This window comes from Anopheles ziemanni, chromosome 2 (assembly GCF_943734765.1).
Source record: "Anopheles ziemanni chromosome 2, idAnoZiCoDA_A2_x.2, whole genome shotgun sequence".
Classification (NCBI taxonomy): domain Eukaryota; kingdom Metazoa; phylum Arthropoda; class Insecta; order Diptera; family Culicidae; genus Anopheles; species Anopheles ziemanni.
In genome coordinates this window covers 55,779,285-55,903,461 of record NC_080705.1, presented here as the reverse complement: position 1 = coordinate 55,903,461, position 124,177 = coordinate 55,779,285, and the positions used below count along the sequence as shown (strand labels likewise).

The 124,177-nt window shown below is 42.8% G+C and overlaps 11 protein-coding genes and 1 non-coding gene across 12 annotated transcripts in view; 4 read left to right on the top strand and 8 right to left on the bottom strand.

Moving 5' to 3' along the window:
- LOC131281327 (brachyurin-like) overlaps window positions 1–867 on the top strand; it is a 918-nt gene extending 51 nt beyond the window's left edge. The window contains exon 1 of the mRNA XM_058310653.1: window positions 1–867. This exon is cut by the window's left edge and continues 51 nt beyond it. Coding sequence (XP_058166636.1) covers window positions 1–867 — 867 coding nt within the window.
- A 3,555-nt stretch (window positions 868–4,422) lies between these two features.
- Window positions 4,423–5,343, bottom strand: LOC131286039 (brachyurin-like). Its single transcript, XM_058314904.1, has one exon. It carries the CDS (start codon window positions 5,326–5,328, stop codon window positions 4,423–4,425), a length of 906 nt encoding a protein of 301 aa, XP_058170887.1. The 5' UTR covers window positions 5,329–5,343.
- Window positions 5,344–5,726: 383 nt separating this feature from the next.
- On the top strand, window positions 5,727–6,644 carry LOC131281240 (brachyurin-like). The gene has a single exon (XM_058310514.1). The coding sequence runs from the start codon at window positions 5,739–5,741 to the stop codon at window positions 6,642–6,644; it is 906 nt and encodes a 301-aa protein (XP_058166497.1). The 5' UTR covers window positions 5,727–5,738.
- A 3,631-nt stretch (window positions 6,645–10,275) lies between these two features.
- LOC131283057 (brachyurin-like) lies at window positions 10,276–11,196 on the top strand. Its single transcript, XM_058312617.1, has one exon. It carries the CDS (start codon window positions 10,291–10,293, stop codon window positions 11,194–11,196), a length of 906 nt encoding a protein of 301 aa, XP_058168600.1. The 5' UTR covers window positions 10,276–10,290.
- Window positions 11,197–12,607: 1,411 nt separating this feature from the next.
- Window positions 12,608–13,489, bottom strand: LOC131294435 (chymotrypsin-like). The gene has a single exon (XM_058322518.1). It carries the CDS (start codon window positions 13,487–13,489, stop codon window positions 12,608–12,610), a length of 882 nt encoding a protein of 293 aa, XP_058178501.1.
- Window positions 13,490–18,180: 4,691 nt separating this feature from the next.
- LOC131282226 (brachyurin-like) lies at window positions 18,181–19,092 on the bottom strand. Its single transcript, XM_058311636.1, has one exon. The coding sequence runs from the start codon at window positions 19,081–19,083 to the stop codon at window positions 18,181–18,183; it is 903 nt and encodes a 300-aa protein (XP_058167619.1). The 5' UTR covers window positions 19,084–19,092.
- Window positions 19,093–22,005: 2,913 nt separating this feature from the next.
- Window positions 22,006–31,313, bottom strand: LOC131281062 (staphylococcal nuclease domain-containing protein 1). Its single transcript, XM_058310314.1, has 8 exons — window positions 31,169–31,313; window positions 30,821–30,979; window positions 29,278–29,402; window positions 28,059–29,186; window positions 24,022–25,030; window positions 23,356–23,537; window positions 22,845–22,971; window positions 22,006–22,237 (listed from the first exon to the last, which is right to left on the bottom strand). Exons 2-8 carry the CDS (start codon window positions 30,890–30,892, stop codon window positions 22,127–22,129), a joined length of 2,754 nt encoding a protein of 917 aa, XP_058166297.1. The 5' UTR covers window positions 30,893–30,979; window positions 31,169–31,313; the 3' UTR covers window positions 22,006–22,126.
- A 1,017-nt stretch (window positions 31,314–32,330) lies between these two features.
- LOC131281268 (EEF1A lysine methyltransferase 2) lies at window positions 32,331–33,088 on the bottom strand. Its single transcript, XM_058310544.1, has 2 exons — window positions 32,872–33,088; window positions 32,331–32,809 (listed from the first exon to the last, which is right to left on the bottom strand). The coding sequence occupies exons 1-2, from the start codon at window positions 33,077–33,079 to the stop codon at window positions 32,346–32,348; spliced, it is 672 nt and encodes a 223-aa protein (XP_058166527.1). The 5' UTR covers window positions 33,080–33,088; the 3' UTR covers window positions 32,331–32,345.
- A 4,962-nt stretch (window positions 33,089–38,050) lies between these two features.
- On the top strand, window positions 38,051–39,423 carry LOC131281190 (mitochondrial import inner membrane translocase subunit TIM44-like). Its single transcript, XM_058310449.1, has one exon. It carries the CDS (start codon window positions 38,051–38,053, stop codon window positions 39,338–39,340), a length of 1,290 nt encoding a protein of 429 aa, XP_058166432.1. The 3' UTR covers window positions 39,341–39,423.
- Window positions 39,424–45,340: 5,917 nt separating this feature from the next.
- Window positions 45,341–51,460, bottom strand: LOC131280941 (protein naked cuticle-like). Its single transcript, XM_058310185.1, has 4 exons — window positions 51,046–51,460; window positions 47,622–47,759; window positions 46,829–47,014; window positions 45,341–45,363 (listed from the first exon to the last, which is right to left on the bottom strand). The coding sequence occupies exons 1-4, from the start codon at window positions 51,458–51,460 to the stop codon at window positions 45,341–45,343; spliced, it is 762 nt and encodes a 253-aa protein (XP_058166168.1).
- Window positions 51,461–112,527: 61,067 nt separating this feature from the next.
- Trnat-cgu (transfer RNA threonine (anticodon CGU)) lies at window positions 112,528–112,599 on the bottom strand. The gene has a single exon. It is a non-coding gene; the product is annotated as a tRNA-Thr (tRNA).
- A 5,478-nt stretch (window positions 112,600–118,077) lies between these two features.
- Window positions 118,078–119,147, bottom strand: LOC131293907 (uncharacterized). The gene is made up of 4 exons (XM_058321957.1): window positions 119,096–119,147; window positions 118,930–119,028; window positions 118,804–118,860; window positions 118,078–118,727 (listed from the first exon to the last, which is right to left on the bottom strand). Exons 1-4 carry the CDS (start codon window positions 119,145–119,147, stop codon window positions 118,078–118,080), a joined length of 858 nt encoding a protein of 285 aa, XP_058177940.1.
- Window positions 119,148–124,177: the final 5,030 nt, after the last annotated feature.

Genomic DNA, 124,177 nt, shown 5'->3' with positions numbered 1-124,177 from the left:
GTTGCCAGTGCCGAATGGATCGATATCGATTGGTCCAAGGTGCGCCCGATCGAGGATTTCGATCACTACTGGGCCCGTCTGCCGGCTGAGCTGCAGGTCTACCGTCACATGCGGCCATCGGCTCGCATCGTTAACGGCAATGAGGCTACTCCCGGACAGTTCCCGTACCAGATTGCGCTGCTCAGTGAGTTCGGCGCCGGAACCGGTCTGTGTGGAGGATCCGTCTTGACCAACAACTACATCCTGACCGCTGCTCACTGCGTTGTGTCTGGTGCTACGACCCTGGCCACCGGAGGTACTGCCATTATGGGAGCTCACAATCGCAATGTCCAGGAGCCAACGCAGCAACGAATCCGTTTCTCGACTAGTGGAATCATCCGCCATCCGCAGTACACCCCGACCAATATCCGCAATGACGTCGCTGTGGTGCGCCTTGACTCGCCAATCACCTTCAACGCTCGCGTCCAGCCTGTTCGTCTTCCTGGCCGCTCGGACACTCGTCAGTTCGGAGGAGTCATGGGAACCGTCTCTGGATTCGGTCGTACCTCGGATGCCACCCAGGCCACCTCGGCTGTCGTTAGGTACACCACGAACCCGGTCATGACCAATGCCGACTGTATTGCTCGTTGGAACACCGCCCTCATCCAGCCCCAGAACGTGTGTATGAGCGGAGACAACGGTCGCTCGGCGTGCAACGGTGACTCCGGTGGCCCGCTGGCTGTTCAGGATGGTGGAAGCCTCCAGATCGGTATTGTGTCATTCGGATCAGCCGCCGGCTGCTCCATTGGTATGCCTTCGGTCTACGCTCGCGTGTCCTTCTTCCTGGGATGGATCGAGGCCAACTCCAACTTCGTTGCCAGCCCCTAAGGATATAGTTTTGAGTAATAAAGAAATAAAATGTAAAAAAAAACTCTACAATAGTCTCAAATGCAAGCTCCAAAATCATTAATAATACCATCAGCATTGCCTTATAGATCACGACAAATTCTGTTATATCGAAACATATCGTTACATACAAAAGTTTGATGATGATGATGATTAGTGTATGTATTAGATGGTGTCAATTGGACAAATAGAATGAATTAAACTTTAGTGTAAAGTTACATCTTTTAAGTACTTTCAAAAAATATTCCGACGGCCAGTAAGCCAGCCTTACTTTAGCCATAGCTTTAAACTCTAGCCATAGCCGACAAAACCAACCGTGTAACGATGTTTTTCAGTTGTTGTGAGGCAATCATGACCAAAAGCTTTCGATTGGTTGTAGTTGAGAGGTACAAGAAGTTTTAGCAGTGTGGGGTATATCGATTATATTTGACCCGTGCAGCTCCTCCGATTCTCTTTGCGCATGATTGACTGTAGACAGGTATGTCCAAACCACTGAATCGTACTCTTTACGATGTTTTCTGATAAAGTTGCTGGATTCCGGAAGGCACTGCACACTATACACTTCTCCATACGCCGGAAGGATTGACAGAAAGCACAGCCTTCTCGCTGGTTTTCAGCCACGATATGGCGATCTATGAGAGTTAAGATACCCCAAAACATTTTAAATATATTGTAACAAGCTTCAAAAGCAACATAAAGTACCAGGGTTTTTAACGTATATTCTACGTTGTTCGATTTTTTCGTCCTGGCTCATTCCTGGCACGGTATTACCTGGATTGATCAATTTGTTTAGGGTAGTAAGCATAGTTCCAAGTCTCGTCTACAGTAATAATGTACTTTGTCTTGTCAATTTAGCCAGATGTCATTGCTTCACAAAATTAAACGCGAAATTTCACAAAAATTACGTTTAGTTACGTATTTGCTGATCCTTTTAATAATCCAGTATTATCGTCATGTAGTAGCTCACAAAATAAGTCGTATTTCCTATCCGGATGAATATTTTTAGTGTATGCAACCCAGAGTCCAAACGACTAAGAGTATTTATACTGTACGAAACGAACTCAATGAGATTCGTGACAGTTGAGCAACGTGGCATTAAACCATGGTGTTCTGTGCTGACCCAAGCACTGACATAATACAACAGGGACGGGCGAATCATCGAATCGAAGACCTTACTGTACGGAGATTGCAACGAGATCCCACCGTAGTTCAAGACGGAAGATTTATCACTTTTCTTCAAGATAGATCTCATCCGCGACCGCTTCCATGCGACCCGGAAAAAAAAAATAAAGAATATATCCGAAGCAAGAGACAACTGGAACATGTGAGTTAGGGTTCTCACAAATGCATTGGACCCGGTGCAAACGACTGTTTCAGGCCGCTAACACCTGACCAACTGGATCCAAGCCGATCGGAAAAGCATCCTCTTAACACGTTGACTGCCATGGCTATAATTTTTGATAGCCAGTGATGTTTCCTGGGGGGCCATGGCTATCATTTTTGATAGCCACCTACCATGATTTTTGAAGTACTATATCTTCTAAATGACAACTCTTACCTACAAATCCTTTGGTAGTTACATAGTTTCATCTCTTGTCTAGCTTAATTTGTGGTTGGTTTTACAATAACTGTAGTATGAAAAAAGTTACAAGCTGTTTTAGTGGAAGGTTTTTGTTTATTGAATCACATGTGAATCGCTTTGTCTCTTTCGCTAAATGTCGTTGCGTGTCTATTGGGTGAACGAGACGGATGCAGTCACGCTGCTAATACGTAAGCCGTGTATTGGAGAAATCTTGAGGCGCTATATATTTAATAATAACGCCAATAGAAATAAACAATAAGGTGTTAAAGGCAAAAAACCAGAAAAATATCAATTGCCGAGCTGTGTGTGTGCGCTTCGAGCACCTGTGCACTTCCCAGCAGGCCATGGCTATCAAAAATGATAGCCAGCGATATTGTATGAAGAAAAAGTTTGGCCTGCAGGGAAACATGACCAAAATAAGCGTGGCAGTCAACGTGTTAAACCACATAATGGGGCGTGCTGGATAATCCCGGCCCCAAACTTAATAGGTTCTGGATGGGTGGCTCAAAGACGCTCGAGAAATGATTAGCAAATAAGGAGCAGATACTACCATTACTATTGGCAACCATGGTGTCGTGCAACCGTTATTGTTCTTCAACGCTGTTAATGTGCGTGTTGTACCGACGGAGAGTGTATGGTGCCATAAGCGCGCTGGATTCTGACGGCACGATTACGATCGCGCTTCATCACGTCACAGGTTCTGCCCGACCAAGGAGGATGATGAGGAAGGGAAAAAAGGCAGATTGGGTTTATTGAAGTCTCCTAAAACTAGCAACTTATCATTCCTTTGCATACGCAACTTAACCTCTCTAACACAGTCGAGCAAATATTCAAACGTTGGAGCATCGGACGAAGATACGGCGGGATACATGCAACACCAATAAATATGTTAAACTCAGCAGTGTGGTGATATATAAATGCATTTATTTCGACCTACGAGTATTTGAACCGTTATTTGGACCATTAATATTCGAATAAGCGTGAATATAGATGGTAAATATTTTTTTCCACATGGAATAAGACGTTTTTAAGAATATTTTTAATTTTCTCGCTTTTCCATGGAATTTTCAAATTTTCTTGTTTTCTAAACCTTTCTTAGGTGAAAAAGAACTAATCATACCAAGACATCGTCAATATTAGTCCAGCCGATTTTCTGGTTTAGCATCACAAACAAACAAACATTACATTTTTATAGATATAGTTGTTCTTTCAATTCAACCATTACCGTTCAAATATTCGAAAAGAATGCATGTATTGCGCTTAACATCGCTTCAGGCACAAATGTGAACCAGTAGGAAGACGAAGTTTCAGCTCGCCACGGCCCATACAAAAATGAGGAGTTTTTTGTTCGCACTGAGTAGTTTTGAGGGAAACCGTTAGGAAACGTCTAGCGGGCGAGGTCGACGAAAACTGAGATTCTATTCGTATTTATTATTCATTCGTGCTTATTCGTTAATTAATGAGTAATAAAAAGATAGAGCTACAACCCGTCCAGCAGTAAGTCAATGCACTGGATATAAAGAATCATTGATTGATTGATAGAACGGTTGCTATAGACATTAAAACAAAATGGTCTACGGCAACTTTCATTAACCGTTAACCACGGTAGTAACGGTAAAGTTGTGTCACGTGCGCAGGAGACTGGAGGTAAGACACAGCCGTTCTGTTGCTTCACTTAAAAAAGCGAAGCTGAGCTGACCCACTTCGTGGTACATATTCGAATCCCAACCGAAACCTTCCCTACTACGAGAGGATTGATTATCCACATACTAAAACGGAAAGTTCTAGGGCAGCCATGCGCAAACATGCTCGTTACGCCTAAGTAAACCGACAAAGAGATACCTCCGGATGGTGAGCTATGAGATGAATAGTTATCCAGAAAACGAAGACAACGTTGATTATTTTTGCTCATCGCATTGGTTTATTTTCATAGCTGAACTTTACGAAATAATCCCTTATGCGCTGGCCACGAAGTCGGAGTTCGCCTCAATGAAATCGAGGAAGAAGGACACGCGAGCGTAGACCGAAGGCATACCGATAGCGCAGCCGGCGGCCGATCCGAACGACACAACACCGATCTGGAGGCTTCCACCATCCTGAACAGCCAGCGGGCCACCAGAGTCACCGTTGCACGACGAGCGTCCACCGTCTCCGCTCAAGCACACGTTCTGGGGCTGAATGATTGCGGGAGAGAGCCACTGGGCAAGACAGTCGGCGTTGGTCAAGACCGGGTTCGTGGTGAACATCACAACAGCAGAAGTGGCCGGGCTGGCATCCGAGGTACGACCGAATCCGGAAACGGTTCCCAAGACTCCTCCGAACTGACGGGTGTCCGAACGGGCTGGAAGACGAGCTGGCTGGACGCGCTCGTTGAAGGTGATCGGCGAGTCAAGACGGACAACGGCGATGTCGTTGCGGATGTTGCTCGAGTCGTACTGCGGGTGCGGGATTATTCCACTAGTCGAGAAACGGATACGCTGCTGCGTCGGCTCAACATCGATACGATTGTGAGCACCGATGATTGCGGTACCTCCGGTGGCCAGAGTCGTAGCACCAGTCACAACGCAGTGAGCAGCGGTCAGGATGTAGTTGTTGGTCAAGACGGATCCTCCGCACAGGCCGGTTCCGCCACCGAACTCACTGAGCAGCGCAATCTGGTACGGGAACTGTCCGGGAGTAGCCTCCTGACCGTTGGTGACGCGTGCCGATGGCCGCATGTGACGGTAGACCTGCAACTCAGCCGGCAGGCGAGCCCAGTAGTGATCGAACTCCTCGATCGGGCGCACATTGGACCAATCGATATCGATCGATTTGGCGCTGGCAACAGCGAGCAGACCAACGAGAAGTACGAAGGCTTTCATCTTGACGACTATGACTGAACTGGTCCTCTACCAAAATGGCTTTATATACAAACTTAAAAACAACACTTCCGTACGGGTTTAAAGTGACGTCTTTGAGATAAGTCAAGACGATATGCGATTCATAATCTGTATCGGGTTTTCCGGTAGGTATTTCCAGCGATCATGAACAAGAAAACTGGTCACGTTCTGTTTCTTCTACAGTTTCAATTTTTCTTTTTTCAATGAAAAGACCCACTATCTATAAATCAGCAGCGAAATGGATTTCCGCCAAATCTAAAATTAGAGTTATCATCTCTTATCGTTTGTTCATTTTCGAAACATCATGGTATGCTGCTTAGTTTATCTGTTGTATAAACAACAAGTATATAAGGTCGTTTTGGTAGAGGACCAGATCAGTCATAGTCGTCAAGATGAAAGCCTTCGCACTTCTCGTTGGTCTGCTCGCTGTTGCCAGTGCCAAATCGATCGATATCGATTGGTCCAATGTGCGCCCGATCGAGGAGTTCGATCACTACTGGGCTCGCCTGCCGGCTGAGTTGCAGGTCTACCGTCACATGCGGCCATCGGCACGCGTCACCAACGGTCAGGAGGCTACTCCCGGACAGTTCCCGTACCAGATTGCGCTTCTCAGTGAGTTCGGTGGCGGAACCGGTCTGTGCGGAGGATCCGTCTTGACCAACAACTACATCCTGACCGCTGCTCACTGCGTTGTGACTGGTGCTACGACCCTGGCCACCGGAGGTACCGCAATCATCGGTGCTCACAATCGTATCGATGTTGAGCCGACGCAGCAGCGTATCCGTTTCTCGACTAGTGGAATAATCCCGCACCCGCAGTACGACTCGAGCAACATCCGCAACGACATCGCCGTCGTGCGTCTTGACTCGCCGATCACCTTCAACGAGCGCGTCCAGCCAGCTCGTCTTCCGGCCCGTTCAGACACCCGTCAGTTTGGAGGAGTCTTGGGAACCGTTTCCGGATTCGGTCGTACCTCGGATGCCAGCCCGGCCACTTCTGCTGTTGTGATGTTCACCACGAACCCGGTCTTGACCAACGCCGACTGTCTTGCCCAGTGGCTCTCTCCCGCAATCATTCAGCCCCAGAACGTGTGCTTGAGCGGAGACGGTGGACGCTCGTCGTGCAACGGTGACTCCGGTGGCCCGCTGGCTGTTCAGGATGGTGGAAGCCTCCAGATCGGTGTTGTGTCGTTCGGATCGGCCGCCGGCTGCGCTATCGGTATGCCTTCGGTCTACGCTCGCGTGTCCTTCTTCCTCGATTTCATTGAGGCGAACTCCGACTTCGTGGCCAGCGCATAAGGGATTATTTCGTAAAGTTCAGCTATGAAAATAAACCAATACGATGAGCAAAAATAATCAACGTTGTCTTCGTTATCACCATCCGGAGGTATCTCTTTTGTCGGTTTGCTCATGCGTAACGAGCATCTTTGAGCATGGCTGCCCTAGAACTTTCCATTTCAGTATTTAGATAATCAATACTCTTGTAGTAGGGAAGGTTTCGGTTGGGATTCGAATACATACCGCCAAGTGGGTTTGACGCAACTCAACGGCTATCTCTAACCTCCAGTCGATTGGAAGATCTTCGGCGCACGCGACAAAACATTACCGTTACTAGCGTAGTTAACTAACTGGAAGGCTTTACAAGCAACTTCGTTCAAGGATGGAGGGAGCACATCGTGGCTGGGTAATATGCTGCTCGATTTGAGGGCCGCTGCTAGACTCTCCTTATTTCGCTGCGCTCAGGTGCCCGTTAAAATGCACTTCCACCTTTCGATAACCTCTCGGTCGTCTGTGCCTTCCTTGCCTCGACACATTTGTCGTGAAACCGGTTCGTTGCTTCTTCAACGTCCTGTAGAACTAACGAGTTTCTCCCGACTGAGATGCCTACTTCATCAGTTGTTTATTTACTGTGTCCTCCATTGTGCCGATCATTATACCATGTTGTGGGCAGAGGTCGTCCTCCCTCTCGAGCTGCGAATAGAAAACGTCCTTCTTGTCATGATTGTTTTCAAGGTGTGAGCTGTAATGGTCAGTTTGAAAAAACGACCTGGGATCCTCAGCCTGCATATCCTGTCGTTGATCGGCCACCATCCGACCAAACGTCTCCTCTTACAAAGATCGCCGTACCGAGCTCGTGCTTGTTTCCAGCACTCTGGTAGACCATGCAATCGCTACGGTAGCGACGCTCCGTGACTCCCTTCCAGAGAACCTCTTGAAATGCTTCTATGTCGAAGCCGCGGACTTGTCTGTGACTATTCCGGTACTCTCGGGTGAGGTAAGAGACCTGCATTTTCATCTATCAATCTATCATCTATCATCTGACACGATTGGTCAAATTCGGTAGATCTTCTTGGTTTCCTTTCGTTGCAATATTACTGGGGGTGGCTTGCAAGGCCTTTTCCCTCGTCTCCTACCTCACCGACAGAACAACGCAGCATACTTGCTTACGTCCTGAAGGATGCTAGGATAGAAAATAGGTCGTTCCTTACATGGGTAACATCCTCTCGGGGATGAACTACTAGCAAGTAGCAGTCCATTCCCCCTCTCATTTCAGCCTTACTACTCATCCGCACAAGGAGGTCGGTTTCCCCGTGTAGCCAAGCTTGAAAATTTAGACGACAAGTTATCTGTACATGGCAAACGCATTGAATAGGAGTTGGGGAGGAGAGCTCGCCTTAAACGATGATTTGATGTATCATTGTTTCAAAGTAATACTATACCCTTTTAAATCAACTTTCTAATTAGTAAAGATACATAAAAGTTGTTTTTTTTGTAAATTTGGAATTTTATCGTTGACTTTTTAAAATAATGTTCATGTTTATTTTCACCGAATTTCAATCAACATATACATTTTTGGTTTACAGCGTTTTACATTTCACCTAGCAACCGCGGCAGTGTATGTAGAACATCAAGAATGATAGCCTACTGTAGAGTATTTCATGTTGAATCGCAAAACCCACAAGTGGCAACACAAACGGGTAAGTAGAAAATTCATCACTTTCTAGGATCTACCAGAATGAAAGTTGTCGCGGGGATGTTTGTAGTAGGCACGACCAGTTGAAAGGTACAGGATAAGGTAGGCTATGATTGCTTTTTCGCATCAGAAAACGAGCGCGAATCACAACAATCTTCGCAAAAGTATGTTTTCGACCGGAAAGCGATTTTCCCCTACTTTTAACTGTACTACAAATCCTGGTAGATTCTAGAAAGTGATGAATTTTCTACTTGCTCGTTTGTGTTGCAACTTGTGGGTTTTGCGATTCAACATCAAATACTCTACAGTAGGCTTTCATTCTTGATGTTCTACATACAGTATGACAAGAAAGTATCCATACAGTCATCAATTTCAACTTTAAGCCTAGTTATCTCAGCGACTACGTGGCCTAGGACAACCGTTCGAACGACATTTCGTAGATAAACTTCTATTCTATCCAATGAGGTCTTAACATTTCAAAAAAGTTACTTGTAGGTCACTTTGTTCTAACGAAACTTAAAAAAAGGCTCAAAATCGATGACAAAAAAGTATCCGTACATGATGAGTATTGATGATGTGCCATCCGTACATGATGTGCCAATATGGTGCAATCAATGCCACTTGCCTCAATAATAGCCTGTAAGTGCCAAGAAATAATTTCTACCAGTTTTCATTTCGAAAGATGCTGGAAATTTGACCCGATTCCATAATAGTTCCAAAGATGTCTACTAAGATCAGGATAATGTTCCGTTGATGGTAAATCTAGGCATCTTTCGACAAATGTTGTATAGAGATCGATTCCGGACACTTTTCGAGTATCGTCAACACTTGTATGATCTCATAAAGTGGTCACTCTTGGACAATATATGGCCTATTCTTAGGATCGTTATTTTACTCAGAGAGAACATTGTAGAACATCTAAACTTTTACCAATGGTTGGCTTGTCCAAGGAATAAAATGGGCGAAGCAGACCATGTCCCACAGATGATTTATAATTAGTTCAATATTTCCAGTTTGATTAATGGCCTCCGAACACCATAACACATACTCTCAACTACTGTGTTTTATAGTTGGAACAACGTTGCTCATATTGATGATTGAGTTCGACGTCAAGTCTCTATTGTTGTTCGTTTTTTTGGCCAAAATTGCTTAATTTTGTATGTATGAAGTCTGTATATAGTGTATAAAACACTGTGCCGACACGCCAATGGCATCAAAATACAGCGATTTGCAAATCCCCAGTCTTCCTTATTCTTTCCTTGGAAACGAAAAATTTGCAACATACAATTATGCGATGTTATTGTTATTTCCAAAAAACCTTCTTAAGAGTTGTAATCCAAATCATATGGTTGGTGATCTAGACACTTCGTCCGTCATGTTTGAGAACTCTAAGTATGGAGGACTTCATAGCTTTTCGAGCAATCACCCCCTCATAGCGATTGACTAACCACGAAAGATGTCTGTTTGCAGGGTGTAGTCTAGTTGTACCTTGGTCAATTCGACAAATTATAAGTTCCTGAGACTTAGAATATCATGCTACAGGGTTCATCAAGTTGCCAAGTTAGGTTCCCTTCACATCACGGAGCTGACGCAGTTTTTCAAGGCCATTTCAAGAGCTGACGCATTTCAAGAGCTCTTCGATCTATTTAAACCGAAAAAACCTATTTCCCACTGACGTAACACTACATATTTGAGACACAGCTTAGCGCTGTTTATTTTTGGAAAATTTGACGATTCATTGTGTTGGTTTCAGATATCGCAAGCTCATAATTTATTTGGTTGGGTTTTCCACATCACCAAGATAGGAGCTATCATACAATGATTTAAGCAAACACATAACCAATGCTGCGCGAGGGGTTTCCTTTAGATTTTTGATAAAGCTACGATAAGACAAGGAATCATTCGTAATCGTAGCTGTGCTTTCATATAAAAGGTGTCAGCTTCCAATTCTCTGCAGTCAAAATCGTCAAGATGAAAGCCTTCGCACTTCTCGTTGGTCTGCTCGCTGTTGCCAGTGCCAAATCGATCGATATCGATTGGTCCAATGTGCGCCCGATCGAGGAGTTCGATCACTACTGGGCTCGTCTGCCGGCTGAGTTGCAGGTCTACCGTCACATGCGGCCATCGGCACGCGTCACCAACGGTCAGGAGGCTACTCCCGGACAGTTCCCATACCAGATTGCGCTCATCAGTGAGTTCATAATTACCAGCGGTTTGTGCGGAGCATCCGTCTTGACCAACAACTACATCCTGACCGCTGCTCACTGCGTTGTTGGAACGGCTGGTATCCTGGCCACCGGAGGTACCGCCATCATCGGTGCTCACAACCGCATCAACGTTGAGCCCACGCAGCAGCGTATCCGCTTCTCTGGTCCGGGAGTGATTCCGCACCCGCAGTACGATCCAAGCAACATCCGCAACGATATCGCCGTCGTGCGTCTTGACTCGCCGATCACCTTCAACGAGCGCGTCCAGCCAGCTCGTCTTCCAGCCCGTTCAGACACCCGTCAGTTCGGAGGAGTCTTGGGAACCGTTTCCGGATTCGGCCGTACCTCGGATGCCAGCCCGGATGTATCCAATGTCGTGATGTTCACCACGAACCCGGTCTTGACCAACGCCGACTGTCTTGCCCAGTGGAACTCTCCCGCGATCATTCAGCCCCAGAACGTGTGCTTGAGCGGAGAGGGTGGTCGCTCGGCCTGCAACGGTGACTCTGGTGGCCCGCTGGCTGTTCAGGATGGTGGAAGCCTCCAGATCGGTGTAGTGTCGTTCGGATCGGCCGGTGGCTGCTCGATCGGTATGCCTTCGGTCTACGCTCGCGTGTCCTTCTTCCTCGATTTCATTGAGGCGAACTCTGACTTCGTGGCCAGCGCTTAAGTCTTTAAGTCAAGTCATATTTTCTCAAAGTCCAGATTTTATAATAAACCAATACTATTTGCTAAGATAATTCATGTTGTCTTCGTTTTGATCATTATTTAGATCTAATGTAATTTTTTTTGAAATTTTTAAGAACTATTCTATACTTTGTGAGTCACTTGTGGTCCGGATGTTCTCCGACCGCATCTTTTGTTATATCAATACGCGAGCTACTGTTTCATGCTGTCTTTCTTTCCCCAGTCGCTGACTAGCAAACAAACCCCTGTTATTATACTTATCAAATATACTTATTATTAAAATTCAAACAGACCAGTGAACTGATTAGCCCAGGGAGTCGGCAAAGTCCGGCCCGCTGGCCAAATCCGGCACGCCAACTGGTTTTATCGGGCCCGTAAGGAAATTTTAGTGCTTTATACAAAACAATTAGCTCATTTTTTATTGGATTTGTTTACGATATCAGGTTTGATTTATTCCCACAAATGAAGATTTAAATTGTTGATCGATGTTGAAAAAAAAATAAATTCAACGAAAATAAGTAATTGTTTTTTTTTTAATGTGGCACAACATCCCCCAGTAGGACAAGGTACACAGTACAAGTTTTACTTGTACTGTTTAGCCAGTTGTGAAAACGAACAGCCTATGTTTCCCGTGTGTGGATCACACCGAGTGTGTGTGCCGAAGTAACTGTACGGAGTTTGCATTCTTGTCTAGCAGTGTGGTGTTGTGATAAACAAAGTAAAATATTGTTGCAAACTTGTTCAGTTCGAAGTTCTTATACAAAATATATACGGTGCGTGTTAGTGAACGGTTAGGTTTAATGGAATGTGTAAAATTCGAACGCAATACGCCGAATGCAGTTTCGACTAAGTGTCATGGTCTCCGTACAAAATACCATCTTCAGCTTATAGAAACTATAAATACGTATTTATGATTTCATACGATTGGTTTGTTAACCTAAACTTTATCAAATCATGTTCATTGTCATCTGTTTATTCATTCTTTTCTGCAGTGATAGTTAGAAATAATAACAAATGGACCAGAGCCGAATCAAAGCAGGAAGAGCTGGATGGTTGAGACATACGATGAGAATCTCGCCGAAATATCTTGATGTGGATGCAGATAATAAATGGGGTCAAAAACCACTAAAAGTATGTTTGAGAGGAAAACGACGACACCTAGCTAAATAATCGAAGCTTAAACATTCATAGTCCCAGTGTTCACATACGTCCTCGAGACAGCCTTAGAATGACCGAGCATGAAAATGACTTTCATGACATGAAGCTTTGGGTAGACCTCAATCTATGCGGATAGACCAATGTCTCTACCATCTATCGAGGGTTTATTGCTTAGTAAAAGAGTAAACGATGCTGTCATAGAGATGCACACAATGTTTATTCATTCCATGTTCAGTTTAGGGTCTGGCAACGTAATCGGAGTTGGCCTCGATCCATTCAAGGAAGAAGGACACGCGAGTGTAGACCGAAGGAATACTAACGGAGCAGCTGGCGGCAGAACCGAACGACAGAATACCGATTTGGAGGCTTCCTCCATCCTGAACAGCCAGTGGACCACCGGAGTCACCCTTGCACGACGAGCGACCGTTGAGTCCGCTCAAGCACACGTTCTGGGGCTTGATGAGGGCCGTGTTCCAGCGAGCAATACAGTCGGCGTTGTTCATAACGAGGTTCGTGGTGTACCTTACGTCAGTCGAGGTACGGTCGAATCTGGACACGGTTCCAATGACTCCTCCGAACTGACGGGTGTCCGAACGGGCCGGAAGACGGGATGGCTGGACGCGAGCGTTGAAGGTGATTGGCGAGTTCAGGCGCACGACGGCGATGTCATTGCGGATGTTGGTTGGGGTGTACTGCGGATGACGGACAATTCCACTAGTCGAGAAGCGGATACGCTGCTGCGTCGTCCCCTGGACGTTGCGGTTGTGGGCTCCGATGATGGCAGTACCTCCGGTGGCCAGGGTCGTAGCACCAGACACGACGCAGTGAGCAGCGGTCAGGATGTAGTTGTTAGTCAAGACGGATCCTCCGCACAGGCCGGTTCCGCCACCGAACTCACTGAGCAGGGCAATCTGGTACGGGAACTGTCCAGGAGTAGCCTCATTGCCGTTAACGATGCGGGCCGATGGCCGCATGTGACGGTAGACCTGCAACTCAGCCGGCAGATGTTTCCAGTAGTGATCGAACTCCTCGATCGGGCGCACCTTGGACCAATCGATATCGATCCATTTGGCACTGGCAACAGCGAGCAGACCAACGAGAAGTGCGAAGGCTTTCATATTGACACAGATTGAATCTGTTTGCTCAATGTCGGCGCGTTTTATACCCCAAAAACTGATCCAAACATTTATCGAAGTCTAGCTGATTTACCCGTTTTCATCCGAAAAGAAACAAATTTCATACTCAAGAGAGTTTTCATTCAGTATCTTGAGTTTGACACTCTTCAATTTTACCTTTTTTGAAATCACCAAAACAAGCTATTTGATGGTGTTACCTTAAGTCGGCAGCAACTATTTTTTACACCCAATTTGCATTAATTATCTTACTATACTTTCTCCTTAGTGCTTCCGTTTAAAATTAACCAATTGAAGCAATCATGAGAAAAACTATGCTTGAACCTCAATTCGAACAGCGCAACAGAGTAGACTATAGATTAGTTTAGAAATCTTTCTGTTTTTTCTTCTTTTTTTCTGTTTCCCTACCAAATATAGTCTCTTTATACTGATGGACTAACTACGTATTGTATAATTTTATAATTCAACTATTTTAATAAAATGCTCATACGAACAATTGCAGGGTTTGTATAAAAGGTGGTTGTATTCCTGCAATGAAACAAAGTATCTATTTTTCGAAGGGAAACTAAAAATAGTAGAATGTAGATTATACTGAACCCTAGGGGCTGGGCGTTACTCGGATAATCATTTGCAACGGATTCATGAAAATGCGTCTCACATATAAGTTTATAGTGCAAGATTTAGGTTCACAAGGAAAACTAACAAAAAACATGTTTTTTACCAATATCAATAAATTAATAGTTAAATAATGTATCTCAAAAACGTTGAAGGTTTGTTTTGTGTTAAGGTTTTGTAAAGGTTTGCGAGGGGTAAAGAAAGGAGATCACATCTATAAAATTAAGTTCAACAACAAAATTGACTACTCTTAAATCTAGTTTGGTGCACACCAGACCGAAAGATTTTGCTTGATACAATCATATGTATGTTATCAGAATTAACGCTTTTTTAGCCAAGGAACACCATTACATTGTTGTAGAAGTGGAGAAGGAGGAAAAAACAAAAGGGATTGCATATTGGAAGTAAGGCTCGATTCGATTCAAAGCTACATCTAAAACAAAAATTTCTGCTATAACTGCTCTATTTTTGAAGATTTTTCAAATCCGCAAACTGTTACTTTTTAGTATATTTTTCAAAGGTGGCCTAATATATAAACATTCAAACGCACACTTTTTTCGGAATTTACATGATACGTTCTGAAAAAATAAAATTTGAAAAGGATTGAAATTCGATTCACATCGATCTTTTTTGCTTTACACCGAGCTAGCGGAATGAAGACGTGGTACATCAAAAACTAAAAATCGCAAATAAATAATCAACAAATATACTAAAAAATAATAGTTAACGGATTTGTAAAATCTTCAAAAATAGTGAAGTTGTAGCGTTCAAAATCAAAATGACCCCTAAAAAGAATTCGGACAGGTGTCCAAAGCAATGCATTCTAGTGTTGAGAGCACTGCTACCGTCACCCCACGATATGTACGGTATTAAGTAGTGTCTTTCATCAATCCCTCGCATAATCGTAAGGTGGCATTTGTATCGTTCTGGTGATAGAAAATTAAAGGCAGTTATAGTAATGTTTGGTGTAAATCGATTCGATCGATTTTGTGTGATTGAGACTATTTGTTATGAAGGAGAAGAAAGAAGAACTATGCGATGAGATTGAGCACTAAAACTGTGGCCATTCGATTTAGTGGCCCCAAATATTACGAAATTGATACCCATATTGCATTTTTATTAGTGTTGTGTCTTATGAATCTTTTGGCGAGATCTATTCATATGAATCTTTCCCCTAAGATTCATTCAGATGGATTCATAAATCTTTTGGGATTCGAATCTTCAAACGTTAATGAATCTTTCGAAACATTAATGAATCTTCATGAATTTTTCATGTTCCTCTCACGAATCCATGATTCTTCCATTGGTGTAAATCATGCGACCAAGCAAAAAAGGGGGTCGCTTTTCCCATTTTTAACTATTCAGTTTTCATCAGATGATGGATCTTTAAGATTCATGAATCTCTCATTTCAAGATTTATGAATCTCTAAATAGGGGTAGTGTGAGAGCACCCCTGTCCCCTACTTCTAGATGAATGAAATTTCAATCCTTGCTATGTCCCTATGTAAGTAGTATGTGTACCAATTTGTGTGAAAATCCGTTCAATAACGTTCTTAACTTGTGCTTTGCCTAAGTGTCCCTAACTGTGAGTATGCGTGACCTGCTGATTCGCGTCAGGTGCAGCCCGTGGGAACCGGTGGTGCGTGTCTCGGTGATTCTGCTGAGTCGGCGTCTCCTGGTTAGGTTTTGCGATACAATGATCCTAGACAACTGTCACGATATGATCGGGAATCTAAGGACCCAAACCTATGTACTGATTTTGCAGTCTGATCTGATATACAGTGGGAAAATACACGGGTAATACCGAAAAAGGCTCGATTTGTCTCTTTCATTCCACCAGCAGATGAAATGTCTCTTTTTTCACAGGGTTCGTGTGACCCTGTCTTGGCCAAAGCCTACACGGTTTATCTCGGCATCTTTGAAACATTTTACAACACCTTCAATACATCGATAAGGTTATCAGCCATGTAATTATTTCAGCGCTGCGTTAGACAGACATATTTGTCATAGGATAATGCTTTATTGATAAACACGAGCTTATCAACAATGAACAAACCACAACACACACAGGGACACACTTTTGGGATGGGATGTAAGATTAGCAAGCCACTAGAGAAAAAAACAATTACAAATCAACCATCGAGCGGTTCTGTTTGTATGTTTGTTCACGGGGGCTTCAGGGCAAAAAACCCGTGGCTCAAAGAATTACGATAACGCATACTGGAAAAAACGGAATATAATTCGAAATTAACGTACTTCTGGCGCATTGATGTCGGTGAAACTTCTCTGTGGAGCCTTCTCGATGCGCACATATGCATACATAGATGAATTAAGAACATAGAAAAATCTATTTTACTACAAGATTTTGAAATCAATTTCCCAAAAGTGAACCAGACTTTTGTCATAAGTGACTTTGGTAGTCATGCCTGTAGTAAAGGGGGAGAGTGCCGCCATTGATAGGATTCACACTCAATTGATTGGTCGCATACCATGATACTTAAGAGTCTATGCACAAGCGAGACTATAACCGGACGCTGAGTGCGGGCTCTGAATCCGGTTATCATAGCAAGCTATGAAAGCTTATGTGAGGCAAGGTGACCTTAAGCGAAAAACAATAATTTCTCGTAATCCATCGAAGAAAGGTATCCCAATATTTCACAGATCGATTAAATGCCATTGCTGTTTATACCAGAACATAATAAAATTAAGTTGAATTAATCAAATCATTATAAAAACGAATAATTTTAAGAGCCTTCTTTTTCCCTGATAGTAGATAAGGTTGTTTAGCAACCTCAAGAAATCTAATTAAATTTGATTTGAACTCTAAATAAAAATGTATAATATTTTAATGCAATGAATTGATATCCTACATTTTGTCATGTAAAATATAAAACTAATCATTTGTGAGTTCCGGTTGCAAAACATGTACACCCTTGAGTTAATTTAGATAGGAGAGTAGATAAGTTTGGAGATGATAAGTTTGATTATTTTTCGGCGGGAAATACCGATGACAAATTTTTCGACCACAACACCCAAACTTCGAACCTATATGTGAGTTATTGAAAATGTTTGGCTTGCTTTATCTATGCATCGATCATTACTGATTTCGACAAGTTGTATTTGTCGTAGTTGTACAGCTCCGTGTTTTCGTCTGGTGCAGTAGTGTATAAAGGATAATTAGTTTTTTGTGAGCAAAAATAATACAACATATACAAAAATAATGAACATACGTGCAAGGCGTTTTGTATGGCACATTATACCAGCGAGATGGGTATTAGAACTATTCGAATCGAGCGATTGGTTTTCTGAAGTACACTACAAGGACGATTTGGGTCCGGCGTTCAGCAACGATCATATGGGGCTTAAAAATCTGGTATCTAGAGTAACTCCTAAAGAACGTGACCATTGTATGCACTGTAAGATTAGCTTTTGTACATGTTTTTGGCTTGGATTTTGAGTTTGATTACTTCAATCCGGGTAGCGTAATCGAGATTCCTTAAAAGCATTCCGTATGATACTTCCAAGCCCAGAGTAACGAACGACTTCAAAATCATCGATTGCATTTACTTCGCTTAGGTTTAAGATGGAGTCAGGAAATAAGAGTGGTGAATGAAGGCATTGCAATTACTTCTAAAACTACGCAGCTATTACCAGATAGTAGTAATACTTGCAAAGTAAAAAAAACAGTTTGACGACTTCGACCGCTAGTTCCTTGTGCGAAGCATCAAGCGTTTTCCAAGCGACTTCACATTCGTCCTCAGTCATGCCTGGCCTACAGTATAATAGACTTAGGGGTTAAGGGTGCACCAATAGTCAACAATTTAGTAGTGGATTGTTGCTGATGTATGATAACGCGGTAACGCCTTACGGTTATACATGTCTCGTGTCTAATCATACGTTTGCGTAAGACTATCCACGATTCTAAGAGCTGCTATGATTACATACTACAGTTAGAAAGCTTTTAGGTTAAGAGTATGTGATATCTTCTCTCGAAACATTTTAGATTATGTTTTCACTTTCAAGAAACATTGCGTTTATTAATTCCGTACTCAAAGATCAGTTTAGGGTCTGGCAACGTAATCGGAGTTGGCCTCGATCCATCCAAGGAAGAAGGACACGCGAGCGTAGACGGAAGGCATACCAACCGAGCAGCCGGCGGCCGATCCGAACGACACAATACCGATCTGGAGGCTTCCTCCATCCTGAACAGCCAGCGGGCCACCGGAGTCACCGTTGCACGACGAGCGACCGTTGTCTCCGCTCAAGCACACGTTCTGGGGCTGGATGAGGGCGGTGTTCCAGCGAGCAATACAGTCGGCGTTGGTCATGACCGGGTTCGTGGTGTACCTAACGACAGCCGAGGTACCTTGGGTGGCATCCGAGGTACGTCCGAATCCGGAAACGGTTCCAATGACTCCTCCGAACTGACGGGTGTCCGAACGGGCCGGAAGACGAGCTGGCTGGACGCGAGCGTTGAAGGCGATTGGCGAGTTCAGGCGCACGACGGCGATGTCATTGCGGATGTTGGTCGGGGTGTACTGCGGATGACGGACAATTCCAGCAGTCGAGAAACGAATACGCTGCTGCGTAGGCTCCTGGACGTTGCGGTTGTGGGCTCCGATGATGGCAGTACCTCCGGTGGCCAAGGTTGTAGCACCAGACACGACGCAGTGAGCAGCGGTCAGGATGTAGTTGTTGGTCAAGACGGATCCTCCACACAGGCCGGTTCCGGTGAGGAATTCACTAAGCAGGGCAATCTGGTACGGGAACTGTCCGGGAGTAGCCTCATTGCCGTTAACGATGCGGGCCGATGGCCGCATGTGACGGTAGACCTGCAACTCAGCCGGCAGGCGGGCCCAGTAGTGATCGAAATCCTCGATCGGGCGCACCTTGGACCAATCGATATCGATCCATTCGGCGCTGGCAACAGCGAGCAGACCAACGAGAAGTGCGAAGGTTTTCATCTTGACACAGAATGAATCTGGATGGTCGATGGGCTTCGATTATATACCTCACCTACGGACCGAGATTATTCTTTTTTTCTGTTCCAGCGACATAATTGTAGTATGCTTTCTCATTCATACTAGGGAAATAAAAGCTCGTATACAACACTACCGACCATTAGATTAGATTAATCTTTTTCCAGGGCGTGAACGCAAAACAGTAATGGTCGATTGAAGCCTTGTCTGTAATACCTGCTGCAACAAACAGGGTTTATTATCATTCAAAGGAAATCTACGATTTAAAGCTCAATTCAAAGGATCTCATTAATTTTAGAGTTTATTACGTATAAGTGAATTCAATCAAACAATTTATAATAATCAATTAAACAATTCAAAATTTTACTCAAACGTATTCTTCAGCGTAAAATACAAGATTAGTAACAAGTATCGTAGATTTCTGTGTCATTTAATTTAACTCGATGTCAGTATTTCCTCGCTATACCAGAACAGGCGGAGCGTAGTAATTTTTATCTCTTTACTTCCCTAAATGGTTTCACAATCCGTCCAGCTTAATTCAGCAGATAACTAATCACCAGTTCCGTCGTATGTTTATTGTGATCCAACAGTAGATTTATGGATAGTTTTATGGTCCCGGTAGGCCCCATGTTTGCTTATCTGGTTCAATTTCCGTCTGCCTTACAAGACGACCTTATCAAATTTGAATTAAGTTCGATAAAATTCGAACCCTTGGGATTTCCCGTTGCGGAATCAACTAGAAGGTTGAGATAAAAGCAGCAAATTAGATATGATGATTGTAACATCAGCTAGACGGAGTATGATGATGCTCATTATTACGGCAAAACTGCACTTTACAGAAGAAGGGCACGCGACAATATAATTTGTATGTGTTAATAAATACTTATGCTCATTTTTATGCTTATTACAACATATCTAGCTATAGGTTGGATAGAGCGAAGAGGTTAGAAGACGGAAACAGTTTTTCCGTTTTACGCTACACGCTTGTTCAATCCGTTCCCATTTTATTAGAATGGGATATCAACTTTATAAGCAGTGAAGTTACATAAAAAGTGGTATAAGATAAAATATATTAAATTTTATCATTTAACTTTTAATGTTAACATTTTCGTACTTATTTTCGCTGAATTTTTATTTTTTTTCAACATATAACAGGAACATCTCGTTCAACAATTTTAATCTACATTTTTTAGAAGAAAATAAACCTGGCATCGTGAACAAATCCGATAAAAATTAAATTGGGTTTTTTGTATGAAGCCCGTATTTTTAAATGGTCGAATAAAATCAGTTGGCGGGACTTTGGCGACCCCTGACCGTTAGTGCCTGAAGCAACGGATCATTTAAAAAAAAAAGAGGGTAGAAAAAGAAGGGTATCAATGTTTTGCAGGAGTAGGCTTGCAATGAACAAGGATTGGGTGGTCGAGTGTCGCCATTGGTATGTAAAGCAAGCAAGTGACGAAGGCGAAGGATAGGATGGAATAGGGGAAGAAGAGACGATTACAACCAGCCTCACAGCGAGTCGAATAAATTTACGTTATACTCGCTCCAGCCTGTTCATACCTGTAAACCCCACAGGAGACCGTACAACACGACAGTATTACAATATTTGGAGGACCCAACAGCAGTACAGCGCCCACAAACAAAAAAGATCCCGTATTTCTGCTGACATGCGCGTTATTAGGCCAAGTGCTCTGCTTGCTCTGTCCACTACTGAGTTTATATGATCACTGAAGGGATCGTCCAACCACACCCCAAGATCCTTCACCGCAGATACCCTCATACAAATGTCCGTAAATCAACAACTTAATATGAGAAAATATTTAGGTATAACCGTTTTCGGATTTCAGCGAAGGTATGAAGGGGGCGTTGGAGATCCATCCGGATCCTAATAACATCCCACACCTGCATAAACACACAACAGGTATTTTTATAATGTCAGGATAAATTTTATTTTCACCATAAATGGAACCAAGAAAAAAAAGAAAAACTGTAAAAAAAAAAGATTCATTATGACAATCAGGTGAAGATATATAATGCGTTACGCGTAAACCGTAAAAAATAAACACAAATCTGTGATAACTAATGGCTATATGTGAACATGTGAACAAAGGCCAATCTCTTCAACCAACACTGTTCTCCTGTGCCATTCCTGTGAGATGCACGTAACCATCAATAAACACATTCCCTATTCGGTTCCTTTTTCCGAGGCCTTTACATTTTTTTTTTCAATCTTTCTCTCTGTTCTGCTATGTTCGACATCGCTACTTTAGTTGCCTTTCTGCTCACATTCATCTTCATCTTACAATATGAGGGGAGATACACTAGCTCTGTTTACGCCTTCTTCTTGTGGACTCTATTAGTTCTAGTCTTCTTTCCAGCTTCCAGCGCTTCAACGATGATATTGACTGTTGGTTTGGCACCAACCGATGTTTAGTCAGTGTTCTTGTCATTTGGACAGTTGAGTCCATGGAAGCATCATGCTAGTTCTTGGTTGTTGGTGGTAGTCTCTCCTTTCATGAAACGATTTCGTTTCTTGCAATATATCGTAGCATATATATAGAGCCGTAAATGAACCATTTGAAACGATGTTTTCTTTATCAGAAATGATTTTTTGTTTTTCTCTCTTTTATCTCACATTATATAGCTTTTTTACTGTTTATATTGATAGGCAGGTGTGTTATTTCATGTTCATTCGCCCGCAACTCACTCGGTCCAACTTCAATCCTCCTTTTGTCTCTAATGTGTATGTGTGCTTTAGAAGACCGGTTCAACCGGTACGACTTTGACAAAACACGATCACGAGGACGACGATATTATAGAATTGCAACGTTTCCCCTCCGGAGAGTTACTGTTTAATGTCCGTTTATTCTCAGCGGGGGCCCTCAATTCTGCTCTACATCGCACATCCCAGACGTCCGCCCTAAACGGAACGAACGATAGGATATACGTTGAGAGAACAACGTGAGAGGGAAGAACTGGACTGCGATGGAGATGCGTGAGCGAAAAGGGATGGCTCGATTGGCGAACCTTAACGGCTGAGACCAAACTCGCCAGCCTGATCTTCGGTGCTGTCACCGTACTGCCAGATGCCCTTATGGTGCTTACGGGCCTTCTGTTCAGCTTCCTTGTAATCGGCGATCTGAGGAAGAAAGGTCGGAAAAGAAAACAATTAGATCCGATTCATCTACTCGACTTATCGATAAGAAAGATGTTGACACGAACACAAAAGAGGCTGAGCAAGCTAGGTGTCCCTGTTAACATTGGTAACAAGATCGCACCATGGGTGAACAGGCTTATTTGAGTCTCCGTTAGGGTTTGCGTACCATCACGTAATTACTCTGGACCACCAAGATCAAAAGAGCATACATAAACCTCACCAATATCAAAAGGATTAGTGACGAAATTGTTGCAGAAAGGTTAAACAAATTATATCTCATATTTGCGTACTAATTTACAGATAAACTTGACGGCAAAAGGCAACGATGTCGAACTAAGAAAGCAATCTTTGAAGGTCTCGCATCTAGGCGTAAGGATCGGTTTGAACGAATTTTTCGCTTTTCCTTGAATTCTTTTGGTATGGTATTTTGACACATTATCGGATATTTATGATCGACTATCAAAAAGAGGCTAAATTCGCGCATTGTCATCAGTCAGTTTTTAGATCAGGGAAGATATCCATTAGATAGATTGTTAATATACATTAGATAATTTAAGAACGCATAGCTTGGTGGTCAGTTTACACTTACCAACTTGGTCAGTCTACGATCCTTCTTGTTCTTGTCCGCGATCACGTATCCGTCGGCGATCAGATCCTCTCCGACGTCAGACTTCGTGCTCGGATCCACCAGGGTCACATACTCTGTACCGGTGATGCTGTAAAAGATTTATATCACATTATTTTGAGAAAATTGTCATTCGATCATTCGTTGGCACTGCAACTCACAAAACAAAATAAGCTCAAGGCGTTCGACGATGAGAAATATGGATTAAATTATGAAAGTGTTCTGTAAAACCTATTTGATGCTTCATACGGTGAATGATGGGCTAAGCCAGCAGCCGTACCTGCTTCCGAAGGTCGGTACGGATACGAGCGGCGGAAGTGTTCCGCGCACTCGATTCTGTCTTTACTTTTGGTAATGATCTAGAAGCTCTGACAATGATGTTACTGTTTGTCACAGCTTTGGCATATCAATGCCGCAGCGGACCGCGTGAAGCTGGTGTTTAATGATGAGCATAAATGATTCGCGCTTCACTTACCGGTATTCGATGTTCATGTTCAGACTGCGGTTGAGCACGTCCTGCGAGAACGCCTTCACCGCTTCGTTACGATCGTCGGTGTCGGTCGGCAAGACAAGCAGGGCCGGCACGTATTCGTGCGCGTACGGTTTCTCCGAGAGGAACGTAGGCGGGAGCATTGCTAGGCGGGTCGAGGGAACGTTCTGTGAAAAGGGTAAAGTAATGGTTATTTCCTTGGTACACACACAACCTATCCAAAAGGTTATCATTCATCCGACTCGGGGAAGTTCTGTACGAGGAACACGGCCATAGAATTGGTTGACCAGGCGGTACAATTAGAATGCACCCTCGTAGCCTGCGTACATTTTCGACGCGTTGGAGAGACCATGCACGACCTTCCGTGGCCCATGTCGTGAAGCTATCGAAGTGAACAGGCAAAAGAATATTACCGTCTACCTCTGGCTACACTGAACCCGTTCCGGAAGTGCTGCGTACTCTCCTGCATCGGAAAAGACATTCAGGTGGAGGTTTTTCTTGCGTGCCGGGTAAAGACCGTAAGTCAATGGTTCACTCGCTAGTTTTGTTCTGGCAAGCTTATGACTCAAGCATTTCTTTTGAAGTGACAGAAATGGATCTAAGGAGCTTGCGGCTTTGAATTTTCTTTCCCTTCCTACATTTGCTACTTACCTCGCGGTTTCCATAGTCGACGTAGAGAATCGACACGTTGCCACCCTTCTCGACCTTCTCCACCTTCGCACGGTACCACTCGTCGTCCTCGGAGAATTTGGCCGCACAGAGGTCACCACGCTTTGGCGCGTACGCTCCCGTTACCGGGGGCATAGCCTTGAACTCCTGGCGCAGCTTGGTCATGAGTTCCTCCAGTTTGGCACCCTGCTCGGTATGCTGGGCATAGAAGTGCAGCTCGGGAGTCACCTCCGTCACGACGACGCTCTCGTACTTGACCTTCCGGTCGGCGGGTGTGTTTACGTCCGGCGTATCATCAATCTCATCCTTGTTCTCCTCCTCCACCGGCTTCTCGACGTAGTCCTTCCAGATATTCTTCCTCCTCGCCTTGGCGCGGTTCTCGGCGTCCTTGAGCGAGCGGAAGTATTCGGACTTCTCCGCCGTAAAGTGCACTTCGGCCAGACCCTCCTCGACCAGGGCCACCGAGAGGTTCATATTGTTCTCTGCGAATAGCCAGCCGATCACGCTAGTCGCTTGCTTGTCGGTGGTATCGATCTTCACGCTAACGTCTCGCTGCAGGACACGTTCGCGCGTGAACTGGAGTGCCTCATCGCCAAACGGTTCACCTTCCTGGGCCGGTGCCCCACCGATGGCGGGACGAGCCGAGCGGCGGCAACTGATGCCAGCAAGCAGGAATGTTACCAGACAGCTTTCCTTCGGGCAGTACAGTCGCAGGCGGGATCCGCTGGCAACGAATTCGACGATAGCCTCGGTGCGCAAGGCACGCTGCCACGACGGCAGATAGTGGTGCTTGATGCGGGAATGATCCGTCGTCAGGTCGTTGATGCGGTGCGCCGGGATGTCCTTCTTCGCGTGCAGACCCTTCAAACCCTTGATCGCTTGCTCCTGGGCGGCACGCAGTTTGTCATACTCGGGTGAGCGCTGCTCATCGTCTTGGCGGTAGTTGATCACCGTCGCGAGACCCTTCTCGAGCATTGCTTCGGCCACATTCCTGTAAAGATTAGCAAACATAAACACGTTAATTTTTCATAACACAACGATCTTTACTGGTGAGAAGCATTGAACTACAAACATTAGAGAGAGTCACAGAAACAAAACAGACGGTGACAAATTACCCACACTAGACTCGGGCAACTACGTGCAGCCCGGATAAAACTGTGAAGAAGGTATATGTTTAGTGCATTGAGTCACAGAAATAAAGCGAGGGTGTTCCATGTCCTTAGAGGAAGGAAAACCCCAACAAAGTATCTGTGAACATTATTATACCATCATTTGATCAAGTCATTTCCCATCAAAAAGGGAAAGACGAACCTATTGTGATGGTTTCGGTCGGATTAATTTCTGCAGTATTATTTTAGCATCCTACATATCCTTACTATAAGATCATTTTTGTATTGTAGACGCTATAATACATGTTACGCCAGCGATATCTAATTATTTAAAGAGTAATGCATGTTAATTGTACAAATGTTCTTTGCATTGTGTCACAGAACTAAAACGAGTGTGATCCACCACCTCAACGGCCGGAATAACTCAACGAAGCATCTGTGAACATTATTATACCATCATTTGATCAAGTCATTTCCCATCAAAAAGGGAAAGACGAACCTATTGTGATGGTTTCGGTCGGATTAATTTCTGCAGTATTATTTTAGCATCCTACATATCGTTACTATAAGGTCATTTTTGTATTGTAGACGCTATAATACATGTTACGCCAGCGATATCTAATTATTTAAAGAATAATGCATGTCAATTGTTCTAAAGTTCATTGCATTGTGTCACAGAACTAAAGCGAGTATGATCCACCACCTCAACGGCAGGAATAACTCAACGAAGCATCTGTGAACATTATTATACCATCATTTGATCAAGTCATTTCCCATCAAAAAGGGAAAGACGAACCTATTGTGATGGTTTCGGTCGGATTAATTTCTGAAGTATTATTTTAGCATCCTATATATCGTTACTATAAGATCGTTTTTGTATTGTAGACGCTATAATACATGTTACGCCAGCGATATCTAATTATTTAAAGAGTAATGCATGTTAATTGTACAAATGTTCATTGCATTGTGTCACAGAACTAAAGCGAGTATGATCCACCCAACGGCAGGAATAACTCAACGAAGCATCTGTGAACATTATTATTCCATCATTTGATCAAGTCATTTCCCATCAAAAAGGGAAAGACGAACCTATTGTGATGGTTTCGGTCGGATTAATTTCTGAAGTATTATTTTAGCATCTTATATATCGTTACTGTAAGATCGTTTTTGTATTGTAGACGCTATAATACATGTTACGCCAGCGATATCTAATTATTTAAAGAATAATGCATGTTAATTGTACAAATGTTCATTGATCTGTGTCACAGAACTAAAACGAGTATGATCCACCACCTTAACGGCAGGAATAACTCAACGAAGCATCTGTGAACATTATTATACCATCATTTGATCAAGTCATTTCCCATCAAAAGGGGAAAGACGAACCTATTGTGATGGTTTCGGTCGGATTAATTTCTGAAGTATTATTTTAGCATCCTATATATCGTTACTGTAAGATCGTTTTTGTATTGTAGACGCTATAATACATGTTACGCCAGCGATATCTAATTATTTAAAGAATAATGCATGTCAATTGTTCTAAAGTTCATTGCATTGTGTCACAGAACTAAAGCGAGTATGATCCACCCAACGGCAGGAATAACTCAACGAAGCATCTGTGAACATTATTATACCATCATTTGATCAAGTCATTTCCCATCAAAAAGGGAAAGACGAACCTATTGTGATGGTTTCGGTCGGATTAATTTCTGATCTGATTATTTTAGCATCCTACATATCGTTACTATAAGATCATTTTTGTATTGTAGACGCTATAATACATGTTACGCCATCGATACATCACTATTTAAAGAGTAAAGCATCTTCTGAATTGTTCAAATGTTCATTTCATTGTGTCATCGGACTAAAAAACGAGTTTGTTCCATGTCCTTAAAGGCAGGAAAAAGTCAACGAAGCGTCTGTGAACATTATTATTCCATCATTTGATCAAGTCATTTCCTATCGAAAAGGAATTGACGAACCTATTTTGATGGTTCCGGTCATTTTTTAAAGTATTATAGCAAGCGATATCTCAATTTTTTTGAGAATAATGCATGTTAATTGCATTGTATCACAGAACTACAGCGAGTATGATCCATGTCCTAAAAGGAAGAAAAAAAACTCAACGAAGTATCTGTAAACATTACTTTTCCATCATTTGATCAAGTCATTTCCCATCAAAAAGGTATTGACGAACCTATTTTGATGATTCCGGCCAGATTAATTTCTGAAGCATCCTAAATATCGTTATTATTATATCATTTTTGCATTGTAGACGAAACAATACATGTTACGCCCGCGATATCCATTTTTTATGTAATCCATGTTAATTGTTCAAGTATTCATTGCATTGTGTCACAGAACTAAAGCGAGTATGATCCATGTCCTTAACGGCAGGAATAACCAAACAAAACATCTGTGAACATTACTTTACCATTGACGAACCTATTATGATGGTTCCGGACGCCAACTTCTTCTTAGCGTAACAACCGTCTTCGATCATGCCTCCCCGTAAAGAGCTTACTAAACATTCTTCGCTTTGTGTACATGGATAGTCCGGTCACGTTTGGGATTAGAACGCACGTCGTAGAGGTGGTGAGCCTCGGCGCTCGTGTGCCGATTTTCTAACCGAATTAACCGCTCGGCTCTCGCGAACCCTTTCTATCCTACACATTCTAAAGATAGAGAATTAAAATTTGCTCATTCTTACGCTACTTTTGTTAAGAAGCGTGCATGCGGACCGATTGATTATGTTGAACATGTTTGTTCTGTTTTGTTACAACTTATGTCCGTCAAAAATGGCAATGACGAACCTCTTATAAAATCCCGTCCATGAGAAATATGTGTAAATGATATTTGGGTATACAGATTTAAATCGTAGTTACTTTTTACATTGTATTGAATACTTACAAGTCTCCCAGCCTAACAGTGTAGCAGAATTTCTCCGGGTAGTTATCGCGGGCGGGTGCTACGTAGTCCAGCGTGCAAGTAACCTTCTTGCCAATCAGCTTCTTGCGCAGGAATTCACGAGCCTCAAACATCCAGGGAATGTCGTACAACGGACGCGAGTTCTTAGTACGGGGAGGATCATCCTCCTTCGGACGCGGGGGGCGAATAGACGAGAAGAACACCTTCTTCGTGACGGTACCAACCTTCACCGCAACGGCATCACCGTTGAACACCTCTACGACCGTACCGATCAGCTCCTTGTCCTTAGTATTCGCAAGTGCCGCCGGTGGTTTGTAGTCCTTCCAGAGGCGCAGTCGCTGGTTCTTGGCCTCACGCTCAGAGGCACGTAGGCGTTCGATGCCTTCCTTCACGTACGGTATGCTCCACTCGACACACTTGGCGAAACCGTTGCGTAGCAGGGACTCGGCAATGTTACCGTCCTGATGCAGGATTGTCCCGAGGAAGTTAGTGTTGCTGTTCGACTCCAACCTAATTTTCACATCTCGTTGTAGCAGGCGGCATTCAACATGGAAGCGAGCCTCATCCGCAAACGGCACTTCAGTCGTGTTGTCCGGTTTGCCGTCGGCGTCTAGCTTGAAGCCCGGGCAGCGGATTCCGGACATCATGAGCGTGATGTGCTGGTAAACACCACGGCTTGGCATGAGGAAAGCGCGCACCGTCGAACCGTCCCGCACGTGCTCGATGATACCCTTGATCAGTTGGCCCGCGTGCTGATCGACGAACTGCTTCGGGTTCTCGATGTTCCACGTAATGTTACGCACATGCTCGGATTCCGGAGCATCGCTCCACAAACCCTTCCGCGCCTTGCGGGCCGCATCCTCCAGCTCGATAAGGCGGGTATGCTCAGGCGTTTGACGGACTCCGTCCCGGCGCACCGTCACAAGTCCCTCGGAGATGATCGACTCGACGATGTTTTCCGAGTTCACGTCCTTGCCCAGCTTGATGTAGCCGTACTCGCGGTTCGCGTTCGGCGGTTTCTCCGAGTAGAACCACACCTCCTGCCCGACCAACCGTTGGCGCAGGTATTCACGGGCCTCCCAGGCGTAAGGTTGATCCTTCGAGCCATCACTGGGGAAACGGAAGTCAATCGTTTATAACCTCACAAAGATTCATACACGCGTAAGGCGTTAGAGGTTATGTACCTGGCCCCGATACTTACCTTGAACCGTTCGTTGGACGACGCGCTAGCTTCGGAGCGACCACACCGGCAAAATTCAGCTGCTTCTCGCGGGGCGGACCATTCACGGGTTTATCACGCAGAATCACCGAATCGCCGGAAAGGATCTAGTGAAAGGGAAGTGAAACAGGCGATTCAGTACGAGCAGAGTCCTCGTGGCAACAACGTGCGCTTTTTAGAAGCCATGTAAGACGTCCCGAGTAAATGACAGATTTGAGGTGTGTCAAGAGTTCCGGTTCTTCTTCGGATTATCTAGTTCCTGATTCCTGGAACGCCGAACCCAGCTGCACAAAACTAATCAAATAAATCCATTTTTGTTTATCGCTGAATGAACAATAATATGTTCACAATCCTAAGCCACCGGTGGCTTTAAACATAGGTAAATTGAAATGTGTCTAAATGTGAAACTTGATGTGATGAAGTCGGCTATCACCAACAAAACTAGAAACATACCTCTTTTATTCATCACCATCAACTGTATTTTTAAGGAAACCAAACGCGACTCTTGTACAAACAATCCAAACAATCTTAAATAAATTGGCATTCGTAGTTTTTTCATGCACTAACTTGTCATTACATTAATTTTAATTTCCCATTCGTTCGCATAAAAAAAATAAATCAAAGAATCTGTTCCTTTGTTTTTATGTAAAATATTCTGATTCCAAAATCATGACTAGACGTCCACACGGCATCGTAGCGTAACGATTTTGACACTCCATCGTAGTGTCAACTATTTTTTATGGCCGTGGCTAAGGCCCCTTGACCAACATTTACACTACGACGGAGAATCAAAATCGATACGCTACGATGCCGTGTGGACGCTGCTGGAAGAAATAAAAAATAAAATTTCTTGTATTTTAAAACCATCAGCAAAGACGATCAATAATTATCATGAAAGAATTCAAGAAGTTACGTAAACAAGTTGCATCCAGCCCAAACAAAAATCAGAGAGAGCACTTACTCAGGCGATTGAATAAAGCAATTTATTTTGAACAATAATACAGCCTGTTGCACTTTCACGATTTTTAAAACCCCTGTAGGAAAATTAAATCCCTTAAAGTTCCACGAAACGTAATGCTCATCACTACAAGCACTTCTCACTAAGCGGTAGGGGGAGTGAGATGAGAGTGATCACACGAGAATTCGTTGGTTCCGTCAATGGAACGAGGCAGACAGAGAGAGGTGATCGCAATGTGAGACGGAATATGAGAAAGTTAAATGAGAAATCGTAGCAGCCAAAAGTCACGTTGAACACTTCCACAGCGACACAGAAGGGAAAAATTCTTTGATGGTTTTATAGAACCGCTACTGCTTTTCACGGTCCAAACCTTCGTATGGCTTTAAAAGGCGCCGGAACTGCATAGTTAATTGGATACTAGGCAGATCGTGTTCCCTGGTGCAGTTGTCCATTGCCTTACTGATCGGCATGTTCTGTCACATATTTTCTCTTTTTGCACGGTTAACAGACGATCACAAGTATGGGATCATGGGACGGGCTGTAAGAAGACGAAAGACGGTACAGTACCTGCTTCACGATTCCTTTCTTCAGCACAGGTGGTGGAGCAGGGGTGGCGGCAGGCGCTGGAGTCGTGCTCATCTTGCGTTCCGAAACGGCTACGTGGTTCAGCTAAACTTTCCTTTTTCCGGGAGTATCACTACGGGTCTTTCGAAACCGTCACTATCACTTGAGAGAAGAAGAAGTGAAGATAAATCCAAGTGAAACCGATTACCACCTCGTCGTGCCTGTCGATCGTATTCCATCATAACTACAGGGTAACCCCGGCCCCCGGCCCCGCACATCCCCGCCGAGGATGCAAACACAGAAACGAGAGGATTCTTTAGAGAACAAGCCTCCATCCACTTGCATAGATACCTTTAAATCGCCAGGGTGCTTTGCATACGTGTAAAGCTTTCCAAATTTAGTCCCACAACAGGACCGAGGTAGCAGAGACAGAGACGAACCACCGGATACACAGGGCGCACCAGAGCCACGAAGTCAACACATTTGCACCGGACAAAATCTGAGAACGAAGTGAGGTGTGATTGCGTGTAAATTCACTACGTTGAACGAAAGCGCTTCCTAAGCGGTGTGAAGGTGAGATGCTTTCATGCCCGGGAGACAGTGGCTAGAGCAAGACAGAAGAATCGTGTTGGCTGACAGTTGGAAACGTCACCGTACACTGAACTGAAGTTGACAACTAACTCAAAACGGGATATTTTGCTAAAAGGATATTTAAAAAAATAGGAAATTCGTACCGGTTCGAATCGGGCGAAACCGGTTTTTTTTTCAAAACAAGCACAAGCTTGTGCAAATGAAGCAAAATTTGTTTCCAAAGATAATACCGTGTCTGTGAACCCTGGATATGTCGTAACGAAATAATGAACAATGGATGTGTAAAAGCCATGCATTAACATTTGGTAGAATTGTTTAACCTTAAGAAAGAAATGTGATTGAAAAAGTACCTAACCAGTCAAAATAGTCCGGTACTTCTAGTGTTAAAAATAAACCGCAATCGAACAACTTCAACACAACTACAACAAACGTAGCATCAACAACTGTTGCAAGAACAACAGGAGGACCACGAACAGGATCAACAGCAATAGGGTTTTAAAATATCTAGTGGTAGGTTTCAATTCTAGATTAAGTATTTAAATTTAACTCGAATTTTGGAACTGATTGCTAGCTAACCGGAAGGCTGAGAACTCTTTTGTTGGCTCTGCCAAGTCTATCTCGACGCTCTTATATACATCCGTATTTAGTTTCGCCACGCATATTCTACAAACTTCCACTTTGAAATATGTACCTATCGTTGGTACACTTCCGCTAGCCTCCTTGGGGATCAGCTGCCAAGAAAATCAGGACATATGGCTTTAGCAGCTGGTCCATAACACTATGGAAGTGTATGTGTCCAGGTTAGCTTGCGAAGGATTCAAAAATCGTACTGTGGTGAATCCTCGTGGAAAAAGAAGCAGAAGAGGGGATAGAATCACTTTTTTAAATTAATAACTCAAACCTTATGCAGGCTATGAGGAGGTATTATAAATACAATTTATTTCGAGGTATTTTTTATGAAAACCACCGAAGTAACCACACTACCTACTTTTCCACCAAACTTAAACGTAGGAGTTGGAATCACCGTTTGCAGTCGAAATAACTCCCCAAAACTGCTGACCAGCTCACTTTCGGTCCAGTTGCACGAGGTGAGTATGAAAAGGCCATCATCCGTGAGCATTTGGTGGACGTGGTCAATGTAAAGGTTTCGCATAGTTTTCGCGTCGTCAGGATGCAGGCTGATGGCATCGTATGTTCCTTTGTCGTGCACCACTTTGAATAAGCCCAATGCGTTCACTTCCGACTCCGAGAGCAAATCGACCACTTTATAGTCGATCGCTAAACTTTGATCCTTACAAATGGCTTTCGCCAGTTCAATAGCTTTCGGCGAATAGTCGATACCGGTGAGCTTCGTGTAACCTTCACGAGCCAGCTCAATCAGCATCATTCCGTTACCACATCCTGCCAATGAAACAATGACCGTTTTTACAATGTGTGTGTGGGCAAGCAGGCAAACAGCTTACCTAAATCAATTATTGAATCGTCCGCCTTGATCGTTTCCTCTTGTTTCGCTATCCAGCAGATGATGCGGTTTTGACTATCCTCATCGAACCACACTTCTCCGACATCGCCATGGTCACGATAGTTTTTAATCTCCCTGGTATAGCTAGACTCCCAGTAGTCTTTAGTGCCGAGCTCAGAACCTTCTAATTCTTCAACGCGATCACACATCGTGCAGAATGAAAGATGGAACCGGCGTGTTTTTGTTTACAAAATAAATCATAAAACATATGACAGCCCGTTGTAGAGATGTGACCTTGGATCCTGACGAATCCGAACCCTACCGGGAGCTTTTCGAGTCGTTCCCAATCTGAGACCCAAATACCCTTAACCTGTGGTCACAGCTTTCCGCAACCGCATGCGGTTGCGTTTTTGATCTGTCAAACGAGCACAGCTTTTTGCCAAAAATAATACTTTAATGTTTGAATATACCACTTATATGAGCATACAATCTCATTAAAGTCTACTAGGAACAATATTTACTGTTGACATATAAAAACGCAAGAGTCTGCGGCAAGAATCAAACTCGTTTGATTTTTTAGTACAGAAACCGCAAGGTCTTGCGTCTGCGGTGACAGCCCATGACAGCTCCTATTTCTCCCATGGGAAAAAACGCAACCGCATGCGGTGGCGCAAAGCTGTGACCAGGGGTTTATTAGACGAGGAATGAATCTGTCATATTTTTCCATCCTTTTACTGTCAAAGTAGGCACTGACAGGGCGTTCGAGATATAAATGATGTCCGCTCGTGTAATAACGCAAAGTTCCTCAAAATGTGTTTTGCAGTTATTTGATCATTTTCATGTTTGAATTTAGCGTATTGTTCATCCTAGAGTAACGAACAAAGTCCGTTGCAAACAACAAAGCAAAAAGTAAACAACTCGCCACTTTGACATAAATTCCAGTCGAAAGAAAATCGGAACCGGTCATGCCTGATTCCGATTTTGAGGAAGGAATGTATCTGTCAAGCGCGTTTGGCAGATAACTTCTGGAAAAATATGACAGATACATTCCTCGTATAATAAGGGTAAAATGCTGCAGCGTTTTAAGTTTCAACATGTTTTTAGTCTGCAAAATTTGACCGCTGGCATTTTTTGCTTTTCTCTGAACTCCACATCACGAACAAAAAACTTCTCATTTTTGTATGGGCCGAGGCGATCTGACACAAAATTAGACCCAAGGAGCGCCAAATTGACGTTTCGACCCGAACCCATGAAAGTTCCATACAAAAAAACCCCTCCACGACGGGAGAGCTACCCCGCAACCACTCCGCCACCATTTGACATACCCCTCACTTCCTAATGACAATCCAAATGCTGTCTGCTCTATCGTTCCGTCCTTTTCTCTCGCGTTATTTTGCCAACAGCATAGACTTGTGTGTGTGTGAGCAACAGCCCGTTGAGGAATTGTTTACATTTTAAAATAACCGCTCGTCCAGTATGTTCTAAAAACTTGGTGTCTATTTTGTACAAGAAATCCCTTGAAAATGTGCTTAAAACCGAATTAAAACATTTGCGAAAGAATGCTGTTTTCTATCGTCGATCCGACAATGTCCAAAACATGTTCAAAACGCAGCAATCTACAGCAAATATTGAAGCTGTAGCTGACAACATACCCGTGGAAGCAGAAATTCTAGTTGAAGATCGAGATGGAGCTTATGTGGATGAAATGGGGTTTCAACGCTATTTATTAATGGAATGTGGAGTAAACATCAACGGGAATCTAAGGGCTATTATAGCAGACGCTCCAGCAAGAGCATTCATAACAGGTTGACTACAAAACTTTTTAGCAGACAATTTCACATGTATTTAATTGTTCTTTCATTTAATTTTCACAGGTGTAGTAGGACATGTTGATTATAGCAGTTGCCAGAAATGTACTGTCGTAGGTCACTACGGCAGCGTTGCTCGCACCATTGTATTTTCAACAACGAACAACGACACAACGAACTGATGGAGGATTCAGGCAAGGCGCCTATCCAGGACACCAAAGAACGATTACACCTCTTTAAGATTTATTTTTTTTACATAGTCTAGGATGTCGTGGTAGCGGATCGTTTGCATCTTATCGATCTTAGCATCATGAAGCGACTGCCGGTGGGCTGGCGAAAAGAAACACTGGGAAAGAGAAAATGGGACCAAAGTCAATGTAAAGTAATACCGCAAGCCTTGCAGACGACAAAACTCATGCAACTAATGAAAGAAGAGTTGTTCTCTGATTCACTTGCCAGAAATCGATGGCTTAGATGCTGGTATGATATTAATGGTTGTGAAGGTTGCGTTTGAAAGCCCCTTCTAAAAATAAATGATACACAGTATTTGTCTTATAAATGGCACAAATATAAAGTTATATCTTTGTAACCTGATTTCAATAATTAACGTGATTTGTCAATCATGGTGGAATTTGAAAAGGTAAACAGTGACGATGGAATGTCCTGAGCCGTTTTTCAGTTGTTTCGGTGGGTTTCACATTGATTGTCCCAGTGGATGTCGTAGCATGAATACTTCCACACTTAACACTTTATTGGCGTGTGCTTTCTGACCAAAAGAACATGCTGCAGTCACTGTCAATTGAGTGTTAAAATCTAAAAAAAACAGCACACTAGAAAAATCAAACACATTATTAAACTGCACAAACTTCGTCGAATTTTTCAACTCCAACCTCTAGTTTCATGATTTTATACTACGCACCTTATTTCGCGCGAGTGCAATTTTGAGAAAATGTATCCATCGTTACGTAAAATAAAACAGACAATCAACAAGACATTTTCCAACATCGCCGATAGATCAACCGGTCTGCGCATCATATGGTATGTATAACGATAAGTGTTCAATCCTCACTAACCAAACAATAAAAATTTCTCTTCAACAGCTTCCACCAATGTAATCACTACCACTGAGTTAACCACGATCGCGACAGTAAATAAATTAAATGAAAAAATAAATTTTCAAAACAACAGTTTTTCCTTAAACGTACTAAAAAATAAAAAATAATGTAAGTTAAATGACATATGTATTTATGTATCAGTTTTTCGTTTTGATCATTATTCGCATTGCATCGAGATTGCTCTCAGTTCGATCGCCATCTACGATGCTATGCGAATAATGACAAAAACAAAAAACTGATACATAAATACATATGTCATTTAACTTACATTATTTTTTATTTTTTAGTACGTTTAAGGAAAAACTGTTGTTTTGAAAATTTATTTTTTCATTTAATTTATTTTATACTTTTACGTATTACATGAACAGAGAAAACAGGATTTATTCTTTTATATGAAAATTGTCATTAAGTTAGTTGAGTCGGAGTGTACTTAAGGAAGGAGTAGAAATCCACTGCCTGTTACTGCAGGATCTGGCGCAACTCGTTTTGCTTTGCAGTGAACAGGATCGCGATGTCCGAGTACCAATTTGATAATCCTTGATAGGACTAAGAGTAGGGCTGCATTCTGTTTTAACGTTTGCTATGAGCACTGAGGAAGTGCTCTCGTTCTTCTGCACTGCTGCGAGTGAACACAACATGCGATCTCTCAATGTCACACAGCGCTCTCCCGGGAGAGCTGCTGAAGCAGACCAGCACGCTATCTGTTCAAGTGGGCCAGAACGGGATCGCCAACGCACAGTCATAATCTGGGAGCGAAATATGCTGGTGTTCTTGGCACACTCTTTCATTACTGATCTCCTGTCTTTTATCTCTGTCCGATTCAATTTTTGCGACATCCAGGAAGGTGAATGCAAGAAAACTGTTTAAAAAACGAAAGAATATCGAATCAAGTGTGCATTACAGGTAGAGGCTAGGAGAGGGAAGAGAAAAGATAGCGGAATGAGGAGGGAAAACAGTCCTAGAGAGGATATTATTTTTGAACCCTAGATTGATAATTTTTTTCGAACCCACTATTTTGAATTTGAACCCACCATCAAATTTGAATCTGACAGCCCGTCAACATCGCTGTCAAATCGGGTCGAAATTTACTGCGCATCGTGCCCTGGACCGACCCGTTTTCGACGCGAAAACGGGTCGGACCAGGCGCCGGAAATATTTCAAAAATCCCCTTGGGGAGCTCCTAAAAAATCAATTCAAGCAATTCTGCTCGAGTGCTTGAAAAATCTCCTAATTTTGTCAGCCGACCTCAACCCCTGGTCACACCCCGCTGGGCAATTTCGAGCAAATCGTCCTAAAAAACGTCCTCCGTGACACAAACATCGAGCAGTTTTGTATGGTGAGGAGGACAAGGAGGACGATTGCTCGAAAAACGTCCTCCAATTGTTTCATCCCCATACAAAAAAGGAGGACGTTTGTTCGCGCGGAGGACGTTTTGAGAACGATATTTCGAGCTGCCTAGCGGGACGGAAGGTTTACACGGCGCTGCGACTTTCCTGCGACCGGGGTTTCTGCGACTACGCCGACGCGACTTCCGTAGTCGGAAGTGTCAAAGTAAAATAGCCTGAGTCGGCCATCTCGTATGTCAAAAGTGTCGCAGAAACTCTCGGTCGTAGCGCCGGGATCTCATAATCAGGGCTATTCCGAGATTCGTTTCGAAACTGTCTCGAACGCGGGCGCTCGTCTCGAATCGAGATTGGATCGGTATTCTAACATTCGATTCGAGTCGACAAAGTCTACATAGCTGTTCGGCAGTTGTCAAAATCAAATGGTCAACACAGATTTGGACGTTGAATGTTGAAAAATCGTTTGTAATTACTGGGGTTTCGTGATAAAATCTATGTAAAATGATATTAGCCTCCTTGTACTGTGCATGCATGTATCAATCATCGCTCTAAAAGTAATAATAACAATCAAATCGAATTATCGAACATCACCAAAGGTTTATTCAAACCATTAAGCGGTAACCCTTAAAACACTTTTGCATACACCTTGAAAAATCTCGAATTCGAATTTGGTAATGCCAAATATCGAATCTCGAACGTTCAGATCTCGGAATAAGTCAGCATAGCTCCTAATATTCAAGATACGCGGATTTCTCTGGTCCCCATAATCAGCGTAAGTCGGATATTGGCTGTACTTCCTTTGTCACCCAAACGCAAACGCAAGACCTTGCGTAAAGCTTTGACCAGAGGTTCAGGGCAGCCTAAGCGCGTTTACATATTTTTCCAACAGACCAAAGCAGTGTGCAGCGGAGAAAATGCATCGATTAAACGCAACGGGCCGAATACTATCGCGGTTAATCCTTTCCGGAGCGCAGCGGAATGTACCTTGTTCGGTGCGCACTTACTCTACCCGAAGACCGGGTTTCTTCACACAAGTGATAGGCAACATCAAGCAGGAGATGGAGAAAAACAAAGAGATGAAAGAGAACCTGAAAAAGTTCCGTGAGGAAGCGGAGCGGCTCGAGCAGTCCGATGCGCTGAAGGCGGCACGACAAAAGTTTAACACGGTTGAGTCGGAGGCGAACAAGGGCAGCGAAGCGTTGCGAGAAAATCTGGGCAAGATACGAGGGCGCGTGTCGGACGCTTTGGACGAGGTGGCCAAGACCGACCTGGCCCGTAAGGCGGGCCAGCTTGGCGAAGAGCTTGGCAAGACGGCGCGCGGCGTAGGCGAAACGCTCGCCGAAAAGGGCCAGGCGCTGGGCCAGTCGAGCGCTTTTCATGGCATTAGCGAAACGGCGAAGGTTGTGCGCCAAGAAATGGACGCGCAGGGTTTCGAGGCACGTGTTTACCGCAGTCCACTGAATCTTCGGAAGCGCGTCGAGGTGTCGATGACGTCAGAAGCGTCGTCCCGTGTCGTAGTGCCGAACGCGGACGCGACCGGCATGCAACTGCACAAAGACAGCAAACTGTACCAGTCATGGGAGGATTTCAAAAACAACAACCAGTACGTGAACAAGGTGCTCACGTGGAAGATGCAGTACGACGAGTCCGAGAACCCGATGATCCGAGCGTCTCGGCTGCTGACGGACAAGGTAAGCGACATCATGGGCAACCTGTTCTCGAAGACGGAACTCTCAGAGACGCTGACAGAGCTGTGCAAGATCGATCCGAGCTTCGACCAAAAGCAGTTCCTGAGCGATTGCGAGAACGACATCATTCCAAACGTGCTGGAGTCGATCGTACGGGGCGAGCTGGAGGTGTTGCGCGACTGGTGCTTCGAGAGCACGTACAACATCATCGCAACGCCGATCTCACAGGCACAAAAGGCCGGTTACCGGCTCGACTCGAAAATCCTCGACATCGAGAACGTCGACCTGGCGATGGGCAAGGTGATGGAGCAGGGTCCGGTGCTGATCGTCACCTTCCAGACGCAACAGATCATGTGCGTGCGGGATGGGAAAGGCGCCGTCATCGAGGGTGATCCAGAGGAGGTGATGCGCTGCCATCATGTGTGGGTACTGTGCCGCGACCCGAAAGAACTGGACCCGAAAGCCGCCTGGCGCCTTATGGAAATGTCAGCCAACAGTACGGAACAGTTTGTGTAAGCCAACTTCCTAACTGCAGCTCCAGCCCAGCATCCTGCATCAGGCAACGATTTCAACGAAAACGTAAGTCCCGAAAAAAATTGGTTCACATTATTAGCGGCAAATGTCTCAACTCTCAACTGTGATCGCATATCGTGTCCCGTGTCCGAAGTGCTCGTGTTCAAACTGCTAGTTGTTACGTTCTGTTGGTTGTGAGTAACGGGACTTAATCTTTATTAAATTAAAAATGCGTCCTTCCGGGACGAGCACCGAAACGATAGGTTGATCCGGTATACGGGATGTAGCTCTCCTGTGTTGACTTAGTAGTATAGGACGGCTGCTCGCATTAGTCTCAGATGAAATATCGGATGGCACAGGCTCCTGCGGTGAGGGCGATATTTCGGAAGATGGTGGAAGGTCCGATGATGCAGATACTGATGACGGTTCCAATTGCCAAGCATCGAACAGTATATCCAAGGGTAACGGTGGATGGGCCTGTGCAGTGTTCCTAGGCGTATCGTTGCTTGTGTGTCGACGTAGCTGGTTAATGTGTCGACGGATGGACTTCCCGTTGGCGGTCCTAACCAGGTACATGAATCGTCCTTGTCGTTCAACCACGGTAGCAGCTATCCACTTCCAATCGTTTAGACGGTATTCCTTAGCGTAGATCAATTCTCCCGGATTTAGCTCTGGAGCTCGTACGCCTAGATTCGGTTGCGCCATTTGTGGAGACGGCAATAACAGCTCTAGCAGAGTCCTGGGACTCCTGCCCAGCATAATCTCGGCTGGAGATTTTCCTCCGACCAATTGCGTATTTGGGGTGGAGCTATACGTCTGCAAGAAGGTGTCCAGGGCTTCTCGCATTGTGAGATCATCAGCTGAAATCTTCCTCACAGCGCGAAGGTGTCGACAAACCTTTCGGCCTGTCCGTTGGACTGCGGATGATACGGTGCTCTCATGATGTGCTCAACCCCAGTTTGCTTACAAAAAGATTCAAATTCCGAACAAACAAACTGTGGGCCGTTATCTGGTACGAGCGTTTCCGGGATGCCAAAACGGGCAAATACGTTTCGAAGAATACTTATCGTCGCCGGGCGTGTTGTGCTACCAGTTGGGATAACCTCTGGCCACTTGGAGAACGAGTCGATAATCACCAGCTACGATTCTCCGTTGAGTGGTCCCGCGTAGTCGACATGAATGCGGCGCCAGGGACCTGATTTTTCCGGTCACCTAGCCGACTTGATGTTTGGTGGGGATTTAGCTGCGATCTAGTATGAATGGCACGAATTTACCCAGACGATGATGTCACGATCCATCGATGGTCAATAGAAGTAACTTCTGGCCATCGCTTTCACTTTGTTGATTCCTGGATGCCAGAGATGAACTTGCTTTAAACATTTCTTCTGCAGTACTTTAGGGATTACCACACACGCTATTACTGAATCCTCGTCGGATTTTGAGTGTGTGCGTATCCGTATACGCCAGTAGGGTTAAAACAAAACGTTGCAATCGATTGGCGGTGTAGTTGGGGATACACTTTTTCGACCCAAATGTCCGTCTGCCAAATATCATCTTGTGAAATTTCTTTATAGCAAAAATGATGGCAAGGCCTTCGCGATCGATCTGGCTATATGCTTTTTTGCCCCTGTTTGAATTGAGCCGTCGGGATATTTATGACTGATTGTCGCCCCGAGGCCGACTGATGAGGCGTCGGCAGACACGATGATCTCCTGCCGAGGATTGTAATGGGTTAGCAGTAGATCGGATTTCACTTCCGGCCTTTAACAAATCGTCTAACGGATAGCGTAATTCTCTCATCTTTGGCACAAATCGACCATAATAGTTAATGGCCCCTAAAAACGACCTGACTTCGGTTATATTTGTCGGCTGAGGGAGCATGCGAATAACTTCCACTTTCTGCGGATCAGGCCGTAATCCATGGCTATCTATAATGTGTCCCAAGTATTTAATTTGGTGTACTTTAAAGGAACATTTCTCCGGTCGTAGTGTAAAATCGTAGTTCACACTAGATCCTCCGATTCCCTTTTTCCTCTGGAGGCATCTACAGCGCTTTCTGAGGGTCGATTCTGTTTTCCCGAACAGGGCTTTTAGCTTCGCCGTCGTCTCCTCGAAGGTGAGTCCCCGTGCTCTACGGTGCCCAGCTTGCGCACCTGTAATCGCACTATTGCAGGATCCACGCTTCGAATGTGGAACCCGATTCGGCTTCGTACCGGAACTCTAAAATGCTGTGATCCAAGCATCCAGGATGAGCTCGGGATTATTCGGCACGGCGGAGTAGTGCTGCTCTGTGGGCAGTCGCTGGGGCTGTCGCTGGAGCTGTGGCACGTTTTGCTGTTGTTGCATCATTTGCGAAATTAACTGCTGCTGATGCTGCATTTGCTGTTGCATTGCGTGCAAAGTTTACAGCAAGATGGCGTTAGCATTGTCTGCCTCGCAAAGGGCCGATGCCCTCCAGTGCCGTATCTATCCTCGTATGCTGTCGCACAACTGACAGCATCGAGTCCAGTAGACAGTAGACATGCTTATTTAAATCCTAAACGGACTATAACAGTTCCCCTTGGGAATTTTCTATGAATCATCACCTTTTCATTATCACGTCGGTAAAAAGATTGTTTTAGACAAGCAAATAAATAATGTTGTATCGAACTTAGGTCGAATATTAAACAAATGCGGCTTTTATTCTCCGTTACAACATTCAGAGCTCCTTTTGTAACCAATTTTGGCTGCCTTAGTTTAGATCTGAAATATGTCGTTGGTAATGAGGAGGGAAAAACATTTTCAAATAATGGTTCATAATTTCGGATAAATTAAACAAACTCTGAGCCACCTTTGTACAACATATCACAAAAGAATATGTTTTATTAAGAAATTTGATATTTGAATTTCGTTTTTCTGCTGCTTGTTGCCTCAATCTGTAATACGGTTCTATTGTTTATGCTACAGTTATTGTATTTTTTATGTAATTTATTTTCAGTAAGAGCAATTAATAGGAAAAGCTTCATCAGTTGAATGGAAACAAAATTAATCTTATAAAATAGATGTAGTTCATTTGAAGAAAGCGAAAAAAACACAAGATCCGTAAACCTTGCAATATAAATATCGTAAAGAAGGGGTACGAATTGAAATACCGCAGCTTGCAACGCACGCTTGGATCAGCTAGTCCAAATGCTCGGACCCGATTTCAAGACGTTGCTGTTGCCTTCCACCTATTTCAATCAGGGCAAAGCTTAAATTATTCACTCAAAATACAAAACATTCGCAAAACCAAACCAAAGATTGAATTTTTCAATGACCACCCTTTCTGTTTTTGAACTGTCTGTCGTTACTGTTAAATCGTTAAAGACTAAGAATATCTGTATAAGTTCCTCTTTTCCTCTGGTTTATGTTTCTATTTTAATTCGAAATTTTTTCTCCTTGCTGCACCATGCACTCGTACCATTCTTCACCTCAAACTTGCCACCGTAGCGGTCACTATAGGTTGTGTGTTCAAGTGTATAGCATACTTTTGATGTTGTATATATATATATTTATCTAATTCATGTTGGCCTTTACAATTTACGGTTGGGATTCCTTCCCTCTTTCTCTGCCTTTGATTGATGTTATTGCATGACGCTGTTTTATACTTCTTTTAATTTTCTCCACCTATTTGTTACTATTCTGCTCGGCCCTTCGAACGACATTGGGCTGCATTTCAACTGCGTTAAAACATGAATGTAATTGTTTCGGCTATGCGTTTTTCGTTTATTACTAGCTCGCCGCAGGGAACAGCACGTATCATGAACCACCAATGGCTTGCAATGAATGGGTGAGTACCGGACGACGTGGTCAGGATGGTGTACCGCTAAGCGAGTGAGGAAATGGTTTACGATCCGCTTGCCAACCGCCTCACCGCAGTAATTTTCCTTAACTTGTTTTTTTTTATCAATAATCGTTACTATCGAGACGAACATCAAACATACAAGAGAGCTGACCACGGTGGCTTACGGTAATAATGTATGGAAAATCGGGTCGATTTGCGCTTTTCGTGTGTCGCCAATTTGCTGAAGACCGATCAGCATACCTGTTCAGAATATAATTTGGAATCTTTTTACGCTATGGGTTCACCCTGGGACCAATTGTGCTCACGGGTATCCTGGGAAATTCAATGTGAGCCATACTCAAATGTTTCCGACGGGTAAATGAAAGGAAAGATGGTGCCAGCTAGGTTAAAACCAAAACGAGACTATCGTTATGCTTATAGAGAAGAGGGTAAATGGATTTGTTCAAAATTGAATTCTACGCAACAACAAACTCTTTAGAAGTGTGTTTAATGTACGAACCAGCCGTATATAGCCGCTCTTAACCCTGCCAAGAGTTTTCCAAAAAGAACAAACGCGTTGCAGCCTTTGGGAAAACTCTTCTTGATGGCGTTATGCAAGGTCGTTTGAAAAAATAAGATTCTTTCCTACGGACACTGTCACCACTCACGCATACACCCATCGAGAATAACACCTGTTTTTAATATTTTTTACTGCCTTCTGTTGACTAAGCTTATATAACTTGAACACTCAGTCCACAGCACTGTAACTTACGCGGAAGAATCGAGATGACACTGTTACAGCGAATCAAAGATGTCCACCCAAGACCAGAACACTCGTAATTTTGCAGGTTTATTGAAACACAACTTCTTTTGCCGCGCATTTGTTTTTGGTTTTTTGGACACGAAAAACGAATGATTCTATTTGAGTTATTTATTTCGGTTCTTCCCTTCCTCCAGACCAAAGAAAGCTTTACAAGGAACCGGAAGTTTCTTTGAGCTTGCCCTATAGTACACCTAACGCTGAATGCCGTGCTCGGACGAGGGGAGTAGAATGTGTTCAATTTGATTTCTCCTATCACTTTTCTACTTATGTTCCTCGTTTGTTTGTTCGGATACAGAATATGGCTAAATTTACTTTGAATGGTTGGTTAGTGTTTCCTCCTTTGATTTTTTTTACACACTGTCCTTAAGATAAGGGAGCAATAGTTCTTATGTGTTGCCAGTTTTAATGTGTGTGTGTGAGTGTGTCTGTGGTTTCTGTTGCTACTTCTAACTATAAGCTTACGGGAGCCCGCAACGGTGAGTGTATGTCGGCTGTTCAATTGTTGGCGCAGTGGTGTGATTTTGGCCACTTGTTTGTTTGGCGCTTGAATACCAAGTTTTGATAATTTTCTCATTATCCTTATATTTTTGCTGCACTACAGCAACGGAATTCTATGTTACTTTCGTCAGGGGAGTATGTTAAAATATCGATTGTTGGCAAAAAACTTCACTAGCATGAGTGACCTGTTTACAATTTTAGTGTATTCCGTTAACAAACGTGTGTCTAGTTGGGTTCGAATTTCGAACTCTTCGCATGTTATCAGTTGTTCCTTAACCACCAATCTCCCACACGGCATTTCCATCGCCGTGAAAAGTGAAATGGTGTATGTGTGTGTACTTTTGTGTTCGTTGGTTGTATTTTTCGAATATTTTGGCACTGAAAAGCGTGTCATGGATCGCCGTAGTTTAATTAATTTTCCATTTCATCGACACCACAAGTACGTGAACTAATAACATACAATAAAAAAAATAATCGTGTAATCGGCCCTATGTTGTTCGATGAATAACTGTACCCTTGCTTTTAGTATTTTTATTCCAATTTTCAATGCTGTCCTTCCACGTTCTCTGCTGCACGAGTTTTAATTCTTCACCGCTTAATAAATAATGTGTCACCTGGCCACGTGGCCCTTTCGGAGGTCTTAGTGTGGAAAACTGCAGTTGTAGTTGGGAAAGGGGTATCCAAAAAGATAGTAGAAAAGAAAAACATAGAAACACTACACTGGTTGGAACGTACTCTACTATCAGCTTATCTTGCTGTTCTGCCACAGGTGATCAGTTCTCCGAGGGAGTAGGCTTGCGCCCTACCAACTGCTAACAGCGCCGTTGCATGGGTGGAAAACTGCGGTGTAGAAATCTGGCGCCTTGCATTTAGTTGGCATTTACTGGCGGTTCTTGCGGACACCTATTGGGGGGACGAGAAACGGAAAGAAGAAGTGTTAATTACTTTGGATTGGTAAAGTACATTAGAGAAAAACAAGGACCATAGCTTAAGAAGATTGTGTTCATAAATCAAACAACAAACAAAACGTGTGGTTAGAGGGAACACGATTTTTTCGATCTATTTTGAAAAGACTTGCGGAAATATTATCTTCCTTTCGTTTTGCTATTGCCTGGAAATGGTTGGTTATAGTAGAAAATGTTTAATTTAATTATCTGCAAAATACCAGCTTAATCACTGCTGCATGTAAGCTTCAAACGTTCTCAAAGCTAATTTTTAAAACTACCAATTCTCTTTATTTGAAAGTGCAACGTTAAATATTAGATACTACATAACTGGAGGCAAAGCAGTTGTTTCTGGTTTTGCGTGTGACACAACATACTTTTAGAGGAAATCAAACAAACCATTCAAATCAGGCAAACCATTATGGATGTACGATCATTGTTACGCAGCGGAATAAGAAAAGATAGGTTCACCATCCCTTCGACAGGGAGATTTAAAAATTAAGACTCTTAAGCCCATTATGAATGATAGCATTTTCTCACATTGATCGATTGGTAACTTTCAATTACATCAGTTGTGCTGGACTAAAAGTTTCGTAACTTTGTTTCTTCGTACACGGAACATTATTTTCTAAAACAAGGTTATGGTACAATCCATAATAAATCGTTCAATACAAGTGCTGGTTCGTGCATTTTGCATTTCGAAGGAAAATGTGCAATAACAAATGTGCCCTCGCAGAAACACGAGTGTTTTGCTTCCGTTAAAATCACGTCCAATCACGCCGCACGCTGGTTTGCTACCATTCTCACCGAAATGTCGATTAAAGTGGCTTCCATCTGTCGTAAAATTAATCCAACTAGTTCACGGAGTCCACCAAGAGGGCGCACCCAGGGATTTGCGCCCTCGTGGTGTAGAAAATATGCAAAAAGTAGCACGAATGATGTTGATCAACCACATAAGCAAAAGCTGGAAATCCGGTAGTCGCTAAGGGCTGCTACAAATTCCCCACAGGGAGTTGAACATATCTCTCGGCGGAATTATGAAACGCTGGCCTGTTTCTGCTTGTTGTGCAGCTTGAGGAACCGCTTAAGCTTTCGGACTATGGGTTAAAAAATGAAGAAAAACACAAAGTTTTTGGATTTGGAAGGCGTAACGGGGAAAACTAAGATAGGTAAGCAAAACAAAATGTAAAACATGAGTTTGCCGATAGGACGCATATCCAACCTGGAATGGGACGAGTTTCCCGACCGTGAAACAACTGACGGCGCGCAACTCGGGCAAGAGATATACCTATATACTGCTCACTAACCGAATCCATTCCCCTATGTTGGAGAAGTTTCCTGCAACCTCAACTGGATTTAACCATCCGTTGCCAACCCTCGATCCACAGATCTCACCCGCCCCCCTCTTTCTCCCAACAGCTTACCTTTCTCCTTCTTTTCGGCCTTCGGCGGCTTGTTCTGCTTGTCTTTGGACTTGCCCTGGTTGCAGTTTTTGTTGACCACTCTCGTCGTCTGGCAAGTGGCGTCACTGGTTTGCTTCAGGTTGTCCGTGCGGGACATCTGGCCGTTGTTGTCGCACTCGGACCAGGCACCCTTATCGTAACGGCAGGCTGAAAGAGGCAAATCGTGGACACGAGCACAAACAAATTTATATTTGAACTTAACCGGTGGGTTTAACGTTGTCATCCCTAAAGGTTGGTAATGGGTTGGTGTTGGGCTAGCCTCTTTCTCCTCCAGAGTTTGCGACCGAAATTGTCACGCCGAAAGGGCATACCCCGGTACCTTTATACTCCTTTTTTTGCATATGTGCGCATTTTGTTCGTTGGTTGAAAGGTTTGTGAAGCCACCTTTTTTAGCGACCTTTTATAAAACATGCTTTTTATGAGCAACGTGTATGCCAAAAATCAGAAAACCCATCACGCGCCCAAAAACAGTGGGACAAAGAAAATGTTCACCTACACGAAAGTCGTTTATTTTAAATCTCAAAATAAAACGATAAATTGTGGTACGTTTAGTTATTTTCTTTTCCCGTAACACTCTAAAGGACTTGATTGTCAATCAAAATATTTTCTCCATTCTGTGTTTACATCGTCCATAGGAAAATTAAATTACAAGACCACCTACGAGTTCTCCCACTGTGCGGCAATGTTATTTACGATAGCAGATCGAGCCCCAGCGACGGCAGCAGCCGGTGGTCACCTTCGCCCCGAAACTCACCTTTTTTGCATTTCTTCTGGATTGTGCGGGTCTGGACGCAAGTCTGTTCGCCCTTCTTCAGCGACAGCGTTCGGGAGCGCGTGTTAGTCTTGGCATCGCACTCGGTCCACGGCCCTTTGGTGTAGCGGCACTGCGAGTCTGTTGGGTTTTTGGAAATTTTCGTATCCCGTGGGAGGACACATTCGGCCGGACAGGTGTCGATCAGTGGTGTGGTTATGGTTTTTGTTGTTGTTGTTGTTGTTGATGTTGTGCGTTGGTTGAGTTTTCCATTATTCACGCATTCAACACATCATTCGCAGGACAAGAGGTTTTACGGAGGCGGAAAAGAAAAATGAGAAAAATCTGACGTTAATGGTAGGACGAAAATGGATTCCAGCGGCGGAGAATGTTGCCGTCCGCAGTGTTAATGTGACCGTGGTTTGTTATTTTGTTGACAAGTTTTGAGGTTGAACAAACACGATAGACTATCCTTACCTTTGTGTTAGTAGAAAATATACACTACAACGAAAATCATAAGAAATAAACCACTAACGTTGACTCCCACCAGTAGATTCAGAACAGGCATCCATTAAAAAGAATTGTTAAAAAAAAAACATATAAAAATGCATAACTTGTCGATGGAGTCGTGGTCGAGGAATAATGATTAAACCTCGTCAAAAGCACTCAGGCGTTTGTTGTGTTATGCAGGCCGGCAGCCCCGAAATTGGTGGCAGATTGTGGCATCGCATTGTTGGGATGGTTGTTCGATCCTGAGGACTCAACATTTCCGATCCATCATCGTGTCATAAAAATGAGTTCGGTTTGAAAATTAACGACGACGGAAACCATACCATCGAAGCCCCCTGGACGGATCTGTTGTAAAGCCAAGTGCGCTTTATCAATTCGGATTTTTTCTACTGTCAACTTGGTGAGGACAATCGAACTCATTCTGCTGTACGTGCTGTATGCAATGAGATGAGAAAAATTGTAAAACACATGAACTTCATCAAATCAAGGGTGTTTGGTTTAAAAATGTATGCAAAATCCTCGAAAGCGGAGTGTCGTTTCATTTAATAGACGTGTATTTGTTTAACTTTTCAGCTATCCTTATCTCTAGGCAAGTGTTTGTTGGGCTTGCTTCATTAGGGGTTTACTTTTCTTAATTTTACGAATATGTCATGTGCTGATTTTACATGTTAAGACTATTTAACATGTTAAACAATGTCAAAAATGCCAAACCTTCCAACCGGGAAAACTAGTCAAATTTTTTTTTCATTCACAGCGGAATCTGTTTGGGTAAAACTATGTGGGAAGGATATTTTGTACGTGCTTTGAGCACCAAATGTACCAGGAAGGCATAAAAGTTTATTTTGAAAGCATCATCAAGAGCATCAGTATTTTTGTGTTCAGAACAAGTTTCACTGCGTTATCATCCAATTGCTGCCAATCGAAAAAAAAATGTGACAATTCTTAAACACAGGATATAACCGACAATTTTAAAGCCCAAATGAAGCAGCATGTGGTCATGTAGGCCACATAAGATTGAAAAACATGCCAACATTAATAGTTTTGTCGTCCATAGCTAAAATTCCGGTCAACTACCGTAAGACTGCCTGACTTTCCGTCGGAATTTATTTTAAGTACTAAGCGGATGTTATAATGAAATCTATTTCGATCAATTCTCTTTGGTAGTGTTTTTCATATCGCTGATGAAAGTGTCCAGTTTTTAAAGCCAGCGTTAATTTTATTTCATTTGTGCAGTTTATCTAAAAAAGGAGAAGTTTAAAATTATCTTACATGAAATTATAAGTGAAACATCAAATTATATTAACAAATAACAAATAACTTCGATCACCACGCTAGTGTAATATTTGAACACACCGTTGTATGACTAGGAACCACACGGAGAGCCCAAGCTTTCATTTCATCAAAGTAATATAAAGTTAGGTTTGAAATATGTTTGTTAGTATCGTTGTACTCAATGACTCAAAACTCAACAGACAATAAATCCTTTAAATGTAAAACAAAATCATACGACGAACAAACGAAAAACTAAATTAGAAAAGTAAGTAAGATTTAAGATTGGAACTGGAGACATGACATTGAAAAGCGAGGGCATTAAAGTACTACAATGTAATTTACAGTTTCCTTTCTTCAAATGAAACATTAGGCTTTGTTGTACGATATCTGAATGATAGAATCAGTCGAATTTCTGCAGAAAATTCATGCCTAGCGTAAATCAACAATACTCGAAAGCAGCTTACGTTAAACTCATGAAGCCCAGGGATGGCCTTAGGTAGATTGAGCTGGTGGTTCTCAGCCCAAGTGCTTCCAATGACGGATGATATCCGCCGATGGATATTATTGCAGCACGTAGCTCTACACATAATGCGAACGATCTGCAACACATTCGCACGAAAAGGACGTACGAGGTAGGAGTGTGGGCGGGGGAGGGAAAAGGGACGACCACCGACGAGTAATGTTTGTGAGGTAAACCTAATTTTGATAAAATTCGTTCCATACCGTCGAAACCGACCGAGAACGGCCGGCCGGTCGGTCGGTCGGGTGAGGACGGTTTCTCAGATACGTGCGCCCGCATGAAACGAGCCGGGTTCGGCTGTGTCCCTTGAAACGGGATGGAGACGCAATATTCCGGCCATGGCAGGCAGGTGCGGTACCCGTACCACACAAACGTAGACCAACCCGGAATGCCAACATTGGGTGTCCTACGAAGCCGAGGGTCCAAATATGATTGTTTCAGGCACGTCCTAGCAGCGTTTGCGTTATCGGGTGGATCGAGGTTACCGTGGCCACAAGCATACAACCCTCTCCAAACTCCCAAGCACCACGCCCATGCGGCCATGTCACTTATCATTGTTGTCCCAAGGTATCCACCGGAATGGAATTAGTACGCGGCGTGAGTCTAATTAGCGTCGCTAGCCCATCTCGCTCGACCGTTTCCCATTTTCCTCGCGAAAGGGAGGGTGGTTTGGGGGTTTTGCGGTCGGTGATAATCCATCTCTTGGCCAGTTGTTGCACAATCGGAGGGCGCTCTTTGCGGTCAATGTCAGGTCGTTCCTGCAGGAGGGCTGGTTGAGATGTGTTCGGTTGGCTCATCTCTGAACACTGGCGTATATGGCGTCTTTTGTTCGTTGGAGCAAGATTATAAATTAAGGTGGGTAGGAATAGATCACTCAAAACTCACACAAACACACACAAAAACAGACTCTAATATATACACACACACACAGACGCGTAGGAGACAGATGTATTACAGCAGCTGTTGTACTAAGTTGTTAGACAAAGTTAAGCTTCCCGCAGTTCTGTTTTAGTAGCGATTAGTGTTCTTGACGGGATGAGGACGATGTTAGTAGTTAGGGCAAGCAGGGTGCAAACCGAGACACTTTGGTGTCCCGAAGCCAGGCGAAAGGCATAGACGACTTACTCGGCGACGGCTCGGATCGGGTCGAATCGATCGGTTTCACCTTTTTCTGTCCCTTCTGCTGCTGGCGATCGCGGGCTCCGCCAAGTTGTCCCTGCTGCTGATGCTGCTGCTGCTGCTGGTGCTGCTGTTCCTGCTGCTGGCCACTGTAAGGGGAGTGCTTGTCTTTCTTGTGATTTTTCTTACCAGCGGCGGCACTGCCCCCGTTCTTGGTGCCGCGCTCGTTGCGAATCAGCACCTCCCGGTCGTCCTCCTGCCAGATCTCCTTCAGTCCATTGTCGTTGACCGGCTGGGCGGCTTCGGCGGCCGCGACCGACTTCTTCGGGTCGCTGCTGGACGCGGCGGGCGTGCAGAGGGTCTGCGTCGGGAAGGTGGTTAGCGAAACCACCGCCAGGAATGATATTATCAGAATGTTCATCTGCAAAGACAAAGGAAAAGAACGAATTTTATGTTAGAGCATTTTCAATCTGTATAAGGTAGTTCAGTGAGAACCCGTTTCACGGTAGTAATGTGACGGTTTACTACCAATGTGTTTTCGATAAAAAATGTGTTATCGATCCCGAATGCCTTTTAGCAGTCTTTCTGACCCGCTCTTTTTAAACACTCTGTAGCTCCGTTGTTTTGAAGATTGTTCGAATCTGTAAGCAGTTTTGACGAGACTTTTTGACGATATATTGACGTTTTTAGGTTTTTCCGCTTGTCCGGTGTAAAGGATTATCGGGTATGTTGCAACAGAGCGGTCAAAATAACAAAGTTTATTTTCGGAACTGGATGAACAGAAAAATCAAAACTTTTTTTGATTATGTTGAAATAAAGCGGCCATAATTGCCAAGCTCATTTTCGGAATTGGATGAACAGAAAAATCCAAACTTGTTTTATTTGATGCAGCTACAAGAAAAGTCTCTTTTAAGCTATATAACCATTTTCGAGATATTTCCAACGAAAATTGTGTAACGGTTAAATCAATGCTTTTTGGATTTTAGTATTGATGGTATTGGAGCTGGGTTTTACAGTCCATCGCAGAGTCAGTACTAAAAGAAGTAAACAGATTTCAAAATGTTTTGAAAAAATTAGTCCGGTATAAAACAGTAAGTCAGTGTAATAAATATTGTACGGTTAATATATCAACTTAATTAGTTCATGAATGAAATAATCAATGAAAATCCATGCCAGTCTTAACTGTTTGGATAAATAGAAATGATTGGATGAAAAAGGCAACGAACTTCGAATGCAGATGGAAACTTTACGAGTTCGAAGGGACTCAGCATGATGCATTGAAACCGAAAATGAGTCCAGCCCAGGGTACTGCAGTTGCTTCTATAGAATCAAATAACGTTGAACGTGACTGTGCCTTCCTCTGCTGAGGTAAATCATATGTTTGTGTGCGATAAGAGCACTAATTAGAGTTGGCATCGCAGTGCTCGAAAAAGAATTAGTACTGGTTTCCCAACATGCCCGCTCCGGCGTGCGTCTGATTTCCCAACAGAGTGACGCGTATACGCATTCATATACCACGTCAAACAAGTCGTTTAGTTGGCCAACGAGATGAAAAGCCGTCATCTCCAAGCTCAGGCCAGGGCCAAGGGAAAACAGAGCAAATATGGTCAACCCTTCCGCCATCTTCGTTTGTTGTGAGTTGCAAAGCGTGTCCTCAGCGTGTATCCCGCTGGGAAGGTGTGATGTTTATGAGCGATGACCGTAAAGGGTATGACCGATGGACGTATAGAAAGGCGATTGCCAACATGGGTTCTGCGTTCTGGTCATCGTTGTATCGTTGATGCTATTTTACAGGATGCTGAAAAAAAAGCTTTATGTCCGTACCTCGCAGAGGACGCTGTTCGGTCGAGGAAGGACGTGCGGAATGGGAGATGTGATAATAAATTCTAATTATTTTCCGTGTCACCTTGCATTTGTTGATGGCGATCCCGTGGACACTGTGTCGCCATGTAACCATCTAGGCATGCGGGCAATTTCACCACGCGATGACCCCAGGCGTACTGGAACGGTCTAGGCGCTTTTTGGCGAACCTTACCATATGCAGCCTCAGATTCGTGTCTGTGGCAATGCTGGTAATTTGCGTCGCATCAGCACCCTGTCTATCCTTTTTTTTCCCAGGGAACCACATTTACCCGCCATTCTTCGCTGCCCTGGTTGGTGAATAATTAAAACTGATTGCCCGCTCCGTCCATCATCGGCGTCCGGCGCGTTGTTTGCCGGCTGGCCAGGTTGGTCTTGTGCTCATTGGGTGAAAATTACACTCTGCTCGCACCCACGCCTATCAGGCGGAAAAAAGTGGCCCGACCTGTTAATACCGATCTCCGGGTGGATTTATGGAAACGGCACGGAACACGGTGCCCTTACCGGGCTATATGATATGCAGAAGAAAAACACGAACCACGTCCGGGCAAAAGTTAGCTGTTTCGTAGGGCTACGCCATTTTTCCTTTGGTTTTTCGTTCCTTCCTGTGCGGTACCTTTCGTCCTTATCATACCACCATCCCGCTTGTCGCTAGCATGCGGTTACCTCGGGCGGAAAATGTCAATTAAATTTTAATTCTTCTCCGCAACACTGCTGGCTACCCAAAGTAGAGTACGATGTATGTTGTAATAAAGGGTTCGTAAAATGTTTCACCCCGCATATAGAGTAAGGTTTCCTGTTCTAAACATCAGCGAGGTTGCTACAATGTTTTGCCGGGGGTTGAACAACTAACGTGCTACAGATACAGCGTTTTTGTCGATCACTGCGGAATGCATTAGTTTGTTTGTTTGTGTTGTAGTTTTTCTTCTTACATTATTCTCGTTTCGAGTCGTCATAAATCTTGTCCAACTCGAACGATCTACCTGTTTCTACTTTCACATACTTTCATGAAGTTGGAAGCTGAGCACCGGTCCAGAAACATTGTTGCAGAGGTGCTACAGCCAATGTTTACATAATGGAACTATTCGTTTTTCACACCTCTACCCTCACGCTGTGCAGTCTGGACGTGGGTCAGGTGGGGTGGATTTATTTGCGTGATGTTTTCATTGTAAAGAGCAGATGCCATTTCAAATTTGAAAACCATAACAACCCATAAATGCTTTAACCACCCCAGGTGGTGTACTGCACGTTGTTTTATTACCGTTGATTTTTATTTTACAGTATGGTTGAAGTTGAACAAAAGATAGGTTTATGCAATATCAAGTAAAGTGCAATAACGAACCTTTTTCAAAATTAATAAAAGTCATCGTAACGTATGAGACTTGATTGAAAATAATTTATTACTTATTATTTATATTTCTCAAAAAAACAATTGCAAAAGTTTAAATATACATTTGCGATTTTTGTTATAAGCAGGTGGATCTGTTATAACCATTGTTCTAAAGTACACCATCGAAACCGAACTGGCAGTTATTTTGATTTATAATGGGAAAAAGCAATACAGAACGTGCTACCGGCTTGCATGTGCTGACCATGGGACTACGAATATTTTTCGTCATCGGTGCTGTAAATGTCCTGGAAAGCAGGTCGTAATATTAAAGCATCCAGTAGTATTCAACTTTGAATAAAACAAAAGCTATTACATCACAAGGAGCATACTAAGGTTAAAAGTGAGTTCGTAATACTTTACAGTTGCTTGTCTTTTATACCACCGCAAACATATCATGAGCGTCGGGGATTTGTTTTAAATTGAAACGATAAGAATTGTTTATACCAAAAACAATAAAGAACGCTTGTAATCAAGGTTTACTAAATCCGTTTTATACATTCATTCGATATATCGAAAAAGTTACTAATTGTATAATGCTGTTTTAATAACTTTTTTTAATATTTTGATGATTTTATTTTAAAGCATAGTTCTAAAAACCATTCCTAAATGAATTTTACGGACTTCAATCATCAACTTAACAACCGTTTCCATTTTAAAGAGCATTACTGCTTCAATTTCCCAATCATCGACAGCTTTCAATCGGAAAGGGCAGCCGACAAATTGAGCTCCAAATAAAGTTCCTCGAGCTAATCAGCCGAAGCTAAACCACGGAAACTAATGTGGTTTGGGCTTCGCTCGATTCTCGGTCCGGATGTAAAGAGCGGCCTTCCGTAGCCGTACAACACAACATTTTCACGGCGCATTTCCACCGGCAGGCCATCGAATCATGGCGCCGTAGTGGACAACTAGTTGAATTAGTGGCTGATGGGCCCAAATGCAGGAAGTTAGTATGTCGATACGACCGGTCGGTCAGCTGAGTAATCCACCATCGCTGCTCGTACGCCAACACGTTGCCGAAGAGATATCACTTGGTCACGTCCTTAATTAAATTCCATCCACGCTTTTCCCCCCACAACCGAGAAGGGTCGGGTAAGGGGGCAATATCGCGCTGCGCGAACTGGAACCCGATCGAAATCGGTCAGTCGGGCGGGAGAATGGTTCGTTTCAGCTCGTTAGCTTTCGCTATAATCACCAGCACTTGGGTCGTGATTAATTCTACGCTCCATAATTCACATCATAAGGGTGTATCTCCATTTTTCACTTTTCGGCTGTTCGGCGTATTCGAGAGGCGAATGCTGCAGCTGTCTGCTACAGGTTCAATCGAAGGACCGTCGGTACGATTTATCTGGCATGGAAGTGTTCTCTTTTCCTGACATAATCGTTCTTTTTGTTTTGTCCGATGTAGTGAGATAAAGTAAATTTCAAGTGAAGCGGATTTTACTCTACTTTATCGAAATTTTGCTCTTAGTGCACCTCACTGTAGATTAATGTTTTCTTATTCTACCTATCTTTTGAAAATTGCATCAACGCGATTCAAATCCGTACCAATTTACACAGAATAATTCAATTAAAAGTACCGCTTTACAAATCATTGCTGGATTTTCGAAGTGTATAATTTTTGGATTTTCAGTAACCTGACCAAAACGTCTTGTCCGATTTCATAAATATTTGAAGTATTGTGCTTTCAAAATGTCGGATAAAACAAGGTATGGCTAACATTAATTTATACGTTTATTCATTCTCTATTAGAGGAGTCGAACTATAAACGCTTGTGAAGATATTTTATACGGTGTATAACTGTGTACAACACTATTTGCAAAAGCTCGTGAAATTAACCAATGTCTCTATCATAAAGTTTTGAATCTATCTATCATTTTTCTGTTTTGAAAAGAAATTGAAATGTAGAATTTCAGTGTCAAAAATTCCAATACGTTTTCGAAAGTATTTAATAACTTGTCCGAGACAAAAAACCTACTGTAGTGTGCATTTTATAATCAATTCCAACCTTCCTTGCTACAAATCAACGGTAATGCGGACCCTGGACCTGCCGATGACCTCGAGCGCAAAAGTAAGCGACTTCCAGGACCGCACCGGAATCGTTTAATTAATAAATCCCCTATAAATCATGGTACACTTTTTTCCACTGCCTTACATTTTCCGTTGGTTTGTCCCAGCGGTTGATAGAGCCGGAACCCGTAGAAAACTTTTCAATCGGCCCATAACCCCGGGTGACCTTTTCCTTGCCTTTTTGGTTCGTTTCTGGTCGCCGTTCGACGAGGGTTTTTCGCGGAATGCTGCAATCTCCACAAATACCTTCTTGCGACGAAATGGAACGCGAGGAAGCGAAGGAAGTGGTGGGATTATGTCGAGTGATTCTAACCCTACTTTTCACGGTTAGCTCACATTGCGATTCGCACGAGCTTCCGATTTCGTTTCGGCGAGGGCGACCACTTTTCGAGCTTTCAGGGGTCGATTCCCGCGTCCGGTGCGAAGTGGAAAGCCTAGAAACGCAGAGAAAATGATCGAAAAGGATGCTCGGTAAGACGATAACTCTCGCAAGCGAGCGAATAAGAGGGCACCGAAATAGGGCACGATGGGTTCGATGTAAAAAAGCCGCCCACCATGACTCTTATCCTTTTCCGGTTCAATGAATGATTTTGTGGCGTGGCGGTCGAGGGTCAGAGGAGATTATCCGACTTGGTTTGGTGGCGAATTGAAAATTCGTTTCGTTCCAGCTCGATCTCGGAGCTTCATCACGGAAACCTAGAAAAAAAAGAATCCCTGGAGATTGTCAAAACCAAAAAGACTCAACGAAACGGCACCATACACTTGCATGGGGCTGCTGCCATCCAGGGTGGCCTTTGGTACGTGAGAAGGATAAGGTTTTTTCTACTTCGTTACTCGTATATCCCGCGGCCCGGATGGCCTATGAAAAATCGTAAAGAAAGGGAACAAAAGCCCGCTCGAAAGATTTATGCCGTGGGAAAAGCAGTCAAGCACGACCGGCCAATGGTTTCCGATGGGACATTAAAAGGCTGTGAAGTGAATCCCGTAGCGCAGCGATTTTCCATCATTTCTTTCGACCATTGGTCAACCAAGCCAAGCGGCGTCGCGCGACGAAAAGTGTAGAAAACTGCACCGCTCCGGATTCTGTGGGGAACTTTTATTAATTTTACAAATATTTATCACCTGCGGCCGGCGCTGGACAGCGTAAACGTGGCGCTCGGCACGCCAAAAGGCGATCCTTGCCTTCGATGGAGGCGCCTGGTGGTTCACGCGCAGGTAAATAATTCATGGTTTAAGATAACGTGACACATTCCATTTTTTCATGATACCACGTTCTTTGCTTTAAAGCAAACGTTCCGTTCCACGCACAAAGAAAAACGTGAACGTGGCATGTGGCGAGATAGCAATCGTTAGGCACTGAATGAGAAATGACTGCCGAATTAGAAAGTTTCAGCCTGCGAGCGTTGTTCACGTTTTCGTCCGGTGGCTAAAGTGAAGCAAGGATGATAGAAACGAATGGTGTGGCTAAGAACGTGACAAATGGTACCATAATGGTGCTGGTTTTTTGAGCGAGAGGGTAACAGAATTTCTATTTTACAGACAAAAAATAAGTGACTCCCTGGACAATGCTCACAAATACCTATGTGTCAGGTTGTGTTATTGTTGGTAAAGTGTTTTTTTATAATTTTTTCCGCATCTATAAGTCACGTAAACATGGTTTTCTTCTGAGGCTTTCGTTTTTACACTTATTTTAAACTGACGGATGGTAGTTAGTCTAATTACGATCTGTTACGCGTGTTACAAATAATGTATGAGTTTTCAACAACTTTTCATGATAATTAACTGTCACTATAGCATGAATGTCAATGTATTCATTGTGTACACATAAAAGATTATTTTCCAAAAGTTATGTTATTTTAAGATCTTTAACTATCAAGCGCCTATAATACTAAAATGACACTATGTCGATTTGGCTCTTTTTTTTTAAAGTGACCGCGACCGCTCTTTATGGTAAAAATAGACGAACATATGTCATAGAAGTCATATTTAAGTTTCAAAACAACTTAAATTAAATGAAAATTTTAGCATTAACGTTCACATACACAATATAATGATAGAATGTGTAGGTGTAATGAAGTGTAAGTGTAATGAATACAGCTAACCGAACGGTTAAAAATTATAGATTACATTTGTAACTGCAAAAGTCATCCCTCACAGAACGCCATTGTTGGATATTTATGACATGAACAATCAATCTCTTCAAATTATCATACAACTTCAAATTATTATACAACACCAATACAATTTCATGGTTTTCCGAATCAAATAGTTACCGAAACATCCCGAGATGCTGGAGCTCATGAAAGATTTATTTTAATTAACTAACAAAATCGACAGCGGCGACAGACCAATGACCTGGCACCGGCTGCCACAGACGTATAGTTTAATTAAGCTTCAATAGCAAACTCCACTCGAGGCGACCCCAATTTTCTTGCAGCTCCAGAACTAGAGGGAAAAAAGCAAGTCGTCGCGTTGGTTCGTTTTGTTTACATGTGCTTGATTGAATTTTAATGCAAACATCTTCGTGAACGAATCGTACCCGAGTTCGATTCGCCAGACGAGGCACCGCTATCGAATTAGAGCTAGTGGCTTAGCTGCTAACAGCCCTGCGTCCAGTGGGCGCAGTACGAAGGAAATTAGATTTCTGTTTGGCCAAGCCGTAAACCACCGTCATCGCCATCGTCATGGCGTGGAAAAATCCATTACGCTGCGTGGGGCGGCCGGGTGTCGCTTTGTTATGTTTGAATCCATCCATAATCCGGTGGAAATTCCGTTGAATCGTAACGTAAACACATTGCACACGCCTTTAACTTGATGTGCTGGACTGATTTACAGAATTTCGCTCCAGCTGGTTTGGCAAGTGAACGCTCTGTTCGATTTTGTTTCTTCCATCCTTTCCAGAGAACTTGGCGCGCACCGGAGCTGATGCACCGACCGTGGCCTGATGCATTTATTCTAGCTCGCTGCACTAAGTGCGATGAGCCGATTAAAATGTTTTCCCTCGAGCTGGGCCGGGAAAAACGCCTCCAGCATACGGCGGCCAAATGGAGGCGGATTTGTCTCGCCCGGTACAGCATTTTGTCATTATTATCCCTGCACGCCAGCGTCGAATGTGCAGCGTGGAAAAGCGTGCCAGCGTGTTCGTACGTGTACTCTATTTATTGTGATTGCACAAAACCGTCCAAAATCCTTGTTTTTCTTTCTCGTGCACAGCTGTGAAGGCTGTGAATAGGAAAAAGTAAGACTGTGAATTGGAAAAATAATAAACAGAAGGAGAGCAGCTAGTAAACAACGGGACAAATGGAAGTCTGTGCTTTCGGCAAACGGAACGGAATGTGGCGCTACAGCACGAGCAAGCACTCAGTTATCAAAGATGGAACAACAAACTAATCCGTTCTAACGCCGAGCACATAAATAGGTATTTGCCGTCGCTTCTCATACCACACCCCCCACCCCCGTGGATGCCATCCTAATGTTTCTTCTCCTTCCAGGCAGCCAGTCGTCCGGATTGGTCTGGCGCTATCATTTATCTTTTTTCCGTTGGCCACTACTGGCCGGCGCTCGGTGTAGATAAAAACCACGCTGGATGGAATGCGATGAGAAATGCGATCCCCGCCTCGGGTGGACTTTTCCTAAAAGTGCCCATTGCGAAATGAACCGGTTCCTTGGTGTAGTGTTTTTACTTAGATTGCGGCAAGACGGAAGAGCCGAGTCGAGTGATTGATAAGGACGTGTGCAGACGAATCGGCTGGCGAATAAATCCTTCACGCTGCCGTGAGTGGGTGCGGTGCTATTTTTTTTTTCGTACCCCGTGTAACCTTGGGTTATTTTTCCAGCGAAATACTTTATTTCCAAACTCACTCGTCACTAAATGAGGTAGGTGGAAACCCGTACTATGAACTATGTAAAAAAAAGGTTAAATTATTTCGCGTAAATAGATAAAGCTTGACCGAGCGTTGGGCGAGCTGCTGAATAAAACATAACGCCACTCTTCTGCCCCTCTCGCTCTCTCTTTCTCTCTGTTTCCCTCCGTTCCCCAAGGTTTGCTCGAAATACCGCCGGTAATTGCGTATTCGCATGGCGAGATGCCGTACCGGAACGCTTGAATAAATTATTAACATCCCATAAGCGAGAGCTCCATGGAAAATGAAAACTTTAATTAATGTTTCTCAAGTTACGTGGTAGGCGATTAGCGTTGATTACTTAGGCTAATTTGATGCATCGTTGCGAATTATTCATTTGCTGATATGAATCATGAATCCGACACTGCAGAAACCCGTCGGTTTTGTATTACAATGGTTAAATGTACCACTCAAAACGTGTTGGGTAGTAGTTTGCACTTTTCAGTTTTTAAGAGATGTATTTGAGTCGGTGATAAATGACGTGTTGTACCTGAAAATCCATTCCACTACCGTCACTTTTTTGAACACACACAAAGCAATCGTTTTGAGACTGAAAAATCGTTCCATGCTTCAACTTCATGGACGCATCGGACAAATAAAAACCAATTGTTCGGGAACTCAGTGGCGTGGTGAGCTACATCTTTTTAAAAAAAAGGAGTTTTGTGCAGCATGCATGGGGTGTGTGCAATTTTTCACCCCCGGAGTTCAATATGGACACTGCTCCGGTTGCACATGACCACACGAGCATCGACACTGACATGTTGCTAATAGGAAATGTATTACAACTCATCGGAGATGTACCGTGGTGTGACTCTGCCTCCCCCAACCACACCACCGCCATTGGTGTGGGGGAGAGGGAGGGAAGTTTTACCGAATTCCCGGATCGTGTTCCACCTTCCACACGGGTTGGGTTGCGTCCATTGAGCTTGCACAAACTCCGGAAAGGATACGGAAACCAATGACGCGTCGGTACGGTGGATGATCGAGTGGGTAATAATAGCGAGCGGGAGGGAGTGGAGTACCATGCAAGTACGGAAAAGCAATTTCTGTTACCTTTCCCCGGTGGGGTTTGCTGGTGGGAATTTTTTGACCGCCCTCTGTTACATTGCCCCAGGTCGTTACGGGAAAGCTTCGGCCACGGATAACCAATCCAGTGGTAACGAATTCCCTTTGGCAAGAAAAACGGAGCATCGAACAACATATTTGTCCTCGGGGAGGATATTGCAGACATTTCGGACTCTCCAATGGGGCGGTGTGCAAGGCACACAAATAAAAGGGCGACACGGAAAGAAACCGAAAGCTTAACATCCGATACCGTTTTCAGTTGCAGCTAGGTTGACGGTGGTTTGCTATCGAATCTGCAGTTGCATATTGCCGTACAAATATCTTCCATTTCCATTCGGAAGAAATCGGCAGGGTGCAAATAAATGATTCCGAAAAATAAAGACAGTGCACGGACGAGGGAAGCAATTGGGTGAACCTGCTGCGCCATCGGGTTGGGGGACACGGTTTCAAAATGTGATATTATTGGATTTGAATTTTTCATAAATCTCACCGCCTTCATCCGGCCAGCACCAGGCCAGCCCTTTGCCAGCGGGGCAGGGACACTCGTGGCTTCCGCTTAGGGGCACAGCACGATATTCGGGCCCAAAGTAGGAGAGATCCACCCACGTGTGCTTTATCGCTAGTCGAAGCGAAGCACCATTGGTGCCCGCGGTGATGAAGGATTTAAAAAGGGGTGGGTTTTCGATCCGCTTTTCCCGGGTTTGGCTGATTGCTATTTCACTGTGTCTCCTCCTGTCTTCCGACGAAGCTGATCGATGGATGGCGGTGATGGCGTCAATTCGTCCCGCGGGGAAGGAGAAACGGGTAAAGCTTGAGGTCAAAGTGTTCAGACTCCTTAAGCTCGAGGGTTGAAAAATGATGTTCTTTTGAAAATTTTTTCCTTTTATTCTATCCTCGCACTTGAGCGAAGATGCGAGTGCAGATCTGCTGATTGGCTTCTACGCGTATCGTCGGATGGGTTTGGTGGATTTTCCATTTAAATAAAACTGCTCCCATGAAGCGAACCCTTCCGTCCGCCCCTCCGAGCCCTTTTCGATGGCAAACAGCCCTCGTTTCCGCACAGGTCGCCCACTTTCCCGGCGCTTGGCTTGCGAGCCCTCGGGAAGCTTCATTTGAAATTCAATTTATTCTGAACCGATTTAGAGATGTCGAAATTTCTCGTCCCGTCGTTCTTTCTCGCGCGCCGAACGGGAGTGGCTTCGATTGGTATCGCAATGATTTTGCCATTTCCAACGGGAAGACGATCGTCATCGGTTGTATTCTGCTTATTTTCGAGCGCTTTAAGTTTTCCCTTGGATGGAAAACTGACGCTCCCCGAACGCTTCGTTGCGAAAAAAGGTGACGTAAAACTAGCATAACAATACCAGCCAGTCGGTGGAGTTTTTCCTCCAGTGCCGCTCGATGTGCAGTGTGAAGAATGCGGCCCGATCACATGCGATTGTTTCGGAGACAGTTTCGGTACCAGAAGATAGTTTAAAGTTTGCTCGCAGCTGTGCGAAACGGCATGACGTTGATAGGTGGTTGAGGTAATTGGGAATCGACGATACAGAATGTGGCTGTTCATCAGTGCAGGAGTTGGAATCTATTTTCTGCAACAGAATAGATGTGACATTTTACAGATTCGATTTAATGATACCCTGTGAGATTCGATGAATAGAGAGCATTGAAGCATAGAATTTAAGGGATGTGTTGGTGGCACCAAACAATAGAAGTACAGCTCAAATTAAAAAAAAAGTATTACAATCCACATTTTTAAACCCCAGCCTTCGTTTTACATGTAACAAACTCATGCAAAAGTGTATGATGAACTTAAATTATTAAATTTTTGTATAGAAAACTGGTTTCATTTATCAGTTATTATCCAAAAATTGGTAAAATTTAATATTTTTCGGAGTAGCAAATAAATGAAAGGTAGAAACGAATAAAATATTAATAATTAATAAATATAATAATAATTAATAAATATAATAATAATTAATAAATAGTAAACTTTCATTGCTTCGCTCTTTCTCTCATTCTCATTACATTAACGTTGCTATTCGATGAACCAATTTATGAGCAAAATACGTAATCGACCGTAACAAAACCTAGGACAAAACAAGGCTCATGCCTGCTTACCTCGATAATTTTAATTAAATCGAAACATCAAACCAATGAAAAGTACAAATGCTAGCGACCTAACTCGCTCCGGTGCCATCTCTAGAAGACAATTTCGCCAACTGACAGCACGATGCACACAATCTACGGGCCTTACAAATTGCTGCCCGTTACCGATAAGTTCCGCACCGATAATAGCTTCATTGGGAAACGGTTCGGATGCTCCGGTCGCTAGGCCGAACCCGTCGCTCTTACCGGCAACAGCAGCAACAACAGCAAGGATACAGGTTGAAACGAATTCGTCCGCCGGTCGAGCACTTTCGTCGTGCAGGACCGGGCAGGGAGATTGCGGCCATAAAGCGAAAGGTCTCTCAAATATCGCCTCGGGTTCCGTGTGACCGATCCATGGTAAAAGATCCGACCGGCCCGATACGCCAGGAGAACGCCAATGAACGTCGTTGCTCGACGGGTTCGGCGAAAAAGGGAGTCGGGGGTGTCGGACACGTTTATTTTACTACGGTCTGGTCGGCAATCAGTGTCGGAATGAAAAATGAACCATGTGTCAGCTATAGGCTCGTATTATTACAGTCATTCCGAACGACTGGCCATTATGAGCCGCCCCCTCCCACGGACGGGCGGGCGGAACGGCCCGGTTTCACTTCCTCCAACGGGGATCAGTTTTCCTTCAGGTTCCGAAAGCCGCATGTCATTCATACACATCTTCTCTGTGGCCTTTTCCAAACATACACCAACACACACACACATATACAAACTCGCACACGCACTACAGAAACGCACTGGACCGTTAACGGTGAACATAATTCTCATCATTCAATCAAATAGCGCTGGATAAAAAAGTCATCCTCGAGCCGCAAACGACCGCATGCGGGGAAAAAGGCGAGGGTGCGGGGTGCGAAAGTAAGCAAAAAGCCCATCTGGCGAAAGCAATGCAGACACACTAGGGCGATGCGAGTGGAATGCAAAATTCAACCATCGTTTGTTTTGATTTGTTTACTCTCTTTTTAGCAATAAAAATTATGTGACTCTGAACCACGGCGCAGTGCGACTCCACGCGCAACCAGGCGCCTCCATCGGGATCGGGAAATCGACAGATGCATCGAGTTACGCCTTCTCCAGGCACACGCACACACGCGCACACCACGGCACCGATTATGGATGGCTTTTTGTTGTGTAATTGGGTTCGTTTATCTCTTTTATGAGCCGGAAATAAATTGACATATGAAGCATTGACGGTCCGGGCTGGGTCGAGTGAGTGGCTGTGTGTTTGTGTCTGTGTCTGTGTGTGTGCATTACGTTTGGATGACAATGGCGGGCCTAAGGTTGCCGCGGTGTAGGCCGACAACAGTCGCCCGGAATGGATGTTATGGTAGTGCCATAATTCAGCAATGCTTTTATGAAGGTTCAACTTGATCAAGTGTGTCACATCAGAGCTTATGTCCAAACGCAGAGATTAAACATCATTCGTGGACGCAATAAACTGCTGTCAAATTCGGAGAGTAAGTCTAAACTGAAGCGCAATACGCTTTGCTTTTTGGAAATAAATGGCATTTGATTCACAATTTTGAACGAGACTTGGCCATTAAAATGGATTTTATAAGGAACGCCGATGGAACACGTTTCTCGTTTTAATATTTAAAAAATAATTTAAATATATTAAACAGTATCCGTAAATTGTACATTTAATGTATGTAGACATTTTGAGCCACTTGAAAGCATTAATCTTGAACATTTAAAGTTTCATCTAAACTGAACGAACTCATTTGCCCTACACATCAAATATTTAAATTTAATGAATCGATGAACTACAGAACTATTTTAACACATGGTTACAATTAAAATTTATATAAATGTGAGCTAAAAGCATATCAAATTATGGTTCTACTTGAAACAATGAATGTCGCTCGAAAATCTGGAAAAATGGAATATTCCAAAATGATTTGTCGAACTGGTATGTTTGCTTTTGTACAAAACACTCAACAACAAAATAGTTTCATTGTAGTTATATCAAATTGTAGTACAAAATTCCCTCCGAAAACATATTGTTTGCAGGAGTTGACTGTGCCATCGTTGTGTGTTCGATGATTTCTAATATTTCAGGTTTAAGGTTCGGCAATGCATACGGACAAAGAAAAAAAAACCCGCCTCTCGGATGGCCTGGTGCGCCAAATGCCGGAACCGGAAAACGACAAACGTGCTCGCACCGTGCCGTGATTGCGATTTAAGCTTCCGATAATTCCGAAGCAACACACATCCGGCTGGCGACAGTTGGTCGGAGGCGGAGTTGACTCTTCTTTCGCTGCAGACCGGAACGATTTTCCGCCAAATAGCGCTTCCGCTCTCGGACAATAATCATTTGCCGAAAATGAACCGTTTTCGGTCGATGGCAATGGCGTCACCGTCTGGTGTCCTGGTGCCAAACTAAGCCGCAGAGGTGGAGATACGCCTGCCCTAAGGGTGTTCGTTCTATAGAACATACACACATACACACACACGCACAATCAGCCAAACAGACGTGCAAATGACACTCAAATGTTTTCTTATCTACGGCCTTGCTGGTTTTTCCCTTTTTCCAACTGCGAACGGGACCGAGTTTGGCTTCGCTCGAACGTCGGTTGAATTATGCATACTTGTGTACACGTATCGTGCGTACCGAAGAGAGGAGTAATATTTGCGCCCGGAAAACCATAGGCCGACCGATCGTGGTGTCTCATAAATATTCAATCCGCACCAATTCCGCCCCCCCACCCCTTTGAGGTGCGATGGCAGCGACTACCAATTGGAAGATGAATTTCCCTTAACAAGAACAATCGAAAAGAATCTTTCACCAACAGCTACTAAATGGCGAGAGAGATGCTTCCAGTGGGTGATGCTGTTTGCGAAGTGAATAAAGCGGCATGGAAAAGGTGTGGAATGAAGCAAAGCTCGGATTAGGAGCAATTTGAAGTTGGTGAATTGTGAGCCCGGTCCTGGCTTGTCACGCTATTTTTCTTCACTAGCAGCACGGTGTTGGGTTCACCTGGGTACGTGCCGATGAGATTTGAACAGCTTCAAACGAGTTTTTCACATCAACAGAGATTTATTTTGCCCTTTTACCCATTGCGCTTGATACAAAGATTAGCGTGGCTATGAAATATTATCTGCATCTGGGGCTTGCAATATACGTACAAAGTAGACGTGAGCAAATAAATTCGTAAGCCAGTTTTTTTAAAGAAAAAACGAATATTTAGGTCAAATGAATAATGATGGAAATCATAAAGGTGTTGAAGAAGAACCCATTAACCTTAATTAAATGAAGGTTTATTGCAATTCAACATTCATTGTAAGTCAAAAGGCGATAAAGAAAATACTTCAAAATGCTTAAAATGCTAGTCCCAAGACGGGTGATGTGGTTTTTATTGCTTACTCTTGAAGTCCATTGAAAAAAATAGAGTTTTTCTTCCACAGAAAGTCATCCCATGGCCAAATCGGGTACGGTTAAAATAGAGGATAAACTTTTCCTTTGTAATAGTTTTACCTTCCACGCACTTTCCTTGAGCCTTCAATCCTGCAAACGATTCATTCGAGGGTGATTCAAACCAATTCATTATTCCCATTGTATCTGGGCAAAAGTTTTCACCTTTCAACTTCAAACAGCTTTCTCGATTCGGACGGTGCTCAAATAGAAGAAAAAAGCATCCTCAGCCACCAACTTTTGTGTCCCAGGATCCAGGGTGTCTTCGCCTTCCCAGAACTGTACGCTGTCGGGAACACTGTCGTGATCAAACGGAATGTTTGCGACGAGAACATGACATGTAAGCGAATCTGAATGTGCACGCTCCAGCGCGGTACAGGTATTTTACACACGTTTCACTCATCCATAAATATTTATGCTAAATGAAGGAAAAAAGAATGCCATCCATCTTATACGCGGGGAAACATTCTAGCATTTTTTTCGTCTGATGTTGGAAGACGGTAAAAGTGACCATTTTAGTGTGGCTATGAGGAAACGATATTTGGTAAGTTTGTGAGCACAAGTTGGAGATGTTTGGTGTGTAGTCGAGGGCACTAAAATCAACGCCAGTAAAGAAAGTTTTATGGGATCCTTACTTGGTTAGAAAACCCAATAGGGAACGCTGGGAAACATTAAATGGTAGCACATTAAGAGACATAAATCTTCACTCTATCGAACGGAGAACATCATCTATATTACTTACATCGTGCTCATGAAGTCCGTGTGTGAAACATGCTTTCCGTAGTACGTTAACTTCTCCGATGAATTAATCCCTCACACCCACACACCCTCACTGAAAGTACGTCGAAAGAATCTAAAGCTGTTCGAGAAAGAAAGTCAACTTTCGAAAAACGTGAATAATTGATTTATATGTTTAACCCCACCCTTCATCGCTCCAAAAATCGCTAACCATCGGTAAAACGGCTGGCTCGGCTACATTTTTCTGCTTCGCAGAACTAAACATTCGCCACAAATTGGCCGTGAAAGCGGGCGAAAGGTATCTTGGTCCGCGAGAACGGTAAGAACCTTTAGCTAAATGTGTGTGCTTTGCGGAGCAACCGCGAGGTCTGCTTTTCGTCGTTCACGCTCCTTGGAACGCTTGGAAAACGATCGATTTTACTTAACTTTTTAAATGGGTTTCCTCCCACATTCCTGTGGGTAAGCGTTTTCGTTGGTTTAATTCAAAATGTGTCTGTTTACAGATGGCTGAATTGCCGGCCTGCCCGAGTGGGTGGTGTTTTGGCAGGGGACGCCGAAGAAACATTTGTTTCGGAATGTTAAGGGCGATAAAATGAAGGTATCTTGCGCCGTTTTCTCTTCCCTGCCTAGCATCATCAAGGTGAAATGATTCACAAGAAACATGCCAGTTCTTTGACCGAATTTATGTGTGGATGCATGCGTTTCCCGGGCGCCAGTTTGTCTAAATGGCTGAACTTTTCCAAAAACTCAATTGATTGAAGTCAAACAACCGCGAAAAACGGCCAATTGATTGCTCCCTTGAAGGGTAAAAATCGATTGATCGGAACTCGAACACGAGTCGCTTTCCTTCCATGTTCTCGCATTTATTTTTTTCCCCTCCTAAAGTTTATCCTTCATCCACGCACGAAAGCTTACAAGCAAAACAAAAAACTCCACTCGCTATTCAAGCGGTGTTCGATTGTTATCAAACTGGCTTCGTTTCCCGCAAATCCTTTCCACTCGAACATGCAGAGAACATCGCGAGGGAAAACTTGCACCTCGAAGGTGCGCCTTCCGATGAACAAAGGGACGAGACAAACGTTCCTCTGTAGGCTTTAGCTTTTCTTTTTGTTCTTACTGCTCCCCGTCGAGTGTTGATGGGAAAGTGGATGACGATGGGGGTGATGATGATGATGATGATGATGATGGTTGTTTTGAATGGAAAGGATACTGGCCAAGAGGAAGGTGTCGATGGCTAGAAGCGGTTGGACTTGTTGGACTTCTGGTGAAGGTGGCGTAAAGTGTAGAGTCGCTCCGGGCAATAACGTCTGGTATAAGCCTGTTCGAGCGAGTATTGTAAGGGGTTCATTGCCGTACGAAAAAGGCTTTCATTCGAAGAGCTCTTATCCTCACATGATGGTGTTGAATAGCGGAACATTAGTGTCTATATCTCAAATAAAGGCGGCTGCCAGGCAATCCTCAAGATTACTTTGCTTGAAACGAGTGCAATTCTGCAGACGTGGAGTGTACTGGCGTACAGTTTCACCTTCCATTTGCTCTAGCAGTAATGGAACGTTTCTAGGTGGTTTTCTAGGTACAGTTAGTTTATGAAATCATAACTTCACCTGATAAATTTGTGGGTTGTTAAGTTTAATGGTTACTTTTCTGTTCACTATATTCCAATTTGACAAAAAGCATAAAACAGACCTGCTCTTTCAGTTCTTTATCGCCTCTACATAAAACGCTGGTTCCTTCTGCCTGCAAAGTATTAAGGCTTTTTACGCAACAATGAAGCATCTTAACAACTCTTTCGGCTCAATCTCACACCCGATCTCACACCCCAACGGGGAGGGCTGGGGATAAGGGGGGGGAGAAATAGTACCTCCAGGGGTTATAAATATTTATGAGTACCAAACAACGTGATACACCGAGAAGGAAACACATTAAAACTATATATACCCACTCGTGGATACCGCCTCTCAACGCCATTCGACGCCCGGCACCAAGTTGCAAGGAACGAGCATTAAGAATAAACGCCGCTCTGCGGACAATGCCGAGAGTGGACCCTGTTTTCCATAATCACGGCTTTGTTTATCCTTGACCGGCTGCCTTGACTGGTCGAGACGAAAAACGAGTGTTGAATGTTAAGTGCAGTAACGGTGACGAGGTCCTCTCGATCGAAACGAACAGCATCATCAGCACCGAAGGAAAATCGGTGGGCCTGGGCAAAGTCTTCGTTATTTTTTTTTTAATGAGACCAACAGATGGTAACGAGGCGCCAGGATGGAACAGTATGCCAACCCATTTTTCGCAAAACGGAGAAGGGAAAAGAGGCAACCTCCGGTTGCGATTTTTGATCGTGATCTTGATAATGGAATCAACGACTAGCGGAGAGTTTATTTTTTGGAGGAATAACGAGAGTTGTGGTGGTTCCGTTGTCTAGGGATCTATGATTGTCCATTCGGTTGTTTTGGGAAAATAATAACAATCAGATTTAATGACAAGAGGAAAATGTATATCGTTGCCATGAACTTCGTAATGACTAGCGGTGGGTCTTGCTGTTTTATGTGAGGATTAAGACACGGTCAACTTGATTTTACCTGTGTTCATTTGATAAGTTAAAGTATCATGGCTTGTGCTATGTCGGTGTGTATAATCAAATATCCTAATATTTGGTTCACCTTTGGAACAATAATAAGAAGCTTTGAAACTTAAAAAAAAAATATTTATTTTTGTTTTCATTACTGGACGAACCTAAATACAGCCGTACCCATAATGTCGTCTCTAAAACATCAAGCTTTGAAATAGCTCTTCAATAGCATCTGACTTTGTCTCTAATTCATCAGTTTTTGCCTCTTGTCGAAAACATGGAAAAAGAGGGTAACTATGATTTTTCTAGATAATTATGCTAACACAACAATAAACACTAATTCATTTGTGCATTACAACTAACTTGTGCCTATTATCATGATTTTTTTACTTTTACCTTATCATGATTTTTTACATGATTACGCCATGAAGAAGGAGGTAGGTAGCAACGACTATAAGTATTGGTATATTCAATGTGGCTTTGTTGAACAGTAATGTTACCATGCCATAGCTGTTGCGTTACCATTAAGGAGCGCAAACTGTTAACCGAAATATGCCGCTTATTAGTTTCTTACCGCAATCTTGGAATTCTACGTTGAAAAAAGCTGTATGTGGGGGCGAAAAATCATAACCATAAGTTTTTGTCCTGATATTTAGTCTGTAATTTCAATCGCATTCCCTTTCCACCGCAGAAGAAGATTATCGTTTTTGAACGTGCGTGGAATAATTGCAAGATGTATGCTTCACGCCTTGCTAGCATTGAGTGCCGCAAGTTTTTCGGCCCGTGAAGACGAACGTGCAAACAACATTACAGCATAGCAACTCCTATGTAGGAGGCAAATTCGCACCTCACTTTTCGCTCTCCAACTCCGCACGGTATCAGCGTAGCGAGAGTGCGTTGAATGCCGTGATTTTTATCGTCTTGCAATCTTTGCTCCCGCCAGGACACCACGGCAGAGACCTTCGTGTTTCAATGATCCTTGTGGCAAAACAAAAAATCTTGTTACAAGTGCCTCAGCCCACTTGGCGACGGCATTTATGTGCTCTCAGGCCCATGTGCTACATTCAACTCCGACGCAAAACAAGTTACCCTGCCTCTTATGTGCTGCTATCTGGCTGAGTGTCTCAGCGTGGGGTTAGTGACACCACTTTAAACAGAACCCCGACGGGGGCTGTATCCTCGGTTCGACACTAATTTTAGGGATAGTAGACGGTTCTACAAATGATAACCCCTACCGGAAACCTTGTGCCATAGCGCTTGGATATTGCACGACGAGTCGCGAACATCTTCATAACACCGGAGGCAATCTAAAGCGGCACGACTTCTTCAAATGCAACTGCTCTGTCAAATGGATAGATGATCCCTTAGCTTAAGGGCTCGTTTTTTATGGACATGCTGAAGATACTACAGTCGGCTCAATAGCGCTCTCAGCATTCGAAGCTAAGCTTGCGAAAGAAACGAAAACTGCAAACCTGGGGTGAAATAGTGAAGTAAAGGTTAGTTTGAACTTTGGCTGATTACCTGTTATATTATAATGAAATATAACTTAAATATATTAGATCCAATAATCTGTTGTTATTGTAATCGCGCTTTTCATTTTTTAACTACTCTCGAATGTATATTAAATATATCATGAAAAATTTGATAAGTGGTTAACATTTTTGTTTTTTTGATAAATGTTTTTGGTAAAAATGTTTGTTATTAAGCAATGTTGTTGAAATAAAACTGAAAATGTTCGCACATAACTTGTTATTAACGCATAACGTAGAAGGTCTTCCAAACAGCCAAAATAAGGCTGACTTACAAATTTGTTCTGCGCTGTTCTTGTTACATGGCTACAGCCGTTGCCACTAAACTTTGTCTTGAAAGCAGGTGGTGTTGGCTTCAAAGCATCATGTTTTGAAATAGCTCAACAGCTTCTGTTTCTATTGCATTTCAGTTTGTCTCTAAGTCATCAGATTTTGTCTCTTGCCGAAAACATGAAAATATAAAGGATAATTGTGGTTTTCTAACTAGTTACACTGCAACAACAATAAACATTAACTTGCTTTGAATGTTATGAAAAATTTTTACACATTTTTTTAGTACATTTTTGATTGCATTTGGAAATTTGCTACCACTGCTGTATATTTTTGAAATTTGGTCACTACCAAACTTTTAATTGATTAATAATTTTGCCTCATTTCCTTTTTGTAGGCAGCTTTATAAAATAATGTTTGAACAAAACCAGATGATCAAGAGTCAAAAACTGATTATTTCACTGGTTATTTCAATCATGCGTGGGTTAGAGTCAAATATAGATGGCAACGGCTGTATGTTCCAGTGTGTCTCTAAGAATATTTTCTTTATTTTCGACAATCCCCCAACATTCAAACTGCTTGAACCTTGCATCTCTTAATTTGGCGGTGTTAGAGAATCGGTACTTCTTAGAGGTACTACGAGGTCGGGTAACTTCTCCTACTTATCACACTTTTGCTTAAACTTCTAACAGCCACCTCAAGGCACCCGGTTTGCTTTGCCCCATTTCCGGTCGGTTCCGCTCGAGCTGAACCCGCTGGAAGCTAAATTATTCCACGAGTTGTAAAATCGTTCAACATAAACCCAAACAACACTCGGCATGGCGTTGTTGCGTCGTTTGCGTGGTGGCGCTGCGTAGCTAATGCGTCATTATACAACATACGTGCTGATAATGTCTCCCGATCTCGGCACATCGACTCCCTTTTCCTTGACATCTGGCTAGAGATTTGGATGGGAGGAAAAAGTTAGGGCCACTCCTTCCCCCCTAGGGGAATCGAGAAGCCGAAACAGAATTAACATTACGCAGCAAATTGAAATCATCTTTCCAGTTCCGGGGCGCTAGCGATCTGTTGCGATATATTTGCGGGAAGCTCGGGAAAACTTGCTCCAAGCCTTTTGGCGTGCTGACGAAGAAAAAAAAACCCCAGCGTGTTTGCGCATGTGGCTGGGAAGGAGTGATTAAATATTTGCGCAGGTACGCTTTAATCAAGCCGGTACATATATTAGACTTGTAAATTGCGCCATGTTGCACTTTCACCCGCCGTGACAAACGGTGTACGGCGATACAAAGGGTACACGTGCACGACTATACGGACCGGGGAAAACACGAGCGCTCCCAACGGATGGCTAGAATGCTGTGGGGAAGGATTTTCCGGTATCTTACATTACAATTACCTCGCGCCACACCCGAGGCGATGTGCTAGATATGTGTGAGTGTGTGTCTCTTTGGTTTCTTCTTCCCACCGCAGACGACTGCTTTCGTTCTTGGCGAAACTTTTCCGTGCAACCAGAATCACGCTTACTTATGGAGAGAAAACGTGTAAGAATAAGAAATCGAGAGTGAGAAAGAGATTCTAAGATGGAAGTACTCATTTTAATAACTATTAAACTTTTCCCAGGCTCACTGACAGTACGCCAACCCACCCGCCTTTGAGGATTGTGGCAAGTAAATTGCGTTGTCAAGCTCTATGGGGCGTTGGCGCTGACGGTGGAACGTAGGATGAGAGTTGGTGGAATTATTCATGAAAACGCCATCAACAGTAGCCACAGCAGCCGACGTAAAGTTGGGATATTTTGTCCGACCGCGTCTTTGAATATGTGAATTTTTGCCTGCATGTTTATATTAATTTATTCGTTCTATGTTCATATTAATTTAAATCATCAGCACTGTTGCCCAAGATTTGACTGGGTAGGGAGTTATTGCAGCAACATCTTCAGCATGAAATACCTAGGTAAGGTTCAATCGGGAAGTTTGTTTATAATTTTCATCAACGAAGGCAAAATATTTCTTAATTTGATGATTAAGTGTTGTACAATTGTTAGGTTTAGAATTTTTATAGGACGGTTTGGAATGTACATATCAAACAAAGGGATAAATATTTAAACGTACCAAAAACATCACTGGCGAGTGTACAACGTCGGACTCATGCCACTATCAAACACGGATACAATTAAAGTAAGGTTGTGGAAACGAATATCTTTAATAATAGCATTTCGTGCGGTAAATGAATACCATGTAAAATGATTGCGAGTTTTGAATTATGTTTAAAATACCGTTTTTCATTATGAGCTCTAGCAACGTTCGTTCAACTTCCTCGTATATAAGTTTATGAGAGTTTACAAATGTGCCAAATGTAAATTTAAATCGAATCCATTTATTGCACAGCTATAAACACAGCTCGCTTTCAGTTTCTCGCATCGTGTTACTTCGATGGTCAAGCAATTCCGATATCGCCAATATTTATTGCACTATTTAATATCGGCTTAACTTTGTTTAATCAATCGCTTTGATTTATCACGCAACTCTACCCCGGGTTGGTTGGTTCGCAAACCGAACCGCTTTGCTGCCGTGAGGTTTTCGAGTGGTGGATTTTTAATTAATTTTTTGCAATAAACAATAATCGGTTGCGGTTTTTCGTTCTAATGAAACCCATAAATCACACCCTCGAGTGGGCGGTTTCAAAGTTGAGGCCCCCGCACGTCGCCACGCTCCATTTGACTGCGGACAAATTTTGAGGAACAAAACGGTCGTACTGGTCCATTCGGAACGTCACCGAAAGCCGCCAGCGCACGCAGCGTTTGCGTGTGATGGTGGTAATCTCAAATCATCCTTTGCATCAGCACGTAAATCATGAGTCTAGAAGCGACCAAATTCCGTTCCGATGCGGTCTGGGTTTGGGAGCAGTACGGTGGTGGAGTGGGTGCGATGATGTGTCTTAGCCGGAAAGACGTTAAATTCAATTATCACATCCTTGGCAGGCCAAAACTTTGTATTCAAACTGTCCCTGCGACGCTGGATCGATGGGAAAAATGAGACGCCCTTCAGGACCGCGGCCATCTTGGCATAAAATGGGTTACAAAGGTCGCTCGATAGGGAAATGGGCATTACCCAACACGGGACAAATGACTAACCAAACAAGGGTAACAGTGAAGGAATGTCTTATCGAATGCTAGAATCTGTTGATAGGGATTTTGAGGGAATTCCATTAACAGTATTTATTTTAATCGGCAGACCCGGGTATAGCGTTCGTAATGCTCTGTTTTGCTAACAAGCAGCTAATAAAACCCAGCTATGCGTTCCCATCGTTCGCCTAAAAACCCCTTGTGGAAATAGAACATTAGGGACCCTTCGGATGCCTGTTGCTTGGTGGTTTCCGCTGAAGTGCCATTACGCAACCTCACCACCGAGAGACAACAGCAAGCACTCTATCTTCGTCTTTATTTTTGCTACATCCTCCCAGAGTCGCCATCGATGGGCCCTGGCCGTCGGTTAGCATGAAGCACTTCCGGATGGAACTCTTTGCGAACATAATCAATAATCGAATCGGTCCATAGTGCGCTACCAAGCAGCTCCCGCCGGGGACTCATTATGCTTTCATGGCGCGCTCGTCCGTAGCTTTGGCGTCTCGCGTTGGCCATTTACCTTGCTGGCTGCACCGACCGACGAAAATGCCAGCAAAAATGGAGAAGAAGCGGCACGTGCCACGAATAGACGGACGCACATTATCGGTTGCGGTGGACAAAGCGAATCGATTCGATGGGCGGCCAATTTGCCGGCGATTCTTGGCCAGAAGGAAGGAACCAAGCGCTTTGGAGTGGTCGATAAAGCATAAAATTGTTTATCATTTGGTTGTGCATTTTCATGATTGGCCCACGCCGGTGTACGTGTGCCGCATGGGAAACGCATTTGACCAGCCGACCTGCCATTTTCGTGTGGGACCTGTCTCCCTTTGCCCGGCGGCACTGAATTACGCAAAATTTGATTAGGGTAACAAAGTGGACAGTTATGACAGTCAGCGTGGAGGCGAGTACGGTGGTGGGGGTGCTGAATTGTTGTTGTTGAATTCAAAATAAAAGACGCACGGAAGGAAGTTACAAAGGTTCGTAGATTTTAAAAATAAACGTAGTTCTGACGCTCGTTTCCGGTGGAAAACTGTTAGAATTACCGGAAGTACAGAAGGGAGAAAGAGGCGGCGTAGAAAGGTTTATAGAGTTTACACCTCCTGAGACCACGTGACGATAAGTTGAACTTTGCCGTTTCATTCTGTCTGAATTGGGTGAGAAATGGTTTTACAAAACAACATTCCCTCGCATAAAAATGATTCACCTTTGAACGGGGAGGCAATCGACCGAAGACGGCGATAAAAGGAAGCTGGATTGAAGAGAGACGCCAGAGAAGCATGAAGATTACACCGATAAGGGTACGCGCCACGATGTTGTCGCCGCTGTCAAGTGGAAGATGATAAATTATCCTTTAAATTGTTTACCTCCATTAAGCGACAATCGCGTCGGGGACATCAGGCAGACATTCCTGTTGTCCCATTGTGCGTAAGATCCTGCATGGTAAGACATGGGTTCATAGTTCTCATTCATTTTTCAATGATTAGCTCAACGCTCGCCTTCGGATGAAATGTTGGTTTATCATCCAACCTCGCGCAACCTGTCCCGTTTAGGCGGATTTTTCGCAAACAGTAGCGATGAAAACCATTTTTGCCTGGTTGATGGAAAGTGGGAGGAAATAAAAAGTAAGGCTTCTGGTCCAATTATATCGACTAAATTTGCGAGTTGTATTGTATCGGAATGAGGAAAAATATGACGCATTATTTGTAAACTTCAGCACATTTGTAAACATTGCATAAAGTTAAAACATGACAAAACATGAAGTTTAAAAACCAAGATAGGGCGTGTGAAGAATTTTTATTTCATAAGTAAATTAAAAACAATATGTTTCTATTGTGCAGTGTTAGAACTCTTAATCTTTTATTACTACTCAGCTACAAGCTTCACTTCCGACTACAACTCCAACTAACGCAGACAATTTATATCCATTACTTATTTGTCGAAGCTTGCTCTGTTCTATCGCGTCGCTTCATTTCAACAGTTTCACAATTTTTTAATCATGTTTAAAGATACTCGATCGAAGTTATTGATTTGTTAGCGAAGTTCGACGATACTCTGATGGTGCTCAGTGCCTCTTAGATTTATACGCAAACCAGAGAAACATATTTATAAATCTATTGGAAAACATCACTCGCATCCTGTACAAGTATTGTAATTTGATTCCATGTCTTGATTCTTCTCGCATTGTTTATGTTTAATTGTTTGCAGTGGTTTATGTCCATACACACCATATTTAAATAAGAAAAATCTAGCAAGTCTCGCAGCATGTTGTACTGATTTGAATTTTAATCGTATATCCTGCCATCAAGTTGTACGCTTACCATGCGAGCCAAAAAGGTAATTTGTCGTTGATTTGATTTTTCGTCCGCCGTCGAGCAATCTCTTGGAATGTTGGAGGAAACAACAGACGAAAAAGATCTAGAAAAACAATCAAAGTTTCTAATTCCGACCGTAATGCCTTGAGTTTACGCGTCCATGAGTCCAATTCGTTCACACCAACATCCAGCCTGGAGCCAGACGTTTTTATTGGCACCATAAACATTTCCATCTACGATCCGCGAACCGTGGTGTGCTGGTTTTCCGTCCCAAGGACACAACGCGTTCCAACGCGTCGCACGCCCGCCGTGGGGGGATGATTTTCGGAGCTGTTGTCAACACGAACATGTTTATTCGAGCGAACTCGAGCGCACGTTGTGCGGGAAATGGAGCAAAAACGACAGAATGTCAGTTTGGCAACGATCGAACTGACACAAAATCCCTCACGCGAACTCGCGTTGCGTTACATCGCGCGCCCTTTTCCGGCAACCTTTGTCCACCGGTTCCAGTTTACTTTGGCAGCGATTCCTGGCCACTTGCCGTATCGATGTCACCATTAAGCTGGCGAAGAACGTGAACGAAGGCAAGACTGGAGTCGCGCCAGTCTTTGAAGGTCGGTGGAAGGTGGGCGCAAATAACGTAACGGTTCATTAGTTTTCCCGGCATCCCGGCTCCAGGAATCCGGTCGATGGTCATTGGCTCCGCGCCCGCTTTCCCGGCCGCTGCTAACGGGATTCTGCGCCGTTGCTCCAGATTGCTTTATCGCGCAAGTGCACTGGCGATATTTAATATGGAGCTGTTATTTTATCCCGTTCGCTGCGATTACTCTCTTCGCTGGCCAACTCCGTCTGGCTTATGGGGTTGCCTTCGGGCCATTTCTCGATGCGTCACTTGCCGGGGGGTTTACAGCGTTTGGTGTTGTTTTTGTGCGTTGTACTTACAGATTTTACAGCCCGGTGATTTCCCACCAGCATAACGTAAACCAGCATCTGGCTTCGCGTTGGGACTTTATTTTTCTTTTACAACACACCAGCATCAAACAAAAACTCCAAGACTAACACGCCCATCCCGATTCGGACATCGGTTCTATTTTGTTTCGGTTTTCCAACATCCATTTCGCCCCAAAAAAAAAATATTCTTTGATGTCTTATTGACCAAGGAAACCCTCCTTTTCTTGTGAGCGAAATGTGTTGCACAAAGGGAATTGTAGAAAAAGCTGGACATTTTTGATACACCACAAAAGACTTCATTTAACATGCAGAAACAAGATTAGAAAGCAAAGATATTAAACCTTCGTTTCTTCTTATTGAAAATGCGCATAATCAGGGAAACGCATTGCAATAGAGTTTTTCAACAACGAAATAAAATTTGTCAAACAGGTATTTGTCTCGAGTGTGTATTCCTATGCTTGCATTCCTATAGTTTCCTATGCTTGCATATATGCCGGGTCATCGTACCACACTGTATGTATGTAGTCTTGTTCTGTCGATAAAGTTTTTCACTCAGCATCGTGTTATTTAGATGAGCAAAACGCCTAAAATAACCTTGTGCCGCCGCCGCTTTCTTGACAAAGACATATTTTACCCTCAGCGATAATTTACGGCATCAAACTGGATATTTTTGTGTGTTTTTTCTGCAGAAATAGGCAACTACGTTCCCTTGCTGTTGCTGTCGGCAAGAGAAAACACATGAGATTCCATCAACATCACGAAAGCCAAGATCCATTAGTGATGGTTTATGACCAACACTAGGCAAAAAGTGTCGAAAGTGTTTCAATGTTCCTTCGTATTTGAACTCTACAGTTAGTATCAGAATATTTTTTTTAAGTTATCAACGAATTTCGCCTTTTTTTAGGCAATACGTGTTAAGAAATAACAGCTTTGTTGCTAAACAAACATGTGAATCATGTTATTTTATTCATCTATTCAATAATAACGGACCCAGAAACGCCCGGTTGTAGTCATCGTTCAGTAAACCATCGGTTCTTTTGGACAAAGGTTGTTTAACATAAAACGTGCAACAGAATTGTCCGATAATTGTGAAAAGTTTTCCCAAAGCTGTAAACTAACGAAGATGGCCGACTTCCAGGACATAGAGTTGACCAAGATAGAAAGTACAACAAAAAATGTGAATCAATCGTGCAGTGATCGCCGGAAATCGATGTTGGAGAGTGTAAAATCTAAAATGCAGAACCGGGTTAACACAGTGGCTCTAATAGTATGCGTTGTCTTCGTTATCAGTATTGTGATATTTTTGGTGACCCTTTGTTTGTCCACCGGATGGGTCACAAGAGAAAATTCAATCTTATCAAACATGACATTTACATCGCCAAAGTCCATAATTTCGATAACACCAAATGCAACTTTTGCATCTACTACCACCAGTGCTACTAATGAACCGTTTCGGCACACAACTGAGAACGATGACGAAGACAACTATGATGATGACGGTGAAAGCGGCTCGGGCGATTTCAGTTTAGAGGACAACGAATAAATGCTGCGAGGCCGTTTTCAATCATGCCTATCCATTAAACAGTACATGAGATATTTTCACTACATAAAATAGTTAATAATTATTGGAGAGGGCATCGTTATGCATCGTGATTTGCTTCCTTGCTTCAAACATCCAACGTTCCGATGAACAGTAAAAGAATTTTTTTCATTTGAGTTTAATTCACACTTGTAGCTCGTGGAAGCATGATTCAATGTTACCTCAACTTTGCTTTTGATATCAGAGCGTAGAACTCCAAAAAAAAAAATCACATAGTTTCGTGTATGACACATACTTCTGGCACATAGGTACCCATACGCTTTTTTGCCACGTTAGGTAAAAAACAATATGTGTTACTAGGAGAGTTATAAGAACTGTTACCCATTGCCAAACAAATTAATCATGATTGTTTTCTCAATCGTTCAATAAAAACGTACCCGGATACGTTCGGCAATCAGTAAAACATTGGCTCTTGTAGATTGAGGTTGTATAACACCAAAGCTCAACAGTACTGTTCAATAACCGTGCAAAGTGGCAGAATCACACCACTCGTTGCGAAGATGGCTGAAATCCAGAACGTAGAGTTGGACAAGATAGAAAGTACCACAGAGAATGTGAACCAATTGCGGAGTGATCGCAGGAAATCGAAAATGCCGAACCGAATGGTTGTTGGCATAGTGGCACTAATCGTATGCGTTGCGATCGTTAGCAGTATTGTTGCGATTTCGGTTGCGGCTCGTAGGTCCAACAAAAGTGTCCAGATGAGCGTGACTTCAACCGCACCTACTACAACGTTGAGATCGACTACACCAAATACAACGTTGTCATCGACTACACCAAATACAACGTTGAGATCGACTACACCAAATACAACGTCGACATCGACTACATCAAATACAATGTTGTCCTCGACTACCATCAACGGTCCCAATACTGGAAATGATGCCAGCGATGACAACGCGGAACCTACTTCTACTGATTCAGTGTAGGCGTAAAAAGATAAAATTCTGGTTCATCGGACGGTCCTACAAGATTCCTCAACATGGTTTAAAATTACCTATATAATATGTAAAAGCATCAGTAGTAAATTAGCCGACCTAGAATCAAATCCATGTGTAAGATAATTTTAATGGGAGTTTGGTACCGAAAAACATTCTTGCGTGATGGGTTACTATGAACACGTGTAAGTATTGCGCTGAAATATATCCGTAATGTTTTGAAATTGGGTGTATTGGTGAACAAAATTGGAGGATGAATTTTTATTAAGCTCTTAAAATTTTATAATAACTCAAACAAACACTTTAAAAGTTCTGTCCTGGTATGATTGTCCTTTAAATCCGCGAGTGCAGTGAGAAAACATGTTTCCACATACATTTAATACGGTTGATGTATCCAGCAGCTGTGAGGGACAAGAGCCAACGACTCCAGATGATTGAACATGAAAATAAGATGATGAAAATTGGCAGTTTGAAAGAGACACCGAAAGACAGAGACCACGGTACCATTTAGTGTTCATAGCTTGCCGGTGAAATTAAATTATCCAGATCTTTTTAATGAACATGCTGACAACCACTAGGCGTAAGACTTATGCCTTTGCTAAGATGAGTGTTGGAAGCACAATTCATAGCTAAGCCAGTATAATACTAGCCGAATGAACTAACTGTACCTAAGAAAGATTTTATCAAACCAGTAATTATGTGTTACTAAACATGGTTTTCACACAGTCCAGTAACTGTGACTCATTACAATTAGTTTCTTTAGATTGTAAAACCTGTTTAACATTTGACTGAAGTAGGGGTACCAATATTTTACCAGACCATTTTACTCGATCCACCGAAGTGGATGTTTCAGAGTTCATTTATCATTATTTTAGATTTTAGATGAAACTAAAATCATTTGCACCGCATAGAAATATTCGGCCCTTGTGGTAGTGTCCCATTTTTATTGCTTGTTGAAATGGTTCTATAAAAATGTGAAACTAGTATCACATGGATGGCACGATTCGAAATAAGTGTGTTTAAAATGTGTAGAGTAGGGGCTATTTTTACGAAAGTGGTAAAGTTGGCATACATGCATCGATGTTGTTCTTGAGTGTTGATTCGTTGTTGGTTTCTGAGCCAGTCGATCCCATGCGATGCGAGGTTACGAGCATTGTTTTCCATAGATTTAGGCACTCAAGTAAAGCATAAAAGAAAACGTGCTGCTTTGGAAGCCGAAACCGAAAGAAACCGTCGGTAGAGCTTTGTAAATGGGACAACAACAAAATACGCTACTCACATCACAAACGAAACACATTTCAACCCCCTTTTGTTTCGCAACTGTTTTTTCACCCCGCACACTCTCACACACACACATTTGCCATTGGAGACAACAACTTCTTCCTTTGGCTTGTCGTTCCACGCTTGAAATTCGGAGCGATGGCATAACGAGACTGGAAAGCTCTCAACCGTGGCGACAATGATGGATGATGATGCATAACGTTAGGCTTCGAGAGTGTATTGTTTTTGTCAACTTCTTCCGGGGCTACCGACCGAAGTTCCAGAGTGACGCCGGTACGTACGCAGATGGTAGGTTTTGTTTTGTCAAAGGATGTGAAAAGCGTCCTGTTTTTCACCTGTCTACACTCCACGCTCCATTCATTCTACATTCCGTTCGAATGCGGTACGGTTTGGAAAGAATAATCCTAGCGGAAGTGCCGCTTAGTAACTCTTTTTGCTCGTCTTTGTCGGAAACCCGAGCGATTCGTCTGGATGGGAAGCAATCGGAAGCTTGCTGCGGTACTAGTGGAAGGTGGGAAAGGGTCAATTGTTTGTTTGAATAATACCACAGTTCTCACGTACGTTTTCAGCTAATGAGCTTTATGAAGCTGGAAAATGTGAAGCCTCAACTTGGGCTAAATTATTCGCCCTCATTTTTCACAATTTCTATTCAACGAACAGATGGTGTACTTTGTCGGAAATAAGTAATGGTATTTACTTCGGAGATCGTGGTTATCTATCCGTTATGTTCAAAACAGTATGTTTATTTTCAGGTTTAATGACAAACTGACACAGGCGTAGCCAATGGTATGTTACGAATTTAGTATCATTTTCATTAAACAATTTGTATATTTTATGTCGTGTTCAAAGAGTTATATTCAATTTACAATACCTCCAATAATATCACAACGGTATCATGCTTTCGCATCATCAAACTCTGCGTTCTGTCGGAAGTAAATCGCACTACACTTTGCTTTTGGCAGCTACTTCCGCACGCAAACATCCATCCCCAACAACTTCGACGTTGTCGATTGACGGGTGCGGATCTCAACCGTATCGTAAACCGACGTTTGAAAGAGCAAAGAAAAACAAACGAGACGATGGCTCGAGTAGCGAGAGACAGGTGAAAATTGTCACTAGTTTGAAATATTGGCAAATAACCAAGCCATCGATGAAACCACGTTGCAGCGCGGCAGGGAGATCCTTGAAATCCTGTGGTGTGACAGCAATGGCGGCCGCTGCCGATCCCGAGTTCTCTCATCCATTAGGGACGAGTTTTAAGACATTCTGTCGACAGCAGCTTTGCGGTCCGGGTGACGTGGGTTTTTGTGAGCACCGAGCGGAACCGAACGACAGCCCAAACCAGCGGAAGGTACTGAGCACAACACCAACAGCATGTCTAGGACGGGCTGACAAGGTGAGATAGGTTCAGGTCCGCGCGAAACCTTTGAAATCGTGATGCGAACGCATTGTTTTTCGCCAGACACCGTTACAGGAAACGTTGTTTGCCATAGAGAACGAACGATTAAAAGAGTATCCCGGTGGGCGCCTGTCCAACGCACGAGCTTAAATATGAGACCGGTAGGAAGATGATCTAAGCGACACCATTTGCAGATATATTTAACTTTCACGCGGGAAGATGGCATTTTGATATTCATCTGATTGGAACCAACATTGATGAAACATGCTGGATCTCCATAACGCTGGACGTACGACACAGGGACGTAAGGAAATCTGTTTCAACTTTTGGCCCTCACAAAAGCATGCGCAGTTCGTCTGGATTTAGGCGCGGTCGAACGGTAATATTACACTCGGCTTTTACGTTGCTTCACTAACTATATTCATTGTTATATTTCTTGTTTGCACTAGCTCGTACCATTCCCATCCTGTGCACCATCGTGTCCATGCGTTGAGTGGCAAAAATTACGTGGACAATTCTTGGAAGGTTCACGGGACCAAAATCTGGTCCCGAAAAAGTGCGTGACAATGAAAACAAAAATGGTCCATCTTCGTACAACACCGGAGTGTACTATATTTCTCTGTTTTCCCTTCCCCAAACGGCCTTCGTCAACGTCCGTAGGCAATTGAATTGAGCAATCACATCCCCTGTTAGTTACTTATTTACTAACCTGTTCCAAGAATACTCCAGCCACCTTTCGCAGGGCATGACAGAACGATCGGAAAAGGTTCGACAAAGGGAGGGCCTCGGCCCATCACGGTAAAGGCTCCGGAAAGATCGAACGACGGAAAGTGTCATGGCGATGGGATTGGATGGATGAAATGAAATTTATTCAGACCAATTTATTATGTCAGTCTGTTTCTAGCGAATTCCCTCATCCTAACCCATAATTTCGCATATCCCTTATTCATGCTCGCAGCATCTTTTATTTGTATATGTCAGTTTCTTCCATCACCCAACGGTTTGTGTAGTTTGACACCCTTGTTTTTCTTGCGTTTCTCGTAAGCTCGAGCGGCTTTCTTCCGAAGGAAGGGTGTGTGCTGGTAGGTCGAACCGAATTGATGGGGATATTCCATCCCCATTGATCGATGCTGTCAGGCTTCCGAAAAGGAGCAAACCATCTTGGCGGGTTGTAGGTAGGAAAATTGAAATGGCTTTGGGTCGTTGTGGCAGCGCATATTCAATATTTGTTTGTATTTCACCTTTATATTGCCCTTTGAAGAGGAAGAATTGACTTTCTGATCAATTGATTGAAATCTATGATCAGACCGCTCGTCGAAACAAGAAAAAGTGCTTCTAAACTGTTGCGCACATGTGAAAAGTAGATAAAAGCTTTTGGCGGAGCTAGTTTACGGTGTGTCTATATGTACCACAACATTTTGTTCATAATATGAGACGTTGTTAGAATAATTGGTACCAATGTACTCGCAATAGTAGATCATATTTCTTTCATTACGATAATGATCCATTCGCAGAAATTGCCAAGGGAAAGAAATGCGTCGAATGCGAACGACTGACTGGTGGGCACCATTTTGAGAAAAAAGGCAGATTGTATCCTCCAGAAAACGGTTTCCAACTCCGCCGCTCACGCCGTCAGCAATGAAAGAACGTGCGAAGGAAAACAAACACAAGAAATAAAGAACAACACGCCGAAGTAGTAACAATTACATAAAGCAAAAACACTCGCTCCCTCCAGCCGGCCTTGGGGGTGGTTTCGGTAATTAACTGAATTTTCCCAGATCGTTAGGTTTTTCCGATTTGGCCATCCGTTCGTTTGGCTCATCGTTATCTGCGTGTTTCGTGGGCAATCAACTGATGTAGAGGAAGTTTTTCGTTGGTGATTCGTTGGTGTTATGGTTGTTGTTGTTGTTTTCCAGGCACATTTTGCATGCTTGCATCATGAGATGGGCGGGGATGGGTGGGAACCCCAGCCCATCATCAGCTCATTTCGAAGGCCAAGGCTTCTTGTGTTGCACAAAAGACGCCTGATTGCGTCGCCTGGTGCCGAGCCTTGAAGCATGGAAAAAGAACCACATCCCCAAGACGCAGCCGGCCAACTTTCGGCGAGTGAAAATGATCCGCAAATTACATCATCAGCTGTCTTTCCGTTTGCGTGTCCTGATTTGTGGAAATATTGCCCGGGCGAGTGAGACGAAAATCAAGAACTTGGTTTGGTTGCTGACGAGCGAACTTCCCTTCAGAAAGGGTTTCCATTTACTTCATAAATGAAACCCGTGCCACCGGGAGCAGCGTGTCCCCTTCTCGTTCCTTTCCATCATTTGGCTTCCACCGAAAAAAGAAACAAAACACAAACCAGAAAAGGAAGCACTTTGGGATGTTCGTAAAAAAAAGTCATAAAAACGCCACAAAGCAACCCGAGGAGTGAAATGAAGAGGGCCGCAAAGTGCTCCACCCAGCCTTGTGGCAAAAAAGCGAGTGCGTTTCCGGTTGCGAGAGCCTCGGAACGGCGCGGCCGCTGCCGCTGCCGTCGCTGCGTCAAGCCTTCGTTACTTCAGTTACTTTGGCTAACAAGGACTTTCATCGTTGGGGAATGGTTTCCGCTTGGCGCGGGAGTACACCATCACGATAATGTTGATGGGGTACCGGGAATGTGCCCTCGGGCTGTTGTTTGTGGGCCGTATCGGAGTGCGAGCGTTCCGGTTTTTGGCGCTAAATTGGAGAGGCTTCTGATGGGAGCATTTGTATCTGTGGAGGCACAGCACTGATTTGATCCCGCGCCGCAGGAGACATGGTGGCGGGGGACGATGAACACTTCCAGTTAAATGGCCGATGGAAGTTCTTTCAGTTGAATTCATAAAATTGCTCCGCTCGCTGGGAATACTTCTTGGACATAGACTTTTCATCACGCCTCCAGGGGGAACGGAGGAAAATTTGGCAGATTCTAAGTAGCTTTGCAACTATTTGATAACATATTTCAACAACTTTCAAATGCGTTGAGAAACTTTAATTATTAGGCTATAGTTTGAGTTTGAGAGAATAAGACCAAATTTGCAATTAATGCTAATGCGTCAAAGTGTAAAGTGTCTGTGAAGTATAAACAATAATGCAAAAACAAAAATGAATCTTTATGTAAGTAACAGTGGATTTTTGTCAAAATATAGAAAAAAATAATGTTGGCTAGTTATGTTTCCGATTCATCAATCTGAATGAATCTTTTCTCCGATTTTGAGAACCACGATTCTTTAAATAAGAGAAAATTTTATAACAAATTCACTGGACTTTAGCCAATAGAATCACAAAATCGCAAAGGGAAGACTCGTCTTTTAAAAGTGTCCGTGTCCATTAAAGTATCATGAAGATTCGTTAATGTTTCGAATGATTCATCAATGTTTTGAGATTTAAATTTAAATGCACTTTGAATGATAGATTTTTACAAACGAATACCAGCAAAACATTTATAAGAGATAAGCCAAAGAAATACTTAATATAAGAGAAAAAAAACATCAAACAAATCTATTGCGCATAGAAAAAAGGGCAATTTGAAAGCTTGTAATTTCAACAATCAAATTAAGCTGTGACACCCTTCATCTATTTCAATATTTCTCAAACCCTCCTTCGTGGTACTAAAAGGCTCTGCTGCTCAAATTACAAACCGTCTGTCAACCAGCAGGTTTTGCATAACCGTTACTAATTGCTTTTCCAAAAATGGTCCCGCCCGTTCCGGGAATGGCGTAATCGATTGATCTCAAATTGGCTGCATATTTTAGCTCCGTTTACCCATTTACCCGAATGGCCCGCATATACGATACGTCCTTTTAAGCCCGTTACAGGAAGGCACAACATTTCTTCTACTGCCAGTTGGATGATGTCGAGGGAATCATTTTATTCTGCCGTCATCCGATAGCACGAAACTTACTTTCTCGAGGCGACTTCGTTTTTTAACCGAAAATTGCATACCATTGATGGGAGGGCGGATAGAGACGCTTCGCTTTTCGCTTGTCATCTGATCTGTCACTGAGATGACGTTTTAGCTGCAGCATCAAGCCGAACGCCGGTGCTTACAGCCTTGATGGGCGTGCCTAGTTATGAAGATATTTTATCGTCAAAAATAAATACAACCGTACTCCCCTGGTCATCACTTCACTATTCTAACACCTACTCGAGGAGGCTCAACACCCGATGGATGACACATCCCCAAACCAATCCTTGTTGTGTGTCGTACGTTGACTAAGCTTCCGATAATTCGCGAATCTTCACATGGCGAATCGAATCGAGGACGAAATGTTACACTCTTCGATCGCTTCCTTTTCACCCTCGGGTGTGCCATTTGTGGCAAAACAGCGAGTGCCTCCTCAACGTTGGGCGTATTTCTGCCAGCGTACGTTAATCGAAGTGGTTACCCGTGGGCATTCCGTGTGCGGCACGAGCATTCCCAGGCCCCCTTAATGTTGGCGAGCTTCACTCGGTGGTGTCATATTCGCGAATAGGAAAAATTGAATTTATTTTTAGCCGGATGGGGAAAAATCGAGATAATTTTCGATCGGCGCATCTATCTATATGCGAACGAAATATTCAAGTGTGGCTGCAGTAGCTCTGCGGTGCTGCTGTTGGCGTACGAACACGGAACCGCATACCGTGCATTTGCTTTGCTGGCATGTAACCAGATATTATCGAGCGGCTCGGTATTGAATTCGCGTGCGCCGGTTGCTTCGCCTCTTCCGAATGCCACCAGGGACCACCGGGACAGTGTGCTGGGTGTGGGTTTATTTAGTTTCGGTTCGATTTCTTCTCCGGCGCGTCCGATTGGCGGGCAGCGAAGCTAAATGGGAAAATAGTTTGCCTTTCTCCGGGCGAGTGGCAGCTGTTTGGCACGTCCACCGGGCACACCGCGAAAATCCCGACGCGGATGGAGCTAAACGGAACGCCACTGGCCAGAATGACACGAGCACGAGGAGAACGTTCTCGTGCGACCGACACGTGAAACACGGTCGCAAATCTTTCGCCAGCGATGTAATGGATACGTTTGCCGAAAACGGGCGGACAGGTTCTTGTGGGGGTAATCGTTCAAAATCTTCTCCCGGGCGGGGAAGTCCATCGGGTTGAACGGAAGGAGGTTGAGGTTAAAATTTATGGTGCACTCTTTTACTTGAACGCGAATTAACAACTCGGGGCACCATCACCCGCCAAGTGGTGAGTCATTTTGGGTTTGATTTTTAAATGTAGTTTAATTCGTTTTCCTCCCAACGATTGGGAATGCGTCACTGTTAGATAGTTTTAGTCCGTTTTTTTACGTGTTAAGTGTATGCATGCTATTTTAGCATGTTCGAGATCGTTCTGCAGATTAGATTACGTTGAGCGAGTCCCAATTGACCATCAGAACGGATTTGTATCATTACGACAATGAGCAGACTTTTTTTACATTTGGAACCATGCCCAATACGAGAGGCCGTCATGTAATGCGATACATATGCCATTTTAGCGCAGCAAAGGACGTGTTTTAGTTTTTGAGTAAATATTAAACTATGCTCCCCTTTTTTAAGGGATGCTGCATAGAAGCATTCGCGTGAATTGTCGATTTCAGTAATGCGCCCAACAGCAATCACATTAGTCCGGAAAACCTCATATTTGCTAAATTGAAATACGTGTAAAATGTTGCCAAGGGAATAGTTTCCAGAGAATTGATAGTCAACACACACAAACACAAAAGGATCGTCTCTAACGTTTGGCATTTTTCATCGCTTCGAAATCCATTTCTCGATATTCTGTTTCAATCAATCGTTTTTTCTTCGTTAGCGGTTCAGTTCGGTCCAAGCCAAAGTGTCTATTAGGCTTGCAGAATGGCGTCGGACCGATTTCGATTTGAAGCGCAACGGTATTGCTTGCCTGTTTTTTTAATATCAATCTCATCGGTGCAGAAACCGCGATCAATTTATCTCGATCAAACTACCGTTCGACAATTATTAGTTGGACCGGTGCCCACCCGCGGGCGGTGTCGTAAATTTTGCACCGAACCCATGTTTAATGTTTTAATTTATGGCGATGTGCCGCGAAAGGCGATTTAATTTATCGTGATGTATGGAGGCTACAATGTAACGGCCCTGGATTTAGATCCTTCTGTGGGATCAACCAACAACAAATGATTCTTGATTTTGATAATAGCTATCAGAATCATTTTATTTGTTATTTCATTGTATCTTGTAAAATTTGCATTTTTTTTGCTTTCACAAAGATTCCCAAATAATATTGTTTGTTTTGCTTGGTGTACTGCTTATTATTTATTTATTAAGTCATTAAGGTCGCTTGTTTGCTTGCTTCAATTGTTGAATCTCGACATTACTTGCAGTTTTGCCTACGCTGTCCTTTTAGCTTTATTGTGGTCTACTTTGGCCATCGGAGCCACTGAAAATTGCTTGGAACGTAAACAAACAAACACCAAGTATATCAGCTACAGTAATTTTTTATGTTATTGTTGAACTTTCGGTGATAGTAATTAAAATTACAGTGAAAATTAAACAATTATACGCGTTCGATAACCATTACTACTTAATTGTTTACAATCTTCTGTTTGCATTTCATGTAGCAGTTATTGCTAACGCGTGTGTGAAGCCCCTTTGAAACGATAGCAACTTTACTTTTACTTAACGCCACTGAAAGTTTCCTGAACCGCATACCAGTACAAATAAACTTAAATGGATATGTTAATGAATGACATATTTCCCGTTGAGTTAAAGTTACTACCGTTTGAAAAGGGCTCAAGCTATTTGAACATTGTAAAAATTATGTATAAGAGAGCTTTTATGGAAGCTCTACTTAAATTACAATTTATTAAATTATTAAATATATATAATTTATTAAATTAATATTTATTAATACAAATATATAAATGGTCTTTTTCAAGTACTAACATTTACGATGCACGTGGACGAAAATGGTGTTCAGTAACCCTAGAAAATGGTGTTCAGTTACCCAACAACTTCGAGGCCAAGGAAGGTTTTACTCAAGTGTGATTAGGTATAAGAAACCCACAATGAGTAATAAGAAGATCATCGTTCGGGAACCAACCAGCATGGTTAGCTGAATCTTGGGATAAAACCTTGAAAGTAAATTCTTTAGCCTTTCGTTGCCACACCATCCAACACTGAAATAGAACAGTGGAACGTCAGGCACATTGGCAGCATCACCGAGCGAGCATAAATTATGTCCCAGTGGAAAATTAGATAATTTATCATCATTAATAACGTAATCGTTATTAGACTAATGCATGAGCGGCTTCTGGCAGCGAAGGAAGTTTGTCTCTTCCGGGTTTTATCCTTTCTCTACAAAAAGGACACGAACTTTGCAGCTGCGGACATGCTTGCGGATTTTGTCACTGATGGAAAAAGTAGTCTACCGTTGAAAAGGTGAAGTGAAAAAGAAAAGAGCGCACTTCCATCGGAAGGATATGCTAGCACGACACCATAACGACAAACAAAAAAAACATGTACATACACAATTCCTCCAAGATGCTCTACCGATGAAAAGGGCTTCTTTCATAAGGCATTAATGTTGGCCAATTTTGGTGGAACAGAAAAACTAGACAACTCTGCTCTTACCATCAACGATGGAAAGGTACAGCACTTGGCACTCGCCAAGCGACAATGCTCGTTTCGCTCCATCTTGACACCAGAGGGCAAAATGACCGCATGATGAAATGTGAAAAAACCGCCCGGAATGAAATGGAAACTCGTGTTTCCATTTTTCCCGCCCATCAGCGTCGTTGTTCATCCAGTGATGGAAGGACTCTTGCCAGCCGGCACTAGACGTATCGTATCGGAACATTCGAGAGCACGTTCCATGGTTCGATATTGGAAGGTAAAACAACCTTTCCCCAGATGCTTTCAAATGAGTTTGTGCTTCTATCGACTTCATACTGGCAGTAGTGGTGTTATTTGTTGGTGTTATTTTCCCGAATGTTTGGCGAGAGATTCTCAAACCAGTTTTGAACCTGTTTCTTTCATAAACATTTTAATATAACTTTCAGGCCAACTAGTTGGAGTGTTTGCAAGATGCACTAGTGGGGTGAAATACGCCGGTAAGTATCAGATGAACTAGGATGTTTAAAAATATATGAAATTATAGAACATGTTAAATAGGATGTCTTGTACATTTTATATAAATTATACGAATCTACATGAAATTTAAACAGAGAAAACAAGCTTGATTATCATGGAGCCTGAAGCAATGTCAGATTTCGCAACCATAGGTATAAGTATTCGCTATTCACATCCGAACATAGAAAAATTTCTTGATGGTTTCCTAAAACAAATATTACAGGTTTTAGAGGTGTAATATATATTTTTACACTTGTTTCAAAATTTGGAAAATAGATTCTAAATCATACTACATCGCACTTAGTAAACCTTTTTCGTTTCCACTAAGAGTCCATTTAGGTTAATAAAGGTATGCTTCACGTGCATATTAAAATCGTTGGGTTCATAGTCTAATTTCAAATCTAAATAAGAGTTTCTAAAACAAATAATTTTGAAAGTAAATGTAAGATTTTTCATCCTTGCATGTGGTTGGGAGCATATTTACCGAAATTGTTTTAAACAGCATAACACAGTCTGTTGGAATTACACAAAATTCGGTCAAATTTCTATACACAGTTATAAATAAAGAATTATTGACGTTGGTTGGTCCACTATTTGGGCTATTTTGCTCCATAATTAGAAATGAGTTAGTACCATGTTTAGTGCTTTAATATCGTTTTAAAATTGGTTGGTAGAGGAAGAGTATTTTTCTTCATCGGGTTGTACACCGGTATAAAATATGCATGATGAAGAAACACGCAAATTATATAACCTGTTTTTGGGCTTGATATCCAAAGTGTTTTCAAATTTAATTATTCTCCATTTCACTTTATTACAGTTATCGAATTCGTTTTTCTGTTGGATGACTATATACAAGCATCCTTAACACAAGACAAGACAATCTTCTACCACAATACAAAAAACCATCAAAGAACCGTGATCATCTTCTTGCCGATAGCAACAGACTGGACAGTGTCTACGAACTTTGAATCTCTTCTCAAACGGTTGGTAAAGTCTTGTCGCTCGATTACCGCACAATGCTGGCGTCCATTGACCATTGTTAAGGTTCCACGCTTTCCGTCGGGCCTCTATCTTAACGAGCGCTCGTTTCATGTGTATGTCCCGTTAAATGGTGTAACTTTGACGCCATACTAACGTGACCGTGCATGCAGACGATGCAAAAGTATGGTCACGTCCACGGTGGCATCTTCTAGTATAACTCAATGAGAAGACAAAGAACTAAGGAAACCCTTTTTTGGCAAAGGCATCAGGAGAAGTGATCTAGAACAAACGCCATTAGCAGCGACATTTTGCCAGACGGATGTTACGATGTTGCAGGAACGTTAGTAACTTCCGAGAAAGAACACGCTTTAATTCATTTTGTTTTCTGCCTTTTTGTATATAGAGCGAAATAAAAGTTCTACAGATATTTTGCTGGTTTTGCACCAATATTGTTTAAAATAAAAAGCCAACAAAAAAGCATGGAATAAGAAAATTCGTTCTCAATTATCATTTACCTCCCGTTTGATGAAGAGTATTATTCTTTAGATGTTCTTGATGGAGTAGCAAAACATTGACCCTCAACAACTATGAACACAATAAATATTTCGCTGGCTGCTTTAACGGATCAACATCACTTTAGACGCTTTGAGCAAGTGACATGAAACGCGTCAGCAACGTTCGTCAGTCATCATCTGGCTGAATATTCCACTTTCCAATTGCTTGTTATCGCATCACCACCAGCGTAAAGGTTCGCTTTCCACGAATGGTGATTAATTGAAGAGGTGAATAAATTTATTGTTCACTTCAAAGCTCCTACCTCGATTGGGCGCTGCCATTTCCTCTGCCCGGACGAGAAACTTTTGCGTTTGCCAGTCCTAGAAAAGGATAATGACGCTGGCAAATGTTGGTGATGATGATGAGTTTTCTTATCTTTTGCTGTGAATGGAAAACTCCGCGCCGTGACGGCAAGAGACCGACGGTGGTGAAGGAGAAGTACTTCGAACGTCCAACGGAAGCTTACCTGTAAGGAAATTAATGGTACAATTTTAATAAATGATCTGTCACTTACATTTCGCCTACGGTTGTGGCCCGCTCACCGACCAATTTTCAGTGGACGTATGGAATAAATTTTCCGATTACGCTCGGGGGATGATTTCGTTCGTCTGTGTGAAGTGCCCACTTTACCAACTCATTAAGTATGCACCCTCGCTCCCTATCGATGCCGCGAGCAAGTAAATTTAGGCCCAACGCCAACAATGGGAAAGCAGTCATAATATTTGCTAAACATTAAAGTGGCAACGCCAGCTGGAATATGTCCTTCCTTCGATGACTGAAAGTACTACTCCGCTTGAAGTTGCTGACGTTTATCTAAGGAGCTGTTTAGCTAGGAAGGTTTTGTTGGCATATTTTATTTCACCACCCTGACCGAGACATTATAAACACATTTTGGGAAGATGCTGTCCAAAACTTCTCGCGCAAAAGTTTTCCCCTTTCACCTCAAGCTCTGCTGCGCCGGAGGGTTTGCGGTATTCTGCAGCATCTTTGTGATTGCCAAAGAATCTCCAGAATCTTCGCCTGTCGACAACTCGAGCAGAAAATAGCGGAAAATTGAATTCTACGGTGTGTTTTAAGAGCTGCCTGTTGTGTTTCTGGTAGGTTGCGTCTTTTTCCCAAACCGGTAATTTTGGTTCTAAATTATTAACCAAAGTATAGTCCAAACTTGAATCCTACCTCAAAAGGCCATCCAAATTTTGGAATGGCTCACTTGTGCTTTGTCGTTTACAGTACGACGCAAGTTGAAGGTGTTTGCTGTTCCCGCAACAAAACACTCCACGTAACCGAACACCAAATAGCGAGTCCAGAATGGGGAATTTCTCTTTCACCCAGAAAAAAAAACAACGCTGGTCCACTACCGCCAGTGTCTCATGGCCAGCAAAATGTCAGGGGCAAGCGGATGCTAACAATTTCCTGCGTGCCACCACCTAGGATGTGGTAGTGAGCAAAAGTGATACTGGCTGCGAACACAATGGCAAAAACGAGGACGGGGACGAAGAGGGAAGAGCTCAAAGTAAACGCGTGGCGTCGCCTCAAAGAGGCTGCGATGAGATTAAATGAGCTAGTAGAAAGAACGAGCGAGTAAGAAACGGGAGAACGGAATAGGAAAAATAAAGCGGGCAGGAAAAATAAAGCCAGAGCGTTAAGTTGAGAGGAAAATTCCTAGCACTTAAAATGGCGAGAAAACGGAAGATGGCGGCGGGTCGTTGGGAAATTTGTAAGTGAGAAGGGAAGACCGTACACCGCAACAGCGTTTCGCCTCAAGGGGAAATAAATGAAATTGGAAGAGTCAAAACCTTGAGCGCCCGGTAGACTTCCCGGGGAAAACTCAAACTCAAGCCATAAGGTACGGATATCGCGATGGCGTAGATGGTTTTGCGAGGCAATGGAAGCGAAGTTGGTGACGTTGGAGGAAAGGTGATACAAGAAAAATCTCACTCACGCCTTGAAACGCGTCGGTAGAACGCGTCGGTAGAACCACCTTGCGTCGCACTTGATGTAATGGATGAGACAACTCCGAACGTCGGCCATGAGGAAGGATGAGCATTGTAAGACTCACCGACTCACCACCACAAGCAAGAGATACCCGTCGTTACCAAACCATCAACGGTAGTCTAATCCATCTCCGTGTCGAACGAGGACGACAATATGGAAGAGGAAACGGGAAAATGTAGGAAAAGGAATCGGTTCAGGACGGAGGACCGCTTTAGAAAAGCGCAGAAGCAATAAAGGATGACTTAGTGTGCTTCATTGATGCGAACACATGCTAATGTGGGGCTAAGCGCGTGGCTTTATTTTGTTTCCGTACTGCGGTCTTCCACTTTCGTCCCGATACCGTCGTCCTCGACCGCACGGTAATATCATGGTAATTTCTGCGTGGAAGCAACCGCTTTCGGAGGCAGTTCAAAAGTGTGCGAATAATCCGGGGCGATTCGTGCGATAATGTTTCGTTCGTTCCAAGGCTTTGCGGCGGGATAATAAAGCAGATGGTTCGAAACCATTGTGCGGTTTGGTTGTTGAGGATTGCTTGGATCCCAGAATTGTTCCAGAATCTTTGATTCCTGAATTGCTCAAAGTTGCTACGCTCATGTAAAAGTTAAATTTGTTTATTTTTAATGAGTAAGTACAGTTTGATCTAACTGAAACGCAAGTATGCTGAATAAAAAAATGTTTACCTTTATCTTTCTATCCAATTTAGTTTTAAAATGAATGAGGTTTTGATATTTAGCGATCGTTTCTAAACTTTTTGCTCTTTTTTCGACAATTAATTCATTCACCCCAAATCTTTCGGTACATAAATATCAATTAAATGTTTATCTTACTTAAAGTAATATAAAAAATATTATGATTATTTCAGATAAATTTAATATGAAAAAAGATCAATTAGTGTTTACGTTTTACCTTATACAATACACTACTGTCTTTCACTCGTATGTTTTTCGCTAATCAAAGTAAATAAGACATGATTGTGCACTAAATATGTCACATTATAAATCTTTTATGTCTCTTTATAAACCTTCGTTTTTTTCGGAGTTGTCTAGTAACGATGCACCATAAGTGGTTGCAACCTTAGCGAGAAACTGAAATTGGAATAGCCAAACGCCCATTTGTTACTCCAAAGTACTATCTAGCAGACTCGGGCTACGAGAAGATAGTCAACAAAAAAGAAGAGTACGCTAAAACCACAACATGATCAGATTTCGATGTAGTCTGTCGGTTTGAGAAAAGGCTATCGGATCCTTTTTCTTTCAAAATCGCTTGGAAGTGGGTACACAGCCGTCAAAAGCTTTTCACCCGGTTATGCTTAGCCTGGCACGAAGTGCGAAAAGATAAACTATAGTTAATAGAACATCTCTACTCCGCCTACACCACCATCGGGTACTCGGCGTCACTTGGTCCAACTTCATTTTCCTCCTTCCATCCAAGTTGCTGTCCCCAAACGGCTTCCGGCCATCGAATACAGCATCGAATGGGTGAATCAGTGAGCCAACAACCCACGCTTTCTCCACAGCTTTGTGCTGGAGACGAAATCGATTTTAAGGACAATGTCCACCAGGAGAATCGTTCCGAACAACCCGCCCGCACAGCAGGAGCCATCTTATCGGGAGCGTTCAATCTTTCCCGACCTCTTTCTGTTGGTGTTGGCTTCGTCAACTCAGTTACGGTCGGTTCCGAAGGAAAAACTACGTTTCGAGGCAAGAAAATCGACCAGCCGAACGGAATGGAGCGAGTCCCTTTTCCAAATCCCCTCGCTGTGAAAAACACTCATCTAGCCGGCGTACGGAAAAGTAAAGATTGTGCATGTTCCAATGTATGTTTTTCAGTGTGTGTGTGTGTGACCGGGTATTGGGTAATGTTTGCTCAAAAATCCAACTTGCTCGGCCCGGGGAAAAAAGGGGTAGGTTCATGTGAAGTGGATCGATTCCGATCGAACCTAATCAGATTTATTGCTCGTGCGTTTCGGCCACAGAGGACGACTGTTAACCCTAGCGGCTTTTTTCGAGGGTTGCACACACTTCAAACCGTACGATTCCAAGAAGACGCCCTTTTTCGTATGCTTTGGTAACGAGTGGATACGGAAACGATACGCAAAACCTTTCCCCTTTCGGTCGTGAAAAGAAGGAACTCCAATACTGTTCGTTGAAAAAACGATAGTTCCTCATGAGCCGCATGGGAAAAGATTCTAATCTTGATGTATAAACCCCCCCTTCGTAGATGATTGAACTGTAAACAAGCGTGACCTTTTTGGTCATCGGACTTGGAACTCAAATAGCGGATATTGGATGAAAGATCAAGTATAAGATTAAATATTCATCATCGTAATATTAGGTTCAGTACTGAGTGTTAAATATTGTGATACTTCCAACGCAAGACAAAATTTGTCCTTGGTGGGACAGAGCATCAAACAAGATGTTTAGTCAGCTATATAATATATCTTAGTTGATGAATATACTTATATTAATAGTTCATATGGAGGATGCTCATAGGGGTAAATTTAGGATACATAATGCTAGAAATCGTGGGTTCGAATCTCGAGTTGGCGCTCTTCAAAACTAAGGGCTGGTCACATACGACCAATAATAAAGCATTGACTAACAATAATAATGTTTTAAAAATGTATTAAGAAGAATAAATATAACATGCCAAAAACAAAATTTATTGGTTACTTCAAAGCTGCTGTCTTGATTGGGCTCTGGCAAAATCAATACTTCCGCCACTAGGAGAAAAATATAGAAATCTAGAATGTTTTGACGTTGAATATTATACTACTTCTGCACTGGCTCGGTCATAAAAGATGGTCAACATTTTAAGTCGCTCTATGTTTAAACATTCCTGCGGTCTGCGGTGCAGGTTTCGTTAGTTTGATTTAGTAAGAGAAAGCTGGGTATAGTATGTCTACCTGCAAAACATTTCAGGAAGATACTTGTTCAAGTTCATAATCCGTACATCTTTCGTTCGACAGCCAGGTGCTATTAGCAATACACGACATTTACGATGCCACAGGGGTCATAAAATTACCCACCAATTAATCTCTCTTTTCACCGATACGTTCAGTTTTGCGAGCTTGCTTCGGATTCGCAAGGTCTTCGCATAAGAAAGACAGACCGTGCTTCCTCCCGTTGCAAGAGGAAACTAGGTGTAAGAAATAAACAAGTCTTTCTTTAAAAGATTTCTTCGCACTTTGAAACCCCCAACCGGGCCAGGGATCACGAAGTGAAAGGAATCGTTGCGTGGCACGGCCATAAAACACATTTTACGGCCTGTTTTATATTTATTAACACCCAATATCATCCGAACGAGCGAAGTCATCGGTATCGGTGCATGTTCGTTTGTGTGTATTTGAGTGTGTTCGTATGTGTGCCTCGTTCCATTTGAGCCCCCGGGTTCTTATGGGTACAGCCTTTCCGGCCCAACACCGCACCGGGGATGCTTGTAACATCTACTTTTTCCCAGGCTCGGATGCTCATAAAGAAATCCCATGAAGAAAAATGAACGGTGGAAAATGGAAGACTCAAACATGTACGACCATCAACACACAATGTCAAACAAATGGCCGGGCTCGAAAGATAAAATATCACGAAGAAAATCCACCACCAGCTTTGACCCTTATCTTTTCGACCTACCTTCGCAGATCTGTCCTGTCGATGTCTACTGCCTGCTTCGCTGGCTGCTTTCTTCCAATCAAGGATGCGATCGATATAGGGAACGGTTCTGACTGGATTCAATCACTTCAGGCACACACTGTTCGGAATGTTTTCTTTTTCGTTATAACACTTGAACAAACACTTGATTTTCACACTGAATAACTTTTCCTGTAAATGGAAGTAACACAAACATTTGTGAAAAATCATTCCCAAATTGTGAAATGTTGAAAAGTGCTCTCTTGGTTTACTAGGACTGGCGAGATTTAATGTTCGTTTAGCGTCCTTTGATGCGCTTCAAATTTAATCTGAAAAAGTGTTTAACAGTGTTTTCATCCCTTCTAACTAACACAGCTGAGATCGTTTCGCTCATCGTTATCACACCGCGACGCCTGCTTGGCTGTTTTCAGTAGTCACTGCTTCATACATGCAACAAGCTTGGTTTGGCGTCTGTTTCGTTTTGTGCTCTTCCTAATCACTTCAGGCTGTGCAACCAACCGGCAGTAGGTCCAATGCATCCCAAATCATACGCTTGAATGCAGACTAGTATCAGCCATCGCTTTGCAGAACAGTTCGTTACACTGACACACCGACCATCGGGCAATCATTCTCTGTTGGAAGTTTATGAACGGTTTTGTACGAGGAATTCAACGTCGAATAGGGCACACGGTCAGTGAAAGGACAGAATACGGGAAAAAAAGAAGAAAAGCTCATTCATCTATGACGCTCTTATCACAAACGCATCGACGAAGCAACGAGTTCTTCACCGAACCAGAAAACACTCACAGTCAACTCGAATACAACCACAAGGCCTGCAGTGTAAACGAGGAAATCACAGCGTGATTACGGAGGGTTCGCTTTTGATTAGCCTGTTATCTATTCAATTTTCTCTATTGACATTAATGCTTCCAATTAATGAGCCCATCCTGATAGGCATGATATGGTCGACTTGCAGCTAAATAGTTTGGAGTGGAACGAGCGCGCGCAATAGCACAAGACATGACAAAAAAAAAAAAAAAAACAAAAAAAGACATGTTTGTGGACTTTGTCTACTTTAGACTTTGCTTCTTTTCCGCGAGCGTTTGTCCGCGATATGCTACGCTATACTGCCAGTTCTCCAACTTATCCCAAGGGTGGCTGGCGGTGGGAAGGTGTTGAGATGATGGAGCAGTGGTAATCCACCACAGGACTCCAGCGCACCAGATCTCAACATGAACCGTCATCTATGTGGCAGGGGTTCGGAATGGCTAGCGTGGCAAGTGTGAGGATAGCTGGTAGAGCCACATCTCCACTCTCGTCTGGCACGGACGCTTCCGAGAGTCGTGGAGTGCTCAATTGAGTTTATTTACCCCGAATCAATGTGTGCAGGAGGGCCAAAGCTGCGAAACCGATGGGGCGGTCATCGGTCAATGGCATTAGAGTTGCAAGTGACAGCTATCAAAAGGGTAGACGTTCACGTTGCGTGCCTGAAATCGACGAATTGCGATAAGTATAGTGCGTGCCATCCTCCTTCCTAGACCATAACGTGCTATGGACACAACGCCATCAACTATAACTCGTTTGCCAACAACAAGTTGACTCCATCGTCTATCAAAGGGAAGGGTAATGGCCATCTTTTGCAATCTAGACATGCTCCAAATCCGCAGCCATAACCAGTACCTAGCACCACACCAGCACTGGTTTATGTTCGAATGTATCGCGCATCAAGCGAATCTACACCAGCATCCATGTTGTCTTATGCTGTCGTTTATTTTCTTTTCACGCCTCTTTTGTTTTCCAGTTTACGCTTCACCGTTCCAGAGCGCTCTGGTCTGGAATCGTCTTAAGACGTTATGTTAATTTACCCTTAACCACACAAGTTCACACCCACGTTTAAAAACGACATACACAACCACACATACACACACGCGGCAGGAAATGTATGGAAGCTTGAGACACTACAGACGTTCGACACCATAGCAACGGGTAGATCTAAGTTCTCCACACGCGTTTCACTTGCGTACGGCATTTAAAGACCCTTCCGCGAGCATTAAGAGTGTTGCTTTCTGTTTCCTTCTGCTTCCATTGTTACACGAATGTTGTGCCTCTTTTCTTCAGTTGAAGCACATCTTAGCGGACCGTCTGTCTTCTACCCAGTCTTCTACACTAGCCACCCTTCAGGAATCACAACACTCCTACGGTTCTACACGGGAGAGATCTAGCTGTAGTTCCCTCGGGACTCGAGCTGAACTCCACTGGATTGGGAAAAGAAAAATCCACAGTCCGACAGAAATGGATGTACTATGGACCCTGCCCAAGACTGCCGGGGATGGGGCGGGGTGGACAAAGATGCTTACAGCAGCCAGGAAAGGCAATCCAACACACTGCGACACTGTGACGGAGATCGAACTGTCGGGCAGGACGATGGCGCACTACTCACAGACTGATTCGCTGCGATGCTGCTGGACTGGACGAACCTGCTACGTTTCTGCAAAACGCTCCTCGAGCATTCGCTCTCTGTTGTGTGGGTGCTGCAAGAGAGCAACTGTCCCTCTTTGTCTCGCTCTCTTGTTCGCGAACGATTTTGTACAGATGCGCTCTTTGAAAGATCAGAACAGAAGCGCGAATTGCGCACGCGAGAAGGGTGAGCAGATAGGAAAACGGGCAGAGAGCAGCACTCTTTCCGCTCGGGCGTGGGAAGTGAAGCGATGGGAATGCCGTTCGCAGCATGAAATCTGCTCCGACGCGAGCAAAACCTCTTCTCTTCGGTCCTACAACATGCCGTGCCATGCTGTGGGACATCATGACGCCCGTCGGTGACTCGGATTTTCATTTCTTCTCCTCTGCAGCATGAGCATCTTCTCCATCTCCAGCGTCGCCGTATAGCATCCTTCGCCGCCCGCTGCTCTTTGTTCGGGACGGGCTGGGAATCGCTTCTAAAATTATGCTGCTGGCCGGGACCAACAAGCATGGACGTCGCAGCCGTCCAAAGCATAATTGACATTCACCCATCTCGCTCCCATCCTCGGCTCGCACACCACAAACGACTTTTCGAATCTGTTGGATTGTGGGCGGTTTCCTCCTCCACGTTGCGTGTCTCTTGGCAAAGTTTTTCGCAAACTACGGCTTTCCTACGTGCGTGTCCATAGACAATAGTAGGTGTGTTTGGAGGCTGATTTTTGGTGTTACTGCTACTCATAGCATACAATGTAAGCAATTTGGACCAAATTCTTGCCACATAGGATTTTCTTATGCAAGGTAATGCGTTTAACCATCAAAGTTATTTCATTCGAAACAAGGGGATGTTAATTTTGCTAAAGATATGCCCCACTTGCCAGTACAACAGTTCCATCTGTACATTAACTATCCTATGTTGCATTCCTGCTGCTAGAAAGTCTTCTGAGATGTTTCCAAGTGGCAATTCTGCTTTAATATCATAACATAAGGCTTTAGAATCAATTCATTTAACCTAATTCGGATGTAAGCTTCGGACATAAACAAAAATGATATTTTGTTTAATAATTTCCCATTCATTAGAATCAACTCATGCATACATTTTACAGTATGAAGATTTTTCGTAGAATTTGAAGTTAGAAAAGTTTGTTTATATATAAACTTACATTTTTTAAATATCATTTACATGAATATTGCATCACATATTAACCTATTTCACTTCTAATTCCAGATTTCATTGAAAACTTTGTGTGAATAAGATATGGAGTTGTGGCCCCACATTCGCAGAACAACGCGCTTCCCTTCACTAACAAACCTACGCAAGTACGCAAAAAGGGAATCAAGCCACAGCATCGCCCTCCAAGGCCAACGGGTTGTCCGAAGCCAGGCAGCCGGGTAGGAAGCGATCAGTCCCAAAATAGAAATAAATCCGATTTTCTTATCTTGCGTTCTGGTTCTGACGGCGGTAGTGCAAAATGAAGGCAACAAAAAAGTGGAAAGACTCAGAAACCCGTTGGAACCGCATCGGGTGAGATTTTATTCGAAACCAATTCCCGCTTAATCGCTCGGTTTGCTGCTGTGAGGTTTGTAAACAAAGTACAAGGTTGCAGCAAAAAAATAGAGAAATAGCTCCAAGAAAGTTGTGTTCAATTGGGTTTCCAGCGTTGATTGTAGTTGTGTGGTAGAACTTTATGTTTATTAATTTGTTATGGATTCTTCTTCTTCTTGGCGTAACGACCACTTGGTCATGCCTGCTCCGTTAAGAGCTTACGAGACTTGTTTCCCTGTTGTACGTGGATAGTCAATCCTCTCGTACAGGAGAGAGTCCGATCTCGGTTGGGATTCGAACCCACGCCGTCGAGGTGGTGAGCCTGCTCATAGGCCGATTTTCTAACCGGCGCTACCGCTCGGCTGTCGCGAACCCCCCGGATTATGGATTCTATTTGCGTTAAATTATTAAAACGAAAATTAAATGAAAGTCCAATAGATTCTGAAATCATGAGTTATTGGAGAAAAAAAGCTATCAGAAACATTGTTAAAACTGTAGCTAACAGCAGCTAATCATTCACACGTAATTTTTAACATCGTCAGAAGAGAAAAAAGAATTCAAATCGGGTGGAAAAGTATTTTACCCTTGGCGTACCGTTTAACACATTTCCAAGAAACGTTGTTCCGTTTGATCCTTGAGCAGTGCATTAAGAATACGTTTGCTGGATGAAATAATCCTCTACCGAAGCGCCACAGCTGTACAAGCTGGCACATCCAGGTCGGGTCGGAACAACCAGATACACCGCTGGCGTTCACTCCATCCGCGCGCCGGACGCACTCTTTAGTCCTTGGAGAGCAATTCCAGCAAAACAGTACGAACTCGAAAAATCATCGGCACTCGGTATAGCATAGTTTTCCGACGTCGACGGCATCGTCGCCGTCATCGTGCTCAGCAGAAAAGGTGTGAATGAGGAGGTATGTGGGTTAAGTAAAATGTAAGTGCTTCATCCGGCCTCACCCCCACTTGACTTTGCGTCGTAGAGAAATGGTCAAAGAAAGCTTTCCAGAAAACTTCAGACATTGTTGAAACTTTAGGTCCATCGCATCGCCACCGGGACCCGGTTGTCAAGCGTTAAGGAAGGCACTTTTCGCTTGCCTGCCGTACTCCCGAGATGCCGGTCTTGGGGCAGACATGCTGCCTGACCTCGGACGGATCGAACGGGGGTTTCCGTACGCCACCGTTGCCTTTATGCATGCTCCCTCTATGATTTTCTTTTCATTGTATGAATTCTTGCAAATCGTGGCCAGCGCCCGGTATTTGCGAGGCGAGGGAAATTATGTACTCAGAGTCATAAGCAGCTGCACCAGCCAGCTCTTCTGTGCGCACCATAAACGTCCTTAGAGAGTCCGTTTCCAGCTCGCTGACCCGATTGTATGCGAACCGGGCACGGCTTTAAGCACGGCAGGCGAAGTGGAAACAAATTACTGTAGCAATTTAATACGCAGCCCCATCCACCGGTAGGCATGTCCTGGAATGTTCTCATAAGCGTAGTGGTGTGCGGTCACACATCTCTTGCGCCTACCGAACCCGGCCCGCTTTCCGGCCCGCTACGCTCCGAGGAACGAGAATAAATTTGGGATGATTATTTAGCAATTAAAACCGTTCCCACAGTTGCCATAAAGAATAACCTTGTTATGAAGGTTCAAAGAGAGCACATCTCAGCGTTTCTTAACCCTGCGTTGTGTTTGCGAAGACTGTAAACTCCTCCATGCAGTATACTGATAAAAGCAGGTATACTGACAAAAGGTCTTAATGCGAATTTCAGTAAGCAACAATAGCATAGAATGAAACTTAACTTGTTTTGAGTATGAAGCAACTTTTGGGAAAATGTATCATTTTAAACAGTGTAAAAATACATTTTTTTAATCAATATGAAGTATTACAATCTTGCACATCTTAGTCTTTATTATTTTCATACTAATAATGAATACTACGTTTTTCATGTTTCGTGTTATGTGAGTTGAAAACCCCTTAAATGGAAAATCATGCAAAAGTGACTCCCTCCATTCGACTCAATTTTGTCCCACGCATGCGTTTCGACACAAGCCTCTAAATGCAAACTGCTGAACTTTGGTAAACGCGATGTATCATGAGGAGTAAGGAGATTATAATGTATATATGCTACGCCCCCACCGTATGCGGTGCGTCCTCAAACACACACATTTGCCTTCGAAGAAATTAAGAAACTCCATTCAGCGTACGGCCTGGACAATTGTGCACGAAACATCTTCGTCGCAATCGTCGTGCAGGGCAATTAAGATTGCACGTTTAGGCCTTTGGAGGAGGAAATGAAAAGAATGAAACAACCTCGAAAGGTTTGTCTTAGGTTAACCACCATAAACATTCGTAGCGAAAAGGATCCAACGGCGCGTGTGATATACTAGGGCCATGTTTGAGCGAATGAAGTAAAGACACAACAACGACTCCAAGGAGAGGGCTTTTCTGTTCCAACGACACTGATACGATTTTACTACGGATTGTAACGAACTAAGCCGATTGCAATCACTCAGTGGGCACAAAACGAAGGATTGGGTAATGTATGATTAACGAAACGACTTACAACACCACGATGTACAATTTAAAAGTAGACTTAAGAGAACTTAACATACAAATCCGCTTTGATACATTTAAAAGTAATGCCGCAGCGATTGCTTTTAAAATTGTTTTGCGATTGTTTTTAAATTGAAAAAAAAATAAATAAACTCAAACTGTAATGTAGATTTAAATATTTCATCGATTACCTGAAGAATCAACCTAAATCAGCTGAACTAAAAATCATTGTAAAGTCCAAATTCGGAGAAAGTGTGCAAAATGATGTAAAATGTACCAGCCCTTTTTTAGCCAAACTAGGCCCAATTCCCCTATGTGTTAAAGCTTCTTCTTCTTCTTCTTCTTCTTCTTGGCGTAAACGACCTTGTTGGTCATGCCTGCCCCGGTTAAAGGCTTACGAGACTTTTTTTCCCTATATGTACGTCGAAAGTCAGTCCTCTCGTACAGGCGGGCGAACAGCTGTAATTGGATCAATGGAAAAGCTGTATTCTAGCTGAAACCATTACTATTACAATAATGTTCGTATACTTCTGGTAATTGCACTATTTAATTAAAGAGTTTTCGCGTAACTTACATTCCATCCGAAACCGCATGAGCTCTGCGTACGAGCTTTTGTTTTTATGTGTCTTTCTTTTACAGTGTCAAACACTTTTTCCCAGCCGTTTATAAATGGGATGGTAGGTGGAATGCCACTTTTTGTATGCTTCCCAATTCGCGAACTCATTTATTGGAGTGTATCGGCACATTTTAATCGCGTTTCATTGCGACCCGCCCAACTGCGTTCGGCAGACGGGAGACGCCGTTGAAACATTGTTTCGCATAAATATTTCACCACCGATCCCTTTCCCTGATTGGGAGTGCGCTCACGCACGCCGCCGCACATTAATCATGCCGAGTTTTAATTGAAACCCTTCCGAAACCCTTCCGATTACATTACGAAACACTTTGCGCAAGGTTAGGGCGAGGGTATTAAACGTAAATGTGTAAAAAGCTATCCTTGTGTGCCGCGTGAAGATGGCGATGACCACGTGACGGAAATCAGGTCAATGGTTTGCCGAAGTGCTACGGAATTATGGAATAATCAAAGAACCGCACGCCATCGCGATACCGATCGAAATTCAATTCGAAATTTGTCGTTTATGAACTTCTGTTTATAATTCTTTCGTTATGGGTTAACGATTATGTCAAAATTATGTCACTGTGAATTGCAATATTAAATCCGAAGGGGAGTGCTAAGAATTTCACACGAAATAAAAAACGCCAAGTACGAATTTTTAACAGGCTTCCTTCAAATTATTAACGTATGCGGGACTATTTGGAACAAGCGATACAGAATTGCCTATCTACTCTTCTGTTGTGCCAACGTTGGCCTGAATAAACGTCTTGTTGTTCAAACAATTGTGCGAAGGTTGAATTGGATTTTCACAATGTAAACAAACACTATTTTGGCCCCGAAACGGCACTGTGTAACCATTAGATCTTCATTTGCAGCTTTGTTCCGATGCGTGGCCCACTGTCAGCATAAAACCCGTTAGCCGAAGATTAATGCTGCGGAATTCTACAGCATCCGCATGTCCACCAGTATCGTCCAAGTTACACTATTTACCATTCCTCTCCCTGTTCCTTCCCTCATGCGTCCTTCGCTCTGTCCTGTATATCTCTCTCACACGTACACACACAGGCACACTCTCTACTAATTTTGGTTTCTATCGTCTGGCCGACTTCTAAATGCATCGGAAATGTTGGTGTTTGAATGGACGGCGGGTGCATCCTGCAGCAGAGAGCGTCCGGAAAGCTGCCAATAAATCCTGAAGTATAATCAGCGTGCACACCGAAAAGGAGAGGAAATCGCTGATAAATGGCCTAGCGGCAAGTCGGCACCGAACGGGGCGAAAAATGTGAACGTAAATGAACCGAATCGAACCGTGGACTTTTCACCCGGAACGGCAAAAACGTGTTGGACGTACAGAAAAAAAACAGAACAAAACATATCTATTTCTTCATTTGCAACGATTATTTCCGAAAGGTTGAGCACATAACTGGACTATTCGGGTAGAGCAACCCAAAAATGTAATAAAAGTAAAATAAAATAAAAGGTTCGTTAATTTATTTATTTTTGTCAAACGGTTGTGGAACTAATACTACATACGGTGCAGTAAGAAAATGTTGTAAAACTAAACTAAAATTGTAAGTATGTTTAAAAGAACTCTCTTTCTTCTTCATTAAACTACTTCCTTATTTTTTCCATTTCAGCTTCATAACAAGAAATATTTATTTGTGAGTTATAATTTTTTTTAAATTTAAAAGAAACCATACTTTTTTCATCAGATTATCTCCAATATTATGTTTTTAGATTTTAGATTTATATCAAACAGCACGTATTTATTATGCTATATAAGTGGTTTTGAAATATATTTTAAGAGCCCATGCCTGCCAAAAGGTTCAAACACGTACTGCTCCTTTTGTAAGAGATACACCATGAGTTACTGCAAATAGTTACTTCTAAGTAATAAAAATATCTAAAAGGGTTATCACTGCAAAAGCAGTAAAAAATAAACGTAAAACTACAACCGGTCCATTGAATTCGTTCGACGCTCGATAGTAAACCTTTTCCTTCGTCTTTAATGTTGTGCCCGATTCGCTCGTAAATTAATAACTTTTCCCCGGTACTACAGTGAAGTCGAGCTGGGCACAGGAAGGGAGGAAAGGTTTCCGGTTGTACATTTGCCCGATTGCGTTTTACTTCCCCCAAAAATAGAGACACGGTCAACAAAGGGGCCTCCTGCTAGGAAAAACCCTCTCCAACGGGCGATAGCATGCTTTCACCGAAAAGGATTCCGTGACGCCGCAGCACACGACGGAAAGGGGGAGGGAAGAACGTGAAGCGGGCACGGTTCCGGTGAAGATGAAAAAACTACTTTGGCCTTAATTAAAAACTTTCTTGGCATCGATGGCATCGCCCGGGCTCCGTCGGCTGGACCACCCACTGCCATGCCCCTTTTTCCGAAAGCAACCGCCCATCGGAAGGATGAAGAAAAAGCGAAACTATCCTGACGCCATCCGCACGGTACGGCATGCCAAAATACTGGCTGTGTCTGCATGTGATATGATGTCCACCGGTGGAAAGGCTTCAGTACTCTGCTTCCGACGTCTCCAAACCTACTTATCTGTCCCGCTCTTTCGCCTTCAGACAAGGGGGTACCCGGACATTCCCGGGTTGTGGTAGAGGTCGTGCATCGGTTGTAAAATTGGCAAAACTATGCATAAACTTATCTATTCGTTTTATTAACGATGGCAGCTTTATGCCCTCACCGATGGTTTCCATCCGTCGCTGCCAAGGTCTCGGTTCGCTCCTTGGAAAAGCTCCTTGCAGTTCCGCTCTTCGGAGTCATTTCACTAGACCCGGGACGACCCGGCGGCGGTGTTTTATCTCTATGGGACTCGTTGGTTGGTAATCGTTGGTCAACTACGCTAAACGTATCCCGTACTCGCTCTGGGTGGAACTGCAGTCCTCAGGCCATGGTTCAACAACGACGCCCGTGAACGGCGACGTCGTAGGCAACTATCAAGGCGGAATGGTATGGCCAAGCGCAGATCATCTTTTTCTCCTACATCCACTATTCCTTCTGCTTGTGCAGCCTGCCAAACCGGACCAAACTTATGCCATTCCTTCTATGAGCTTTCCTCGCCTCACCCCACCAGTTAGCAGGTCACCCACTTCTCAGGCCGTCAACCGGTCTTCTGGAGGAATCGATCGCCCGGGCTCGACGGGGCGACTTGTCTGGGTTTTGTCTTCGCGTCGTTTTCCCCCCGTTATTGCTCCCGGAACCAGGCGATGAACGCTGCTCTCTGGGAAGCAAGGGCCTCCGACCAGGTAGATGCTGTGTGTAACGGGAAAACTCCACCAACATGATGTTATGCAAGGTCCTCCACCTCCCAGACTGGTGGAGCAGGTAATTTATGCAAGAAGAGATACTCGACGAAACCCGGGCGAATTTACGGGTTCTAGTAGCAAAAAAAAAATAAGTGGCCAAATGTGCCATGACCACCGCTAAGAGATTGCATGAGTACGCGCTGTGATAGGTAGGAGAAAGAAACTGAACCATGATACCTTGTTTTGAACATTTTCAAGTGTTAAAAGCGTTTACTAGGATATTTAAACTCATGCTTAACTCATACCAAAACAAACTTTTTTGAAGAAGTAAAGCGCTTCTGGTGAATTTTGAATAAAAGAGTAAAATAGGATACTGAAAATCAATAGTTTAGTTTATTGGATACATAGTTCATTTTCATTTAATGCTTTAAGGTGCTTTAATGTGAATTCAACCAGTTACAAAGCTTCATTATTTATTAACCTTGGATTATTTATTTGAGACCGTTATCAATTATTCTAATTATCTGACCACATTAACAATATTTTAATACTGGTTTTATTCTCTTGACTATCGCTTACAACGAAAACAATTTGTATGAAATCAACTACAGTCCCAACGAGCTTATTTAAATTACTTGGCATTACTTCCCAGTTCCCCGGTGATAAATGTTGCGGAAATACAAATTTAAACCTTCTACTATTAAACAAAAGCCAAAATAAAACCGAATATGAAACTCTTTTAAATTACTGGATATTTAGAGTTTGAAACAGAAAAATGACACAATAATCAAAAAACGTTGCAAGGTTTTGTTTTACTATAGAAAATACTATTGCTTTTGTTCTGGTGATTCTTAGCGACAAAATATTGTTCGAATGTTAGGAATGTTACTGAATTTAATTAAAAATTATAAAAATATGCAGGTATACACGAAAAAGAGATTTTTTTGAAGATTTTTTGATAGGGTATTACAATATGATCTAACACACATTTAAACTAAGCTAATAATCATTGCATTGATGCGCCTTTTAATAAAATGCAGCATTGCTACAGAGCGAGGAAAATCTGCAACAAACGCATCTGTTTCGACGCATCTGGTTTAAAATCAATTCAACAAACTTACTTAAGAGTAGCCGGTTTTCTGCTACGGCGTTTTACCTTGCTGTGTACTGCAATTACAGAAAATGTAACCTGGATGGGTACCGCTGCTGGCCCCATCTGATACTTGCCCTGAATTTCTACCTTCTCTGGGCTACGGTTCGACGTCCGGAGACAATGCCTTTGGCTTTGACAGGTAATTCCGCAACGATTCCGGGGCTAGACAACCATTTAGAGACTCAAACTCATTAGGGAAAATAACGGAACGGGCACCGGGAAATGACTGAACACACACAGCCACAAAGTAAAGGTTCAAAGAAACAAGGGTAGGTGATTGTGTAAACAGTCTGGTCGAGCTTGCGTTTGTTGGCCATCGTTGGAGAATTTTAACGTGCCGGATAAAAGGCGGATAGCAAATTGTTTATTCCTTACCTAACGCACTATGGTTCTAAAGAATGAATGAGAGCAATTTGATATGAAACAATCGATGGAAACCATAAAACTTAAATTTGTATAATTACTGTTTTTGTCATAAGCTAGTGCAAATATTTTACTTGGGTTTAAATATTATATGATTGTCACCAAACCTAATATGTCGTTAGGCACGGTATTCTGGAAGATATATTTTATTTTTTATTTAGTAATATTATTTTGCAATGGTATTGGTTGAATCAATTCTTTGTTCTACATTCAATGAACGGCATATCAGTAGCAATAGCAAAACAAAGAAAACTAATGGAAACACGTACGTAGTATTACAAACTTAGACGAGACGTAGCAGTTTCAATTGTAAATTTTGTTTTTTGACTGGATTCAGAACACAATACCGCTTTAACCAAACTCTACGCAAACAGACTTTTTAGTGCATTCTGACACTACGCACAGGGAACAGATTATCAATCGGGATGGGACAATACCGTTCCGCGTATCGGAACGCTTCATCCAGATGGAAAGTCAGAGTGAAAAACGAATTAATGGGAAGGACGATATGCGTCGTTTAATAAAATTTAATTTTAATTTTATAAGCGTCAATAAAGATCAATCAGTTGAATCCTCCGTCATGGCGCCAAACGAGTCCTTTTGGTGCAGGCACGTTCGGTAAGTGTGTGTGTATGTGTATGTGCATTTTTTGTATTATTAATTTATTTATTTGCGTATGCTTCATAATCAAATTGCGCACAAGTGATTTTTGCTCGCTTCCATTGTCCTTTTGATTTTTTTAAATAATGTCATCCTGTCATCGACGTCAAACGGAAGCGTAATAAAAATAAATATAAAAACTTTAATATTCATGCACAAACACTCAGGCCCAACCCAGAGTCCCGAAGGAGATCAACTCAGTGGACCGTAATTATGAATTGATGCATTATTTACGCTTGTCGGTTGTGCAGGAGATTATTTAGTAGTTGGGCATGATTATTCCCAGGACACTATGGCGCCCTGCCAGCGTGTGGAACCTCTCAACTCGACTCGCAAACAATCGACAATGTACACACTGTTGCAATCGGTGTGATTCGAAGCGACGGAGCAGTGATGAAAATTGAGAAAAAAAGAATCAGTTTGATCTATATCATCGCTTTTGCTGTACGTCGAACTAATCGATTTTCGAATTCATTTCACGCCAAATCACATCCGCCGGGGTGGTAGCTCTCTAATATGTACCGGATGCAAATATTTGCATCCATTAGGCAGTCTCCAAATTGTCACATTTACATTTGTCCGTCATAGAATGTTGGTCCATTTTATTTCATTCCTTTTCATCCCCCTAACGTTTGTTCACTGTCGGGATCAAACTTGCTGTTTCATATAGCAAAAAACCCAACAATTGAAATCCACACTGGTTCGGGGTGCAACGGGTGTAACTGGGGTGTTCTGCTTCAATATTTGTCTATTCGTCCCTTGGGCTGAAATGTTACCGCCCGAGTATCGGTGTCATAATTGACAGGCGTCCAGAGACGTATCAAAGCTGAATTGGATAGCAAATTCAGCAGCATAGGCAACACTATCGAAATATAAAAAATGTAATACTATTGAGGTGAAAAAAGATGTGCTTTCACGTCTTTTAGCAAATAATTCATTCAGTTCGATGTTACAACAAGAGTTGAATGCAAAATACTACTTTAATAAAAACAGTCCAGCAACGCGCTTTTACTAATTTGCCTCCTGTGAGGATTGAACTCACGACCGCTGGTTTACGAGACCAGCGCTCTACCACTGAGCTAAAGAGGCCATACATTTTTTCGCGTTATAATAAGGTTTTGCAGCATTGATTTTAATTTTTCACCATTTTATGGTTTTATATTCTACCCCAACATGTATGTTGTTGTTAAAATTGATATTAAAATTGATGAAAAGGATTAGCGCCTAAACCTTCTTTGCGCTGGAAAGTATTGCTTACAGATGAACTTCAACAAAGCTTATGAGTAGTAGATAGAGCTTTTCTTGGCTCGAATCCGCAATTAATTATTGCTGTGCCTGAGAATTTATCCTTGGAGCTGGGAATTGCTTACCACAGAGCATCGTATGTCACGCAGAACATTTTATGGTAATTCCAACCACCTAAGTTAGCTCTGTCGACTGGGTTAGCAACTGGATAAATTTCCCAGCCCATTTTCCATGTGGATTCGACGATAACTTACCGATTCCGTTCTGCAGTCTGAAATCAGCCTTGTCGACTGACTCGCGAAAGCGTTACATAGTGGTTTGGCAAAGTTAATTTGAAATTTACAATCTTCGCCCACGCCTACGGAGTCTCTGTTTTATTGAGCATCTTTTTTCGGTGCGTTGCGAATTCGCGTTTGTAGAACAAAAAAACAAGTTTTTGATAGCGCATATCGCCACCGCAACGAACTTAGCTTTTCCATATAGCAACCGCTGTCACGACGTCGGAAACTGTGGCTTGAAAGTTCCGCCCAGTGACTCCAGAAGCGCAGCGTGTCGTAAATACCAAAAGCAGGCGCACTTCTGTGAGCGATGGTTATAGGGCTAGTGTAAGTAAGTAAAAATCCACACCAAATGCCGTGGATGCAAAAATGCGGACAATCATACAAATGTGGAGAAACGCGTCTGGTGATAGGGTTTTTTCATTCCTTCCTTCAAATAGGAAACACGAGAAGCATGTACTGGGCCGAAACTGCTCCAAAAGAAGACCTTTAACGTGTATCCATTTTTCCGGTCATTGTACACCTTTTCCGCGCGATTTTATGCATACCAACTAGGTGATGCAAGGGTCTGGAAGTGAGTGAGATATTTTTCATCATCGTATTTCCTTGTTTCGCATGTTGGAGGCAGCTTGTATGACCAAAATGTCATTTGACATGTTTCAGTTCGGTTCTGTAAGCTTGACTTCAGTTGAAATGTGTTGTATATGATCATTTAAATTTTAAATCTCATTAAATTGTTTCAACGCTGTACATGTAAAACAAAATTAGTTTTAAATTACCAACAGCACGTTGGTCCAAAGAAACAACTGGTTTTATCTCAACAACATTGCACAAACTAAAGTTTGAATAATTATATTTAAGTTGATTTCTATTGAATTGAGTAAATTCCCAAAACTAGATACATTGCCTATTAAATTGGGTATTGGAATTGATTTTTGGATTGGTTTATTAACACACAAAGTATCGATATTTAATTTGATGTTGAAATGGTTTCCTAATTCTTTGCTCATCAACAAGTAGCGCCGCTTAAAAGCAAAAGCTCAGAAACTTGCCTCTAATATTCGGCAGTTATTTGAAACATTAAATCGTCGACCATTTCAACGGTTTCGAACTTCAGCACGAAAAGCTTATTTCATTCTGCGCTTCTGGCCGGTGTCCGGCTTCCGGCTTCCGGTTTTGGTGGCATGGACAAACGATACTAAAAAGCGGTCTAAGGTAAGACTGGTGAGCTGGCGGAAACTGGGAAATAAAAATGAGAAAATTATTCATCCTTGAAATTTACTTTACGCTCCGTTTCCTTCAGCTGCTGGTTCGGGTGAGAATGGCAACACACGGTGGCTGTCGGTGCTCAACGAATTGGTCCGGCCCTCGTCAATCGTCCTGACACATTTTTCGCGATCATCGTTTGCACACGCACACCGCACCGGTAATCGGCAGGTGGTATGCTGAGCACAACTTGCCAGAAAATAACCAAAAAGCTTTACTGTCGTCCCATTCCAACGAGATAACACCTCTAAAAAATAACCATGCTATCGAAAGGTACCTTAATCCGATCCGGCGCTTAACAGGATCATTGTCAATGTCTGCCTTGGCTTAGCGGGCATCGAGAGAACGGCACCAGAAAAAAGGACATCAAAAGAGAACATCGTTTCCACTCGGCACCGATGTCGACGGTCAGTGCGTCATTCTGGTAGACATTTCCCTCAAAAGCTTACGTCCATCCTTCGAATGCGGGTGCGTTTCGCCGAAACCGTGGACATGGGTTTCGGTTGCACTTTGCATGCGGTACCAGAGCCGACGGGAAATGATGGGCAAAGTTGTGCAACTTTTCCGCGCAAATCATTCCTCAGCATGAACAGTGTGAGGGACAAGCTTGTTGAGCAGATTTTTTCCAAAAAAGTTTAATGAAATTAAGTTTTTCCTCCGCTGCAACCAATCCTTGTGGGCGTTTCATCTTCAACCTCCCCAAAGATCTCGAAAGTGCTTAAGATAATTTGCAGCAAAAATACAACGAGTCTTTTGTCAAACGGGCTTGTCCATTTGGACGGCGGTGCTTATACTTTACGCAGCTTCTAAGCCCGGCTCCATTGTTTGCGAGCTGAAGATTTGCTGGGAACCGAACTTTGTACAACTTATGCTTAAAAGTTTCTTTACACTTCGCGTGCCCGGATTGCTCACTAAAGAGGGCATTTTGTACGTGGTTTATTTAAGCATAACAGACAATACAGAACAGAGAAGAGCCGTAGTCTGTTGCTTGTTTCTAAGCTTTATTTTGTCTATGTTGAACTTTACTTTTGATGACTATTTTACAAAGATACAAAGATCGATTAAATCTAAAAGTTGGTTATCAAAATAAATGAATCTTTTTGACAAACATCTAGCTTAAAAGTAGATAGATAAAATATGTTATCCGTATCTTTTTGATAAACTATTTGGTGATTTTGTTAAGGTAAGCTATTTTAATAATTTAAATTTGATAAAGAAACACGCTGACTGGTTTTGTTCCTTTCCTAAGCTCACACGCAAAGTATCTATTTTATTTTGTATGGATTCATTTTCAGCTTTTGGAATTCGAATGAAGACTATCATTCTTCGGGCGAAATTGTCTGCACCAGCACCACAAGAAAATGTTCATTGCGTTGAAAACCACAGCTTGCACCAAACGATTCTCATATAGTAAGGAAATGTCTTTGAATAAATTTCCCGGGAAACCCCTGGACAAAGGGAGGAATTTCTACGCCACAGGTCTCCATGATACACATACCTACACCTACGATTCGATGTGCCAAACGCGTTGACCGAAGAAAGGTGACGAACCGACTTGGTACTCCAGACTCCATTCCACTCCAGACATTTTCAAATTGTCTTCTCGACCGACCGTGCCTTTTCAACTGGGTACGTTAAAAACTACAATCGATTCCTAGCAATTGCATGCATTCTGTATCTAGGACATCCGTATCTTGTATTGGTTTTTGATCATGTTGAAGATATATCGGAGTTCAATGAGTGTTGCCTTCCAAACCTCATGGGATCGGTTTCTTCACTCGTGGTTCGAATGGTTCCACGCTTCACACAGAGCAAAGGTACCTGCCAGAAACCACAAAACAATTTAATGGTAATTTATACACAACCATTTCGTTTCACTGTTCTTTTGCAATAGGTCGCTCAAGTTGTGCGAGTTGTGAAAGATTTGCATCTGTGTGCAAGATTCCAGATTCCAGTAATTGAAAATATTTTCTTGTTAAAAGGAGAAGTGTTAGATTGTTTCTCAGCAAACGAATGGAACGTATTGTTTGGGAAATGTACGAAGAGGTAACCAGAAATAAACACAGTATGGATTGGAAATCTGATTTATTTTACTTGCAGTAGACTGGCGTAAGTTGCTCAAGGTTACTTATTTTGAAATCAATTAATTAAAAAAAAAAAACATTCATATCATTTTATGTAATCTGCGTAACTGAGGCACAGAATGGTAATAAAAAAGAAGTAGAAATATTAATAAATATATCAACGAGAAAAACTTCTTTTTAAAAGGTAAAATAAGGAAACTTAAATTTATTTGATTTTATAAAGCCCTGGTTACTAAAGTCGTGGTGAGACAGTAGTTGATTTGGATACACAATAGACATTTTCATCTAAACCTAAACTGGAATATAAATAAACATTGTAAATTTCATCTTTTAATCATGTTATTCAAATACATTTTATTGCACATATGTTAGGATAAACGACACTAGTAGTTACTCGATTTACTTCTCCGTACAAAAAGCAAAATACTTGTGTCATTGCTGTGCAGATAGGAAAACTAGTGAAAAGCTCATCTCGATTTGCTTAAATCGGTTTAAATTTGTCACCGTTCCATCGTCGTTTCATGTTTATATTTTTCCTCGGCGCTTCTCTAGAGCGAACAGCTTGGCCGCTTGGATACAAATGCACCCTCGGGAGCAAGATCGCGGGGTGGGTCGGTTGCAAAGGATGGATCCCATTAACCGGTGCATAGGGCCAGTAACGAGAGGTACATTAAAATTTTATTACAAACCATAAAGACGGACCATCGCAGCGCGATTGCAACCTCGCCCGCGATCAAACAAACCGTAGTGGAAAGTCGAAGTTCATGTCGAAGTGAACTCGGTGCCAAATGACTAAGTGGCAGCCGGTCGGAAGTGGGGTGTAAATGAAAACTTTTCCCACTCTCTCCGTGGCAAGCAGGTGGTGGACGGGGGAGAGGAACTTTGACTGCAGTTTGCTATCTGTCGTTGTGTGCCCTTCGCCGTCGGGAGTTGGAAACTTTCGTTGGTCAGCATTGCTGCTTCCTTTGGCAACATAATCGCCATTCTTGTGTTTTCGTTTGCGCTCACTCCAGAGATCCACTGACTCCCCAAACCATGTCATTCTTTCTCTCCTATGTTTCACTTCTTGCGGTGAAACCGCGCAAGGCGCACCACGCGAAACTCCAAACATTTGCCATCAGCGCCATTCCGCATCACGAGTGCATACAAGGAGGAAGGTGTAAGATGTACATAAACTCGTAAAATATGTCGACCCTTCTACAGAACCCCTAAAAGAAATAGGGAGCCCATCGGAAGAGTTTTTTAAACAATCGTTTTTTTATGCCAGACGTCACCTACAGCGCATTACGGTGTTGGCTTCAAACATTCCATCGTTTGTGTGAAATGCAATTTTACTTTTCAAATCACCAAATCGATGAACTGAGTCGTTTTAAAATAGGTTACACAAAAAATAGATGTATCCGTAAATATCTGTTAATCATAAAATACACCTACTGTTTCGACACTTTCGAGTAAAATGGAAATTATAAAAAACAGATATGTTATAACTCGCTTAAATCTGTCATAAATTATCTGTCGATATGTTTTTTTTTTAATTTTACTTTTAATGTCGTTCCCCTGTACGAGAGGACTAGAATCAAATAAGGTGTAAGTTGGTAGGTGTAAAAACTGGCCAAGATGACGAGCTTATATTCTTTCCTCTTGTTCACACTCTAATAAAATAAAAAAATGAAGTTCAATACCGATTTTGTAGTTTATTGTCGTTTCATGACATGACATGAAGTTTGTTTATTATCGCTAATTTTAATTCTATCTTTCGCATGGCTCAGCTTCTTCATGAGAAACTGAGCAACGAATTTTCTATCTAAAACTAAATTATTGTTACTACCTATATCTACAAAAACACTAACAATATTCTTAAAATTACCTAAACCTATTTTATGTACACCTGGCGTTTTCGAAATCCCTGTCCAGTTCATCGTTGCAAAAAAATTCCTAGTAAATATTAAATCTATAGTATCGTGCAGACGATTCTCTGCATCTACTCTTGTCACTTGAGGTTGAAGCCAGTGCATCAATTTCTCTTTGTACTTGATTTCTTTTAAATTTTCTTCCAACTTGTCCATATCCTCACGACTGTTAATAGGACTAAACATATCCTCCTCTCTGACATACAAACCTGCCCTTGGGCGAGTAGCTGCTATCAACTCATCTATACATGCATTCTGACGAGCCGTATTTCTAGCTATAACATCTATTTTTTTATTTAGAGCGTCATGTAGCTGCCTGTTTTCAAATTCCAATTTTTCTATCTTATCTATAAATATTTTTTCCATGCGCTCAACAATTTCTTTTAAATTTGCCTCACTGTTTTCCTCAATATCTAGTTTCCGTTTTTTATTTGCTAAAAATATAGTTAAAACGAAGAGGAATTTGTTAATTCAAATTTAAAGAGAAATTAAATCAAATCATTCACTTACTACAAGATACAGCTGCGGATGAGTTTGTAGCTAGTTCATTTTGCTGCGAGATACTTTCTAAAAAGAGACCAATTGTTTTTTTTTATAAATTATATATTTTTTTTACATTTTTTATGTTACACTTACCATCAGATAACTGCGGGTCGGAAGCAAAGGGATTTAGGGAATAGTTGACGAAAGGATTTGAGGAAATACTACCGAAAGGATTTGTTGGTGAAAAGGTGGCTATAGGGAAAGTAAAACAGGAACATTTTCTTTATTTATGACTAAATACATCGCGCTCTATACCTACTTGGAAGATCGTTCTGAGAATCCGAAGATTCTAATTCTTCTTGGCTAAACATTATTACTGTAAATATGAAAATAAAATGCATTGATTTTGCATTAAAAAATGAATGCTTATTTGATAAAAGCATAAAGAATTGAATGATTGATTGAAGCGCATCGATCGGGTTGAAACTTGTAATCATGTATTGCATTTGTGCGTACACTCCTACACATGCAACAATCAAGTTAGGTGCGTTACAAAACGTAAATCTAAACGCACAAAAACGTAACATCACCATGGCGCACTCGGATAATGGAAGGCATCACCAGCTTCACGGTAAATGCAGCTTGTGTTCAAATCTCACATTACTTACCTATCTTTGCAGAAACAAAATTTATCACTTCGTTGGACACGACACGAACGGCAACAAGCTTGAACGCTAACAACTTGGACAAGAACTGAAACCTCACACGTACGCGACTGAAAAGAACAACTGTCAGGCGGAGAGGAAAAGGAACAACAGACGACCGTTGCAACGGTAAAATAAGACAGCGCGCCAAACGTGCCAGATAACTAATAAAAAAGCGGGAGAGCGAAAAGTCAGAGAAAAAAGTAAATAATTTTTTTTTGCGTCTCTTTTTTTTCCAGAGCAATTGCTCTTTAAAGAGCTTTGCAAAGCTCAGTCTCTCTCGAGTGAGCGTGAGCACTAGTGAGAAATCTATCACCGAAAGTGAACTGTATCTCGCTGGTGGTTTCGGTTTGGCTTCGCCAACGAGTCACCACCGAGAACATCAGCGAGAAAAAGCGTGGTGTCTCCTTGGGTGACTATCCACGTACAACAGGGAAACAAGTCTCGTAAGTCCGGTACGGGCAGGCATAACCAAGAGGTCGTTACGCCAAGAAGAAGAAGGTGGATTTTTTAAGAGAATTTTGCAGAAATTCAATGATTCCTTGATATTTGAGTTATTAAATGTTTCTTTTCTATTCCATTATAGAATTCTACTGTTTTGAGAGTAATTTCAAGGTAAATTATATTCTCCTTTGACCAATGGCTTCATCACTTTTCAAAATAAGCAATGGAAAGTTTTTGTAAACTCGTCACAGTCTTATGCTAGGTTTACATGAAGCGGCAAGCAACCTTTTTAAAAGACAGAATGCTGTGAAACTGTCAAAATCAGCACAATTTGTTTTTTCACCTAGTACTACCCTTTTTGCTGTTTGTTTATTGCTAAACACGCAAATCTACGTTGAATTCGATGCAAAAATGGATGTAAACCTATTTTCTCTTATTTGACCGTTCTCGCCCAGTTAAGTTCATTCTACACTTAGATAGCAGAAAGAAAGCCAGATCAAGCCGAGGAAATTGTTGAAGCCAGTAAAGTTTATGATTGTTAGAGGAAAGTTTCATCAAAATCAGCTAAATCAAAGCTCTGTAACATTCATTAACACCTACTGCTAAAAATAAAACAATTTATGCACAAAAACGGAGGAATAAACTCATACTGGTTAGTAAATATGTTACTTTCCTTAGGGTACACTGGAAAAAACATATACTCCTAATCAAATATGAGAAACAAACCAATTTTCGTCAAATTTAGTCAGCATGATATTAAAGTTTACACAGAGAAGATCATACAAAATTGAGTGAGCTTTGCAAGTTGACAAAAAAACATAACGAACAGGTTTTTATTCCACACCAAGATCCGATTCATCCGATTTATTTTGAAACCATACATTGCAAAGCCAAGCAACGTGTCACATGCTTCTTTGCCAAAAGCGGCCATAAGCATTTCATGAACCGCATGCAATATGCGGATCATTGTAAAAGTTAAAAAAAAAAACAATACAATACTACGTTGAACAAAACCATCCGTAGCTATGTTTATGCATTCGGTAGCGATCGGGTGCATGGCGTGGTTTGGGTTCAGTTACACTCTAGCAAATGGTCCCAGACTTGGTTGGAGTCAAATGGCTTGAACATGTAGGAGGAATAGAGAATATTGAAAACATGAATAGATTATGAAAACATAACTGCAGTGTCTCACGGCAGTGGCTCGGAAGGCAGTAGTCGTGAGAAAATGAAAGAAAAAAGAACACACACACGGAATATAAACCACAGCCGTAGTCGAAAATAGTTGCACCATAAGTCCTCCCACGTTCACCAAGGTGGGGACAAATCGGACAGGTTTCCGAGAAAGTTTCCCGAGCCTGGGAGACGGAGCCCGCAGGAGCGTCCCGTGGATCATGAAAAATGATTTGTTTGTGTTTGGTAAACTTTTTAAGTGCTCCCTCTTACAGTCGCCCGGTTGTCGGAGGGTTTACCACACATTCTTGGACCATTGTTGCGAAAAACGAACCCCGAATGCACTGCTCGGTGAACGGTGAAATTAGGTTGCGAGAAAAACGAATTCTTCTGATAAAACTGTGGGAGGCTGGTGGCTGGGCGGGACAGTTTTCAAGAGACGACTTCATAAGTCTCTTCTGCATGCGAAGTCAAACCGGGAATCTCCATTGTCGTTGGCATTCCCATTCGACAGTCCCGGTTCCAGGCAGAAGTGCCTCTAGCCTCAAACCCCTCGTGCACCGCGGGATCGCCGGGAATGTGTTGTTGATGCAGTTTTCATATACACATTAAGTGCATTATTATCGTTTGCAATGTAGCCGCCTCCTGCCGGCATTGTGTGGCCGCGTTTTCATTTGTAGGTTGCGCGGAGCGGAAGCCAACCCAACATTAGCTACGAGCTCGCGGGACACCGACGGAAGGGACGTCACAATATGCTTCTACAATGTAAGCGCATTTCCGTGCTGGCTGGCGTGTGCATTTTAGAAACGGGATTCCAGCACTATGTGCTAGTGATAGGATATATTCATGTACCCAGATAACGCACAGTTCAAGTTTTGATAATGTAGAGATTTCTTGTCAAGATGATATTTGTCGAAGATGAATTCAGTTCCTCCATACGATGTAAATCTGTTGCACGAATTCAAATAGTAACTAAACCATTTCCATAAGAAAGAGCAGTGTTCATAATACATAATTATATTAGTAATATGTTAATAAACAGATAGGAGCAACCAATATTACTAACAATATCAAATGCATATTAAAACCGTGAACTTTACAAGCAGAATTATAGATTATAATGTCCCAGCACTTGCCCAAACGACAAGTCGATTTGATTAATCTCTGAAGTCTGCGTTATAATGTATTCAGCGATAAATTGTAGAACTGAATTAACTGAATTAATAATAGAATTTAATTTTCTTTCATTCAATGCACAATTTACCTTTTATCATTTCTTTTCTGGTTAATGCTCCAACCATTTTTTTTAACTCACGAAATATTTCAAAACAAATAAATTGATAAGAATGGTTTTGTAGTTTTTAAAAGCAGTGAGCAGTGACCATTTCATTAGTTTTATCGCAAAAGAATAATTTTTTGTACTTAACAATCACGTTGCCCCATGGTTCGACTGTGCTCGAGGTTTTTGACCTATTTGTATGGTCACTGCATCTTCTGGTCTGGTCTGGTGTTTATTTTCCAACCGCCAGGCGCATCGGGCGCATCTCGTCTGGGTGGCTTTCTATTTTCCTTTCCATGTATGGTATTCTTCTGCATGTTTGCTTGCACGTTCCCCTGTTTCTCACTTGTGCTTCAGTTTTTTATCTTCTCTTCCAATGTTATATTTATATTTTCCCTTGTGCATCTCCCATATCGCCGGTCTGAAGATTGTTTATAGGTTAGCGATGGTGTGAGGAAACTTCACCCCGCGTGTATGTGGCCAGCATAATTCATCTCTCCAGGAGATCATTAGTTTTTGTCGCCCATGGTCCATGCTGGTAAGGTTATAGGTCGGCCTGTGTTGCACGCGATTAAGGTGGCAGAGAGACAGATTCTTTCACTTGAGCCTAGGTTATTACGAGCACGATTACAATAATAGGCATCGGCATATAGAACGTTTTATTTTCCAAAATTTAAGGGCGATTTTTTGGGGGTCTTTCGATTTGGGGGGGATAACCAAGAAAAGACAGTCGTTAAGCTAAGAAAGAAGATGTAGAAGAAAAATATGTTGAAAAAGAATAAGAATAAAAAGAAGAGCGATTGTGACTAGGTTTTTAACAAAAGAAAAACAAACAACAAAAATTTGCATGGAGCCAAATTATATCATTATATTCCTTTGATTATAATGATATAATTCCTTTGATATTCTACTACAATTATTATCGTTGCTATAAGTTTTGTTCAGTTATACTGGTACGGTTCGGTTTATTCTGGTTCGTGTTTAATAATTTAATGAACCGAGCAGAAAACGAGTGTCAGAAGACAATCTTGAGGGTGCGTCCCCCGTGCTCTTCTAGCCAATGTAAACCATGACCACCCACACGGAACGGTTCACGATGCACAAGATTATCAATTCTTTGTTTGGAATTGGTTAGTAAAGCCAAGCCAAAGCTCTTTCACTTCGAAATTGGCACTAAAAAGTGAGAGCAAAGGGATATTCCAATCAGTAACACTAACATTTTACGATGCGATTTGACCAAACTCCTTGGGGGGAGGAGGGGAGGGGGAGGGGGGGGGATGGCGCTGTCATGGGATTCCATGTCTGAGACTGTTGCACATTCTCCCACGAGGATCTACTCCGACCCAGATCCGAACAATACCGGGTTATTGATTCTACAGCATGCTACAGATCTTTCCAGTGCAAACGCTGGCAAATGAACAGCGCCCGAGACCGGAAAATGTTTCTCCATGGACCCCCTTCCAGCCCTGAGGTCACACATGGCAGAAATGGTTTCACAAACGACCCTATCTCATACCGGGCAAAGGAGCGTCTGATGTAAGCACACTTAAAACCAAAGCTGTGGGAAAAACCACCGAGACCCGTTCGGGCTGTTTGTGCGGTGCGAAGAAGTAATCAAGAATGCGAAACACTTATCGGAAGGGTGGAATCGGTTGGGCCTGTGAAAACCACCGAACCGTGCCATCCGATCTACCCTATCGACGTGCAGGGAGTTTTTTTTCCTGCACGTCCACGTTCGCTTACGTGGAAAACAAAAAACGCCTTCATCGGATGTGCAGACTTGAGCTCGGAATGGTGAGGTCAC

What these genes read in the sequence shown, in the direction of transcription:
- LOC131286039 (XM_058314904.1), bottom strand. Translation starts at nt 5,328, where the DNA reads ATGAAAGCCTTCGTACTTCTCGTTGGTCTGCTCGCTGTTGCCAGCGCC.
- LOC131281240 (XM_058310514.1), top strand. Translation starts at nt 5,739, where the DNA reads ATGAAAGCCTTCGCACTTCTCGTTGGTCTGCTCGCTGTTGCCAGTGCC.
- LOC131283057 (XM_058312617.1), top strand. Translation starts at nt 10,291, where the DNA reads ATGAAAGCCTTCGCACTTCTCGTTGGTCTGCTCGCTGTTGCCAGTGCC.
- LOC131294435 (XM_058322518.1), bottom strand. Translation starts at nt 13,489, where the DNA reads ATGAAAGCCTTCGCACTTCTCGTTGGTCTGCTCGCTGTTGCCAGTGCC.
- LOC131282226 (XM_058311636.1), bottom strand. Translation starts at nt 19,083, where the DNA reads ATGAAAACCTTCGCACTTCTCGTTGGTCTGCTCGCTGTTGCCAGCGCC.
- LOC131281062 (XM_058310314.1), bottom strand. Translation starts at nt 30,892, where the DNA reads ATGAGCACGACTCCAGCGCCTGCCGCCACCCCTGCTCCACCACCTGTG. An exon ending in CGTCCAACGAACGGTTCAAG is followed by an intron (nt 29,187 to 29,277) that starts GTAAGTATCGGG and finishes CCGTTTCCCCAG; the next exon opens with TGATGGCTCGAAGGATCAAC. An exon ending in AACATGAACATCGAATACCG is followed by an intron (nt 22,972 to 23,355) that starts GTAAGTGAAGCG and finishes AATCTTTTACAG; the next exon opens with CATCACCGGTACAGAGTATG.
- LOC131281268 (XM_058310544.1), bottom strand. Translation starts at nt 33,079, where the DNA reads ATGTGTGATCGCGTTGAAGAATTAGAAGGTTCTGAGCTCGGCACTAAA. An exon ending in CGATTCAATAATTGATTTAG is followed by an intron (nt 32,810 to 32,871) that starts GTAAGCTGTTTG and finishes TTTCATTGGCAG; the next exon opens with GATGTGGTAACGGAATGATG.
- LOC131281190 (XM_058310449.1), top strand. Translation starts at nt 38,051, where the DNA reads ATGCATCGATTAAACGCAACGGGCCGAATACTATCGCGGTTAATCCTT.
- LOC131280941 (XM_058310185.1), bottom strand. Translation starts at nt 51,460, where the DNA reads ATGAACATTCTGATAATATCATTCCTGGCGGTGGTTTCGCTAACCACC. An exon ending in CCGATCCGAGCCGTCGCCGA is followed by an intron (nt 47,760 to 51,045) that starts GTAAGTCGTCTA and finishes AAAACCCAACAG; the next exon opens with ACTCGCAGTGCCGCTACACC. An exon ending in CCAGAAGAAATGCAAAAAAG is followed by an intron (nt 47,015 to 47,621) that starts GTGAGTTTCGGG and finishes TGCCTCTTTCAG; the next exon opens with CCTGCCGTTACGATAAGGGT.
- LOC131293907 (XM_058321957.1), bottom strand. Translation starts at nt 119,147, where the DNA reads ATGTTTAGCCAAGAAGAATTAGAATCTTCGGATTCTCAGAACGATCTT. An exon ending in TTCTCAGAACGATCTTCCAA is followed by an intron (nt 119,029 to 119,095) that starts GTAGGTATAGAG and finishes CTTTCCCTATAG; the next exon opens with CCACCTTTTCACCAACAAAT. An exon ending in ATCCGCAGCTGTATCTTGTA is followed by an intron (nt 118,728 to 118,803) that starts GTAAGTGAATGA and finishes CTATATTTTTAG; the next exon opens with CAAATAAAAAACGGAAACTA.